Raw genomic sequence first — 106,273 nt, 5'->3', positions numbered from 1 at the left:
GAAATCAAGGGAAACACCCGGCGAGCTCGGAGATCCTTGTCGTTCAGAGTCGTCTGTGGCGTGTTTGTTAGCTTGTGATAGTGGTGTTTATTGCAGCGTGACATCCGGTTTTTGTACCAAGTCGGTGCAGGCGGGAAGTTAGTGCTCCGGGACAGTAGAAACGCACTGGGGGACCACACGCTGGGCGGGGCTGCCGGGGAGACGGCCGCTTCGCTGTCCACGCGGGGTAGAGGAGGCCCTCCTGAGGCCTCGCTCAGGCACTGGCCAGGTGACACGAGAGAGACCTGTGCTTAGGGAACCCCCCCAAACACACCCCCGTGCGTGGGGATGAGAATGTGACAGTGTGCCTGGAGCTTCCACTGGAGGAGTGTGGCCAGGGAGGGATAGTGGGTCCTGCCTGGGAGGAGTGTGGTGGCTGCAGCTTGGGTGAGCGTGCGATGCCTCTGCTCACTACTGTCTTCCCAGGTGTCTTAGGTCAGAAAGTAAAGCTGTGTGGAGTCCGTTGGTCCAGAGTGTAGACCATGGTCACCTGCGCTTCTGTGGAAGATCCATCCGAGGCCAGGCCTGGTCATCAGGGCTCTGAACACGGGCTCCAGTGGAAGCTGAGGAACCAACTGGCGCAGCTGGTGGCCACGGGGCCAGGGCCAAGGTGACCTAGGCTCTGGCTGGCCCAGCCATTCACCTCGGAGCCCCCTGGACGTGTGCCGTCTGGGGCCGAGGAACCTCGCGGGTGCAGCCAGGGCCAGGCCTGGTCGGCAGGCGGTGTGGGGGCAGAGCGGGGGTTCTCTCTGTTCCTGGACCTGGATCAGGACCGGGACCAGGGCAGCTCGTGGCGCGCAGGGGCCCTGAGCCGAGAACTCAGGAGAGGCGGGCTCCTCCCGGCCTTGGGGCAGGGATGGGGGTGCGGGGAGGGGGCTCTCGTCTGCAGAGCTGGGCCTGGAAAGACCACCGTGTGTCGGGAGGGTGTGGAGGTCAGAGAGACTCCAGTCGGGAAGAAAGCGTAACCGCCCCAAGAGACACGTGGCTGTCGAAGTTTAAGAAAGTTAAGATAGGTTTGGAACAACGCTGGTGGGCCGTCCCGCGGCGGAGCGTGCCTCTGCGAGTCCCCTCTGTGTCCTCCGTTCACTGGCGGAGGGGAGCAGGCGCGAGGTGGGCTCCTGGGTCAGTGAGGGGCCGGCGCCCAGTGGGGCAGCGTCGGCTGGCGAGGGAAGGGGCGCGTTTCAGATCCCTGGGTTCCGAGACCCTCCAAACACTATAGACGGACGCCGCCAGGTAACATAAACCTGGTTCTGTGAGAAGGCATTTGTGTGTGTGCGTCTCAGAACGTGGGCAATAGAAGGAATTTGCAGTGAAGACACTGACTTACGACGAGATGATGCGAGTTACCAAACTTTCAGATGGTGACGCTTATTATGAAGAGGAGGGAGGTTTTCTTGACTCCCGACAGCGCCCCTCACTTGCGGATGGTGAAGAGCGTAGTAGTGGTGTGATTTAAAGTTACGTTCGTTAAGGAAAGTTATTTTCATTTCGTAAGTAACCAAGCCATTTTTCCAGCTAAAAGAAGAGAAGAAAGGCAAAGGGTAACGTTTTAACCGCTTCATCAAGAAGAAAATCAGAACACAGTCGGCACTGCCTTTTTGTCAATGTGCAAAACGACTGCCTGTATTAACAGACCGTTTACATGCCCCAGGACAGAAGGAGGGAGAAAAGAAAGTGCAGGTTGAGACCGATGTGTGAGAGAATCCACAGGAGGGCGTCTGCATCAGGTGAGCGGCCTCACCTCTGCAGTGAGGGCTCACCTGCATGGAGCGGAGCGTGTGGGTTCACTGCAGTCAGGCTGCGGCAGGCGGCATTTCTTTGGAGATGGCGGGTGGTACCCATAAGCAGGGTCCCGCTGGAGGACGTTGTCAGGGAGGCACCAGATCAGCATCAGGGGCACATCTGCCCACACGTGAGCCACGGCTCGGCAGCGCGGGGCCGAGCGCCACGCAGCAGGCCCAGCGGTGAGTGCAGGCCGCATGGCTGTCACTGGATCCTGGCTCCCCGAGAGGCCCAGTGGGAAGAGCTGGGGGTCCCAGGGTTGCAGGAGCAGCACGGGGGAGGCGGGCCCCTGCCCCCCTGCATCCATTCCCGTCTCCTCGCCGTCCCAGCTCCCGGTGTTGGGAAGCCCTGGTGGGGCGCGGCCCCTCCTGCCCCGTCCCTGCCCTCTGCGGGCCTGCTGTGGGGTGGGAGTCACCCACTGAGCAGCAGTCGGCTGCCTGGTGGCCCTGTTGATGGCGCTCAGGGGGGGTCGCCCTTGGGCCAGGCCCGTCTCCTGGTCACGGTTGAACACAATACCTGCTGGAAAACCCTCGGTCTGTTCTGTGGTCCACTCGCAGGAGGCCCTGGGATACCAGTGCGCTGTGCTCTGAAGGGACCAGGAATTCTCACGCCTGCCTTGGGTGTGTCAAGCGCTGACCTCTCGGGAGGAGCCTGGGGCCAGTCTGACCGTCCTGGCAGGCATGGAGTGAGTTACTGAAACGGGCTGAATGAGGAACCGCCAGCGGGTTCGCGGACCCGTCTCGGCCACTCCTTGGGGCCTCCAGGGTTAGGATTGTGCTGTCACCGTGTTGCCAGGCAGCGGCTGCACAGCTGGAGACCTGCAGTCACCTGTGACAGGACGGGAAGGGTGTGCACGTGTGATAGCCGTGTGAGCCCCAGCGTACCACGAGAGGTGTGCGCTGGGGGCAGCGAGGTGGGCGCGAGAGAGGTGCTGCCCCAGATCCAGGCCCGCCTGCTCACCCAGGCTCACCCGGGGCTGGCTGCGTCCACACTGTGATCCACCCCCAGGGGTGCCTGCTTCCCTGAGGTGTGGGACGATCTGGAACAAAATGTGTTGCCCATTTGCATCCCAGGCTCTTCCACGTTGGGGTGGAAGCCGACTCCAGAAGCTCCGTCTGTGCTAACGCATGCGCCGTTTCTGGGGAGCGTTTGGCATTGCTTCCATCGCGCTCAGGGGTGTCCACCTGCTTTGGGCCCCCCTCCGTGTGGCCGTCTCCTTCCTGCTGTTCCCCTGGGTGCCTGGCAGCCCCTGCTGGAGGACGGGCCCCAGCATCTCGGTGCCCGGTGCCTGGTACCCACCCTCGAGGGTGGTCCACGTCCTTGAGGTCATGTTGTCCGGGCTCGTGGACAGGCTGTACAAGAGCAGCTTCGTCCTCTGGTCTTACACAACGGCGGCTGCACTTTTTCTTCTTTTAAGGCTGAGTTAGTGACGCTAGTCGGCACTTGGGGCCGGTGGTTTTTCAGTGTTGGCTTCCTGCCCGTTTCCTGACCTGGACAGCCCTGGGCAGGAGAGCGAGACTGACCAGGCCCGAGCCCGGCGCCTCCCCCGCCACCCCCCAGTCCTGCGCCCTCGTCTGGACTCTCGATCCTCCTCCTTCGCTGACCAGCAGCAGATCCTCGTCCCTGGAAAGATGAACAGTGACTGTCGTGGTGCTGACTCGACGTCACGACAGGACAAGCTGGATGCGTCGGTGGGTGGGCGGCCGCGTGGCAGTGAGAAGAGGTCGTGACGTCTGGGAGGCACCTTTGCGGTAAGTTCCGGAGACGAAAGGCACGGAGCGTTGGAGACGAGACCTGTCAGGCTGAGCTGAGCTCAGTCCGGAGGGGGTGGGCCTCCACCCAGGACGCCTGGAGGACCCAGGGGCATGGTACCCAAGCTAAACGAAGGGTGAAAATCAGAAACGGTTCATTTCATTCACTCTCCCGAATATTCGCCTGCTCCGGCGGTCCATAGCGTCTTGGGCTTCTTACCTGGGTCTCTCCCCTGGGCCCTCGGGAACGCCCCTCGGTTTTTAAGTGGGGCGGCCGTATAACTTCCTGCCAGAGTGGGACTCTTGAGATGAAAGGGAGCACTGTGATGACCAGGCGGACGTTGGATGTTTGCTGGGCCCGGCGGGAGTCTGTGGGACCTGCACTGCGTTCTCCGTGCACCCCGGGGGAGCCGTGGGCTTCGTGCGTGTAGGAAAGCGCCTGTCATCCTCCCAAGCCCCACCCGGAGGGCGTCTAACAGAGAAATGGGCTTAGGGTTGTCAGACGGGGTGTGGAAAGTGCTTGTATTTGGAGCCCTCTCAGCCCCACCCCGGGATGGCTTCAGCCGCGGGCACTGTGTTTTCGTGGCCATGCTGAGCTTTTCCGCATGGACACCATCTTCCTCGTCAGTCGTTTGGGTGCAGGTGTCGCATACCCTGTGCAGCGTCCTCTCCCGCTCTCGCAGGTGAGGTGCGGGTGCAGCTTCCCAGCCTGGGGGTGGGGGATGGCTGGGCGGGGGGCGGGGGCGGCCTGTCCCCCCCTCCCCGGCTCAGCTCAGGTAACTCAGTTTCTCTGCCTCTGGTTTTCACATCTCGAGCACGGAAGCAGCTGTTAGGGGAGATGACTCTCACGAGGTTGCTCTGGGATTAATTAAAACCTGTCAGCGCTCCGCGCCACTAGGGCCTTGCGGCAGCATCTGTTCTTGCCCCGTCCCGCGTGTCCGCCAGGAACGCGCCCGGCAGGAGCGGGGTCAGCCAGCCTGGCCCAGAGGGAGCTCACGGGTGCACCTGTCAGTAAACGCAGGCCTCCGGCAGGTAGGAAAGGCTGGCCAGGCTGAGCGAAAGCTTTAGGCCTGTCTGCAGGGCAGCCTGGTCTGGAAACCAGGTAAAAACTAGCTTTTAGGGCCTCTCAGACCCAGTACATCGTGGTCTCAGTGGAATTCACCCGGGTGTAGGGGAGTGGCAGTAACGTGGGTGCTGCTCTGGTTTTCAGGTGTGTTACTGGCAGCTGGGCAAATGATGGGATGCTGGCCAGCCTCCTGTGAGCCCCCAGCCCTGAAACCACCGCTTGCCTCGAATGATGGGCATTTGTGCTGTTGCTTTTCTACGTAGCTACGTTACCTCAGGGTGTGTGCATGTGAGGATGAACCTGCCTGTGTAGGTACCATTTTGTGTCGTGCAGTTACTCGAATGCACAAAAGTCTTTCTAATCTTTACAAAGCGTTGCAGACAGAATCACAAGCCACACCCCCCAGCACGGACGACGCAGAGAGCCGCGAGGAGCAGGCATGTTTATTTGGTTCACTCCAGGGCTGCGGCAACCACGCAGTCGTAAAAAAGGAACGGGAAGTAAGATGTACAAAAACGTGAAATATCCCTTTAAAAAGTGACATCATCAGAAATGTATTTCCTGTGGCTCCTCCCTCCCTCTCCTGTGTCCCCACTGCCTGAAAGAAGACCCCCCAAACGCAACCAAACTGTGAGAAGGGATGGGGGGGTGAGTATGTAACAGAAAAAAAAACTGAATTTAACGGGAACATGCTCTAATCTTTAGTTTATTTCTGGTTAAAAATATAGCAATCCAGTGCAGTGTAGTAAAGAAATCTGCTTGAAAGGTAGCAGAGAAACAGCTGAACATAAGCAAAGCAAGGCAGGGTCCACAGACGGCCATGCCCAGGACCTTCCCAGGCGTGGGTGCAGGGGCCCCATCTGGACGTGCCCAGGCCCCACAGACACATCCATGCACGTGGCCGGGGCTGCTCCATGGCTGGGCCCACGGGGCATCCAGACAGTCCAGGACCTTATTCTTTTGTTTGTACGGTGGGACAACGCTGGCCGGAGGGGCAGACACACCAGGAACCTGGTTTTGTTGGATTGAAACAAGGTACGTTGCATATTTTGGAGATGGATATGTCATGATTTCTCAGGAATTGTCAAGCCACTGGGTTTCAAACACATTCCTGTCCTGGGACCCGACCAGCTCCAGAGTATGGATGAGGCATCTGGAAGAAATATGCATATCTGTGAGGGAAGTCGAGGCAGGCACAGGACAAGAATGTGAAAACCCGTGGGCTCGGTGACACTGAGAGGACGACATCGTGGGAGGGCCCTCAGGGCCGCGGGCATCCGACAGCCTGGACGCACATCCTGCGTCCTCAGCGCAGAAACGCCACGGGCTCTGAGCCCAGGCCCAACGGCAGGCTGTCCAAGTGAGGCCTTCCCCCACGCCCGCACTGCTCCCTGTCCCCCTGGCCCTGGTGCCAGCCCCCTGGATGCCCACAGCACAGCAGCCCTGGGGTCTGGGGTGGGGGGTGGGGAGACAATGGGGAAAAGAAGGACTTTGCCTTAAGACTCAGTGTCGGGGCAGTGCAGGAGGGCCGGGTTGTGATCGTTTCGTGGGCAGAAGAGAAAGCAGGTCTCTGCTTTCCTAAGTAAGTGTGCAGCACAGATTTAAAATAGAAAAAGGCCCAGGCCACTGCCAGCTGGAGCGGGCGCCCTCTCTCACGCCTCACGCCCAGGCTTGCCACCCGCGAGCAGCCTTGCGAGCCGCCGGACGCTCCAGGGGCTCTGCCTCTGGTTGCCTCCTTTTCCACGTCCCAGACGGGGTGTGATGACGGTGGTGACTGTATTTTTTGCCGTTGACTTGCCGGGATCCCTTCTCTTTCCACGTCAAGCTGGAGGGTCGGCGTGCTGGCCTCCCTCTGCCATGCCACACAGCAGAGTGTTACACAAGCAAAGAATTTTGGCTAAAATCCAAAAAACATGACCCAGAAAAAAAGGCAAACTGTGAGTAATACCCAATCACGTGGTTCTGTGAGAAGACCAGGAAGTTGTCGTTGGGTGTCCAAGCTATGAGCCTTCCCTTCTGTCGTTCTGCTTTTAACGTCCCCCGTTTGTACACCAGCTGCTTTTGCTAATGCGACAATCTCCTCAGATGAAAAAGTTAATAAACAAAATGGCGACTCCGATGTTTAGCAAGATCACCATGGCCACCAGGATAGGCGCCGAGCCCTGGAACAGAAGCAGAAGAGGAGGTGAGCCCAAGGCCACACCCCCTCCTCCTGAGCGAAACTGTGGCTTCCCAGAGGGTCGGGGGAACGGAAGCCTCAGGCAGCGGTCAGAGGCTCCCACGAGCTTCTCAGTGTGGAGTCCTTGGGGCTCTGAGCCCTTCAGACCTGCGCACCTGGGTCCCAGCATAACCACCCGAGCTCTGCACACCTGGGATGCCAGGTGCAGCCCACCCAGCATGGCCCCAGACCTGGTGACGGGAGAGCCCTCTCAGTTCAGTGAACAACTGCCCAGGAGCTGCGCAGCCGCGAGGAGCCCCTCGCTCTCCTGGGGCACGAGCCCACCTGGCCCTTGGACCACAGCCTCTCCCCCCTGGACCCGCCGTCCTTGAGCCTCTGTGGTGACGGTGCCGAGGCCACGGTGTTGGACAAGGATGAGGGGCGCCAGCTGCCCCGACCACCCCGGGCCTCTGCTGGAAGCCCCCTCCCGTGGAACCACTCAGCGGTGAGTACATGCCCGGCTGGAGGTGGCCACGTGCTCGCGCCACTGCCCGAAGCAGTGTTGTTTTAAAGCACCCAAGATGCGCCTGAAGAGGTTTTAAAGCCACAACACGGTTCAGTGGGCTAAATATAGAACCCCTTCCTGCGTCTCCCACCCTGCCCGTCATTCGGCTTCCTAAAATACCCACACGCGCGCACACACCACACGCGTTTCTGGAATAGAGCTGGTATCTAGGTCCCAGCGGGAGCACCTGGGTTCAGAGAGCACAGGTGCGTCCCAGGAGCTAGCCCACTGCCCAGACGGCTGCTCACGGTGGCCTCCAGGGCCGCCTTCCAACAAAGCTTCTCGGCCCCGGGGTCTCAGAGGGCCCCGTGGGGATGCCCCGCAAGGCAGGCCCTCTGCTTTCCTCGTGTTCAGAGGGGGCTGAGCATGCTGAGCCCCACCAGCGGGTGAGGGGCCTGAGGGCCGTTGGCACAGGGCGCCAGCGCTGGCCGTGGGGCTGAGAAGGCGTTTCACGGGCCATTCCTGCCGCCATTCGGTCCAGGCAGCGGGGAGTGTCTGCTTATGGGTGGGAGCCGGTGGGCCAGGGGTCAGGAGGTGTCCCCTGGGTACAAGAGCCCCAGCCCTCAGCCTGGCCCAGGATCTCCATTCCTTCCTCAACACCGCCTGCCCTCCATGGGAGGAGTGCGCCAAGGGCGGGTCTCACCCACGAGGCGTGGTCCTCACCCATGAGCGAGACCCAGCGCCACCACGGGGCCTGAGGAACCGGAGTAACGGCCCCACCCGGCACATCTGATCCCACAGGCCTGGGGGACTCTGTCCCTCTCACCCACGTGGGAGCTCTGGCCTCTGTGTTTCCCTCCAGGACGCAGGACCTTCCTCCAAGGTGAGGACCGTCCTGGGCAGCACGGGGAGGTCTGGGGGTAAGGGTGGGGTCCCATGCTGCCCCGTTTCTTTTGGGGAGCTTCCAAAACCACCCAAGTGCCTTTGCTGAAAGGATGGTGCCTGGGAGTAGCCCTCACAGGGACCCGTCCAAGGCAGTGCAGCCCGCACCCGTGTGGGCTTCCTACAGAGGAGGGTCCTGAGAGCTGGAGGGTCGGGGAAGACCGAGGGGGCCAGGCTCTCAGGCCCCAGACCGCTGGCGTCCACTCACCGTGCTGGCCTTAAGCTCATCTCCATTCTCCTCGTCCGATTCCAGCGCCACCGGTGAGGACCTCTGGGGAGGAGAGAAGGTCAAGTCCCAGCGCAGCAGCCGGGGCTCTGCCCGGTCCCCCAGCCGCAGGCTCTCCAGCCTCTGAACCGCGGGCTCCGTGCACGAGGCCGGCCTGGCGTGCTCTTTGTTCTGGTACTTGGACCGCAGTCTCTGGGCCCCGAAGCCCCGGTCCTCGGTGCCCCCCTTGCTGTAGCGTCTTTTCGGGGGGTGCACCTCCTGCGTGTATGAGTCCATCCTCAGCAGGGGCTTCATCTCCATCTCGTAGTTGCTCAACTTCTCCTCGTCCAGCTCCAGCAGCTTGGTGCTCCCCGGGCCGGGATTGCCGGCCCGGTGGTGGGAAGTCCAGAACGTGGTAGGGGACCCCGTCCGCCGCTCCCGGGGCTTGGGGTTGCTGGGCTGCCTGTGGCCTGGGCCCCGGGCCCGGAAGGCTTCCGCGGGCTGGCCGCTGTGGAGGGCGCTGCTGCGGACGCCTCTGGAGCCCCCGGCCTTCTCCTCTCCCCAGCTGTTCCGGGCGCAGTCCCCTCCCCGGCCCTCCAGGAGCATCTGGATGTCCTCACCCCGCTCCTCGTCCACTGAGACCTGCCGGGAGAAGTGGGCCACCTTGTTCCTCGAGGCAGGGGCGGGTGGAGGGGTGGCCGTGGGGCTGGCGGGGAAGCTCTGCAGGGGGCTGTCGTCGGGGGTGGTGCCCTTGCGGTACAGCTCTGGGCTCTCCTGCTGTAAGGGTGTCCCGGTGGAGATGACCTCGATGTCGTCACTGGAACGCTGACGCTTCGGCCGCTGGTACTCGAGCCCTGGATCGGGGGGAGATGGGGAGCACAGAGGTGGGTTACTTGGATGTTCTGTGTGGAGGCCCAGTCTCACCTGAGGATGGCAGGGGACCAGGACCAGGCTATGGTGGCAGGTCGCCAGGGCCCTCGCTGCCACCAGCGGGCTGTGGGGCGAAGAAAGTGGGAGGACAGTGTTCCCAAAGCCCCTGATAGACCCTCCAGCTCCTCTCTGTGGGCACTTCAAGGATGACCAGATTAGGACGGGTGGGGTGGACAGTTGTTCTGGTCTAGGCCCCCGGCTGCAGGGGTGACCCGAGGCCCGAGAGCGTGCTGGCCTGGGCTGCTTGGGGATTCTGAGGTCCCATCCCCGCGGACCCCTCCTGATAAAAGAAACATCTCGTGCTAGGTGACCTTCTACAAGGCAGGACGTGGAGTGTTCGTGGCTGGATTCCAATGCTTCTGTCCCCTATCTTGGGTCCTGTGGTTCTCAAGGCTGCGCCAAAGCCCAGGAATCCTACCAGCAGGGCCAAGAACTGCAGGCTCTGGGAGGAGAGCTCAGGGTGTGGTCCCAGAACCTCGAGAGGCTTCCACTTGCTCTGGGAAGCGTGAGTCTGAGAGGAGTGAGCCTGACCCAGGTGGGGCGTCGCATCGGGCTGGGAGGATGGCGGCCTCAGCGGGCCTCTCCGATCAATAACGCCCCTGCTCCAGCCTCCCTCAGGCCCGTCCCCCAAGGGGGGACGAGGGTCTCGGATCTGGCTGACTCGCAGAGGCTTCTAGCTTCCTTCCAGCCCCCCTCAGCCCCCCCTCCCCGAGTCCCAGAGCTGTGCTGACCAGCTCGGCCAGTGCCAGTCACACGTGGCTACTGATGGATTAGGTGAGACGAGGTGAAGCTAAAGATGCAGACCCGTGGCCGCAGTCCCTGCCTGGCGGGCAGCAGTCTTGTCAGACAGAGCAGTCACACAGGGTTCTAGCATAACCCTAGAGGGAGGACTGCACACACAGTCTCGGGGGAGAAGCAGATGGGGGGATGCAGTGGGCTGATGGCTGCAGGGCAGAACCGTCGGATGTGCCTTGGGGCCCACCCGCCGGCGGCCCTGCCCCCAGCGGCACCCGGACTCACCGTTTTCCCTGTGCTGGAAGGACGGGGAGAACTCTTTGGCAGTGATCCTGGCAATGCGCGCTTCCTCCTGGGCCTTCTGAGCTGCGGTGAGGGCCGCCTCGGCCTTGGCCCGGGAGTGGGAGGTCCTGGGCAGGAGAGACAGGGAGGGCGGTGAAGGCACGGGGTGGGGGGCGGCTGCAGCAGAGGGGCCGGGACAGGATGCCCAAGACCTCACTCACTCGGCAAACGTCCCCGGGCCCCACCCAGGCCACGGTGCCCGCCAGCCGTGCTGGGCACGGAGCAGACTGCACCCAAGCGAGAGCAGGACCTACCCAGCCTGGGCGGAGTCTTCATCTGGGGTGAGCCCGGGTCCCTGCCGCGAGGAGGCTCCCTCCTTCCCCTGGTCCGGCTACAGGCTAGAGACCGCAGCCCGGGACTGGCTCATCTCTGAACCTCCGGGGGCGGGCAGGTGCTCCGTGTGCACACGACCAGAGATGACGGTCTGGGGGCGGCTGTGCCCCCCCCCCACCCGTGGGCAGAGCGGGCCACCCTCCAGGGTGAGCACCTGGCCAGCCTCGGGCAGGACCAGCCCGCGCTCAGGAGAGGGCACGAGGAGCACGGCCCGCACGGCCCACCCTGGCCTGCCCCTGGTGCCTGCCTAGCCTCCCCCCGTCCTGCGTGAAGGGGCCTCGCTTGTCCCAGCGCCCTGCACCTGGCCCCCGGCCAAGCAGTTCTTCCGCCCAAACCCTGTCCCCTGGAAGCTGGCGTCACCAGCCCTGTGTGCGCCGAGGCGTCTGAGCCCTGGTCTGCAGGTGCCGAGAGAAGGCAGGTCTGTGGCTCGGGATGAGGCCTGACGCCCCTTAGCAGCTGGGGGGGCGATGGACAGAGCCCGTGACGGCACTGCCCTCGGGTGGGGCACACCCCAGGGTGGACACAGGGCCGCGAATCCAGATGAGCCGATGACACCGCCCCGAGCCTTCCAGCAGCACAACCTCCCGCCCGGCGCCCAGCTGCCCCTCCCCAGCTGAGTCCGTGTGAGACCCTTCAGGGGGCAGGGCTGGGTGCCTGAAGCAGGACAGCACCCAGCTTCTGGGGGGTCTCACCTGCCTGCGGTTTCCATTTCTTCCTGCCTGGTGTCCTGGCTCCAGAGGCCCTGCTCCCCACCGGGGAAGCCGAGGCAACAACGACTGACCCCCCGAGACGAGGACAGCCTGCCCCCGTTAGGCCCTCCATGGGCTTAACCTGGAGACCCCTCACTCCTCGTGAGCCCCTGGGTTCTGTGCTAACCAGGAAGAGCCGACAAGAAGAAAACCAACGTATGACGTACACACACGTACAACGTGTACGTCATTGTGTGGAACCTGAGTCCAGGACGCGGAGCAGCAAGTGGCCTCCAGGCTTCTGCCACCTGCCGCATCGCCCGGGAGCAGGACCCACAGACGGAAGAAACCTATGTGCAAAAGCGCAGCGTTGAGAAAATTCTATCCTTTGCGTGGTTTCCTAGGGATAGGGAAAGACAACTGTCACTCGTTGTGGCTGCGTCCCATGCCCCTCGGAGTGAAAGCTGGGCAGCACCGCCTTGTAGAAGATTCCTAGGGAACTCCGCGGTTATAATTCCAGCAGAAGAGGGGCAGGAACCTCAGGGGGGCAAACCAGGAATAAAAGACAAATTGTGAACACTTAGTTTATCAGTTATCACATCAGTTGATAAACCGTGGCTGCAGCCCACAGCTCCCATGCGGTGCCCCCCACCTGTGGCCAGTGCATTCTGCTGCGTCCCTAATGGCACAGACGGCCTTTGCTGTGTCCAGCCCTGAGTTGGAGGCTGGTAGAGGCGCGTACGTGTCTCAGGAACCGGCCGTGTCACGTCAGAAGTGAGGGTGCAGGTCAGACCTGGTGACGGCCAGTGTGAGGCCACGGTCATCCAAGGCCCATCTGGGGGCCAGAACATTGGGGACAGAGAGGAAAGGACAGATGGCAGGGTGTCCGGCTGCGTGGGGGTCCCATCGGGTGAGCCTACTCCCCACCACTTCTCCCACTCCTGCCCCACCTGCTGGGCTGGGACCCTGGTGAGCAGCCCCAGCACAGACACCCCGACTCGGAGACCCAGGGCGTCCCCTGAAATTGTACCCAAGGTGCTCTGCGTGCTTTTCTCCTTCCCCCGCAAGCAGGGGGTCCACGGCTTTCATCAGATCCCATGAGGCCCCAAAGCCTAAACACACTGGTCTGGACGTGGCCAGTCCCGGACGGGTCGACCCGTTTCCCTTCCCGCAGGGCGGCTTCCGCAGCCGAGAGGTGCTCTGACACGGCACGGCCCCAGCTCGGCCCAGAACAAGCTTGTGGGCCCGAGCTCGCCTCTGCTGGATGACGTGGCCTCTCCAGAACGTGCCATGGGTTTGGCTTTGGTAGTAACGGTTTATTGAGATATAACTCATAGAGCATACAGCTCACCCTCTCAAGCATACAATTCAGTGGTTTTTAGTCTGTTTGTGGAGCTGTACAGCCGTCACCCCCAAAGGACCCCATTACCTTTATTAATCACCCCCATTTCCCCCAAAGCCTCCCCACCAGCCCTAGGCAATCAGTAGAGCTGCCTGTTGTGGACATTTCACGCACGACTGAGTTGACGGGTGAAATGCACATCACAAGGTGCGCCACCTGGGAGGTCCCGGGTCAGGGGCGTCCAGCACGTCCACAGGCCACGCAGCCACCACCTCTGTCTAGTTCTCGCACCTTCCCACCACCCCAGAAAGAGCCCCATCCCCAGGGCAGTCACTCCCTCCTGCACCCCCAGCACCAGGGGTCTGAGCAACAATTCAGCGCTGACAAAGCCCCTCCCATTGCTGCACGGAGACGGCGCCCACCCGGCTTCCCAGCCACGCGGCGGGGCCAGTCCTGGGGCTGCTCCTGGGGTCTGACCCGAGCGCCCCGCCACGCTGTGTTGCCCGATCCCAGGGACCCAGAGTCGTTGGCTGGCAAATGAGCATCATGGCTGACCAGACAGGGCGTCCCCAACGCTGGTGACACCCACCCTGAGCCTCCAGCAGGCCCTGGGAGACCGTGTCTGGGACGGGCCCAGCCCTTGGGATGCAGTGTGCTTCCGTCACAGAGAACGGAACCCCGAGAAGTAAACGTGTCAGGGCCGTGCACCTAGTGGTGGAGGCGCCCCGAGTGAGGAGGCTGTGAGGATGGGAGGTCCGGGGAGTCTGAGGGGGACAGGGCTGTTACATCCCCAGGCATACCCGTCATCAGAGCAGTTGTCTTGTAGCCCTAAGAGCGACAGGGACAGAGTAAAGGGACAAAGTAGGTGATGAGATAGTTGATCCCACTGGGGATTGTAAGTAAAGAAAAACGTATGGGGCACCCTGTGAGTTAATGATCACTCAGGAAAGCAGGCCTGCTTAACCACAAAACCATGCAACAGGAGCCTGAGACACGTCCCCAGACGATACAACAATGGCGCCAAGAGACCCACATCCTGCCCAGTGAGCTCGGTAAGTTAATGATTCCTAGGACACGCTCCTCTGTGTGCACTAAAAACAAAAATATAAGGAAAAGGCGACATGATACTACAACCTGAGATGATTCACCATTTTTAGCATACGTTACCACCTTTCTGCTCATTTTCATTGTGCCGTGACAGTCCCGGCTTGACCATGTAGAGACGAGGCAACTCCCCCGCTGGACGAGGACGTGGACGAGGACGGAACTGGGACGTCGACTCAAGAATGAGGAAGAAGGTGGCCTTCACCCTCCCTGCCGCCTCCCTCCCTTGTCCTCTGAGTCTAAAACTAGCCCCACTGAGTTCTGCGCACAGCACCCTCTTGCCCGCCCGCTTGTAAGCCTCACAAGTGTCTTGTTCTGATAAACCACTTCCTATCTATCGCTTTGCCTCTCGCTGAATTCTTTCTGCCCTGAGACATAAAAGGCAGGAGCCGCTGAGAGCCCCCTCGGAAACGCCACCCAGCGGTTTCAAGAGCCTGCCGACGCGCGCACGGACAGTGGAGTATCTTAAGGTCAGGGGGGAGAATGGAAGCCGGGAGTGAGTACAGAGTGGGCGCTGCAGGGCCCAAGGCACCAGGAGGTGCTCCCCAGGGGCCAAGGCGAGCATGGAACAGCGTTGATGCCATTCAGGGCACTTGCCAAAGTCAAACCCTTGGCTCAGGAGAGAGGTGGCCGGGCCGGGCTCTGGGCCTGGAGGAAGTTTCTGGGCCTCAAGGTTTTGGGGGTGTGGGGGGGCTTCCCATAAAGACCCCCAGTGCAGGTCGTGGGGCCCTGCAGGGTGAGTTCAGTGCCAAATGCAAAAGGCTGGAACGACCCAGAGACCAGCACTGTGGGCCTGGGAGGGGCCAGCGCGGATCCATGTAGGTTGGGTGGCTTGGGGCCAACACTGCCCCCCCCCCGGGAGCGTCCCCTGGCGCCTGCTAACAGCAGGTTCCTAACCTGACACTGTTCTGAAAGCGCAAGTGCCGATGGGTGTGGAGCCCAGATGGGGCTCTGGACCAAGAGGTAGGACCGACCCCCCCAGAGGGATGGGGTGGCAGGAACGCGATCGGCAGAGGCGGGGCCGCTGGGGGGCCGGCGGGTGGTCAGAGCCTTCAGAGTGACGGCCACGTGCAGCACACCAGACGGAGTGACGGGGACGTGAGCGAGGGTCTGTGTGTTTTGAAGGAGTGGGTTTGACGGCTCCTGGCTCAGAGGAGTGACATGCATGTTCCCTAAATAAACACCCACCCCGAAGAACCCAGCTTAAGTCCCTTCAAAGGTCAGGCTAACAGGCATCATTCCAGCGCACTTCTGCACACACGTCCCAATGGCACGCATGGAAACACACGTGTGCCGTCCTCTATGTCCCTGATGGACACGTGGCTCAGACACAACAGCCTCTCCAGGGACGGGTTCGTCCAAAAGGCCGACAGAGGCCCAGCTTTCACAGTATGTGCTTCCCCGTTTGTCCTGAACCCTTGGAAATAAAAACAGAAGTGCCTCCTGCCCAGCTGACTGCTGTGGGTGGGGCTGGTCTGCTCCTAGGGAGGCCCTGCTGGACAGTGAGAGCCGGGTCGCCGCCCTCAGATGGCTGCGTGGACGCCTGACTTGGGCCCGGGCCTCAAAGCCAGGGTGGTGGGTGTGGCCGAGCCCCAACCCCCAGATCTGGTCCCCATTTGGATGACCCTCGACAGTCGGCTCCCAGAGAGGAGGGCCCGCTGTGCCCGCCTGCTCGGGACGCCCCCTCAAACACACACGTGTGCACACACGCACAGCCAGAGGGATCGAAGGGGCCACGATCTGGTTCCCGCAGCTTTGCTTAGTAAAAACACACGGACGTTAATTCCCCAACATCATACGTATATTTACACATATACGTTCACACGTATATAAAAAGAACATGCTGCAGCAGCCCTAAAATAAAATTAAATCAAGGCGACTGCATTTAATAGAGAAGAAACCTCCCAAGGCATCACGAAGGCTCCCCTGAAGTGAGACTTGCAGGACTCGGCCGGCAGCCAGGTAACGGCTCCCGTGGGCACCGGTCCCTCCGGGGACACCGAGGAGGGTCGGGCCAGCGTTGTGAGCCGGCCTGCGAGCCCCCGGGCCCCCACCTCCTGACGGCAGCTCTACCCGCGTGCCCGGCAGCGCCTGCACCCCCGGCTCCCCGAGAGGAGGGCCCTGCGTTCCTGCCGACCACGGGGCAAGGCGGGTGGGGCCCCCTCCAACGTGGGACACCATCTCCCATAGACGGCGCAGGGGACGGATAGCCAACCACAGGGCTGCACGAGACAAAGCCACAGGCGTGTCAGATGGGTGGACGGGCGGGGTGTGCGGTGACCTGCCTGTGTCCCTCCCAAACTTTGTCCATCTGGGAACCTGGCAATGTGACCTTATTTGGCAAAGGGAGTGATAAAACCCTCGATGGCCTGTGGCCCCTCCAAGTGTCTGACTCGGCAGGTCTGGGGCGGGGCCTGGGAACCTGCATTCCTAGCACCCCCGGGTGAAGCTGCTGGTGGTCTGGGGGTCCCACTCTGAGAACCACTGCAGGAAAGTGGGAGCCTAGGTCTGCCCTGACCGCTCCTGCCCAGCGGCTGCTGCCCGTCTGCAGCCATAGCCCTCTGCACTCTGCCGACTCGCCGTGAACCCACCCGACACGCTCCTGCGCCCAGGTCGAGGTGTGCCTGCCCCCAGTGCCGCCCGGGGCCCTCCAGCTCTCCTCCGCCCCAGTGGGGCGTGCCGTCCCACTCGTGGCTGCCACCTTCCCCGACCCAATCCACACCTGACGTTCTCCACTCGCCCTGTTCCTTGTTTCTCCTCCAACCCGAGCCCCACTCCTCCAGCCGGGTCTGTGATCCCCATCCTGGTTTTCAGGGGACGCAGCCTCCAGGCAGCTGTCACCAGTGCTGGTCACCAAGGGGCTAAAACAGGCCTGGGGATCTCCGAAGAGAGGCCTCCTTCCCGCCCATGCACGTCCAGGTTCAATTCAGCACTTGTTGAGCGCCTACTGTGTGCGTGCTGGGACGCCCGGGGTTAGGAGTTGTCCACGTGCTGCGTCGTGACACCTGATGGCAGCCAGCAGTCCGGCTCGTTTCCACGTCTGTGACGACCCTGAGGTCCGTGTGGGGATCGCTTCTCACTGACAAGTGAGGAAACCGAGGCACAAGGTCTGGGCATCCACGTCCCTTCACTGGTTCGGCCCAATCGAGGATCCAAGTTCTCTTCCAGCTCAAAAAGGTGTCCCGAGTCCACAACAAGTGATCGATCCAGAGGGTGAGAGAGACAGGCTGTCGTGTACATCTGCCTGGGAAGGGCCTGTACTGGGGTGAATAGCATCCCCAGCAAATCCACGTCCACCCAGAGCCTGCGAACATGGCCTTATCTGGAAATAGGGTCTGTGCAGATGTAATTAGTTAAGATGGGGTCACGCTGGATAAGAGTGGCCCTGAATCCAATGTCACACGTCCTTCCATGGGGAAGAGGCCATATGAAGGCAGAGGCAGAGATTGGGGGGGATACGCCGGGGCGCCCAGGAGCTGGAAGAGGCAGGAGGGACCCTCCCCCGGGGCCTCTGCAGGGAGCACGGCCCCGCCCACACCCGTGCCTCAGACTCTGAACCTCCAGACTGCGGCCCCCGGCTTGCGGCTGTTAGTTACAGCAGCCTCGGGTCACTACCGCAGGCAGCGAGGGGTCGTGCTTGCGCTGCGGGGACGGGGACGGGGCTCCCAGGGAGCGGGAGGTACAGGCACAGCTGGGGAGGTTTCCTCTGCTCGGGAAGCAGCGGCTTTGCACACCTGCCTGGGTGGCGCTGTAGGGCCAGGGCTGGGGCTGAGGATGGGACAGGTACACACGTTTCTCTGGCCACGTGAACGACCGTCTTTCAGAGGTGCAGACGTGCCTGGGGCACATTCAGGGGGAAAGGCTCCAAAAGGAAGTCAGGTGTTATGGGGTCCCACCTGCCCTGCTCCTCCTCCCGACGGCCCTGCAGGGTCCCGCAGCAGCCCAGGAAGCCCACGTGTGGTTCCAGCTGGGGCCGTCAGGCTGGGCGTGAAGACCTCAGTGCCAAGGTCTCCTCGACAGGCCCAGAGGTTCTTGGGGCCCCAAGGAAGGAGGGACGAGACCCAGTCTGCCCGACAGCCCGCGGCCCTGCCCCTGCTGCCCTAGGCCGTGACCCGGCTCCACGTCCATCTCTCGTCCCCACAGCCCCTGGACAAAGGGGACACCGGCCCCTGTCCTCCGGAGCTCATGCTGTCTTCCTGGCAGGTCATGCTGGAGATATGGTGTCTGGACCTCGTAACCACCGCCTGTTCCCTCTGTTTTTATAACAGCTTAATTGAGGCTGATCCACACTGCTCTAAGACCTTGTCTTCACATGGCCATCTTCTCTGGTACAGTGGTCCCCTGACCTCTGTAAGGGCACCAGTCATTGGACTCAGGGCCACCCTCATCCAGGACGATTGCATCTCCAGATCCTTCATTCACTTCCATCTGCAAAGACTGTCTTCCCAGGAGGGCTGCTCTCAGTTTCCGGGTGGACGTGTCGTCTAGGGGGTACCGTTGAGCCCACTGGAGGGGGCATGGAGGCTGGCACTGGTCGGGCTGAGGGGCAGCCCCGCCCTGCCCACCCCTGCTGAAGGGTCCTTTCATTCTAACTGTCGTTTGCAAGGCTGCCTCGAGGGCAGTGCCAGACCTGTTACTGTCCTGGACCCCGCACGGGGCTCGTGAAGGGCACGCGTCTCCAGGGCAGACTCGAGAGCTGCACCTCCCTTGAAGAGAAGCTGAGGAATCAGAGCCAGGACTGAGGGGAAACAGGCGGGAACAGCACACAAGCCTTCCTTTCGCAGGCAGGGCTCATGCGTTAGCCCTTTGCTTTCACATCGTTAGATCCTCGCTAGGGGCTGCCTTCCAGCCGCGTCCCAACAAACGTTGCATAAATGGAAATGCGCGAGGCCACCGTGTGAGTGAGCGAGAGTACGGTCATGGTCACAGCGGCTCCCCCAAGGTGACAAGGCTCAAGGCAACCCGGTCAGCCCCGAGCTCCTCACACGGGCGGGAGTGGCAGAGTGGGACCCCTGCACTGTCTCGCCTTGAGACAGGAGAGGGTTGGGCCCCAGGTGAGCAGCTAGGCTGTCTCCTGTTGACACTGCAAGATAGTGGCAAGGCAGGCAGGAGGGAGGAGGTGGGCTCATGCCTAGGGTCAAGGAGACCTCCCACACTGCACGTGCGCAGAGGCGTTCCTCAGGGGTCAGAGGGGGGGGTGCCAGCCCATAACATGTCCTGCCAACCTCCCAGAAACCCTCACGCTGGAATCCGTTGTGGGTAAAAGATGGGTGCACATGTGGCAGGGCCCTTGGTCAGACCAAATATAGACACGAAGCCAGACAAAGCAAGATGATTGGCCAGAGAAAACCTGGAAAGCTGCCCCCATATGAGCAATTTGAACCGCCCCAAAAGCACGCGACTCTCTCTCCGAGCCCACCCTTGTGTATTTCTGCGTGTACTTTGCTTCTAATAAACATTCTGTTTCACAAATTTTCTGTCTCTTTGCTGACTCCTTTCCTCAAAGAAGACAAGAACTGGGGTCCCACTTGCAGCCACTAGCCCCTGGTTATCTAATGAGTAGGACTTGGTGCTCCCACCACAGTAGCCTGGGTTCAGTTCCCGGTCAGGGAACTAAGACCCCACTTCAAGCCACCGCACACTGTGGCCACCGGAGATCGGCCTCACGTGCACCCTCCCTTCAGCCCCAGGGCCCCACGAGGTGGACAAGGGCCCCATCTTGCAGACAAGACAACTTGGGGACCAAGGGGTGGAGCGAGTTGCCCGGGGCCCTGGAGGTGGTGGCAGAGCCCGGGGCAGGGGCAGGTCGGGGGGAGGACACAGACTCCTGACACCACCGAGCAGGAGCTGCATCCCAGGGCCTCGTGTGGCCCTGTCAGCTGCTCCCTGGGTTCCCCATTCAGGACCTCATGTCCCCCCCCAACCCCTACCACCCCCCTCCCCACCGCCATGTCATCTCTCCCTGTCCACACCTTTGGGCCCCGGAGGAGAGCAGAGACGGGGCAGGAAATGGGCAGCTGTGGAATCGAGGCTTTTTTTTTTTTTTTTTGCGGTACGCGGGCCTCTCACTGTTGTGGCCTCTCCCGTTGCGGAGCACAGGCTCCCGACGCGCAGGCTCAGCGGCCATGGCTCACGGACCCAGCCGCTCCGCGGCACGTGGGATCTTCCCGGACCGGGGCACGAACCCGCGTGCCCTGCATCGGCAGGCGGACTCTCAACCACTGCGCCACCAGGGAAGCCCTAGGCTTTTTCATTAGGAGAGGCGCTGACCAGAGCCCACTGACCGATGGGGATGTTGATGACGCAGGACAGGAGGGGGCTGCGGTGAGCACCAGAGCCGGGGGGCGGGGGGGGGCGGTCAAATCGCCACATGATCCAATTCACAGGTGAGAGAACCAAGGCCCAAGGAAGTGAAGGGACTGATCCGGCATCGCCCCAGGGAATGCGGGGCTTCCGGCCCCCAAGGCAGGTGGGCTCTCTTCCTGCCTGAAAAGTGTGGTGTTTTCTTTCTCAATTCTGGGAAGATCTTTACGCATTACAGAGAATATATGTATGTTACAGGCTGATTTGTGTTCCCCCAAATACACACGTTGGAGTTCTGACCCCGGTACCCCTGAACGTGACCTATTTGGAAGTAGAGTCTCTTCACGGAGGGAATCAAGTTAAAATGAGGTCACTTGGGTGGGCCCCGATCCACTATGACCAGTGACCTCGGAAGAAGACGGACCAGGACACAGACCCACAGGGGGGCGACCCCATGAGGACACAGCCGTCTACGTGCCGGTGAGAGAGTCTCTGAAACCAACCTGGCGACACCTTGATGTCAGCTGTCCAGCCTCCAAGGCTGGGAGGAAATAAATCTGTTGTCCGCGCCCCCATCCACTGCCTCAGCTGATCCACACAAGTAAGGCAGGCGACTGGCAATATCTTCCAAAATGATTAAAGTCAAAAAACAATAGTATAATACAAAACAAGTCCCTTGTTGCAACAATTTCAATGGGGTTTTCTACCGGAGCCAAGAAACTCGGGGTTGGGGGGAAGGGGTCTGTAGTGCCTGAACCCCACCTGAGTCCCTGAAAAGGGTATTTTATCTGGTCAGACCCAGTTTGAACATCAAAGACTGGAGCAGCCCAGAGAGCCGGAGAACATTCTGGATCAAACCACGACAGCCAGCCTCTCTGCCTCCTGCCAGGTCTCCCCCACCTCCTCCCTCCTTTTCTTTTCCTACTAAAACATCTTCAAAGACAGAGGAAGAAAAACTCAAAGTAAAGAAGGAAATGGTGTCCAGTGTCCCGGCGGGTCCAGTGAGGCTGACTCACAAGCACAGAAACAGACGGGGGTCAAAAGGCTGTCACAGAGGGACGTGCAGCCTCCAGGGCTCCGCACACCAGCTGGAGGTGAGCAACGCCCCAGCTGCCAGGCGCGTGGGGCAGGATCTGAGGCCAGGAGGCACCCGTGCCCGACACCGAGACCCCGGCCGGGAGCAGCCTCGGGATCTGCAGAAGGGTCCTGGGGCTGCCGTAACGAATGACCGCAAACTGGGGGCTTAAAAGACAAACTTATTCGCTCCCAGCTCTGGAGGTGGGAAGCCCAACCCTCCCCCCGCCCCGAAAGCCCAGGGGAGACTGTCCCCGGCCTGCCTCCCGGCTCCGGTGGGGCTGGCAGTCCTTGGCGTTCCTTGTGGGGCTGCAGCCAGCCTCTGCCGCCGTCTTCCTGTGGCCTCTCCCTGTGTCTCTTCGTCTTTCCTCTTCTGTCTCTTATAAGGACACTCTTCACTGCATTTAGGGCACCCTGATCCAGGATGATCTCATGTCAAGAGCTTTAATTACATCTGCAAAGGCTCTTACTCCAGATAAGGGCATAGTCTGAGGTTCCGGCTGGACAGATCTTTTGGGGTCCACCATTTAACCTACTATGGGGTATTAATGCTCCATTTCTTTGGGACCTTTGATCCCAGGCCAAATGTCACTCTCAGGAAGCAGTCCTGACCCCCTCCCACCCCCAGCAGCATTCCGGGCTTCCCAGGACCGGTGTCACCGCCCAGGAAGGTGCGATGGGGGTGAAGGGGTGAGTGTTGACATCCAGCCTCCTGCTCACTGGCTGCTTCGTCTGGGGCAGGTCATGCCTCTTTGGGCCTTAGTCTCCTCAACTGAAGAAGCTATAGTAACAAGGATCCCCTTGGGGTCTTGGTAAAGATTCCTGAGACAAGGCACAGACAGCACACAGCCCAGTTTTCCGTATTAGTGGATACTCTGTAGATGAGGTCTTTTAAAAAGCAGCTTTACTGAGGTGTAATTCACATACCATCACATCCTCCTATTTAAGGGTGCAGTGGTATTTAGTATATTTAGGTTATGGCGATGGCTGCATGACTCTCGTCTTACATTTTCATCACCTTTAAGACACCTCATATCCATTAGCATCACTCCCTCCCTGTTCCCCGGCTCCCGGCAACTGCCAGCCTGCTGCCAGCCTGCTTTCTGTTTCGTTGCTGTTCTGATGGAAGTATTTCTCTCAGGGAGGAATTAAGGGCCAAGGGCTGGCAGGGGAGACGCAGCTGCATTTGAATCGGGTGCAGCGGGGGTGGTGCTGGGAAAGGTGGGACGGGTGACCTGGGGGCAGGCCAGCACCGCAGCCCCCTCCCTGCTCTCCGCGCTGCCCTGGTCATCTCTGAACTTCCTGTGTCGTGCTGTTCTTTTCCGAGTTAAAAGAAACCCTTTGCTATGAAAATACATAAAAGTCTAGAAAACCACCCTCCTGGAACAAAACAGAAAACGACACAGAGGAGGGTAGAAAACTCAACCCAGACACGGAAACGCCTTCCCACAGCAGGGCTCAGTCACCACCGACACCCGCTGGGAGAGCAGGTCTGCTGGGCTCACTTGTCCACTTGCTCCTGGTGTCCTGACCTGGTGCGACCATGCGCTGGACACGTGGGGAGACCACGGACTCACAGGAGCCCATGCTCCTGCACAGGGGCAGGTCCTGCCCCGACCGGGCGGAAGTCCTGATGAGGAGGCTGGTTTGGACACGACCTGGAGCAGTGAGCACTGGCCACGCTCTGGAGGGGACGCGGGCCTCCCCGAGGCCTGAGAGGCGAGGAGGAGCTGGCCCGGCCAAGAGTTCTCGGATGAAGAGGCAGCGAGCGCCAAGGCCCAGGGCCGGGCGGGGAGCAGCGTGCAGGGGCCCTGGGGCGGCGGTGGGGACGACCCTGAAGAGGTGGGCTTAAAACCTTCCACTGTCCGGCTAGTGTGGCTTTTAAAATATATATTATATATATACATATATTATATATATATACACGTGTGTTGTGTGTGTGTACACGTGTGTTCTTTAAAAAAAGGTTTAGGGGCTTCTCCAGTGGCGCAGTGGTTGAGAATCTGCCTGCTGATGCAGGGCACACGGGTTTGAGCCCTGTTCTGGGAAGATCCCACATGCCACGGAGCAACTAAGCCCGTGTGCCACAACTACTGAGCCTGAGCTCTAGAGCCCACGAGCCACAACTACTGAGCCCATGTGCCACAACTACCGAAGCCCACGCGCCTAGAGCCTGTGCTCCCAACAAGAGAAGCCACCGCAATGAGAAGCCCGCGCACCGCAATGAAGAGTAGCCCCAGCTTGCCGCAACTAGAGAAAGCTCACGTGCGGCAACGAAGACCCAACGCAGTCATGAAGAAAGAGAGAGGAAGGGAGGAAGGAAGGAGAGAGATATATACCCAGCTAAATGGACCATTAAAAATAGATATGATGGGGACTTCCCTGGTGGTCCATTGGTTCAGAATCTGCCTTCCAATGCAGGGGACATGGGTTTGAGCCCTGTTCCGGGAAGATCCCACATGCGGTGGAGCAACCAAGCCCGTGCACCACAACTACTGAGCCTGCACTCTAGAGCCCACGTGCCACAACTACTGAGCCTGCGCTCTAGAGCCCACGTGCCACAACTACTGAGCCCACATGCCTAGAGCCCATGCTCCGTGACAAGAAGCCACCACAATGAGAAGCCCACGCACCGCAACGAAGAGCAGCCCCCGCTCGTCGCAACTAGAGAAAGCCCGCGTGCAGCAATAAAGACCCAATGCAACCAAAAATAAATAAATAAATTTATTTTTTTTAAAGAAAGGTTTAAATAAAACCTGTGGAGAATGAATGTAAATTCCCCTTCCAACCTTTCCCTCATCTACTCAACACCCCACAGTAGCTACTCTTAATTCTGGTCCACGCCCTTCCAGCTCTTTTTCTACATACGGGAATCCCTCGCTTCTCAAAAGTTCACTTTGCGCCACTTTGCTTTTACAAAAGATCTACACTCATCCCTGTTTTCCATAACTGAAAGAAGATTTTCGTGCTTACGAGAAGAAGAGACAATGGAAAACAGCGTTCAGTGTTTGTTTTGCGGACCACGGTCAGCACCTCAGCCTCAGGCCGCCAGAGCTGTGAAGTGTGTCGGTATCTGTGCTGCGTCTGGACTTTTTTGGTCATCCGACAGCCAGATGTGTCCTGAGGTCATTGCTTCTTCGCCTTATGCCATTCTGGCTCACAGAAGCGCTCTGCTTTCGGAGAGCTGGGGAGGCTTGTCCTGACAGGCATGCTCATCTGATTTCTGAAGTACGAACGGGGTCATACTCTACATACTTCTTCCTGTGGCTCGTTTTTGCCTTTAATATGTCCTGAACACCTCTGCTTATGACTCCCCCACTGTTTTCCACACTGCTTCCGATGCCTGCACGGACCTGCACTGCGTGTGCGACACCGGCCCTCACACACTCACACGCGCCGGGAAGTCTGGGCGCGGACGTCCGCTCAGCCCGCTCAGCTCCGCCTCTTGCGTTCTCTGTTGTTTTCACCCAACACTGTACCATGGAGATTGTGCCACAGCAGCAAACAGGCCCTTCTTGTTCTTTTTAATGGATGTTGTGCCAAAATACATTGAGCCTGCCCTGCTGACAGACATGTAGGCTGTTCTCCATTTTCTGCTTTTACAAATCAAGGTCCAATGACATCCTTGTGCGTTTGGTATCTCGCACACAAATCCATCTTCAGGACACGTTTCCAGGATTGCGGGTGCCCGTTTCCCCACATCTCCAATTCAGCGGGAATCCTTTTTTTGTTCCTTCCCAAGCTGACAGGTGAAACAGTATAATATCCGTGTAGTTTTCTCTCTCTTTCGTTAAATATCCTTGTAGTTTTGGGACTTCCCTGGTGGTGTAGTGGTTAGGAATCTGCCTGCCAATGCAGGGGACACAGGTTCAAGCCCTGGTCCGGGAAGATCCCATATGCCTCAGAGCAACGAAGCCCGTGCACCACAACTACTGAGCCTGCGCTCTAGAGCCCGCGAGCCACAACTCCTGAGCCCGCGCACCACAACTACTGAGCCCACGAGCCACAACTACTGAAGCCCGCAAGCCTAGAGCCCGCGCTCTGCAACAAGAGAAGCCACTGCAATGAGAAGCCCGCGCACTGCAACAGAGTAGCCCCCGCTTGCCGCAACTGGAGAAAGCCCGCGCGCAGCAACGAAGAGCCAACACAGCCATAAACAAATAAATAAATACACTTATTAAGAAGAAAATATTTAAAAAAATATATATATATATCCTTGTAGCTTTAATTTGCACTTTGGGAGTGGGTTTCCTTGTTGATCTGTAGCACTGCTCATAAAGAAACTCTGAGGCTGCCACAGCCATCCCCCACCCCATTTTGCAGGTGAGAACACTGAGGCCTCTGCAGGCAGGGCCCTGCCAGGGGCACGGCTGGTGCGTTGACCACCTCCAGCCAGAAGCCCAGCCACAGTCTGAGCCGGGCGAGCCCACAGAGAAGGGCCCGTGATCAGGGGGGTGGCGTGGGTGTGGGCGTGGGGGGAGGCACACCCCAGTTGCCAAGGCAACCCACAGGCTCCCGCTCATTAGAAACACAAGTCTCTTAAAGGGTTGACTTTCCAACATCACTCCTCCCTCCCTCCCGCCACCTCCCCCAAGGCTGTGGTCTATGTTTAGACCGAGCACCCCCCCTCACCCCATACCCCACACCCCGAGCCCCCGCACACCAGGAATAGCAGGCGAGCTGCCGCCCCGCTAGTAGCCTAAATACCCACTGAGCGAGTGGGAGACGGCCGATCCCAGCACCGCGTTTCCCAGGGGTTGTCTGCGCGCCCAGACAGGGTGGGTGTCGGGAGGGGCCGGGGCGGCATGTAAGGCCCCTCCCCATCGAGTCCATGTTACTTAGAAGCCAGCTGGAAGTGTGTCCCTGTCCTCTGGTTTGCCTACTTAATGCCCTGCTTGAAACCTGGACTTTGAAATAACTCAGTTGTATTCAGTTTAACAAGGCACCAGTCTGTCCACGACGTGTGGACTGGGCCCAGGACTGCCGGCCTCCTAGGCTCTCCAGGATCCTCTAGGTGGCCTGCCCCCCATCTCCCACCAAACCACCGTGACCCGGCCGGCTCAGGGCAGCCCTGTGCCCCCGGCCTGACGCACCAGGCCCCATGGAGCAGAGGGCAGTGGTGGGACGAGGGTGCCCTCACCGACGAGACCAGCCACGCTGCAGGTGGCGGGGGGGCCAGGAGAAGTCAGGGGCGGGCGGCTGCGGACCCGCTCCTTGTGGTCAAGGCCAAGGCCCTGCTCGCTGCCCCACTGCACCTCCCTGGACACAGACGCAAAGGGTCAGGCATTTCAAGATGGTGACGCCGAGTATCGGGGCCCCTTGGGGCAGGGGACACGGGCAACCCCTCTGCCCGCAGCCCCCACTGCGCCCTCTGGTGATGACAGCGCTGCCTCCAGGCTCCAGGACCCATTCCCGCCGGCCCCTGGACCTCTGACCGAGGTCACTTCTCCGGGAAGTCCTTCCTGACCCCTCTGTCTGCCCTTCCCCCTCAGCGCCCAGAACCCCAGGATTCATCCCAGTTCCTGTTCCCGCCTTAGAGCAGAAGCCCCTGAGCAGCATCTTCCTCCCAAGTACCAGGGACAGCAGCAGGGGGCAGGATGGGTCCCATAGAGGCAACTGGTGAATATGGACAAATCAGTGTGTTTATGGGGCTCTCCGGGAATGCCCGTCTCCCCCCACCCCACCCCGGCCCCTTGAGAATGGCCTGCGACCGTCCCCCGGTGCCCAGGGCACAGAGGCTGCTCAGGAGACACTCGCCTGATGAATGAGTGGATGGGAAGGAAGATGGACCGGCGGGAGCCACAGGAGGAGTGCAGGGGGCGGGGGGCGAGGCCGGACGGCGCCGTGGGTGGGGGACGGACCCTCACCCGGGGTCCACCCGCGGATCCCAGCACCTGGCTGTTCCCACAGCAGAAGCAACAGGCGCTGATTGATAGAATAAACAAAATCAGGCCAGGCCGGGCCCTGGGGGGTCTTGGAGAGCGGCAGGATGTGAGTCAGGGGCCGTGCTCCGTGCCCCCAGGCCTGCGGGGAGGGCCCTGCACTGCCGACACCCCGCGGACGTGGGCTCACTCCTGCCAGGGTCTCAGTGACGGGAGCAGTGGAGACAAAGGCCACTCAGAGGCGGTGCCATCTTCCTGGCAGATCCCCTGAGGCCGCCACCCTGCAGCTGAGTACCGTAGGTGCAGCAGTCATCCACCTGTGCCCGTCCAGACCCTCCTCACAGCCCTGTCCTGTCATTCCTCCTGCCCCTGCAGGGTGACAGCGAGCTCGCTCAGGGCCTCGGGCTCCTAGGAACCAGCTGCCGGCCATGGGATGGGCCTCTCTCCATCCCTGACCTGCTGCAGAAAGCCTCCACATCTCCACCCCGGAAGGGCTGAGATGGGCTAAAGGCACAACTCCCATGGCCTCCTGGACACGGGCGCTTGGGCCAGAGGACACGGGGCTGGGTTCCGCATGCAGCTGGACCCTTGCTGTGGGACGCCGGCACGTGGCTCCAGCCTCTCTGAGCCCCAGAGCCCCTAAACGTAAGATCCTCATCCAGAGAGGGCGCACACGCAGGCCCTCCGCAGGGCCAGGCACCAGAGCCGTGCCCTGGACTAGCTGCTGTTGCTGCTGTTCCTTTCCCTCTGCCTGATCCAGCTCGGCTCCCGCTCCACGCGGGCTGGTGGCTCTCACACCTCCTGCCTACCGGTGCCAGCAGCCCAACGCCCTGCTCTTCCCCATCCCAGCGCCTGCTGCTAGGATGACCCACTTTACAGAAGAGGACGCCGAGGTACAGGGGAGGTTCAACAACCTGCCTCAGGTGACACACAAGCAGCTGGGCAGTGGGGGGTGGGGGTGGAAGAGATTCTGCCCGTCCAGCTCAGGTGCCCGCCTTCCCACTCGGATACGGCACCAGTCTGGGCACCAGCTTTAGCCTTCAGGTAACCAGTCTCTCCTTTTCTCAGCCTCTCCCGAGTCAGGTGTTGGGGAGATGAAACACCCGCTCTGGGCGTTGAGCCCCACTCTGCAGGGGGGCATCCTGGATCAGGAATCCTCTACCCACTGACCTGACCAGGTTTCCCGCAGGTGCGGAGGGGAGACCAGGGGCTTTCAGCCGACTCCACCTCTGCACCTCCTGCTTCCTGCACCCCCCGCTGCAGACGATGGCACCCCTGGGAGGGCCCAGAGCAGACCTCCCCCGACTACAGATACCCCTTGTCCCATCTGGCACGAGATGGCAGAGGCCAGCAGCGTCTCAACACTCCTGCGTCCAGCTGGAGAAGCTGGGGGAGATGTCCTTGCTAACTTCCTTCAGTTCTCCGAAGGCAGGGCTGCATGAGCTTAACCTCACGGGACCTCAGAGAGGATTAATGAGATGTTTGTAAGGTGTCTGGAGCTCCCTGAAGGCCAGATCTGGGCGGGTGCAAGGAGCCGGCTGGCGGCGAAGAGGTCCCGGTCCCAGCCGGCGTTCCCTGCGGAGGAGGGCCAGGTGGCGGCACTGGAGTCCAGCTGCTTGGTCAGTAATGTTGAGGGCACGAGGGGCTCAGCGCCAGCCACGCAAGGACCTCTGTTGAGACTGAGCATCCATCACGCCAGGGAGGGAGAGGACGGGACCCGTCCAGTCTGGAGCATCGCCCGCCTCGATCCACTCCTCTGACTGTCCCTGGACACCGGGCAGGGCCAGCCTGATGGGCCGCTCTGCACGGAGTCAAGCTCTCCCGACCCTCGCACGACAGATGGGAGATGGTATCGCCTCCTCTGTGGATCCGAGTGGGATTAAGGCTCAGCCGTGCTCACCCACCATTTGAGAAGAACCAGAAAGGGTGTTCCTGAAGTGTGTGAGCGTGGGACCCGCCTTCAAGTGCTTGTACGAGGGACAGGCCTCAGTGGAACAGCAGGTCCAGGTCAGTTCCACACCGGAGAAGGCAACACTGCAGAAGCAAGGCCAGCTCCAAGTGCCAGGTCAGCTCCACCCGAGGCCAAGCTCTCAAGTGTTCAGGCAGCAAATGTGCTGAGGCTGGGACGGAGATCAGGAGGACTTCCCGGAGGAGGTGCAGCTGAAGGCAGAGGGGCCCGGAGCAGACGGAGGAAGGACAAGGAACCAGTGTCGGAGCAAACGGGGCCGGCATGCTCTGCTCGCTGATGCACAGCCAAAGAAAAGAAACCCCCAAAGCAGTATGGATGGAGCCAGAAAACTCCACTTGTGGCCCAGTGCCTGTTGAGCTGGAGTACAGCACGACGCCTACAGACGGAGTCAGAGGGCTGGCCTAGAGCAGGGGGCTGCCAGCTACAGCCCAACACCAAACGTGGCTGACGCCTGGAGCTGAGTGGAGTTTGCATTTTTTTTTTTTAAGTTTGCATTTTTAAGGATTTTACAAAAAAGAGAAGATTCTATGACAGAGACCACAGGGCCGGCAAAGCCCAAGACACTTACTGTCTTGTTCTTTACAGGAAAAGCGTGCTGACACTGATCTAGGGGAACTCTGTGGGTCAAAGTCTCACCCCTTTATCCCCGAGGCCCTGAGATGGGGGTACCTTGTCCTAGATCCCCAGCTGTCACCACCAAGGACTAGGACCCGGTTCTCCACGCAGGTGTCGGGACACTGGTGCTGCACAGGCTGCCTGGGGTCAGGGTCAACCGTTAGATCCGACTTCAAAGCCGAGGACGGAGCCGATGATGACCAACATGCCAACTGGGGACGGGACATTCTGGAGAACAGACGAGGCACTTTGTCTAAATGGCCTCATCAAAGGGAGGAACGTGGACGTGGTGGGCAGGCGCCGGCTGGGTGGGACATGTGCACAAGCTGGACTCGGGCAGGGGACAGTTTTAGAGGTCAGTGAGCCCGCCTGGTAAGCCTCGCCCGCCCCGCCCCTCCACCCCCAGCTTTGAGCCCGCCTGGTGAGCCTCGCCCGCCCCTCCCCTCCACCCCCAGCTTCCTGCCCTGAGGCCACAGGGGAAGGCGTGGTGAAGGCTCCATGCCACGGGCTCACAGGACACCATTCCTACAGCCTGCAGGGAGAGCGGGGTCTCCACACAGACGGGCAGGTGGGAGACACCAGAGCCCCTGCCGGCCCTGGCCTGCGGGACCAGCCCCCAAGATGAGACAGGAGGTCCCAGGCAGCGCTGGCCCAGGGTCCAGGGCGGGGGTCCCTGAGCGCTCCCCAGGGAAGAAGGTTCCAGTCCAGCCAGTTGCAGTGAGCCCGTTACTTCCTGTCGGTCCCTCACGTGCCCACACGTCAAAGGGATGAGCTTGGGGCGACAGCTCCCAGGTTTATCTTGCAAGAAACAACCACTGCGTGCTGTTTGCAGGAGGGAGCTAGGTGAGCAGAGATGGGACAGTTCCTGCTCATGAGATGCCCAGATTCTGAGCAGTGAAGGCTTGGGGACAGACATCCGAGCTGGGCAGGGGGCGAGGCTGACCCTGCCATGACCTGGGCCTCACAGAGCTATGCTGGCTACTAGGTGGGACCCTGGACAACTCACAGGGCCCCCGGGGCCTCAGTTTCCCCACGTGTGAAGCACGGCCCATGACACCCTTGTCACCAAGGCATCATGAGGACAGCAAGGGCGGGCGGCCCTCGCTTAGGGGGTTTGAGTCTGGCGTTTCCTCTCTGCCTGCCACCAGCCTCCGCCGAGGTCACTTATTCAGTGACGGCCGTCTGTCCACTAGGCGGCCCCAGAGGCGACAGAGTCTCATCCTGCTGCACTTGCAGCTCTGAACCACTGGCTCCAGTGACCTGTCTCCAGCCCTACCCGGGGCCCTCAGGAAGGACCTGCTGGTCCAATCTTGTTGTGTCTTCAGGTGGTGGCACCGAGCCAGACACCTGGGGACAGACGGTGAAGGAGACTCAGGCTTGGCTTCAGCCACTGAGCACTGCCCACCATCCTCACATCTGTGAAGTGGGACGGTTACCGGGTAGGTGAGTCACCCACACGAGGCCCTAGGACACAGCCAGGCTCGGTGAGACCGAGGCAATTATACCCAGATGCCCGGGGCCACAGAGTGAGGATGGGGGAGGGGCTTCTGCCAGAGCCGACTGGGGGAGCACGTAAAGATGGGAGCAGTACGCACGGCACCACTTCCCACGTTGGGTGGGCAAACACATACCCACTACAGTGCCTGTGCACTTGACAAACGCGGGAGTCTGGACGGGGCGCAGGTGGGATGGGTGTGCCCGATGCGGGGCCGGGGGCCTCACACCCAGGAGCACCGACACGGTGGGCTTGGGGTGTCTACGCGTTTGCATTCCCTTGTGGCTCGGTTCAGCGGGAATGTCCGCATTCACCAGGGCTTCTAGCGGATGAAACTGTGAGAAAACAGGTGATTTGTCTCATGGTCAGACTGTTCCCGAATATATCAATCATGTTAAGCAAATTCATGTTTTCATAGCAAACGCTGGGGGCAGGGCTGAATGTACAAATACTCTTCACCCACTAGCCAACCTTGACCCTGGAGACAGCTGTGCACGGCCCAACCCTCAGTGGGCTCGGCGCACCCTGGGCCAGCCCCAGGTGGACCACAGAGAAGCCACTGGGGGGTCAGCAAAGGAGGGTCTGAGGCCCCCGAGTCTCCTGCTGTACCCACCCCACAGGAGCTCAGCCCTAAAACAAACCCCCAAAGACGCCAGTGCCCAATTCCACCACCAACAGCCGTAAAATTAACCCAGGCCTGTTAGCCGACAGTCTCAGAAATCAGACACGAGCCTGGCAAAAATCAAGCAGTGGAGCAAAAATCTGACTCTTCCCCTGGTTTCTGTTTCACGGGGATGCAGAGTCCACTGCCCACAAAACCCACTGGCCCCCGGGGTCCTCGAAGGTGGACGGAGCACTTCAAGGCCAGGCACCTCCCAGTGACATGGGGTGGCCGTCTGCAACTCCTCTGGGCCAGCGGTGGGCAGGGGAAGCCCACGGCCTGTTTCAAGATGGTTTTAAACACACAAAATTCAAGACGTGATGTTACGAAGAAATGGACTGTTCCGAGGTGTAAAGTTATTTGTGTTACGTTTGTGACAGTCACATGTCCCGCCAGCTCCTTGGTGAGCACGTGACAGATCAAGGCCTAAAACCACCAGAATTTAGGCATCTGAAACCCCCACACACGATGAACCATCTGAGGCTCCCCTGGCAGCAAAGTCCGGGCTCTGCCGCCTCGGGGGCCAGAAGCCTACGTTCACACATGGGGAAATAGGGAAACGCTCATCTTCTCTAGAAGCCAGCGCAGCGCAGACGTAACTGTCCCCATCCCATCGCACTCTGAGCCGTTGTGCTGATGGGGGGCGGGGGGATGAGACAGCATTTTTGTCAGTCCGCTCCGTGCCCGGCACTGTTCTAAGCTCTGAAAGGCAGGTACTATTATTATCCCATTCGACAGATGGGAAAACTAGGCTCAGAGAAACCACGGTGAGTTCCAGGAGATCCATCGGGTGTGTCCCAGGAGGACGTGGGATTCCCCCAAAGTTGACCTCCAGCCGGGCGGCCCCAGACCAGACGTCTCCCTCCAGCTTTATGAGGACTCGCCACTGAGTGCCCAGGACGCCCCATGGGGGGGTTCCGCCGTCCGATCTTGTGGGCGAGGACAGCTCAGAGGCTCAGAGAGGTGACCTGACATGTGATCATGGGCGTATCCAGGAAGAGGTGTCTGCAGGGGGCGTGGAGACCCTCCTGGGAGCTGGTGGTCTCCCCTCCAGGACCCAGGGAGACTGAGGGCTGCAGGGAAACAGGAGGACAAGTGCAGGGCTGAGGGGCCAGTTCTGCAGGGAGCCCGGGGGCGGGTGAGTGGACAGTCATCCAGCCACCTCCAGAGCAGAGTCCTGGGAGCGACTCCCGGGGCCCCCTTAACTACCGACCCTGAAGACCTCCATCCACCTGAGAAGGCACCCAGGTCTGCTCTGGGGAAAGGCTCAGTCCCCCGAATCAGGCTGCAGGGAGAGCCCATCTAGGAGGGAACTCACTGGTCTAGAAAGTTCTCCCGGGAAACACTAACAACTCAGCCCCCACCTCCTGGGAGCTGAGGGCTCAGCCAGCAATGTGGCACCACCCCCTCGGTCCCTACCACTGCCTCTGGACGGGTCCTGTGGCAGCTTCACTTCACAGATGGGGAAACCGAGGCTCAGAGATGTGCAGGCGCTTGCCCCGAGTCTCAGAACAGTGAGTGCAGGACTGGGGCCTGGACGCCCACACACCCCTGGGGGTCTCGGGAAGGCCTCTCCTCCACAGGGGCCACGGCACACCCGTGACCTCTCACCAGGCCAGCCTGGCTGACTCCCTATAGTGTGAAGTATGGGGGACCCTGTCCTACCCAAGACGCCAAGACTTGATCCCCACCCAAGGCCATTCACACACCAGGAGAGACGGGCAGTGGCGACTCTGAGAGGGGGCACCTCATTCGGCCTGGAGAGGGTCCAGAAGGCTCTGGAGAAGGGGCGCTGGAGCTCAGGTAAAGGACAGCAGGCAGGGGCCCTGCAGGTGGAGGCACAGAACCCGAGAGTCTGGCTGCAGGGGCCAGTGTGGCTGCAGGGTGGGGAAGGGGTTGTCAAGAGAAGAGACCTTGGAGAGCAGGATGGGGCTGCCACCTTTGGGACCAGACGGGACCCAGGGAGGAGGGGCTTGGGGAGGAGGAGGGGCTTGGGGAGGGGGAGGAGGAGGAGGGGCTGGGGGAAGGAGAGGAGGGGCTAGAAGAGTGGGAGGAGGAGGGGCTGGGGGAGGGGGAGGGGAGGAGGGGCTGGAAGAGGGGAGGAGGAGGGGCTGGAGGAGGGGGAGGAGGGGCTGGGGGAGGGAGAGGAGGAGGGGCTGGGGGAAGGAGAGGAGGGGCTAGAAGAGGGGGAGGAGGAGGGGCTGGGGGAAGGGGAGGAGGAGGGGCTGGGGGAGGGGGAGGAGGAGGGGGAGGGGAGGAGGGGCTGGAAGAGGGGAGGAGGAGGGGCTGGAAGAGGGGGAGGAGGGGCTGGGGGAGGGAGAGGAGGAGGGGCTGAGGGAAGGGGAGGAGGAGGGGCTGGGGGAAGGAGAGGAGGGGCTAGAAGAGTGGGAGGAGGAGGGGCTGGGGGAGGGGGAGGGGGGCTGGAAGAGGGGAGGAGGAGGGGCTGGAAGAGGGGGAGGAGGAGGGGCTGGGGGAGGGGGAGGGGGGCTGGAAGAGGGGAGGAGGAGGGGCTGGAAGAGGGGGAGGAGGGGCTGGGGGAGGGAGAGGAGGAGGGGCTGAGGGAAGGGGAGGAGGGGCTAGAAGAGTGGGAGGAGGAGGGGCTGGGGGAGGGGGAGGGGAGGAGGGGCTGGAAGAGGGGGAGGAGGGGTGTTGGGGGAGGGGGATGGAAGGGGGAGGGGGATGGAAGGGGAGGGGGAGGAGGGGGCCTGGGGGCCCTGCAAACCAGTGCCAGGCCCCAGACGCAGGGCGGGCTGTCTCCGGCCTGGGCTGGGGCCCCCTGACTGGCCGGGAGTCTCCGCCAGCACCAGTGCTGCCCGAGGTCGCAGACACGGTGGCACCCTGCCGGTGATCGCGCCCTTGTTCAGCCACTTCACGTAATTATTCTGCAGTCAAGCCTCCTGCCGGGAACAGCTAACAAGGGCGCATTCAGTCGGAAAGGCAGGAGCCGGGCTGAGGGGGCAGACGCTGTCGCTCCAGGCCCTCACCCAGCCCGGCTCCCAGCCACCCGCCTGCCCCCTGTCCACCAGGCTGGGGTTCAGACTCCCTTACATAAACCCCGCCAGCAGGCCCCATGCAGAGGGCCTGAGAAGGAAGACAGTCGGGAAGGCTGGCTGCTTGTTCAGCTTTCCCAGGGCGGGAGCACAGCCCCGCACCCCACCTCCCCGCCACCACTGCCCACACGTGGGGTCGGCTGCAAGTCTTCCTTCTCACTGTCCTCCCTTGCCCGTTATGCCCTGGGTCTGTGTCAGAGTCCACAGGTGGAGAGAGGGAGACATAGAGATGGAACCCTTGTCCTAATGCTCCTCCCAAAAGGCAAACACAGAAGTCTCCACCCGGATGCTGCATTTGGGGTTCAAATCCTGGCTCGGCTATTGAACGGCTATGACCCCAGGAACGGACTTGCACTTGCTCTCACTCATTCGTAAAGTATTTGCTGAGCGTCTCCAAGGTGCCAGGTTCTTGTCTGGCCCCGGAGACACCAGTCAACAAACGGGCAGCACCCTGCACCCAAAGAGTGAGGGGTCTAGGGCAGGTGGGGTGGACAAAGCCAGGTCCCACAGCCCCAGGACAGGGCAGCACAGGCCACGCCGCAGGACCCTGGCCCCCAGGGCTCACCTAGGTCGTCAAGAATGGCCGTTCTGTGGTCAGGTGTGGCAGGAGCAGCTGCTGCCCTTCCAGTGACCACTGGCCCCACTCCCCTATAGCAGTGCATGGCCACCTGGAATAAGGACTACATTTCCCAGCCTCCCTTGCAGCTGGGTGGCCATGTGATGACATTCTGGCCAATGGGGTGTGAGCACAGTACCACGTGCACCTTGGAGGGGATAGCATGGATGTTACACGTAAGAAATAAGCATCTCGTCTACAGCCATACCACCCTGAATGCACCCGATCTCGTCTGATCTCGGAAGAAATAAGCATCTTTGCGCCGCTGTGAGCTTCTTTATTGTAGCAAACTATACATAACATCTGCTACGTCAACCGTCTGGAGTGTGCAGCTCAGCGGCAGTGGTGTCATCCGCAGTGTCGTGCGACTGCCACCACGATCTATTTCAAACCCCTTTTCACCGCCCCAAACAGAAACCCTGTACCAGTAACAGGCAGTCACTGCCCACCCCGCTGCACGGCCCCTGGGAACCTCTACTTTCCTTTCTGTCTCTATGAATTCGCCTCTTCTAGGTATTTCGCATGAATGGAGTCAGACAGGATTTGTCCCTTCGTGTCTGGCTTCCGTCACTCAGCACCATGTCCTCGGGGTTCATCCATGTTGCAGCCTGTATTAGACCTTAAATTACTGTTATTTGGGGTCTTATCTATCTGGCCTCCTTCCTAACACACCAGGTGCAATGGATGGAACTTTGTACCCCCTGAAATTTAAATGTGAAGCCCTACCCCCCAAATGTGACTATATTTGGGAACAGGACTTATAGGAGGTACCTAAGGATAAATGAGGTCCTAAGGGTGGGGCCCCAATCCAATAGGACTGGTGTCCTTATGAGAAGGAGAAGAGAGACAGCTCTCTGCATGCATGGAGGGCGGGCCACATAAGGACACAGTGAGACGGTACCGCCTGCCCCAAGGAGAGAGGCTCAGAGCCAACCCCGCAGGCATCTTGACCTTGCACTCTGCAGACTCCAGAACTGGGAGAAACTGCGTCTTGTGTAAACCCTCAGTCTGTGAGATTCTGTCACGCATTCTGAGCTAAGACACCAGGCAAAGAGGAGGACAAGATGCCAGGAGTGGGGAGAGGCACACAGCACGGAAGGTGCTCGGTTTCCTCAGCTGTGAAACAGGCGCATGGGCTCCCGTGCTACCCTGAGGGCCTGTGAGGATGGGGCATAGAGACCCCAGGGCACCCGGCTGTGTCCCGCTCAGCTGACCAGCTCGGGGAAGCAAGTTCATGGTCAGGGCATCCTGACAGGTTAACTCGGTATTGCTGGCAACCCTGGAGAGACCCACTATCCAGGCTCCACTGTCATGGGGGAGATGCCCCGACCTTGGCGGCCCCTATGCAAGTCAACGTGCAGAGGTTGGCCAGGCAGTAGTAGAAGGAAATGTGTGGGGGGCGGTGACGGCAGCAGAGCAGCCGAGATTCCAGGGGCACCTGGGCCAGCGTACTGTGTGCACTTGCCTCCCTCCTCACTTAACCCAGAACTGCCTCAGAGGTGGGCCGAGTAGGAGCGTGGACAGGGACAGGTGCCTGGTTCTCCATGCAGCTGTCGGGATGCTGGCTGGTGCTGTGCTGATTGGTTGACAAGTATTTTGACTATCACCCCTGGGAATAGTTATGACTGTTGAAGAGAAATGGGAAATGAAAATCAAAACAAAAATAGCAAATGATTCCTGTCCTACAGACAGAGAAACTAGCTCAGCAAGGACAGACAACACTGCCAAGGTGGCTGGCGGGCCTGAGGCCAGGTCTGCACCTGGGCATGATGGGTTTGTGTTGAAGCTCACATGCCCGGCAGGGGTGATGGGCAGGGGATGTTGCGATGGGGGTCCCCAGCTCCTGCCTCGTACAAAATAGTGAGACTGAAGGAGAAAGAGCAGGGCCACATCGAGGCCGGAGACACGAGGCCACAAGCCCTTTCTAGCCCCAAGGCGCTGCCCCTCTGACCCCCGAGGCAAACTGGTGGCACATAGCCTTTGTCCAAGGTGGGCGACAGGAACCCGCTCGCCACGCCCTTTGGGTGCTCGGCAACAAAGAACAGCTCGCCTGCAGCGACAGTGTTTTCCTGGAGCCAAACCAGGGCAGGGATTTATCTGAAATCCTCGCTGGAATGTCCCAGGTGACCAGTCCACGTGTGTGGTCTCCCTTCCACAAGGAGAGGGCGGGGAAGTGACCAGGACCTGAGGAACAGTGTCTGTGGGCGGTGAGAGGACCAGAGCCTGGCAGGAGAATTCCTCTGATTCCTGAGTTAGTGTTCAGCGAGCTTGTTGTGAGTTCCCACTGCCCCGAGGATCCCAAGGTGGAAATGCAATCCCTGAGGGCTTCCTGGGGGCAAGGATGTGCTGAGCATTCCACAGGCATCCTCCCGGTCCATCCCAGCTGCCCCAGGAGTGGGTCTATCATCATGCCTGACGTACAGATGGGTAAACAAGCTCAGAGGGAAGGCTCACATGAGGTCGGACTACCATGGCTGGTCCAACCCTACAGCCCCCAACGTGTATTACTCAGACGCGTTCCTCTTTATTACAGAGATCCCCTGCTTCCCCTCCTCGCTCCTGTACCTACTGGGTACTGAGAAGGAGATGGTCATAACTTCAGGGAACTCACAATTCCAACAAATAGATAAGAACTCCTCTCAGAGTTGGAGATGGGTTCAGAAAGGTGCGTCTGAACTGGGTCTTGAGGAACGCATAAGAGGTGGCTGGGTGTAGCTAAGGCATTCCAAGCAGAAGGAACAGCGTGTGCAAAGAGGAAGGCTGCCCAGAGGGTGGTGGGGCTGCAGTGCAGGACTGCAGCCCGGGTGGTGGGTCACAGGGCCAGAATACAAGGAGGGCTGCCATCCAGCTGGGGATCTGGACTGCATCCCGAGGCTTGGAAGCACTGGGACAGAGAGAGCAGGCTGCTGACGTACCCCTCTGTCCACTGCAGAGATGACCCAACACGAGGCACTAGGGACAGGCCGCTGTGCCCGGTCCCAGAGGCAGGGGTCCTGCGCCCCCGTCCCGATATCCCCTCTCTGCACTGGTGGAGACCTTCCATGGAGCTGGGTCAGTCTCCACACAGGCGACACTGGCCACCACACTTGGTCCCACAAGACTAGCCTCCTGGCTGGTCGAGCGGGACCTCTGTGGGTATCGGGGGGGCCCGTCTGACAAGCAAGCCTGAGGTTACAGAGAATACCGCAGAGGCTTGGACCCGACTGCCAGAGCCCTCCGCTCCCCCCGATTCCCTTTGAGAAGGGCAGGCCCCACAGACCTCACATCAAAGCCTCACTGGGGAGCTGGTGCCAGCGTCACGGCCTCGAGGTCCCGGGAGGGGACGGGTGGCCAACTCAAGGGGGCTTGTGGCTGCAGACTTGAGCCCTCCCTACGGGCTTCCTGGGTCCCTACCCGTGCCAGGAGGATAGGGGAGGACAGCAGGGCCCGTGACCCCTGCTGCAGGGACCCCATCAGCCGGCAGATCTCAGCCCCACCCCCATCTCAGGGGAGTCCCAGGGGCGGTAAGAGGCTTGTCAAAGTTAGAGGCATCGAGCCACACGGCCAAGAGACAAGCATCTAAATGTATACTCTCAGTATTTGTGTATGAATGTATACTTTCAGTCTTTTTTTCTTTGTAAAGATAGTACACTATCCACACGTGATTGTAAAGCCTCAAATCAAGAACACCCTAGAAGGCAGCTTGTTCCGGGGAAGAAGTACCTCTAGCTGGTGTGTGTATCACACAGAAATGTTCAAAAAGGGTCTGTGAATTACAGAAGCGACATGACATGCCTCCTCTACGCACGCACGTGCATTGTGTGAACGGGAAAAAAGACCCTGGGCAGTGGCCCCCGTGGGCGGTGGGGTTTAGAGGCAGTGTTTCGATCTGACTCTTTAGTTGAGTAAAAAGAAGAAGAAAGTGTATCGAAACATCACGAGTGGCTGAGGGAAAAGTGAGGGAAGGCTCCCCCACGCCGGCGTGGGAGGAGAGTCTTGTCTTAGAGTCTGGGGGCACAGAGCCCCGCCTCCCTCCTCCCAGCAGCTGCCTCTCTGGGCAGGCGGAAGCCGGGCAATCACCACTTCACCCATGCGCAGGGCTACAGGGCTGCAGACGGACCAGCACCGGGCTTGCCTGGAGATGAGCCACACGGGGAGGGGCCCTCATTGCCTGGGGCTCTGGGGTCCAGCCAGCTGCCTGGGCAGGGCCAGAACCACCCTCCCACACACACATGCTGCAGCAGGAGAGGCATCAGCTCAGCAGTCAATGTATCAGTCAGGCTGGGCTAAGTGCTGTAACAAACAGGCCCAAGGATGGGTAACAGCTCAGATGCAACCCATGCTTATTTCTTGTTCATTTAAAGCCAAAACCAGGTGTTCCTGAAACATGACCTAGCAATGGCCACAACTGACCAGTGACCTCACCCAGAGGCAGGACGGCCTTTATGTCCTGCTATCTTCAGAGCTGCTCAGAGCACCCAGCAAATATTCTTACACAAACAAGCAAGCAGAACCAGATCACACCCCTCGGTCTAACTACCGGTTTCAGAAATCCTCGGGACGGAGGGACCTATTAAGCCCACCCCCAGAGGCGCTCAGCAAAGCCCGGACTATGGGAAATTCTACAGGACAAACAACTTGGTTTTCTCAACAAACAAACTGCAAGGGAAAAAATGCAGCGAGGACTAACACAACATTATAAATCAACTTTACTCCAATAAAAATTACAAATTTAAAAAAGAAAAGGCAGCGAGGGAACCTGCAGCTTAAGAGACCAGGGACATATCAGCCAATCACAACGCATGGTATTATTTCAGTCCTGATTTAAATAAATAAACTAATTAAGAATGAGGCAGCCAGTAGAATGAGAACCGCGGCTGGATTTTAATATTAGATATTGGTGTTATTTTGGGGGGGATGATATTGAGGTTATGTTTTTTTTTAATTATTTTAATTTTCATAGATGAAAGGATACGATGCCTGGAATTCTCTTGAAAAGTAACCTTGGGGGCTTCCCTGGTGGTGCAGTGGTTGAGAGTCCGCCTGCCAATGCAGGGGACGTGTGTTCATGCCCCGGTCCGGGAGGGTCCCACGTGCCGCGGAGCGGCTGGGCCCGTGAGCCATGGCTGCTGAGCCTGCGCGTCCGGAGCCTGTGCTCCACAATGGGAGAGGCCACAACAGTGAGAGGCCCACGTACCGCAAAAAAAAAAAAAAAAAAAAAAGTAACCTTGGGGGAGGCGTGGGCCAGAGTTCAGGTCAACACCCGCTCTGGGCCACACTGTGGTGAAGCCAAGTGATAGGGAAGGAGCCACGCGCCCGGAACGGAGGGTCATTTGCACCTGCTCTCCGGCTCCCGCCTGGCTTGCACCCCACTGCAGGGGGAGCCCAGAGACGCCCCCAGCTGTGCACCCAGGAAGGAGGGGACTTGGGTGGAGGGCCGAGAGCCAGCCCTGCACAGTCAGGCTGGACGAGCAGCGGTAGGATGGGGAGGGAACGAAGCCTTGTTTTGCTTAAGTTTCCTCATTTCCTCAGGAAAATTCCTACTCAAGGCAGTTTTCCAAACGGAGAGGAAGTGATGAATGTGCCCAAGCAAAAGGGAAAGGCTGCCGGGCAGCCCCTGGGTCGCCGTGAAGGTGTGACAGCTCCCCTTACAGCCAAGGAGATGACACACAGGTCATACGGGCAGGTACAGTGTCCTGGGCTGCTGCACACGCCGGGTGGGTCAAAACGACAGGACTTAATCTCTCACAGTCCGGAGGCCAGAATCTGAAACCCAGGGGTCACAAGGCCACCCTCCCTCCGGAGGCTCTGGGGGAGGGTCCTTCCTGCCCCTCCAGCTCCTGGGGGTCCAGGTGACACTTGGTTTGTGGCTGTGTCCCTCCATCTCTGCCTCTGTCCTCACATGGCCTCCTATAAGGACACGTGCCATTGGATTTAGGGCCCACCCTTATCCAGTGTGACCTTATCTTAAACTACACCTGCAAAGACCCTATTTCCAGACAAGCTCACATCTGAGGTTCTAGGTGGACATGGATTCCGGGGGGGCACTGTTCACCCCAGCGCAGGCCCCCCACAATAGGTGCTGTGCTACACTTTCCATATACGTGGCCTCTCACCAGTCCCCGGGGTTGGGGTGTGGCACTGGGGCCTGAGACGCAGAGCTGGCGCTCTACCGCCTCCACCTCCCCTTCCCCCAGCCCAGGAGCCCAGGGCAGGGATGGGGGCTCAAGGGAGAGGGTGTGGGAGCCAAAGAGGCCAAGCGAGAAACACCCTCCAGCGTCCCTGATGCTCCTGCGAGGTCCCAGGAGCTGGGCAGCACCTGAGGTTCAGGGAGGGGGCAGGGTCTTGAGCAGTTTCAGTCTCGTCCCGTCCCGGAGGGACCCAAGCAGGGCGGGGGTGGGGGTAGGGCCCTGCTTCTTCTAGAAGATGAGCTCACCAGGGCCTCGGGGCAGGAGGGACCTGGTCTCCCTGGTGACAACTGCAGAAGAATCAGGTCTGTCCCCAGGGGGGCCCCGCTGCTCCCCCAGGACAGCACTGCCGGCCGAGGGCTCCCGGGTCAGTGCAGAGCAGGCTGCTGGGGAAGGGGGCCCTCCTTCAGTGCCGGCCGAACCCGACCCAGAGCTCTCCCGAGCACCGCCCTGCAGAGGCCCCGCCAGAGCACAGGGCAGCTCAGCCCCATGGGGTGGGTGCCTCCAACTAACAAACACAGCCCACAGGGAAGACGACACAAATATTTATTAAAAATCCAAGCTGCTGACAGTTCTCCCAGGAAGATGCACAGATGGCTGACAAGCGCAGGGAAAGATGCTCGAAATGCAATCAGAAGCACAAGGAGATCCGCTCCACACCCAGAATCACGGCTAGAATCAGAGACGCACGGTAACACGTGTCAGCGCGGACGCGGAGACGTGGGAACCCTCGTGCGGGGCTGACGGGAATGTGGGAAGGGCAAACCGTGCACAGCAGTGGGGCAGCTCCTCAGAGAGTTAAACCTAGAATGGCCCGACGACCCAGCAATTCCTCTCCCAGGTATCCACCCATGATAACTGAAAACATACATCCACCCCCAAATTTGTGCACAAACGTTCACAGCAGCACTATTCATAATAGACAAAAGCAGAAACAACCCAAATGTCCATCAACTTGCGAGTGGATCGACAAAATGGGGTCCATCTGTACCATGAATGTTACTCAGCCGTAGAAAGAATGAAGCTCAAACACAGACGACAACAAGGATGAGCCTTGACAACACTGCACTGAATGAAGAAGTCGGAAATGGAAGACCACATATTCCACATACTGTAGGATTCCACTTACCTGAAGTGTCCAGAATAGGCAAATGCACAGACAGACTGTAGATGTGTGGCTGCCAGGGGCGGGGGGAGAGGCTGGCACAGGGGTGCAGGTTTCTTTTGGGGCGATGGAAATGTTCTGAAAGCAGCAGGGATGCTTGTACAACTCTGAACACACTGGAAACCACTGAGTTGTGCACCTTAAAAGGGGGGTTCTTATGGTATGTGAATAGGTCTCCGTAGAAAGAAGACTGGCTGAGGCACTGCTACTTTCCACATGGACATGAGAACGTGAACTGGTACTGCTCCCTGCTGAAGTTGGATGGTTTGTTTGCCCAGCGCCCCCCATTAGGGGCCATCCCTCCCCCACTACACGTCCTGGTGGGGTATCAGGATGTCCATCCTCTGACCACTGTCTTTGAGGTGGGCACATGGCCCAGCCTGGCCAATCAGGAAATCCCATCCCTCATGGGTAGTAAGTAGGCAGGTGACTCCAGCAGAGCCAATCCAAGCCATTCCAGATCATCACCATATGGACCCTGGGAGAAAAGTCTCTCTTTCCCGCCGGGATCGAGAACTCTAAGGGTTATGCGAATGCAGACCTGGTGGCCTTTCCCACCATACGCGGAAAACCTGCTGGAGAATGAAATTATCACACAGAGGAAAGCAGAACCAAGAGAGGGAACCAAAGACAGAGAGAGCCCTGACATTATCTGGACTCCTGAATCCAGCTGTGTCTGAAGCCAACCCAGGAAATGGGAGCCAATACAGTCCCTTTCTTTCTTTTTTTAATACAAATTTATTTTATGTATGTATGTATGTATGTATGTATGGCTGCGTTGGGTCTTCGTTGCTGCACGTGGGCTTTCTCTAGTTGTGGCCAGCAGGGGCTACTCTTTGTTGCAGTGCATGGGCTTCTCACTGCAGTGGCTTCTCTTGTGTGGAGCACGGGCTCTAGGCGCATGGGCTTCAGTAGTTGTGGCCCACGGGCTCTAGAGTACAGGCTCAGTAGTTGTGGCGCACGGGCTTAGTTGCTCCACGGCATGTGGGATCTTTCCGGATCAGGGCTTGAACCTGTGTCCACTGCATTGGCAGTCTGATTCTTCACCACTGGGCCACCAGGGAAGCCCCCTACAGTCCCCTTCTGCTTGAGCTAATTTGAGCTAAGATTCTATTGCTGGCAGCAGAGTCCTGATTAATAGAGCCAAGTCACGATTTACACAGACTTTAGGTTTGGAGAAAACCTCAAGTGGTCAAGATGACTCTTCAAAATCCCCTAAAATATATACATTTAGGGGCTCCATTATGCATAATATATAGGTCTTTTGACAATGGAAACTAAGTTCAGAGAGGTGCTTACGCATGAGACGTTCCCACTTCCAATCTTGTTCCGTTCCTCCCTCCGTTTCTCCCTCCTGACTCACTGCCGTTACGATCAAATCCGTAACTTCCATGCTCACGTGGTATGACTTCTCCGGGTACCAGACAGGCTTCGAGAAGATGACCCCCCGCCTGGCGGAGCCCATTAATGGGTCTTGGGAGAGGCAAAGGGAGGCCGGGGCAGAGTCTGGGGTGGCGGCGGGGATGGGGGAAGCTGACAGCAGACAAAGCCTGAAGCTCCTGTTAGAGCAGAGGCTGGGCACTGTGCAAACAGCCTGGTCAGCAAACAGTGACCAAAGAAACCCCCTTCCATTCCGCCAAACCATCTGCAAAGTCCACATACACAAACACAAACACACACAAACACACACACACACACACACACACACACGTCTTAGATATGCATAAGGTAGCCTCTCACGGAAGATGTTCATGGTTAGAAAAAGTTGGGAAAGCAAAAGCAGCGCCTCTGAGCTTGGGGCACGACCCACGAGCACATAAGACCCTGAGACCCAAAGACACAACTACTGGGGGCGGGGGAGGGGCTACCCAGGAGAGCAGTAAGTTCTGCTCCAAGCCCTCTAGAGGGCAGGCCTGACGCCAGAGGCAGGAGGTGTGATTTACAGGAGTCAAGGTGAAGCAGCAGGAAGAAAGGCATTCATGACCACGGGAGCAGCGGCCGTGGTGCAGCTGTGCAGAGCGCAGACCCCCAAGTTCCCATCCACTTGGAACCTCAGAGTGTGACCTTATTTGCAATGGGGTCTTGGTAGATGTAATTAGGATAAGGTCACACTGGATGAAGGTGTCCCTAAATCCAATGACGTGTCCTTACAAGAAGGAAGGACAGACACAGAGGCAGGGATTGGAGGGATGCAGACACCAGCCAAGGACACCTGGAGCCCCCAGGAGCTGGAAGAGGCAGGAAGGAGCCCCCCACCCAGAGCCTCCAGAGGGACTGCAACCCTGCAACACCCTGACTTTGGACTTCCGGCTCCAGGACTGGGAGAGAACATTTCTGTGGTCTTAGGCCACTCAGTTTCAGGCACTTTGATACGGCAGCCCCAGGACACTCATATAAAGGACCAGGAGTGTTTCCAAAAACGACCAATGGTCCAGTGTGGCCCAGAGCCCATGGTGTGTGCAGATAAGCACAGTGGAGACACTCTTTTCCTCCCTCCAGAACCACCCACTGAAGGCTGTAGCAGTCAGGGATGCCAAACAGCACTGTTTAACAACCCCGCCCCCCCAAAGCAGGTGGCTTAAAATAATCACTTATTCTTGCTCGTGCATCAGGTCTTCCCAAGTGTCCCTCACTCCCAGGGATGGGGGCTCCCAGGGTGTGTTGTCATGGCAATGGCAGATGTACAAGGGGGGTGAGCAGAAACACACCAAGCGTCCCAGGGCCTCAGCCTGGGATGGGCCCTCCGTCACTCCAGGCCTGTCCCACGGACCAAACAAAGCCCGTGGCCAAGCCTCCAGTGGGAAGGGACCACAGTCACACAGCCAAGGGCATGGGGAATGCGGAACAAACATGTAACCTACCACAGGCTGGACTGAACTTCCATCTGATGAAACGCCTCAGTTTAAACTCAAATTAGGGGCTTCCCTGGTGGTCCAGTGGTAAAGAATCTGTCTTCCAATGCAGGGGACGCAGGTTCGATCCCTGGTCAGGGAACTAAGACCTCACATGCCGCGGGACAACTAGAGCCCACGTGCCGCCAGCTACAGAGCCCACGTGTTCTGGAGCCCGCACACCACAACTACAGAGCTCACACGCCCTGGAGCCCAGGCACCGCAGCTAGAGAAGAGAAAACCCGCACACCACAACTAGAGAGAAGCCCACATGCCGCAAAGAAAGACCCCGCGTGCCTCAATGAAGATCCCGCGTGCCGCAACTAAGACCTGACGCAGCCAAAAAAAAAAAAACCCCTCCAACTTAAACTCCTCAGATCTGACCAGTGTGGACATGGCAGTCCCCGCACCTAGGGAGCCCCTTCACTCAGGTGGGGAGACTGAGGCTCCACGGCTGCCCAGGAGTCAAGGGCAGGGTAGTCTTCCCTATATCCCCCACCCCCGCCTGCTCTAACAAAGGCAGCCTGGTGTCCCGTCTTTCCTGGTGATGTGTCACTCTTCACAATGACCCTGCCAGGCACACGCTCTCTTCAACCCATTTTACAGAGTTGAAAGTGAAGGCCCAGGGAGTTTATGCACCTTGCCTGGGGCCACAGCACTACTAACAGTGGAATCATTTGCCATTTCCCTCAAAGATGGGAAAGAAACTGGCTCCGGCTGTAACAGGAGGGTTTGGGTTTAGATTTAGAGGAAAAAATCCCTGCTGTCACCAAGCCTGGGGACAGCTCACCAAGACCATTTGGGAACCCCTTTCTCCAGGGCCGTGTGAGAGACAATAGCTTCTCTTGTGAAGGGGTGAGTTCAGTGGACGGTAGGTTCAACTGCCCCAGAACCCCGGGCCAGGGCCAGGGCATGCCACCCCAGGTGCCCTTCTGATGCCAGGTGGGAAAGCTGCCTGCAGGTGAGAGGCTCCGTGCGTTCTGTCTGACAAGTGGCACAGAGCAAGGCGGGCAACGATCCTAATCCCATCTGACAGCCCGAATCCCCAAGCCCACGCATGCAGACCGGAGGTGACAGAGGTGTGGGCAGAAGCTGGCACCCCAAGCCGACACCCGCCAGGCCCCGGGAAGCACCTTACAGACGTGAGACACAGGCCCAAGGCCAAGGGTTCCTGGATCTCCGGGACGGAGCCCGAGTTTGGGGGCACACGTGGCCCCAGAGGCAGCAGCCTCTCACCCCCAGGGAGCCCTCGGGCTGGTCTCCAATGCAGGCATTTCTCAGGGCCTAGCACCCCACTCCCCAGTCTCTCCTGTTCCTTTTTTTTTTTTTTAATGTTGGGAGGGCAGAGCCGGAACAGATGGCTGTCGCCCACCAGAAGGCCTCTCCTGGCACATGGCTGGCCCTCCCCCGGAGGCAGGAAGCCGCAGAGAGCCCAAATCTGCAGGACCTGGAAGCACGGCTGCAGAGCAGGCCGCCTGGTGGGAGCGAGAAGGGGACAGGCATGCCCGCTCTAGAAGGGGGACACCGGGGATATACCCCACCCTCGGCTACAGCCAGGAGCTTATGGGTTTCCTACGGAGCTGTAGCAATTCACCACATACACAGTGGCTTAGAACACCATGCATTTATTACCTTATAGATCTGAGGGCCAAAAGTCCAAAACGAGCCCGTCTTATGGGCCTAAATCAAGGTGTCGCAGGGCTGGTTCCCTCTGGAGGCTCCAGAGGAGAATCTGTTTCCTGGCCTCTTCCAGAGTCTGGAGGCGCTGGCAGCCCTTGGCCCGTGGCCACATCACCCCAACCTCCACTTCCATCCTCACAGCTCTGACTCTGCCCTCCTGCCACTCGCTACTAAGGACCCCCGTGACGATACTGGGCCCCCCACCCAGACAATCCTGCAGAATCTCTTCATCTCAAGATCCCAATGTAGGGTTTCCCTGGTGGCGCAGTGGTTGAGAGTCCGCCTGCCGATGCAGGGGACACGGGTTTGTGCCCCGGTCCGGGAAGATCCCACATGCCGCGAAGCGGCTGGGCCCGTGAGCCATGGCCGCTGAGCCTGCACGTCCGGAGCCTGTGCTCCGCAACGGGAGAGGCCACAACGGTGAGAGGCCCGCGTACCACAAAAAAAAAAAAAAAAAAAGATCCCAATGTAATCATATCTGCCAAGTCCCCTTTGCCACAGACAGTCACACATCCACAGGTTCCAGGGATTATCAGGATGTAGATGCTTTGGGGGGCTGCTATCAGCCTACTGCAGGGAGAAACCCCTCGATGACACAGCAGTCACTCAAGGCCACCCCCCTCCCCCTCCCCCTCCCATCCAGCCACGGGAAACTGGCGCAGCCTCTTGCCAGGCAATGTGGCAGCAGCTTCTACGATCTTTACATGCACGTGTCACTCAGCCAGGCCTGCTCTGTGGCATCGTGGTGAGAAAGACCCCTGCCAGCAGCTCGGGGGGTGGGGCGCAGAGGACAGGGACAGTCTCTGCAGCCTTGTTTGTAAGACTGAGAGATGGGACGCATCCGAAACATTTGTTAGCAGAATAAGTTGGACCACTGTGGTGCATCCACACCATGGTATAGGATGCAGCTGCTAAGGAAACATACCCGACATGGAAAGCGTCCCGGATAAAGGTGAGGGGAAAAGAAAAACAAGCTATAAAACAAGTCGAGTACCATTCTATCACTGTAACCGGGAATCATGTAGGTGTGAGACACTTACCTGTACACGTGCTGAAAAAACCGTGATTCCCTCTAAGGAGATGGACAGCCCACGGTGGGACATGGTTACTTGATACCGGTCTGCCTTGTTGCGTTAACATTTTTTACAGGGATATATGACTCTTAACGTTTTAACAAGGAATGATAGGTACATATTTTAAACAATAATACACCACTACCCGCCCCCCACTTTCAGATCCTCCAATATTTTGTTTCCTTTAAGATGGAAAGATGCCCCAGTTAGAGAGCCCCAGGCAACCTCCGGGCAATAATCCACCCTCCCGGTCTGGGAGACCCCACAGGGGGTCTTGTGTGCTGTCCCCCTGCACCCAGGGCTCTGGGGACAGCCTGGTGAAGATCCATAACTCAGGAGCAGAGAAGCCACAGCAGAAAGCTTAAAGCAAACAGGTCGCCCTGAGGCCCAGACAGATGCCAACGCAGGGCTGGGCATAAAAAAAGCGACTGCGCACAGCAACATTACAATAAGAAAAAGAATGACATCCTTTTTCTTTCTTTTTTTTAAAAACCAAGACGAGACCTTCTTGAAGTCAGCAGAATATTTGCTAATATAAATGTTAAACTTGCGGACTGTAAGTTCCCTCAGTGGCTGGAACCGTGTCTTACTTATCTTTGTATTTAACGCTTCAGGTAGTTCCTGGCATTCAATACATTTATGTGGAATACTTGGAGGGGAAAAAATAAAAGCGACTGGGGATTTGGAAGCCCTTCCCCGAGTAGGCCTCACCTGAGGTTTCATATGCCAAACCCTGCCTGTCCCAGGGTCAGGGCTGTATCTGGAGAGCACTTTGAGGAAGCCTGCCAGCACCCCGCTATTCACAGTTAGGGTCCCCAGAATCTGGGGTCTGATCAGGTCTGAAGGGGCCAAGAACAGGAAAAGGGCAGTAGGCAGCGCCCGAGATGTGAGTTCTAGTCCCGCCTGGGCCACTGCCTGGTTCTGAGAGCCGGGGGCTGCCTTGCTGGCACGGGGGCCTGGCTCTCAGGCACGCTGCCCGCAGGGTCCACTCTCCCACTGTGCTGGCAGGGATGACCTCCGACCTTCAGAAGGGCTGGACTGCCTGGCGTGAGGATTCTGAGTGCAGCCGTCAATTAGCCACGTCTGCCGTGGGTGCAGGAGAGAGGAACGGCTGCCCACGTGCCAAGAACTGTCACCTTCCACACCTAAACGTCTGGTCAAGGTCCCTCCCAGCTCCACCTGCCACCATTCTGCTCACTCAGCAAAGCATCACAAGACAGGGGCGTCAGCCGACGGCCGCACGCGGGCCTGAGGCCATGACGCCGTCCACCGTGCCCCGACCGCCCAGCAGCCTCAAGGCGCAGTAGCAGGTGCCTCGGCTGCCCCCACCTCCTGCCCCCGTACCCCGGCCCATCCAGGGCTGCCCGTCCCTCGGGGAGCAAGAGATCCTGGAGCAGCACGGCCGCCCTGCTTGCAGCTGCTCCCCACTCAGCCCCAAGCACAGAGGTCACTCCCGGGAAGCAGAGTTGGCTCCCAGCTCCAGGCTGCAGGTGTAGCGCCACAGGGCACCAGGCCAAGAGGCGGGGTGGGGGGTGGACACGAGCGTCTGTTCCACCATCCAGCCCCTGCCCCTCTGAAAGGGCACGTTCGGGCGCAAACCTGGTACCTGCAGGGTGTCCAGGTGGGGCAGCGAGTTGTCACATAATCCCCACAACGCAGAACCCTGGGGCGGGGGATTAACCTCTCCTCCCCTCCGTGGAGCCAGGGGACCCACGAGGCGCAACAGCGCGCCCAGGTCAGGACTGGCCCATGTTTGCGGGATGTCGGGCCCGGCCCCGAGACAGACTAAACCCGCAGGAACTCGCAGTTCTCTCCCGTGAACTTTGCCAGCAGATGCTGCCTTGCTGGACCCCGGGGCAGTGTGCCTCGCACCCTGGAGGATCTGCGGGCACCAAGAAGCAAGAAGGGACCCTCAGCCCTCTCGGGAGCCTGGCCTGGTGGTCCCCTGCCCCGCGGTGGCCAGGGCCATGCCTCCAGGACCCAGAACCAAAGGAGGCGGCCGGGGCCCCTGACAACGCGAGGGGGTGGGGCCTAAGCAGTTATTCACTCATTCATTCAAAACGAGCTCCTGCGCAGACACCATGCTGAGAAGTCACAGCTGGGGCACAGCAGGGCCTCTGATGCCTTCTGCCTCGCCCAGACCGACCCACCTGGCACACCTTCCCCTCAGCCCTGGCTCCCACTTTTGACCCTGACGGGGCAGGGACCTCCTCCACCTCCCGCCTTTGCTCACAGGCATGTCTGCGCATGTCTCCTCTTCCCTGGGGCCTCCTGGGAGATACAAGAGCGGCAAGCCTGCCCGACCAGCATCCCGGGGGCTCCTCAGGAATGCAGGTTCTCAGGCCCCACCCAGATCTGCTGAGGCAGAAGCTCTGGGGGTGGGGCCCGGCCATCTGCATTTTACACACCTCCTGAGGGTGCCGAGGGCACCTCAGAATCACGTGGAGAGCTTTCAAAGGGCTCTGAAGCCCAGGTGGCATCCCCAGCAAGGAGCTCAGCATCTCTGGGGTGGGCTGCCTGTGTGTCTGCCCCCAGGTGATCCCAGCGCACACCGGGGGCAGGGATGCTGGGAACCAGGTAACAGCCCCGGCTCCCGCTCAGGGGCAGGGCCAGGCCCTGGCCCTTAGAAGCTGTGGGTACGGTCCGCCCTGAAACGGAGGTAACGGGACCCCCTCTCAGACCCCAAGCTCCGTGCCACCCCCGTTTCCCAGGAAAGCCTGCGTCCCTGTCCTCACAGCAGCCGCCCTCCAGGGAAGGTCCCAGGCATCATTTCTCACTGACTCGGCTTAGCGACCGACCCCAGCTGGGGCCCGAGGACGCAGCTCCCCACGCCTGGCCAGAAACTGGCTGCGACAGTGACCACACCCCACCCGGGGCCAGCCGCTCCACAGCCTCAGGCGGCTGCCGTGGCCACTTTCACACTCCAGTGGAGGGTGGGCCTCAGGGCTCCCGGAGCACTGACCCGCCTGCATCCACTGACTTCACTCTCCAGGACAGCCGCCCCTGGTCCTCCTCCTCCTTTTTTTCTTCTTTCTTTTTTTTCAAATCTAAGCTCATCGAGAAAACACAGCAAGTGCAGCTCCCACCACAGCCTGGAACGGAGGCTCGTCCTCATCCCTGTCGTGGTGACAGAGGACACTGTCCCCTCCCACCTCCGAGGGGTGACCCCGGGCACCACGAAGCCGCAAGGCTGGGATCACCCCACGTGTGTGCATTCACACCCACCTCCCCACGAGGCCAGGGGCGGGAGGGGAGGGGCGGCCCAGCTCAGGGGACGCCTGGGAGGGTGACAGTGGTGCACGCCAGGCCCCACACACGCTGAGGGCACTGCATGTCGCTCCATCCCATCCTTCCACAAGGAACCTGGCCCAGAGAGAGTGAGCACCTTCCCCGGGCTGCTCAGCAGTGATGGGCCCAGGCTGGACATCTCAGCGAGCCGGCACCCAATACACGGAGCCGTTGTCAGGGAAGTTCCCAGGCCTCTGCGGCAGGCGGGCAGCCGCCGCTCTCATCTCACAGGTGAGAGGTGGGAAGCCTGTCCCAGGTGGGGCTACTTAAGGAGCTGGCTCTGAGCTCCGCCCACACCACCACCTCCACGGACTCCTTCATGAAGACCAGCCCCCCGCAGTTTCTGTGGGAGGTGTCAGAAAACACCTCCCACAGATGTGTCCCATGTCCCCAGTCCCAAGAAATTCGCCTGGGTGTCGGACTTCGTCAATTCCGGGGAATACCGTCCGTGAAATCCTCGTGCTTTTGCCTCACAAGCACCCAAATTTCTGACGACACTGTCCCCCTGCCCTGTAAAGTGCCTTGGGTCCACTGAGGTCAATGAGGTAACCAAACACAAAGGTAACAAACAGACGGAACTACTGGAAGGAAGGAAATACGCCAAACGCCAGCTGGAGTCTCTGGGTGACGCGGGAGACCTGCCCTCAGGCTGCGGCTCCCTGCCTTTTCCATACGGAGCAAGTGTTACATTTATAATGGAAAAAGTAACTATGGAACCAAATTTGATCTTAAAATACCAGATGAGTGGTCATAAATGCCGCTCCTGTTCATGCGGGCCTGAACACTTCTGGGGGAGTAGGAAGGGGTGAACAGAGCAGTGCAGGACCCCGACATTCAAGGTAGCAATTCCATCTCCCCTTCAGCTTCTTGGAATGGGTTTCGTTTCCAAGACCTCAGATGGGGGCCGCAGAGAGTCTGCCAACAAACCACAGCTACCTTTTCTGTTCTTTCAGTGTGGATCAAAGGTCACTGGAAACCAGAACCAAACGAGCTAAAGTTTTATTAGTGACACGGCTGGGAAGGCCTGAGCCATAACGGAGCTGGGGGTCTCCCTGGAATAACTCCAGGCCTGCCCCTGGCCGGGAATACATAATCATCCAGAAAGACTCAGCCTCTGTTCTCCTGAACACCTCCTGTCCGGGCAGCCTAAGGCAGTTAAAGCAACCCCAGATCCCCGGCCCTGGCCCCACGACTCTCAGGGCGGACCCGAGGGCCTCAGCTGGACCCAGGAAAGTGGACAGCAGTGGGAAGCTCTCAATGAACTCAAATCAGGAACTGTTTCCTTAGAACCCAGGAGCATGGCCACCTGGGGGCCCTGGCTTGCAATAGGGCAGCTTCCTTCAAGCTGTGGCTGGCGGTTCCTGCTACCCACAGCCGAGTGGGGCAGACCCAGGCTCACACACTTACCTCTGTGCTTCCCAGGGGGACCCAGGGCCCCTTCTTCCAGCTCTGAAGCCCCCACCCCTGTACCAACACCAAAGACACCTCAACGTCCAACACGGAGCCCGCCAATGGTCAGCTCTGGACCCACCGCTTAGGGCCTGGTGGCCCCGCTGAACCCTAAATGCAGTAAGTCCTGCATCCCATTCAGAACAGCTATTGGCCTACAGCACCAAGCCTCAAGTGAGCCCCTGGGCCAGTGTCCACAGCCGGTCTGTCCAGCTGGTGCCAAATCCAGGGCCCATGGAGAATCTGGGCCTCGGGCTGGGGTGGCCGAGACAGCTGCCACCCTGCTCCCACGTCCCTGCAGCACTGGGCACTCCATGCCCACCTGGGAGTGCGGCCGTGGAGGCAGCACGTTTCTCTCAGCCCGCAGCTGTCCTATGCATGTCACCAAGTGGAACGGCCACCATCTTTATCCAAGAGAGGAAGGGAGGTCTGCTCCCTTTGAGGGGAGGCTGTAAGACCCAGAACCCCCTCAGGTCAACCATTTCCTTGCTCCACCTCCGGGAACCTCTGAGGAACCCCAGGGTTCCACAGGGCAGAGTTTGAGAAACACCAGCGTAGCCCTCAACCTGGGCAGCACAACCAACCAAACCAGGTCCCCGTGACGCAGAACCACCCCACGCCTCCCCATGCCGGCCCCCTGCCCTCCTACCTGGAGGCCGCGATCTCCGCCTTCTGCTTGGCGATGGTGGCCGCCCGCTCGGCCGCCTCCACGGCCCGGTCCACCTTCTCGCGGACCTTGCTGGCGCGCAGCGGGAGGAGGTTCTTGCGCTTCCCGCCCACGAGGACGTTCTGCTTGTACTTCCCCTCCTCCTTGGTGCCGTCGGGGAAGGTCAGGCAGCCGTAGCCGTGCCGCCGGTTGCCAGCCCACTCGCCCTCGTACTTGAGCCCGTCCGAGCGCTGGCTCACGCCGAAGCCCGAGCGCTTGTCACTCTTCCACTCGCCCACGTAGGTCTCGGTGGTGGTGGCGTCGGTGTCGTCCTCGATGGCTGACAGCTCGGCCTCGCCCTCACCCAGGCTGATGGTAGAGTGGATGTCGCTGGCCGTGGAGCTGACGGTGCTCATGCCGGCCTCGCTGCGGAAGGAGCTCTGCTTGCTGCGCTGGCTGGCCAGGCTGCTCTTGGACTCCGACTTGCGCAGTTTCAGCCCGCTCAGCAGCGAGCGCCGGAACAGCCCCTTCTTCTTGCTCTTGAGGACCTCCGAGTCGCTGTGCACCACGAGCACGAAGCCCCCCCGGGACACGGCTGGGCTACTGGCCACGGCGGGGCAGGCGTCGGGGTGCAGCGCGGCGCCGTTGGTGTGCTCGCTGCGCAGGGAGTTGATGGAGGTCCTCAGGGGCGAGCGGATGACCGCTGCCATGCCGTAGGGGACACTCTGCCGCACGCCGTAGCCCTGACGCATGCCGCCGACCCACTGGCCCTGGTAGGTCCCTGTGGAGACACAGGAGAGGGTGAGCTTGAGTACGGGAGGGCGACGCAGCCGCCACGGTCTGCCCTGTCTCGGGGCAACTCGGCGAGGTTTACATAGAGGCAGACAGACCATCAGACCACGGGTGCTTTTATGATTCCTGCCACTGATACTGTTTTTAAAGACCCTTCCCTCCTGCTTCCCACGGTTGGATTTCGTTCTTTTTTTTTTTTTTTTTTTTTTTTTTGCGGTACGTGGGCCTCTCACTGCTGTGGCCTCTTCCGTTGTGGAACACAGGCTCCGGACGCGCAGGGTCAGCGGCCATGGCCCACGGACCCAGCCGCTCCGCGGCATGTGGAATCTTCCCGGACCAGGGCACAAACCCGTGTCCCTTGCATCAGCAGGCGGACCCTCAACCACTGCGCCACCAGGGAAGCCCCTGTTCTCTCTCTCTTAGAGGTCGGGGAGGGGGAAGGGAGGAGTAAGAGTCTGATGCAGTCAGGAGTGACCTGCAGAGCTCCCCAGGCCATGTGGGCAGAAGGCCCAATCTGGGAAGACAGGGAGGGGCGTGGAGGAGAAGAAGGAAGAAACACATCCTGGGTGAGCAGCTCCAAACAGGGCTCATGGGGCCCATGAGGGGCAGCTACAAGGACACAGATCCAGGCTACAAACTGGCTATTGACGAGGCTGCCTTGGAAGGTAGTGAGATCCCCATTGCTGGAGGCATCCAAGAAGAGTTGGGAAGACCACTCAGCAAGGACACCTTAAGGCATGAAAACTGGCAGGCCTGGTATCTCCAGAAGAATCAACATTGCACACCCATGTGCACAGCAGCATTATTCACAATAGCCAAAGACAACATGGTCCATCCAAACAATGAAACATTATTCAGCCTTCAAAAGGAGGGGAGCTCGGCAATTTGCTACAATGTGGACGAACCTTGAGGACACTCTGCTAGGTGAAATAAACCAGTCACCAAAGGACACACACTATTTGATTTCACTTATATGAGATACCTAGGAGTCAAACTCAGAGACACTGAAAGTAGATGGTGGGGCTGGGGTGGGGGGAGGGGAGCAGGGAATTATTGCTTAATGGATACAGAGTTTCTGTCTGCAGTGACGGGAAAGTCTTGAAAATAGACAGAGGTGATGGTTGTACGACATTATGAGTATGACTAATGCCACTGAACTGTGCACCGAAAAATGGTTCAAGTGGCTAGTTTTATGTTATCTATGTATCTTTTAAAAAATATATAAAATTTATTTATTTTATTTTATTTTTGGCTGTGTTGGGTCTTTGCTGCTGTACGTGGCTTTCTCTAGTTGCGGCGAGCGAGGACTACTTTTCGTTACGGTGCGCGGGCTTCTCATTGCGGTGGCTTCTCTTGTTGCGGAGCATGGGCTCTAGGCGCACGGGCTTCAGTAGTTGTGGCACACGGGCTCAGTAGTTGTGGTACACGGGCTTAGTTGCTCCGCAGCATGTGGGATCCTCCCAGACCAGGGCTCGAACCCATGTCCCCTGCATTGGCAGGCGGATTCTTAACCACTGTGCCACCAGGGAAGTCCAGTTATCTATGTATTTTACCATAATAAAATAAAATCAGCAGCACTGGGCCCATATTCTTGCTCTACTTACAGGCTGTGTGACTCTCATGGGATGGGTCTAAATTTCTCCTGCCATAGGTAGTTATGCAAATTAAACGACACTCCACAGGGCGGAGCTCCCCACCGTCTTCCCTCCTCCCACCCCCCCCCGCCCCAACCTACAGCTTTTCTTGCCTCAGGGTGCAGCTGCCCACGCTGGGGCAGAGACCCAGGGCTTGCACCTGGGGTTGTGAGAAGGAACCTAGACTAGCCTCTTGGTCCTGGACGGCCCCTCCCCTGCCTGGGGTAGGTGGCCTGTGGGAAGCTGGCCCTTTAAGGCCAGACCCGTCTGCCTGGACAGTGGTCTCCCTGTGGCCAGTGCAAGCTGGGCGTGGGCTGCTGTTGCAGGGACCTCTCACCCCCAGCTTACTGCCACTCCCACTTGTGCTTTCTCCTGGGTTGGCGACAGGGCTGTCAGATAAAACACAGGACGCCCAGTTCAACCTGAATTTCACATGAACAAGTAATTTTTAAAGACATATTACATGGGACATACTTATACTAGAAATGATCTGACTGATGATCTGAAATTCAAGTTTAACTGGGTGTCCCATGTTTATTTGCTGAATGAATCCAGATGCCCCAGCTGGGACCTCCCAAGATGTCACCCTGGGTTTCACTGGTGCTCCCCCACGACCAAAGCTGAGGATGCTCCTGCATGAAGAGACTCAGCCCACCTCCCTGCCAGCACCCCTGCATCCCTTCAAGGCAGGCTGGGCTTTCAGCTAAGGACGCACAGGAGCTCCACAGACAGCCTTGTGGAGGCAGTGGGTATGGGGGCACAGGGCGGAGTTCGGAGTGGAGCAGACATGGGGTCAAATCCCAGCTCCACTCCTCCTGGATCTGTGCCCTTGGGAATATCTGCTTTAACTCTCTGTGCCTCGGTTTCCTTATCTGTAAAACAGGGAAGGTGGCTGTGCTGCTTCAACGCGGTAAATCCACGTCATCCGTGTAAAGTGCTGGAAGGGCGTTAATGCTCAGTTAATGGTAACTAATATTCATCATCATCATCAAAACCTTAGGGATAGGACTTCCCTGGTGGCGCAGTGGTTAAGAATCCGCGTGCCCATGCAGGGGACACGGGTTCGAGCCCTGGTCCAGGAAGATCCCACATGCCGCGGAGCAACTAAGCCCATGTACCACACTACTGAGCCTGTGCTCTAGAGCCCGTGAGCCACAACTACTGAAGCCCGCACGTGTAGAGCCCGTGCTCCACAACAAGAGAAGCCACTGCAACGAGAAGCCCGTGCACCGCAACGAACAGTAGCCCCCGCTCTCGCAACTAGAGAAAGCCCGTGTGCAGCAACGAAGCCCCAACACAGCCAAAAATAAATAATTTTTAAAAACGAAAAAAAAAAAAAAAAAAAAGCCCTTAGGGGTGAACAGCATTTTACCTCCCAGGTGAGGAAACTGAGGCTCAGAGAGGGGCCAGAAAGCCAAAGCGGAGGGATTCAAACCCAGGGCTCGCGGTCCTCCCTGTACCCGGGCTCTGCACCCAGTGAGCTCCTGCCCACCTCGTCCTGAGGGTGCCAGGCTGGGAGCAACAGCTGGCATCCTGCAAAGTGCGGCGGACCCCACCCCTGAGAAAATGAGTGCCCATGTTCCCTCCCTCAGATAAAGGAGTGATAACGGGGAGGTGCTGGGAAGCAGGCCACCCTGCCCAATCACGGAATCCACACCACGTCCCTACAGGCTGGACAGCACCGTTCCCACCTTCCAGATGTGGACGCAGAGTCTATCACATAAACGGAGACAAAGGCAAACATCAACTTTCTCTGAGAGGTGGAGCAGGCAAAACAAGGGTCCCAGGTGGGGGCTGGAGCCTCCCTCCCACTCCGAGCTCCGGGGTCCTGCCACCCTGGCCTTCCACAAGCCTCGACACTGCGCCCCTGCAGACCTGAGTGACCAGAACCAACCACGGCCTCCGAGTCTGTTTCCACATCAGCGAAAAGAAATGCTCGGCATATTATTCCTGAATTCCGTGACTCCAGGGGTCCCCGAACAGATTAGCAGAGGCTGGAGAGGGTCAGAAATGTGCACACAGGGTGTGCCCAGACGCGAGCAAATGGTGAGGAAAAGGAGCTAGCGACTCAGCCAGCCTTTGCTTTAAAATACATACATCACTCCATGTCCTCAACAGATAGATCCATGGAGACAGAAAGCAGGTTGGCGGCTGCCAGGGGCTGGAGGAGGGGGAACAGGAATGACTGCTAACGGGGTCGGGGTTTCCTTTTGGGGTGATGAAGATGACGGCCTGGAATTAGATAGAAGTGGTGGTTGCACAACGTTGTGAATGTGCTATATCCCACTGAACTGTTCGCTTTAAAATGGCTAGTTGTATGTTATGTGAATTTCAGGTCACTTACAAAAGACAAGATGGTTAATGATTGGTACACAAAAATGAATGGAAGCAGTGAGAAATGTATAATTTCAAATCCCAAAGCAAGATAGAAGATGGGGCTTCCCTGGTGGCGCAGTGGTTGAGAGTCCGCCTGCCGATGCAGGGGACGCGGGTTCGTGCCCCGGTCCGGGAAGATCCCACATGCCGTGGAGCGGCTGGGCCCGTGAGCCATGGCCGCTGGGCCTGCGCGTCCGGAGCCTGTGCTCTGCAACGGGAGAGGCCACAACAGTGAGAGGCCCGCGTACCGCAAAAAAAAAAAAGATAGAAGATGAGCTGGTCCAGTTCTAGGCGGTTTGAGAGTAGAGTGAGGACACAGGGCTTTGAAACAAACTCCTGAGGCCAACGGGGCCTTGATGGGCCAGCCTGCCTGGCAGTTCTGGAGCCTCGGGAGAGGAGAGCCTGCAGTGTGTGAGCTGGAAGTCAGGAGCCCTGAGTCCAGAGCTGGGCCTTTCCACTCACCCACGACCTGGGGGCCCTCACTCCACCTCTCAGATCTCAGTTTATTCACCTGTGAAATGGGGGTGATAACTGTACCCACCCCCCAGGCACATAAAGCAGTGGGCATGGCCTCCTGCACATGGCATGACGGGGCAGCAAGCTGTCCGTGCTTGCAGCTTGCAGTTTTATTGTATTTGCAATTTTGCTCCCAGTCAGAACACACCTCTGATTTTAGAGCTGAAGTCAGTAAGAAAAATGGATTTTGATATTACAGAAATACGCTCCAGATCAGCTCTGCTGTGACTTGCCGGGGCGGCTGGGCCCCGCCACTTGAGAGCAAAGGGCTGGCGCAGAGCAGGAGGAAGGACGCAGGCCCTCAGCGAGGAGACAGCTTCTCCCAAAGGGAGGCTCTGGGCCGGCCTCCACTGGGCCAGTCTTTTCTCCTCTCCTCTTTCTTTCTTGTTTGGGGCCACCAGACAAAAGGTTGAATTCAAGGCCCTGATTCCCCATGGTGGTTCCATTGAATCCGGCTGGTTATTTACTAAAGACTAAATCCACTGTTTTGTTTTATACCCCAAGCAGCTTGTACGTGGAAAGACAGAAGCCAGCCTTGCGCAGAGAAGACTACACACGGCCCCGACAGGGCACCCCCCTTGCGGTGCTGTGGGGTCTGTCTGGGCCGGTGCAGCCCCCAGGACGGGGGCAACTTCCTGTCTGCACTCTGCACCCCGCCGACCCCGGGCCCTGCAGCCGTGGCTGCCCCTCTCAGGGAGACGCCCAGATGCAGACAGATGGCCAAGGGGGCACCCCTGCTTCTTTCCAGGTAAGCTTGGGAGGGCAGGGCTGCACGCAGGTGACCCTCTCAGGGACTCTGCCACTTCCGCTGCCACCTCACGTGCCCATCTCCATGAAGATGGGGGACGACCCCTCTGTCCCCATCACCCGGAACCCAGAATCAGGAGATCTGAGTGGACCTTAGGGAGGCCCAACCTCCCTAAACATGGCCTGTAAGATGCCAGCTGGAGTGACCCAGGCTCGTAGGGAAGAGCAGATGAGATGTGACCACCGGCGGGTCTCAGGCTTGGGTGGTGGCAGTGTCCCTGATCGCAGGGCGAGTTAACACCCCCCGAACTCCTGACCCAGCTGGGTGGGCACGGCCAGAGCCTCTGCGTTCCTGACAAGCTCCCTGGTGAGGCCAACACTGTGCTTGGGGACCCACTCTGAGGGCCACCGAGACCATCTCTCCAGGCACACTGTGGGCACCGGCACTGTCTGGCTCAGGACACCACCGGGTCCAAGTCCGAAAGCCGACTCCACCCTGCGCCCCTCGGCCAGCAGAGATCTGGGCCTCGACCCCTGCAGCCGGCATCCTGGGCAGTGTGGACAGTTGGCTCTGGCCAAGTCACTCGTGCCTCCCCAGGGCCCCGCACGCCTCTCGCACACTTTTATTTTCTTCCTCTGAAGCCCCTGCCCGCCCGCTGAAGTTATTCCAACGCGTCACCACAGAGCCCAGGGGACCAGCCTGGGGACAACGCAGCCTCTGCCATACGTCCAGGAGAGGGCCAGGTCAGTGTGGACAGATGTGGTGACCTCCGGAGGGCAAGCCCTGGGCAGGGGAGCTCTTCCTGGGAGCGGCTTGGAGCCCCCAGTAGACGGGGCCTCAGGCCTGGAGGCGGCTGAACCACCGCTTCTCCTAGTTGGCCCTCCACGGCATTCACACGCCCAGGTGCTGATGCCACGGCCCAAGTCTTCCCGTCCAGAAACCTCCCACCCAACTGGACTGACCTGGCTTGGCCTGGGGGCACAGATGACTAGGCCCTGGTCAGACTCTGCCCCGCCCAGCATGTTCTCCCCCTGGGTCGCTGGGACCCTGACAAGGTGATGCCACTGGACTCCCAGGAGGGAGGAGGCAAAGCTCACGACTACTACCTGCCCGAAGATGCAGAGAAAGAAACAAGACAGGAGCCGCGCACAGAAGCAGCTGGGCCTCTTCCCTCTGAGCAAGGACAAGGTGGCTGCTCCTCAGCCCCTGGCACCCGATACACCCCTCCCTCCTTCCTTGAACCCATTTGTCACTTGATGGCTACTTCTGGGCATGTATGTACCCATATGAACTGAAAGCAGGGTCTCAAGAAGATACTTGTACACCCACGTTCACAGCAGCATTACTCAAAACAGCCAAGAGGTGGAAGCAACCCAAGTGTCCATCAAAAGATGATGGATAAACCAAATGCAGTCCATCCACACAATGGAATATTACTCAGCCTTAAAAAGGAGGAGGGGGGCTTCCCTGGTGGCGCAGTGGTTGAGAGTCCGCCTGCCGATGCAGGGGACACAGGTTCGTGCCCCGGTCCGGGAAGATCCCACATGCCGCGGAGCGGCTGGGCCCGTGAGCCATGGCCGCTGAGCCTGCGCGTCCGGAGCCTGTGCTCCGCAACGGGAGAGGCCACAACAGTGAGAGGCCCACGTACAGCAAAAAAAAAAAAAGGAGGAGGGGGCTTCCCTGGTGGTGCAATGGTTAAGAATCCACCTGCCAACGCAGGGGACACGGGTTTGAGCCCCAGTCCAGGAAGATCCCATGTGCCGCGGAGCAACTAAGCCCTTGCGCCACAACTACTGAGCCTGCGCTCTAGAGCCCGTGAGCCACAACTACTGAAGCCCGCGCGCCTAGAGCCTGTGCTCCGCAACAAGAGAAGCCACCGTGATGAGAAGCCCGCACGCCGCAACGAAGAGTGGCCCCCGCTCGCCACAACTAGAGAGAGCCCACAGGCAGCAACGAAGACCCAATGCAGCCAAAAATAAAAATAAATAAATAAAAATTTTAAAATAAAAAAGGGAGGAGATTCTGACACAGGCTACAACCTGGATGAAACTTGAAGACCTATGCTAAGTGAGATTAAGTCAGTCATAAAATGACAGATACTGTATGATTCTACATTTGAGATTCTTAGAGTAGTTAAAAATCGGACAGAAAGCACAATGGTGGGTGCTGGGGGGCAGGGCGGTTATTGTTTAACGGGTGTGGAGAGGTACAGTCTTACAAGATGAAAGCTTTCTGGAGATGGATGGTGGTGGCACAACATTATAAATATATTGAATATCAGTGAGCCACATACTTAAAAACAGTTAATAAGTTTTTTGTTTGTTTGTTTGTTTTGCAGTACATGGGCCTCTCACTGTTGTGGCCTCTCTTGTTGCAGAGCACAGGCTCTGGATGCGCAGGCTCAGCGGCCATGGCTCATGGGCCCAGCCGCTTTGCGGCATGTGGGATCTTCCCGGACCAGGGCACGAACCTGTGTCCCCTGCATTGGCAGGCAGACTCTCAACCACTGCGCCACCAGGGAAGCCCCAATAAGTTTTATGTTACGTGTATTTTACCATATTTAAAAAAATGAGGCCATGGCGGGGGGAAGGGGGGGCTTAATCCAGTATGACTGGTGTTCCTTTAAGTGACACCAGGAGTGCACTCAGAGAGACAGCCATGTGCAGAAGCAGCAAGAGGGCGGCCGTCTGCAAGCCAAGGAGAGAGGCCTCAGAAGAGCCTGAACCCAGCCTCCAGAGCTGCTAGAGAATAAGTAGCTGCTGGTTAAGCACCCCCGTCTGTGACATTCTGTTACGGCAGCCCTAGCAAACTAACACAGGATTCTCAGCCTCTAGCCAGGCGACCAACAAACTACATAAATAAGAACTAAAAGTTAGGAAAACAAATCTAGAGAAAAGATAGAAAGCCAGGTGCCGAGAACATATCAACCATGAATTAAAAAGAGAGACTTCTCCCCTCCTGCATGACACAGGAAGTTTCTGCGTGAACCAGGAAACCACGCCCCAGGGGACCCAGGCAGGTGAGGAGCATGGGGGGAGGCACAGGACCAGACCCGGGACTATTAGGAGGAAGTCTTCATTCTGAACAGAGACCCTGCCCGCTTCCCCGGCCCACCCAGGTGCTGGTGGCTGGAATTCCTACACCCAGGCAGGATGGGGAGAATTTCTCTGGAGAAACGGGATCAGGCCAGCAGTGAAGCCTGCACAGAACTTTCAGTCAGCTTTCTGGTACCTTACTGCAATAAGTGAACAGCCCAGGGTCATCAGACACTTGGAGAAAGCCTCCAAGAGGAAAGAGACCAAAACATACAAATAAATGTGGAAAAAATTGGAGGGAATCATGAAAAATGCAGGGTGTGGAAGACATAGATGCCAAACATTAAATCCTCATAGAGATAAGGTACTGTATCCTCAAAATGAGAATCAAAGGCAATAAAAAAGGAAAAAAAAAAAAAACAGAGAAAAAGAGCTCCTGGAAGTTAAAAGTGTGATGGCTAAAATAAAAATTTTGGTAAGTGAGTTGGAAGATAAATCCAAGGAAACCTTTCAGAAACTAGAACAAAAAGAGGTGGGCAAAGTAGTGAGAAATAGTGAGGAGAAAATTAGAGTCATTCATGAGTCATCCAGAAGGCCCCAAATCTATAAATTAGGAGTTCCAGAAAGCAAGGAAGGAAAATTACCAAAGATGTAAAATGGGAAAGCATCCCAGAATTGAAGGATGTGAGCGTCCAGGCTGAAGGGGCTCACAGACACCCTGCACGACGAAGGAAAGATTCTCATACAAAGTCATGAGAAACTTCAGAACCTCAGTGAGCAAAGATCCCAAATGCTTCCAGAGAAGACAGACTTCACACGAAGGACTGAGAGTCAGCAGGGCGTGAGACCTCTTGACAGCAACACCGAGACCTAGACCTCAGTGGGAAATGGCCCCCACCCAAATTCTGAACAAAAATGATTTTCAATCTAGAATTACATATACAACCAATTTATCAAGTCATTGAGTCACAAAAACTATCTTTTATGCATCCTTTCTCAGGAAGCTACTGCAGGATGTACTCCACCAAAATGAGGGAGAAAATCACAGAAGAGGAAAGACATGGGGGGGGTGTCCAACAAACATGAGGTGGCGAAGGGAATTTCCAGGAGCAATTTTATATATGTTTACACAAAAATACCACGGATTTGAACTGTGAGGGTCCGCTTACACATGGATTTTTTCCATAGTAAAGACTACAGTACTACATGACTCATGGTTGAATCCACAGATGTATCCACAGATACAGCAGAACTGCACATACTCAGGGCTGACTATCAATTACACATGGATTCTCAAATGCGTGGAGGGTCGGAGCCCCTAATCCCAACACCGATCAAGGGTCAACTGTATATATCTTCCAGCAAACACTGAAGGAAAATCTATAAATCTGAAAAATGTGTATATACTGTATAAATAGAGAGAATCTGGTGGATGTTTCATGCAAAACGCAGCATTGAGAGATATTTTTCTGAGCATTTGGAAGTTGGGCAACGAATTAACCACTTTTGTGTGTGTGTGTGTTAGTTTCTGCTTTATAACAAAGTGAATCAGTTACACATATACATCTGTTCCCATATCCTTTCCCTCTTGCGTCTCCCTAACCACTGTTTTAAAGAAAACTATGTATTTGAAAAAATAAGGCGATTACTAACTCAAGCTGCACGTGAAAAGTATCAATACATGCGTGTATACAGAATCAGCGCGTTGCTTGCCTCAATACCCCAGTCTTTTAAGAATGAGAGCTATGAATTTAACAGAATTGACCTAACAATGCTGGAATGGTTAAGAAAGGGAAGAGAAAGGTGGTTCTAAAAGACTGAGAATCTTCACCTACCATAGTAGGAAGTCAGTACATAACAGCTAAAAGTGATCGTAAACCAAGAGAGTAGTAAGCACAGATGTAGAAACTTGGAGTTAAGTCTCTGAAGACACAGCTGAAGGAGTTTAAAGTTGTAGTTCTGGAAGCAGTAGAGGGAGGGGGCTTTGTTCTAAACACTGTTGTTTTTAGCATTAATTGACATCTTAAACTGTGGGCACATCATCTTGATAAAAATTAAAATTTTTCAAGAGGGATGGGAAGAAAGACATTCATGAGAAAGTTCTCACAATAGTGATGTTATGCTTGCTTTTCCAGCTGTAGAAACTAAGACTCAGGATTTGTGCCTCATGGGGGCCAGGATCCGAGCCCGGGTGTTGGGGGAAAGCCCTGCTCCTCACAGAGGTCACTGGCCTGGTAGGTGCCCAGCCCGAGTATTTAGCAGGTTGGTGGGAAAGCCAGAAAGGGGCCCCAAGTGGCAGGTCAGTGGCCTTCTTGGGGGAACAGAGGGGGCAAGCTTCCCTGAGAAGGTATCAGACATGTCAGATTGGAGGCAGAAAAGTGACCGGAGAGGCCATGAGCATTGCATGCAGATATTGGCCATTCCCGCGCTGAGACCAGGTCACCAGCCAGGAAGCCACCCCAAGGCCGGGAGGGGTCGAGAACAAAAGCAGACACCATGGAGACCAGCAAACACGGGCCCCACGTTCATCCTTGTGCTGCCCAGAGGGTAGGGGATTCAGGCGTGGCTGGCCTCAAACCAGGGAGCCACCCAGGTATGCCCACCTCCACGGTGCGGGCAGGGGGTCCCCCATGGCCGGAGGAGGACCAGGCTCAAGAAACAAGCTCAACCAGCACCCTAGGCCGTGCCCGCCTGGCCGACTTCACGCCAGCATTGCTCCTTCTGCTTTCCTCACCCGTTCATCTGGGGAAGGTTCAGTGGGGTGTTTTTTTTTTTTAAGATTAGACGTTCTAGCTTTAGGTTCACAGAAAAATTGAATGCAAGTACAGACACACGTGAGTGCGGTGCATTTGTTACAGTCGATAAGCCAATGCTGATACATCACCACTCCCGGTGCTGCCCGTCCTGTGATTTTGGACAAATGTAATGACCTGTACCTACCATTACTGTGTCACGCAGAACAGTTTCACGGCCCTACAAATCCTCTGCGCTCCACCTGTTCACCCTTCCTTCCCCCAACCCCTGGCAACCAGTGTTCTTTTACTGTCTCCATAGTTTTGCTTTTTCCAGAAAGTCATAGAGTTGGACTCATACAGTATGAAGCCTTTTCAGATTGGCTTCTTTGACTTTGTAGTACGCACTTAAGGCCTCCGCGTCTCCTGTGGACCTGAACCATACTGTGTCATCCACTCCTACTCAAGAGCATCTGTGTTGCTTAAGTTTTGGTGATTATGAATAAAGGGAAGGTCTTTTCCACATCAGAAAAAAAAAAAAAAAAAAAGAGATGGACCTAACTTCCGAAGAATGAACCCTGTTAAGTTTACCTTGAGAATTTCCCCACACTGGCTGCCTTCTCAGTTGCAGGCACCCGGAAAACCTTCCAGGGCAGCCCAGTCAGAAACCACAGCCACGGTGCCCAGGGACACCATCGGCTGACATCTGCTGAGCTCTCACCATCCACGGAGGGCCAGGAGCTGTCATCACAACAGGGGGCTCAGAGAGGTAAGGTGACTTGTCCAAGGCCACACAGCAGGAAGGGGTGAAGATCTGAACCTCCCCACTCAGCTGTCCCCAGAACTGGAAGGAGCCACGGGGATGTGGGGGCCAGCCCCAATGCCCGCTGGTCCCCATTAGAGGACAGGCCCACACCTGGCACCATCGGGTGATGCGTGCACATCAAAGATGAGTCGGAGAAGTGGCTGGTCTGTAGACCCCAAGTCAGCGTCCTCTCCCCTGGGAGCCTGGTTCCCTCTGAGCTGCACTCCCTGAGGAGACCCCCTCTGCTCGCCTGTCGCCCTGACCTCCCGGGGAGTGCAGAGGCTCCTCTCCCCACTGCCAAGTGCTCACAGCAGGTCCAAGCCCGTCAGTTCCCACAGAGAGCCCATGAGGGAGACACTGTACCCATTTTACAGACAGAAAAAAACTGAGGCGTGATGAGGTTAAGTCACTTGCCCAAAGTCCTGACGGAAGCGGCTCAGCTAAGACCCCCACCATGGGTGCCAGATTCTCAGGCCCACGTTTGGGACTATCCCTCTCCACTGCCCACCAAAAAACAGAGGGGTCAGCATCCAAGAACGCAGCCTGCAGTTCCAACCACACCAGGTCCCGCTGGCCTGGGGGTCCTCACTCAGAATGGCAGGATGACTCATCCTGAAGGAGGGTCCCTTCAGGACGCAGCTCTGCACCCAACACTCAGGAGCTGGCCCTGGGCGTCAGGAGAACCCTGGGTTTTGCTCAGAGGAGGCCGGCTGCTGCTTCGGACCCCACTGATGTCAAGCAGTGTCTTCTCTCTGGTGTGAACAGTTTCAAGGTGCAGGCTCTGGAGACCTGGGCATCCCTGACTCCAGCTTCCAAGTTCCAGCCCCATATCCCGTCGGGCCTCAGTGAGCAGGGACCACCCTTGTTCACCCTTCATGCCCCTCCCTCTGGGCCTGAACAGGGGAGACAGGAATAGAACGCAGGGTTCCCAATCCCGCCATCCGGGGAGCACCCTTCCCGGACCCATGCTCCCCTCTCTGGTCACCCAGCGGGCGCTGAGGCTCAGCTGCCTGAGGCCCACAGGGCTGGCCTCTCACAGGTCAGGGGTTCATGGACATAACTGTGAGGTGGGGCAGCAGGGGGTGTAGGGCAGGGATGGGAGGAAGGTTCGAGGGAGCCCCCTCACGGGAGAGGGTCCTTGACCAGAGTGGCCGGAAGTCAGGCAGGTCTGATCTCGGATCCTGGACAGGTGACCTCACTCGAGCCTCTACTTCCCTATCTGCAAAATGGGGGTCAAAGTTACTTCTCTCTCGGAGCCACAGAAGAGGAGCATAGCGTGGGGTGAAGAGCCAGGAACTGGGGGTCAGACCAACACTGCACTGCCTTCAGAGCTGGCCCGAGTCACCTAACTTTGCTGGGTCTCTGTGTCCCCCGCTGTGAAGAGTGACAGTGACAATATCCACCGCGTGGGATGCTCGTGGAGAGTAAGAGGATGCACACTTGCAAAGCACCTCAGGATGGTGCAGGGCACGCGGCAGGCGCTGCATTAAGTATGTCACATCAGAAGCCGCAATGGTCTAGCCCATGACCAGGCAGGTGGAGGACCTGGGGGGCCGCAATGGACACGGGTGGCCACGGCTGCTCTGTGCTGCAGCTCTCCAGCAGCATCAGCATCACCTGGGACCTTGATGAGATGCAGATTCTCGGGCTCCCCCGGGCCCACTGAAGCAGAAACTCTGGGGGTGGGCGGACCACTGGGGCTGTAACGCCCTCCAGGTGACTCAGATGCCACTCGAGATCAAGAACCCAGGTTGTCCTGTTAGAACCACCTGCAGGACCTTGAAAACTAGTAACTGACACCCAGTCCACCCAGAGACACCGATTCAGTGGGTCAGAGGCGAGGCCTGAGCAGCAGAGGGTTTTAAAAGCTCACAGGTGATTCTTATTTCAGGACCAGCAATCGTTTTCTTTTTTATGTTACGTTTTTTGAGGACCAACGATCTTGTTGCTGAAAAGCTGCCCGATGGTCAAGCTCCCAGCTTCACCCCAGGCAGCAGCCTCTGTCTCACACTGTCCGGGGAGCCCCGCCAGCTCTTCCCAGGGCAGGCGTTCTATACACACACACCAAACACGCCAGGAAGGCGGCCCAGGCCGCAGGCCGAGCATCCAGGTTAAGATGGAGGATGTGGGGGCTTCCCTGGTGGTGCAGTGGTTGAGAGTCCACCTGCCGATGCAGGGGACACGGGTTCGTGCTCCGGTCCGGGAAGATCCCACATGCCGCGGAGCGGCTCGGCCCGTGAGCCATGGCCACTGAGCCTGTGCGTCTGGAGCCTGTGCTCCGCAACGGGAGAGGCCGCAACAGTGAGAGGCCCGCGTACCGCAAAAAAAAAAAGTTGGAGGATTTGGGCTCAGGTGGGTCACCGAGCCCTCTGAGATGTGACATGAGCTATGAGCCGTTATCGTAGGAAAACACTAACACCCACAACCGCACGCAGGGGATCCACACCCCCGGCCCACCTGGGCCCCAGTGAGACCCCCCCACAGGCCTCAGTTCCTGGAGTGCAGGACCCACAGGGGCGGGGAGGGGATGGCTGAGGCCCGTGTGGGGCTCCTGCTGCAGGGGGACAGGCAGAGGGAGCAACAGGGGTGGGCAGGACACCCGCCGGACCCTGGGTTCAAGTCTAGCTCCACCACTAAGCCGTGAGGCCAGGCAAATTACTTACCTGCAGCTTCCACGCTTCTAAAATGGGGATAAAATAGCTCCTAACGTGCTGGGCTGCAGCTCCTAACCGACCGGGTACCAGCACTGGAAGCAGCTTGTGAGCTCTTTTATCCCCGAGGAGGCCGCCCAGGTGTGAGTTATAGCTCCACGGAGGCCGCCCAGGTGCGTGTTATAGCTCCACGGAGGCCGCCGAAGTGCCTGATGCATCCCCATGGAGCTCCCTCCCAGGTGCCTGATCCATCCTCAGGTCTCTGCCATCTCCTCACGGACGTCTTCCCCTCCCAGTCCACCCTCTCTGAGAAGAATGACAGCGTGCTTGGGGACCAGCTGGTCCTGCACCGTCTCTTTTTCCAAAGCCCTGAAGCGCAGAGAGCAGGATCGCTGGTCACTCTCTGCTCTGAAAACCTCCTCAGGGCCCCTCCCACCTCCCCCGAGTGCCCGCTTCCCGCGGCGTGGGGACACCCCCCTACTCTAAGTGACTGTTTATCTACCAGGTACCTTCCGAGTGCCAGGGGCTGAGGGTACAGAGAGCAAAGAACCTCCCAGACCTGAGATGTAGGGGGGCAGAGAGACACTGGGTGAACCCCACCATGAAGGAAACTAGAGTAGGGCCTGGTGGGGAGGGGCAGGAACGTGGGCAGGGCCACCTGCAGGGGGTGAAACCGAGCAGGTCCTGTGCCCTGCACAGACGGTGTGCTTGAGAAATTAGGAGTTTCTCCAAACATAGACTCCACCGCGTCCAGGAATAGATCCCCAGGTTTGGGTGAGGGGTAGAGGGCCTGTAAGGACATCTCAACTTCCAGGAGATTCTTTAAAGAGAAGCTGAATGGAAATGTAAAATGGTGCAGACATTCTGGAAGACAGTCCAGCAGTTCCTCAATTAAATCTAGAGGGGGCTTCTCTGGTGGCGCAGTGGTTGAGAATCTGCCTGCCAATGCAGGGGATGGGGGTTCGAGCCCCGGTCTGGGAGGATCCCACATGCTGCGGAGCAACTGGGCCCGTGAGCCACAACTACTGAGCCTGTGCGTCTGGAGCCTGTGCTCTACAACAAGAGAGGCCGCGATAGTGAGAGGCCCACGCACCGCGATGAAGAGTGGCCCCCGCTTGCCGCAACTAGAGAAAGCCCTCGCACAGAAATGAAGACCCAACACAGCCAAAAATAAATAAATAAAAAGCCAAGCATTTGAAGCCCTTTAAAAAGAAAACAAACAAACAAACCTAGAGGTCCCGCCTGACCCAGCAATCCCACTCCTCGGTTTATACCCCCAAATGAAAAGAACGAAATGAAAACACACGTCCATACACAAACCTGTACACGAATGTTCACAGCAGTATTGCTCACCACAGCCGAAAGGGGGAAACAACCCAAAGGTCCATCAATGGATGATGGATAAACCCAATACGGCCCATCCGTAGGCTGGAATATTATTGTCTTAATGTTCACACGGCACGCAGTCAAGCTACGGCATGGATGAACCTTGAAAACATTACAGGGAGTGAAAGAAGCCAGACAGTGCAGGATTCCATCTATACGAATGTCCACGATGGACAGATCCGTTAAGACAGAAACCAGATTCGTGGTTGCCAGGGGCTGGGGGAGGGGGGGCGGTGACAGGGCTTCTTTCTGAGGTGATGAAAATATCCTAAAGTTGACTGGTGATGCTGCACAGCTCTGTGAATATACTAGAAACCATGGAATTGTATGCTTTGAATGCGTGAATTGTATGGTGTGTGAACTGTACCTCAAACTATTAAAAAAGAGCCTCGGGTTAGTGGAGCCCCTGCAGTCTGAGTGGGCCTGGGGGTGAGGCGGGTCCACCCTTCCTTTGCCCTGGGGGGGTCTGGGGGTCTCTGCCCCCTCCTGACAGACATCACAGCTACCCTGACCACCCCAGTGGGGATACCTCCACTTCCTGCGAAGGCCAGAAACGATCCCCCTGATTACTGGGCTCCATGGGGACCCCACGGATGAGCACTTCCCAGAAAGACTGCTCTGCAGCCCAGGGGGCACTGCACAGCTGGGGAGTGCTTCCAAGCTGTGCCCTGGACCTGCACAGGGCACCCCCCAAGTCCACCCACAGGCCCTGGTGGCCCATGGGGTAGAGAAGGCTCCCGTCGGGACTCCACCCAGGACATGGAAGAGGAGACTCTGATTTCAGACGTGACATTTGCTCCCAAGGGGCGGGGCCGGTGCAGGGGCCCCCCAACCTGGGGTCTGCAGACTCCCAGGGGTAGGACAGACTTGGGGATCGTGAGGGAAGAAAGTACATCCTTATATTCACCAGCCTCCACCTGCGACTGAGGCAGGCAGCAAACCACGGTGGCGTTCGCCAAACCTGTGACCCTGTCACCCATGGAAACAGCACGTCCAGTGAGGGTGGCTGCAAACGCCCTGGGACAGCGTTACACCCAGGCCTGCCGGCCCCAGAGCTGAGGATGAAGCTCACGCCCACCCTGACAGATGCCAGAGCGGCCAGCCAAGGGGTGGACCGGGCCCAGGACACACCATGCCAGGGCCCCACGCTGCCCCTGCGGCCCCCACGGACACAGCTCCAAGCTGTGCTGGGCCCAGTGGGGGGACAGCTGGCCCCACACCCCGCTGCCCTAGAGTAAGGAGGGACATCGCAGGCTCCACAGACATCTCTGGAGAGAGCGGTTCTGAGAAGGGACCCTGAGCGCAGAGGGAGGAGCCCTCCACCGCCTGGGAGGACTCAACGTTCAGGGGGCCTAGGGCGGGGCAGGCCTCTGGCCAAACCGTGTCCCCCAGTCCCACCCCGACTCCTGGTCAGCCCCGGGGCTGCAGCTGGGTTGGGCATCTCCAGGCGCGCTCTGAGAGAGGGTGGGGACCCTGACTCTCTCTGGGTGCCCCCAGCAAGCCCTCACCCGGCTCCTTCAGGCCCCAGCACCCCGTGCCTCAGGGAACCTGGCCAGACGGCACTCCCGTCGCTCCCGCCCAGGGCCCACGCTCCTTCTAGGCCCTGCACGGTCCCCGGCCACACAGGCAGGGGGGCCTGTGCCCCTGGCAGACAGGCCCCTGAGGGTGGGTTTTCTGGAAACTTCCCTCAGCCATCACCCAGGGTCCTTGAGGCACAGCAGCCAGAACAGCGGCTCTGAGGGCAGAAGGTGGCTGGGAGAGGCGGTCCGATGGTGTGAAGACCTGAGGGGTTCCCATCCCTCCCCCTAAAGGCCCCCGGACACCTGGGCACTGGCCTGGCTCCCGGCCGGCCAGGCTATGCTGTCCTTCCGTTGGGCGTCAACAGGACCTCAGACGAGGCTGCTCTGACCACCACGGAGTGACACAGGTCACCCGGCCACCCACACGGTAACAAACCCTCAAGGAGGCCAAGGCACCCTTCCCCATCTCAGCTCCATCCTCGCCCCCCTCCGGAGATGAGGACTGTCCCCCTTTCCGACAGCACCCACTCCAGGGTGAACCCCCTTCCTCAGACCCTCCCCAAACGGCCCGCCCAAAGCCCACTCCCAGGGCAGGCTGGCCTCTACGCCCTGAGGGAGTTCTGGGCGTTTCCACAGGAACTCCTCCCTGCTGGCCACTGTGGGTGGGCAGGGAGGCTTGGAGGCAGGGGTCTGCCTTCCCGAGGGGGAGGGGTGCTGAGGGGACTCAGAAGCCCCCGGGCTGACCCTGCAGCCTGACTGGCTCCGGTTCAAAATCAGCCCTGACAACCCTCCCGCGGCTTGCTGGGCAGTGGGCTTGGGCCTGGGCCCCTCCTGCAGGATGACGCAGGGGGCATCTCCGAGCAAATGGAGAGCTGTCCCCAAGCTGGGGGTCCTGCTCCATGGGCAGTTGAGGCAGACCCGCATTTTCACCTCAGGACTTTGGGCCAAACAGAGAAGCTGCTCAAGTGGGATCAAGCCCTGGGCTGCCGGGGGGTTGGGCAGCACTTCTGGGCATCACCTCGAGATCCCTGTGCCCTGGGGACCCAGTTCTACTTAGCGCCCCTCAGTGTCCCGAGACGGGGGCACAGGGCTGCCCACTGAGGCAGGGGTTCCTGCCTGGGGCACAGCAACAGCCGGGGTGGCCCTGCTCTGGGTGGGTTCGGGCTGCTCTGGGCTAGAGGACAGCCATCCTCAGGGGCTGCTGCTGGGACTTTATGAGAAGGTGTGTGGAAGGGGCTGGGCTCTGGGCTTAGAAACCAGGGGCGGAGTGAGAAATAACACACGTGTGCCCCTGACAGCCCCCCATAACCCACCCCCAACTCAGTCTCCTCCTCCCCAGCCCTGCCTCTCCCGGTCCCTGTCTCCGTCTCTCCCTCCTCTGTCTCTGTCCCCTGCCCCCTTCCCCCCTTCTCCGTCTCTCCACTAACACTCCTGTCCTTTCCTCCTCCTGCCTGGCCTTGAGCTAGCAGGACACTCTGCGCCTGTCAATTCACGGTCACTGTCAACATGGCAGCCTGCATCCAGCCCCGAGAAAACCCTGACTTCTGCTATATCTCTGCCGCATTCTCTCGGGGACCCACGATTAATTTCTTCCACATTGAGCCCTGCACCGTGGACACAGCCGCCGTCCAGGCAGCGTGGCACACCAGGGCCCAGGGAGACTCCGGCCCAGCTGTTGCCTGGGACCTCGGTCCCTGGTGGGTTACCTCCTGGCTCTTGTTTCTCCTGACAATCAGGTTGGTTCTGTGCAGACCCAAAGGGTCAGGCCGTGGCCCCCACGGCCCGGGGGGGTCTAGTCCCCAGACGTGGCCCCTCGTGCTCTGACCTCAGCCATGCTGGTGTCCCCGTGCTTCCGGGGCGGCCCTGTTCCCTCTGCCTCTGGATGTTTAAAAATGCTCCTGCTGGTGCGCCTCGGACACCCGCCTCACTCCTGCCATCCTCGGGTCTCTGCGGGAAAGTCGCTCCCCTAGAAGGCTTTCCCGGATGCCCCAGACACCCGCCAGCGCCCCTGTTAGCCTGGGCCCAGCTTCCTCCATCCCATCAGTGTTAAATGTAAAGGATTCACTGACACGGTCCCCAGCCTGTGCAAATGCACACACCGCCCTGGGGCTCTTGGTTCCCTGCTCTCCCTGGGGCCAGCTCATTGCCCGGCACAGTCCATGCTCAATAAATACCTGTGTGGGTCCCAGCTTCCCTGCAGATACCACTGCTGTTCTCTCGCTGCTGGTAAAACAGACCCTAAATGCAGCACATCAAAGCCACCTCGTGGGCTTCCCTGGTGGCGCAGTGGTTGAGAGTCCGCCTGCCAATGCAGGGGACACGGGTTCGTGCCCCGGTCCAGGAAGATCCCCCATGCTGCGAAGCGGCTGGGCCCGTGAGCCATGGCCGCTGAGCCTGCGCAGCCGGAGCCTGTGCTCCGCAACGGGAGAGGCCACAACGGTGAGAGGCCCGCGTACCGCAAAAAAAAAAAAAAGAGAGAGAAAGCCACCTCGTTGAGAACTGGACATGGACCACCTGGCCGCTTAGCTGGTGGGCTGAGGTCCCAACATTGACTGAGCCCCTGCTGTGTGCCTGGCACCGTGCTAGGTACTCTGGGGGCAAGAGAAAGGCACCCACGATTTATTTCAAGGAATCCACCATCCAATGGGGGGGCAGCATGCCAACGGGCACCCTGGGGGCTAGGAGTCGCGCTGCAGTTTAAGTCACCGTGGTTATCTACAATACATAAAAAAGCTTCAGAACTCAACAGTAAGGGCTCCCCTGGTGGCACAGTGGTTGAGAGTCCGCCTGCCGATGCAGGGGACACGGGTTCATGCCCTGGTCCGAGAAGATCCCACATGCCGTGGAGCGGCTGGGCCCGTGAGCCATGGCCGCTGAGCCTGCGCGTCTGGAGCCTGTGCTCCGCAACGGGAGAGGCCACAATAGTGAGAGGCCCGCATACCGCAAAAAAAAAAAAAAAAAAAGGACTCAACAGTAAGAGGACAAATAACACAATCTTGAAGTGGGCAAGGACCTGAACAGACGTTTCTCCAAAAGCACACAAATGGCCAAGAAGCGCATGAAAAGATGCTCAATATCATTGGTTATTAGGGAAACGCAAATTGAAACCAACAGTGAGATACTACTTCACACCCACCAGGATGGCTATAATCAAAAAGGCAGATAATAACAGGTGTGGAGAGGATGTGGCGAAACCGGAGCCCTCAAACCATGTTGATGGGAATGTAAATCGGTGCAGCTGCTCTGGAAGAGAGGTCGCAGCTCCTCAAAAGGTGAAACACAAGGGTCACAATATGACCTGGCAATTCCACTCGTGGGTATTTACCCAAGAGAACGGAAAACATATTTCCACACAAAACTGTGTCCACAAATGTTCACAGCAGCACCATTCACGAGAGTCAAAAGGTGGAACCACCCCAAATGTCCAGCAATGAACGGATGGATAAACAAACAGAGGTCTATCCATACAGTGGAATGTTATTCAGTCTTAAAAACGAATGAAGGGGGCTTCCCTGGTGGCGCAGTGGTTGAGAGTCCGCCTGCTGATGCAGGGGACACGGGTTCGTGCCCCGGTCCTGGAGGATCCCACATGCCGCGGAGCGGTTGGGCCCGTGAGCCATGGCCGCTGAGCCTGCGCGTCCGGAGCCTGTGCTCCGCAACGGGAGGGGCCACAGCAGTGAGAGGCCAGCGTACCACACACACACACACAAAAAAACGAATGAAGTTCTGACACATGGGACGTGGATGAACCTTGAAGACATTGAGTAAAAGAAGCCAGACACAGAAGACCACGGAGTGTAGGATTTCATCTGTTTGACGTGTCCAGAACAGACAAATCCAGAGACAGAGAGCAAATTAGGGGTTGTCAAGGGCGGTGTGGTGGGGGGCAATGGGGAGTGACTGTTTAATGCAAAACGAGGTTTCTCTTGTGGGTGACAAAAAAAAAGTTCTAAAATTAGGTTGTGGTGATAGCTGCACAAACTTGCGAACTTCTAAAAGCAGTGAATCGTACACTTTAAAAGGATGGATTTTATGTAAATTATGTCTCAGTAAAACAATACCATTTGTCTTCTCTCAGGGTGCAGGCTTGATACCACCTCTAGGCTGTAATAAGGAAAGGTGGAGAAAACGGGAAGCATAGAACCAGGACTATCATCCACCACCGGTGTCTGTAAATGGTTTACAACAGTAATACTAGCTTATTTATGGAGCATCTGTGCATACCAGGCGCCAGCTCAGAAATCTCTGCCTGGGCTCGCAGACAACATTCAGGACACCCCACGCAGGCTCGTAACCAAGGATCTGGGGTCTGAACTCAGCCCTGTGTGATTCTGCGGCTTCCAGAACCCAAATCTCCCACATGACTTTGGCAAGTCGCTCTATCCCCTGGCCTTGGTTTCCTTGTCTGTAAAATGGGCACAGTAACTGTGTGGGCCTGGCCTCACGGGGTGTGGGGCAATCAGATGTCCTAACGGACGAAAATGGTGGCCACGTGGCTGGGACAAGTGAGGGCTGGGTTCCCATCCCTTCTCTGCTCCTGCTGACCCACCCCCACCCCCTGGGCCTGTCTCCACCCTCCTCCCTTCCCTGCCCTCCTCCTCCTCAGCCGATTCTGAGTCCTGGGGCCCCTCCAGGGACAACCTCTCTCCTGCCTTTTGCTACCACCTCCCAGAGTATGATGCTCCATTGAGATCCAGACTCACAACCTCCACCGCAGCCTCGCCATCCTTACCTGGCTCCACACCCGCCCCTCCCCCAGGGGCCCCTCTGTCCCCGGTGCCTGGGTGCTGACCGTCCCGGACCCTGCCCGCCTGCTCTGCTCACCTCTGAACTCTCAGGGTTCTGGTTCTCCCCAGTCCACTGTCCCCACCTGGACCCAGGCCATCATCCCTTCCTCCCTGGACACCTGCACCACCTCCCAGGGGCCCCCAGCTTCCTCTCTGGCCCCCCTTCCCTTCCCAACCCGGCAGCCAGAGTGATTATCCAAACACAACCGTACAACTGCCACACGGCCCAGCAAACGTACTCCTGGGCATTTATCCCAGAGAAATGAAGACTCAGGTTCACACAAAGCCTCTACGTCAAAGTTAGCAACGGCGGGTATTCCCAACAGCCCCACGCGAGAACTACCCCAGACGCCCCTGGATGGTGACGGGGCAGTGCTCCATCCATGCTGCGGAGCACGGTGAGCCGTAAAAGGAAGCGACTGTCGATGGGGACCAGGGCCTGGATGGGCTCCAGAGAAGCACGGCGCGCGGCAAAGGCTGCTCCCAGAAGGCAACATTTGTAGAACACTCTTGAAATGAGAAATGGAGAGCACATCAGTGGTTGCCGGAGGCTGAGGAGACACGGGGGTGAGGGGGGGAGTGGGTGTGGCCATAAAAGGAGGACCGGGGGTCCCCGTGGTGATGGGATATTCTGCATTGGACTGTATCAATGTCGGCATTTGGGCTATAATACTGTACTAGAGTTTTGCAAGATGTTACCCTTGGGGTGGACACGGTGGAGGGCTCGGGGATGTCCCTGTATTATTCTTACAACTGGACGTGAATCTACAATTATCTGGAAACAAAACGTTTAATTACAAAAGGACCAACATCAGATCGCATTGCTGTCCTGCTTAAACCTTTCAGAGCCCTTCCCTGGCCTCTGGACAAAACCTAACGTCCTTCCCGTGGCCCGGAAGCTGTGCTCAGACCCCTTCCCCTCTGCCCTCACTCTGCTGCAGCCCACGCCTCTGCCTCTGGGCCTTTGCACGTGTTGTTCTCCCCACTTGCTTGTTCTCCCACTCTCCACACGACTGCCCCTTCCCATCCTCAGCTCTCTGCTGGTGTGTCATTCATTCATCGTCCAACCATGGTCCCCCGAGCTTCCCCCTGCTGCAGGCGCTGCGGCCGTACTGGGGGCCACAGTCAGGAACCTGACAGACGGGCCTCTGCCCTCTGGAGCGTGGAGGCCACGGGAGCCAGCGCACAGGCGTGTGTGCACACAGAGGGCCCAGAGGGGACAGCAGAGGGGCGGCACGCCTGGCAAAGCCACAGACCCCACACCGTCCTCACCAAAGTGGACTTCAACCACTGCAGCTACGTCTCTGAACTGAGCAGTAAGCAATCCAATGGCCAGGGGTGGGGCTGTGAAAAGGTTATGCACACAGGTTGGCTGCACAGCCCGCAGCCCCTTGGCTTGGCTCCTACAACCAGCCACCAACAAAGCCTGCCCAGGTTTGTGACAGCGGCCTACCAGGTAAGGTCCCGCCTGGTACTCCTGGCTGGGGGGGTCCCCTGGCCACCCTTGGTTCCTGAAACCCTCCCCCACTGACCTCCCCACAGTGTGGCCGCCACCCACCCCCACCTGGAGATGCCTCCTCTCCCCCCATCTGCCATCCTCAGCCCTGATGCAGAGGCTGGCTCGCGGGGTGTGAGGGACAGGTGCTCCTCAAGGCATGGTCCCCGAGACTGCCTGCGTCAGATGGCCCCACTGCAGGCCCCTGGGCTCTCCCCTGGGAGCCTGTCCAGGTGGCCGGGGTTAGACGATCAGCCCAGAGACTGCAAGGTCAGCCCTGTTTCAGCATTTCCCATCTCCACTGCCTGCCTGAGCCTCAGCTCCCCACCTGTAAAACGGGGGAGTCATGCTTCTCTCACAGGGAGACCACACGAAAGAAGCCTGCGCAGCTCCCAGCTCAAGGCCAGACACTCGCCAGGCCTGAGAGTGACAGCAGCGAGCTGTGGGGAGCGGAAGGGGAGGAAGGTCAGAGCGCCAGACGCTGGCTGACCCAGGAGTCCTCCAGGAGAAGCTACGGAGCACCCTCACAGGAGAGGAGGGACAGGGAGAGGCCCACTGCCCGCCCCTGGCCTTCGCCTTGGACTCAGGCCTATAGGACTCTGCAGGCCCTCCTCCCACTTCCCACTGGCTGCGGGATCTCGGCACGTTTGGACATCTGTGGAGGATGGAAAGGTTCTTATCCGGGGTCCATGGAGAAGTCTCAGGGTGTCTTCGACCCCGAGACATGCCCATAAAACATCGGATGAGTACAGGGACTTGCCTGCCACCTGGCAGAGGATCACAGCTTCCAAACGCTCTCAGAGGGTTCTGGGAGACCCCACAAGTTTATGCATGGCTGGGCAAAGGCCCAGCAAAGGCTCAGGTTCAGAAGACTGTGTCATCTTTCCCTTTCCCTGCTTCACTGTTAGACCTTGGGCTCCTCTGGGCCTCAGCTTCCTCAACAGTAAGGTATGGGGTGGGGTCAGGGGTGGGCGCTGAAATGATTGCTCCATTGGGAAATGCCATCGCTAGGTGCCATGGGCGGCTCTGGGCCAGCCGAGGCCCACTGCCACCGGCTATGCAACCTCGTCAAGCCACGGAACCCTCCACGCTTCACTTTCTCATCATCCCTTAAATGGCAGCACATGCTTTACCCCAAAGCACTGATTTAAGGACTAAAAGAAGCAACATCTATGGTAAGTGCACCACAGCCCAGTACTTGGGACAAAGTGGATGTTAAAAACAGTGATTATCCTTCTTCCAAAGGAATCTCCTGGCTTTAGGATTCTAGTTAACATGTATGCACCTCGGAGCACGTTCAAACTGAAGCCTGTAGGGCACTGTAGTGGGTTGAAGAGTGTCCCCCAAAAGATATGTCCATGTCCTAAACCCTGGTATCTGGGAATGTGCCCTTATTTAGAAAAAGGATCTCTGCAGATTCAATGAACTTAAAGTTCTTGAGATGAGATCACGCTGGATTTTTAGCTGGGCCCGAAATCCAATGAGAGGCATCCTTACAAGAAACGAAGGGGAGGGACTTCCCTGGTGGCGCAGTGGATAAGACTCCGTGCTCCCAATGCAGGGGTCCCGGGTTTGATCCCTGGTCAGGGAACTAGATCCCACATGCATGCCACAACTAGGAGTTCGCATGCCACAACTGAGGAGCCCACGTGCCGCAACTAGGGAGCTGGAGAGCTGCAACTAAGGAGCCCGCCTGCCACAACTAAGACCTAGTGCAACCAAATAGATATTAAAAAAAGAAACAAAGGGGAGACACAGACACAGAGGAGGAAGCCACTGCTGACAGAGCAGAAATGTAACAGCACTTACATGTGGTGCTTGGGAACACTACAGTCTCTTTCATTTTCATGAGCCACTTGGCCCAGAGTTTTAAAAAACTCTGTCCAGAGCAGCGACGCTCAGCCCTGCCTACTTTTATCACATACCCAAGCCAGATGCCACTGTCCAAAATCCTGGCTGGAGCAGTGCTGGGTGGAACCCAGATGAGTCCCTCCCTGAAACCGTCCCAGTGATTCCGACATGTGGCTGAGGCTGCTCTGGACGAGAGGCCGTCAACCTGAGACACATGTCAGAATCACCTGGACACTCTGAAAAAGAATCTCAACACTCAGGCCACGCCCAGACCACCTTGTCAGCATCTCTGGGTGGGGCCCAGGCACGAGCATTTTCCAAAGCACCCAAGATGACTCCGTGAGCAGCCAAGATCGGGACAAGTGTGCTAAAACGGAGCCGCCCACATGAGAACCACCCGGGCATCTTGCAAGCATGATGTGGATTCTAACCCTGCAGGTCTGCAGGGTGCCTGAGATTCTGCATTTCTAACAGTCTCCAGGGATAACCATCCTTGGTGGTCCTACTGTGCAGCCAGGGTTAAGAGGCACAGCCCAGCACTGTGGTTCTAAAGGTGGGGTCCTCGGACCAGCAGCATCAGCATCAACTGAAACTTGTAAGAAGTGTAAATTCTTGGGCGACACCTCAGACCCAGAAATTCAGCGGGGGGCCGGCAATCTGTTTTAGCACACCTCCCAGGCGACTCTCACACACGCACACCTGTGGGACGCACTGGCCTGAGTAACAGTGTCAGGACAGCACCAGCAGTGGAGACTGACTCTCGATTTGTTCAGGTCTCCAAAAGCACCAAGGAGCCCTCCCTGCGTCCCAGTCAACACCTCTGACATTCCCGCGAAGGTGGGAGATGGAAATGGAAAAAACTGTTATGACTCCATTGCAGAGATGAGAAAACCGAGGCCGAGAACAAGCCTCCTTCAAAGTCAGCAACTTCAGTCCTGGGGTAACGGCCACACTGCCCACCGGCATTCAGACACAGCTCAGGGGCCCCTCCAGGGACGTCTTTGCTGCTCACTCAAGGACACACACGTCTCTCCCTCCCCTTCTCAGAACTCTCACCTGTCGTACTTCCATTCAGGATGCCCAAAGTCTGGCATAAGAAACCCGTAATTATTTTACATCGTTTAGTTTTGCGTACAGGCTACGTATTCTTCTTGGTAAAAGTCATGTCCTCCTGTTTCTTGTGTTTTATTTTATTTTTTTGCGGTACGAGGGCCTCTCACTGTTGTGGCCTCTCCCGCTGCGGAGCACAGGCTCTGGACGCGCAGGCTCAGTGGCCATGGCTCATGGGCCCAGCCGCTCTGCGGCATGTGGGATCTTCCCGGACCGGGGCACAAACCCGTGTCCCCTGCATCGGCAGGCGGACTCTCAACCACCGCGCCACCAGGGAAGCCCCTAGACTGCATTTTTGTGTCCTCCCCCCACCAAACCATACGTTGAAACCCTAACCCCCAAAGTGATGGAGTTAGGAGGTACAGGCTTTGGGAGGTGATTAGGTCACGAGGGTGGAGCCCTTATGATGGGATTAGTGCCCTTATGAAAGAGACCCCACAGAGCTCCTTTGTCCCTCCCCTCAGGTAAGGACACAGAGAAGGTGGCAGTCTGCAACCCAGAAGGTCCTCACCAAACACCAAATCTGCCAGTGCCTTGATCTGGGACTTCTCAGCCTCCAGAACTGTGAGAAATGAATGTTGTTGTTTAAAACCCCCCAAGCCCTGCCCCGTCCGTGGTATTCTGTTACAGCAGCCCAAATGAACTAAGACGCAGAGTCAGGCTCAGCAAAGATTGTCAGGTGGCTTCATCAAAAGTGGACCCGAGCTTTTCGGTCTTTATGGCTTGAACACTGTAGGAACTAGTAAATGCTTCTCAATGAATGAATGAATCAAGCTGAGGAAACGGGATCATTAGAAAGTGTGCAGATGAAAGGGTACTTATTTTTCTGCTTGTCTTTCCTGGCACTTTACAATGAAAGCTGCTCATTAGACAGTGCTCCAAACATGTCTTCTGGCCATGAATGCCTCACAGCATTAGGACATTATCTCTCTTATGCACTATATTCAACACCATCCACCTTACGCACGTAACACACTGGCAGTCTCTATAAGCAATGACAGAGCTGAAAACAAAACAAAACCGACCAGAGAATTATAATAGCAATGCTTTAAAGAGCTTTAAAATTCCCCTTTAACTGTCTACATCCAGTTCTAAGTTCTTGCAACAACATGGATGTGTGAAATGATGACAGTGGATGAAATCACCAAACACTACTGCATTTGCACAGTTGATTCATTCCACAAGTATTTATTGAGTGACCACTGTATGCTGGCACTACTTTAGTGACCGGACATTCAACAGTGACCGGCACAGACACACAGCCCTTCCTGCATGACTCTTACACTCCACACCAGTGCAGTCCAACAGGACTTTGTGTGATGACAGAAATGTTCTGTCTCCGCACTGTCCAGTGTGGTGGTCACGAGTCACGGGTGGCACTTGAGCACTTGCAATGTGGCTCAGTGTGACGGAAGCACCGAGTCTCTAAGTTTCATTTCATTGTAATTAGTTTAAATTCAAATTCAAATAGCCACATACAGATTGGGCAGGGTTAGTGTAGATGACTAATCCGTTGATGCCCATTTAAAGAGAACAGAAGCAAAACAGTCTTTCATTGGCTGCTACAGACAAAATCGTTCCTTTTGCTGCCTTTGGTGTGCCCCCCCTTTTTTTTTTTTGGCCACACTGCGTGGCATGTGGGATCTTAGTTCTCTGATCAGGGGTCGAACCCATGCCCCCTGCAGTGGAAGCACGATGTCTTAACCACTGGACCGCCAGGGAAGTCCCTGGTGTGCACTTATAACCCCTGTACAGCCACAGGAACTGAGCACACACAACCCAAGGCAGAAATAAACCTCAGGTTTTATTTCCATGAGTCCTACTAAAGGACCCCACCCCAAAGCTGCCTCCCCTAGCTGGGAACTGCTCTCTTGGTTCACCAGGAGACATCTAGAAGGCACTCAACTTTTTCAGAAAAGACTGATAGGATTGGGGTGAAAAACTAACACCCCCAGTAGTGGTGTTTCATGGAGCACAGAACCCACACACTGACAGAGCGGGAGCAGGAAAACTCCTGGTGGCCGAGTGTGGAGGGGTCAGGGCCAGGTGGTCACTGGCCGGTAGACGCGGTGTGGCTGGAAGCGATGCCCGGAGGAATTAGAGCAAGGCGGGCTCCCTGGCAGCCCAGGCAGTTGGCGGGGGCGCTCTCCAAGGTGCTGAATGGACAGCTCCTCTCCTGACTGATGGGAGAGCCGGGCCCTTCCTCCAGTCCACAGAGCCTGTTGGGCGAGGCCAGGACCCCTTGCAGTGCCACCTTCATCGACCACGTGACCTTTCACAAGCCAGGAAACTACAGATTGGGGAGTGGCTAATCGAAGAAGGGATGGACCACTGCAGGAAATTCAAACAAACATCACCCTCTCTTCCAGGGCTCACAAATCTAATATCTTGCTGACATTTAAGGACCTAAGGAATGTTTTATATAGAATTATCAGCTCATGGTTGATAGCTAGCTGTCTTTAGAGCTGTGGAGGCCTGGCAGAAGATGAGGAAGAAAAAGTCTTGAAGAAAAAGGACACACGTTCCTGGCCCTCCCCTACTGCCACCATCACCATTTTCCCCCAGGGGCGTCCTCTCTCCATGGCATCCTCAGAAAAGATGGGCCCATGGCCCCCTTCCCTCGGGTTTGCTGCGTGAACTGTTAGCGTCAGCTAGGGCTACTCACTAGCCAGCCGGTGGATGGCTATTTTCGGAGGGTGCTGATCCTTACTTCCTCACCAGCCCAGTTAGGGTTCCTAATATAAAGCTCGTTAGATCGCTCCAGGGCTGTGCTGGATGGGGGCAGTTTTCAGCTACACTCCTTTCTCAGCTATTATTGGCAACAAAGAACTAGTTATTTGCTTTCCCCTCTCCTTTCACCTGATGGAGACTTTTCCCTCCCCAAAGGGGCTGAAAGGCTCTCTGAGGAGATGCTTTTATCTCCAATTGCCTTTTGCTTCTGAAATGAGTTCCTATTGGCATAACACCCATGTCCATGGACTTGCTTCCTCCTAAATTGAGCATTTGGATTAAAAAAAAACAAAACAGTTTACTTTTCACATACTCCTGGCCAAGCACCAAAAACACGACCAGTGGTCACTGACTTTGTTTGGATGAGGGTTTTTCCCCCTTGAAGGGGGCCTTAACTGCCTAAACGTGTATTTAAAGTGGAAACAAAGCCGCAAGCCTTCTGTATTGGAGCCCTGCTCTGTGGCTGGCACCCCCCCTTTACAGGGAGAGCTGCTTCTCAGGAGCTGGAGCTGGGAGGGATCTGGAGTACCTGGCAATCGAACAAAGCTGGAGGGTGCACATGGCTGTGTGTGTTTTGGAAGACAGGGTGGAAACCAACTCTGGGTGACAGGTGTACTGTGTGTGCGCGCAGGCACCGGGGAATCTGAATTTTGACTGTGGGCGTGTGTGATTCGTGTGGGCTGAGGGATCTGGGCCGGTGAACGGAATCTGTAACTGAGGGGGAGCGGCCGGGTGTGTGCAATGACTCATATCTTTCGGGCTGTGGGAGGGTTTTATTTGTGTGTGGGGGGTAACTTTGGGTCCGAGGGATCCTGTGTGCATGGCACCCAGCAGGAAATATTTACCTGTACAGCAAAGCAGGGGTCCAGCGAGCGGAGAAGAGGGCCTGGGTGTGGTGTCTGCCCATGTGCATCTGCCTACAACTCCCCTGCTGCACCCAGAGGAGAAGAACGGGTGTGGAGGAAGAGGAAGGAACAAGGAGGTAGTTCTGCACGAGGGAGTTTGGAGAGAGGTGTTCCACACAGAAGCACGGGACCTGGAATCGCTGCCCCGAGCGTGAATCCTGGTGCCGCCCTGCGTTCATCAGCCAACTCAGCTGGCTCCTCTGAGCCTCAGCTTCCCAATGTGGGAAATGGGAGGATGGAGAAAACCAAGCCCGGAGAGGAACAGGAATTGAGTGCTGTAATTATACATACACTAGCCACATGCTCGGCACACGGTAAGTGGTGAACACGGCCATTTATTATCATTTCCATTATCATCATCATCATGTCTGGCTATTGGTTCTAATAATGCTCATTGTAAGTGACATTCATCACATATGAACTGTAACCATAAAACAGTGTTAAATAATAACGAATGCTTACTCTATTCCTGGCATTGACGTGTACACCGCCTCAATTAATCTCCACCTACTTTACAGTTATTATCAGCCCTCTGTACAGCTTCAGAAACAGAAGCTCAGAGAAGTTAAGTAACTTGCCCAAGGTCACAGAGCAGAGCAAAGGCAACACCTGGGATTCAAGCCCAGTGGATGTCAACCCCACGGCATGTGCTCTTGCCACCCTAGGCCCCCAGCCCTCACCGTCAATGTGGGGTCACCTGACAGGCAGTGAAGGCTGCTCAGCTCACTTTAGTGAGCAATGCGTGCCTTGCGCCCGGGGGAGGAGGAACCTGGAGGAGGGGGAGTTGGCAGAAGTGTCCCCAGCTGAAATGGATTCCACACCAATTCCAGCTAAATGCAGACTACATTCTCCGTTGGTGCATTATTCATGAAAATCACCACTTCCCCAAGTCAGCACTGGGAGCTGGGCTGAAGTTCGGGAGCTTTGCTGATGCCTGCCCAATTTTCCCACTCCTTGCGCAAAGGGAAAGTAGGATTGCAGTCAGGACCGTGAACTCACTAGGGCTCTACCTGCCCTCCCGAAACACGGCCCACCCCCGCCCACCAGCTGACTCGGGAGCAGGCGTGGAGACCCACCGTTCTGTTCTGGCAGATTATGACACCCCATGATGGCTCTGCTCACCCCATGCACTGCTTGAGGGCAAACATTCTTAACAGTCACCTCCTTCCTAATGAGGAGAGGGGACCATGTTCCAGAAAAGTGGCCCCAGATGTCTGGGCCTGATTATTCCAGGCCAGAAAGGTCAATTCGACTTTCCATCATGCCTTGTTGCCAACCAAAAGGCAGCAGTCGGCCTGGCGCCCTGCATCTGTGTGCCTGCCTCAGCTGGCATACAGGTGGTGTGACGTGAGGAAAGAGGGCCCCACCCTGGACAGATCAGGGGTTCAAACCCTCGACTCTGCCACCAAAGGCTGGGGGCTCTATCCTGTCTTGGGGGGCTCCGGGGCCTCCCTGGCTCTGTCTGTGATGGATATGACCCTTGCCCCTCCAACGTGTGAGACTCAAGCAAGACGGTGCAGACGGAAGTGCTTTAGGGAGTGGACACGGCGTAGCCGGGTGAACGGCGGCGGGTAGACACCCAAGGATGCCCACCCAACGACAGACAGCAGCACTCCTCACAGCGACGCATCTGCGCCTACACTCACGCCCAGCCACAGAATCAGACCCTCCCCTCCCAGCCTTCGCAGCGCAATTACCACCCTTCCCTCTGAAATGGAAGTTCCGTGAGGGCACAGCTTTCTGTCTGCTGTTTTCCCAGAGCCCCGAGCACCTGCTCAGAGTAGGCACTCCATAGATGCCTGTGGAACGGAGCATGGAATTCTGTGGGCCACTGAAGATTGCTGGGGAAGGTGGGCCGACTGGGGTGCTGGACCTCACTCTCAGACACTCTGCTGAGCTCCAGAGGGACCGGGGCTCTTCTCCTCCCAGGCTCCAGTCTCCAGGCACAGCTGGGAGCACCTCTGGAGGGACGGATCTGCCTAACGGCCAGACCAGAGCCCCTGGGTGACGACGGTCCCCGGGTTCCCAAAGTGCCTAGCTGGGAGCGCCAAGCTGCTCAGCCGCCCACCTCAGCCACCCACATCTGCGCCTGGGCCTCGCCGTGCCTGCGCGTGCGCGCGCGCGCGCGCGGCCTAGAACCCAGGGAGGGCCGTCTGCTCAGCCTGCCCCAGCGCCCCAGGGTCAGGGAAGCTCTCCAACCCACTCCGGGAAAACAACAACAGCACAGAAGAGGCCGCCTGGGACGGGGCGCCACGGCTTCGACAGGCAAGAGCGTTATATAAGTAACCGCCCCCCACGCCTCCTCCCCTCGGGGGAATAACGAACCCTGCCTCTCGGCTGTATAAGCCAAAATAATAATTACTCTCCAGCCCTCCGTCACTTGTGGATGTATGTGGCCGGGGAGCAGGTGTTTAACTTGGAGGCAGCGAGCAGGAGACCACACGTACGCTCGTGATTTCTGTGCCGAAGCACCCAAGTCCCCGCTGGGCCCCACTCCTTTCCCAGGCATGCATGCCTGAAAAATTACCGGGGAGGCATGGAGCCACTTCTGGGGATGAGCTCCTAGGTGGGGGAGGGAGCCTCTGGAGAGCAGCAGGCTTGTTTGGGGTCTGGCTTCCAGAAACAGTTAGTGCTCCAGGCCTCTCAGATGCCCCGAGGAGTGGACACCGGACTGTCTGGGACGGGGGAGGGGGGCACAGCCGCAAAGCTGGCCAGGGCTCCCTGCACAGAAACCATCTTACAGCCGCGGCGGCGGGTGGGCAGGCGGGCAGCACTCTGGCTTCCAGCCGGGAATGTGGTGGCATCTTAGAATGAAGGCTCAGAGGATCCCTAAACTAATGGTGAAAACGATTCAGCCGCTGGAAGGCGAGCTTCCTGGGCTCGCGCTAAACAGATGGGCCTCCCTCCCTCCTCCCCTCAGCAGCCTGCTCCGGCAGTACTAGCCCGCGTCCAACCACCTAGAAGTTTATTGCCTTGTTGTGATGGTTTGGGTTCGCAGCCCCCGCCTCTAGCTCTCCCAGCCACTCTCTTTCCATTGGCTTGGGTTGATCAGGACTAAGGGAGGCCCGTCGGCACCGCAGGAAAACAAGCAGCAGAGCTGGGGCCTGACTCCAGGAGGCCGACACCCAGGGAGCTTTGCCAACAAGGGGAGGGGGCCCTCTCTCAGCCGCCCTGCGCCCTTGCTGGGTACCGGAGGAGGCCGCGGGCCCAGTCTGGCCTTTCCGGCCTGCTCCTGGACGATGCACTGACACTCTGCTCATCTCCGCGGCTCCCGGGCCTGGCACTGCTCCTGCAAAGCCCCCAACACCCTTCAGCTAGCACAGGGGCACTGTCCCCCGCCAGGCAGTGGGGCAACCTGTAGCCAAGGCCGCTGTGGTCTCCAGGGAGCCCCAGGAAATGCCCCAGGTGCCCACGGCCCTCTGGAGGGAAAAGCTGGACTTCCCCAGAGATAAACAGAAGAGGCAAGAGAAGAAGGTCCCTCCTCCGCCAGCCCCCGCGCGTCCGGCGCACCTACCTCCATCGGAGTAGGTCTCGGTGCCGTAGCCGTCCTGCAGCCCGTTGCTCCAGGTCCCTTCGTACTTGGCCCCGTTGCCCGTGCACTCCCGCACCCCGTAGCGCCCCTTAAATCCGTGCGTCCACTCGCCCTTGTACACCCACTTCCCCTTGCTCTCCAGGCCGATGCCGTGGCGCTTGCCCTGCGCCCAAGTGCCTTGGTACGTGTTGCCGCTGGGCCAGGTGTAGACGCCCAGTACCTCGAAGCCGTGGCTCCACGAGCCGGTGTATTCGCCTTGGCCCTTGGGGCCGGTGCAGACGCCATGGCCGTGCGCCTTGCCGTCCTCCCAGCCTCCACAGTAGGACCCTCCATCGTCAAAATTAAACCTACCCCCACTGGACATGCATGTAACTCGGTTTGCAAATCCCGCAAACGGTGAAAAAAAAAAAAAAGGCGATCAACAAACCGGAGTCTTGGTTGGCTGGCTGGCTGGCTGGTTTTGTTTTGCTTTTTTTTTTTTTTTTCTAAAGGAAGAATGGAGAAAGCAAAAAACACAGCGAGCAGGTCCCGGTCGGCGGGCGGCCGCGGCGCCGGCTTCGGTGGAATTTAAGTCAATTGCGGGCGATTATTCATTTTCGAGCTGCGCCGCGGAGCCTGACCAGCGTCTCGCGCTCCCGCTGGAGACAGGACCGGAGGGGAGGAGGGCGGGGGAGGGGAGGGGAGGGGAGGGGGAGGGAGGGGGCAGGAGCAGGAGCGTCTGGTGCAAACGGCTCCACCTCAGCTGCAAGTGCCCCTCGGAGGCGAGCCCGCCGGGCTGGCCGCGCAGGCCGGGCGGGGACAGCGGAGCTCAGGCCTGGGGCGCAGTCCCCCACCTGCGGCTGCCGCGCTGCGGGCGCCCGAGGGCGGCGGCGGGGCCCGCGGGCGGCGGCGGCACGGGCGGCGGCGCGGGCGGCTGCACCATATTGGGGGCCGCGGGCCGGGCCGGGCGGCGGCGGCAGCAGCAATGCGGCTGGTCGGGCGGCGGCGGCGGCGGCGGCGGCGGCGGCGGCGGCGGCGGCGGCGGCGGCGGCGGCGGCGGCGGGCGGCGGGCGGCGGGCGGCGGGCGGCAGCGGCGGCGGCGTGCGCTCCGGGGCCGGCTCGCGCGCTCGGGCCGGCGCGGCGCGCGCCCGCAGCCCGCGCCCCGCCCGCCCGCGCGCCCCCGCACCCCGCCGCCCGCGCGCCCCCGCCCAGCCCCCGCCCCCGGCGCGCCGGCTGCCTGGAGAGGGGAGCTGCTGCGCCTGGTCTAGGGCTCGTGGCGCAGGCGGAGGCCCCAGGCGCCCCGCCCGCCCGCCTTCCCCTCTTGCTCCGGCCGGCCTGGAAATAGGGGTCCAGCCGGGGCACCCCAGCCCCCCCTTTCCCGGGACTTGTATTTAAAGGGACAGGAACTGCGTAACGGGAAGGCGCCCAGCACCCAGGGCGCTCTCTGCCCCTTCCCGGGAGCTGCGAGGTGAAGCCCTGCACAGCAGGCCCAGGGCGGGCCGGGGCGCCCCGCATGTTTCGGCTCCCCCACCCCGAGCCTCGCCCCTCGCGCCCGGTTCCCGCCTGCGACGCCTGGCCCTGACTTGACTGAAGAGGCTTTTGGCGGACCACAGGTGGTTTTCTCTACGACAAATGATCCGTCCTTTTTCCTTAGGGGCAGTTCGGGTCCACATTTGGGGGAAGGGTGATGCTCGCCTTAGAAAACTGGTATTTGGAGATTAGCCCCGCCCCATAAATTAAGAGAAAGTCCGGCTACACGCACATACCTTGGAGTAAAGACACCCAAATTCCGTCCCTCCCCCGCGCCCTGGCCAACAGGTAGCCCCCATCCCGGGATTGGTTGTGCTTTGTGGGAGCAAAGTGGGATCGCCACTCGGGCGTTATTAGGTCTCTCTCCACACATACTCCCACCCCCCACCCCCAAGAGATGGTGTCTGATTCCTGGATCCGAGTATCCTGGGACCAATTTGAAATGCATTTCCTGGCCCATAAATCCGTAGGCAGGAGCCCGAGTTCCCAGCTCTCCCGGAAAGTGTTGGGCAAATGGAGACTGCACAGGGTCGGGGCTCGTTGGAGTGCAGGGGGGGGACTCGGGCCAAGCAGAGTCAGGAATTGCAAGACAGGCCTTGGAGCTGAGATTTAGGACGCCAAAAGAGCTCCACTTTGAAGTCTCCACTAGCCAGGGGCCCTGCTCACACCACCTGCCAGCACTGTTCCCACCTTTGGCCAAACCGGCTCTCACTGGAAAACTAGCCCTTCCTCCTTCTCCCAGAGTTCACGCTCAACTTCTTGTCTTGACCTGAGCACCAAAGCCCCGTCCTTAAAGGGCCACCAGCCTGCAGGGCAGTCCTCTCTTTACCACCCCCCTGCAGGGGGACAATTAGGGAGTTTTCAGTTTTGCTTTGTGACTTTGCAGTTACAGTGATTCAGTGCACCTTCTAGGTGGCGCCTCCCTGTGCTCTCTGGAAGGCTTTTCTAAACTCCTAGGGGTGGAATTCTTGTGTAGAGCACATCTTGGACTTAATGGAAGTTGCCAAATGGCTCTCCGGAACACCTGGAGCAATTTCCTTCTCACACTGCAGTGCACTGCACTTCTGGTTCTCCACTTTCTGGCTAGGTCTGCATTTATTTTATTTTGTCTCTCTAAATGGATATAAAATAGTATCTCACGGCTGTTCGGTGTAAATGAAAAATTAGGTATCATGAATGTGTAAGGGAAAGGGCTGCAGACTTTCCTCAAGATTCAGATTCAAATCCTGCCTCCATGGCCCAGCAGCTGTGTGGCTTTGGGCAATTCCCATCAGGTCGCTGTGAGAACTCAGCTCAGCTGAGCGCCAGGTGCCTGGTAGGTGCTCAAGAAGTGGGAAGTGGTGTTATTAGAAGCCCAGCCCCCAGCAAAGGTCACGGCTTTCTACATGGGATGCCCAGCCTTCAGCCTGCTTCCCTCAACACTGCTGACATAAAATTGCCATTTCTCTTGGACAGTCTGCACTTTCTTTCGTTTTATTTCCAAGCTCTCTTTTGCTGATTCAGCAGCCTGTCCTCACACAAGCAGTGGATTGCGACTGAGATTTCGGTGGGAAATGGTGATTGGTTCCGAGCAATTACTGGTCAGCACCTTCTACCTCTGGCTAATGCATACCCTTCCCCCAGGCAATTCCAAACTCGCCCCCCCATGACCCTCCCTCCTCTCAGATTAGCTCCAACAGTGACAGACTCTCTTCCCTGAAATGCAGATATTAGAGGCATTCATTTTGTGCAATTTGGAAATCATTCTCCCATAAAGTAGGGCTGACGGTATTGATTTCATTTTGGAGGAAACTGTCCAAGGCTATAAACATAGTACCACCCAGCAATCTCAAAACACAAACCAGGGAGAAAGAACAAAAAGCCAGACCACCATGAGGAATTTCATGGTTCTGTGCACCAGGCTCTGGGGTGAACAGCTCACGTTAGTGACTCCACGGGCAACTCCTCAGGTGACCTGGGCTTCCACAAAGACCAGGTTAAAGCCCGCTCTGGGAAGTGCCCGGCCAAAGGGAAGATATTGATTGAGCAGGATTCCAGCCCAAGCTGTCTGCTTTGCCAGCCTCCTGGGTGTGCATTGCCATTTCCCATGCCCACTCCCTCTTCCTGGGACCTGGAAGTTTTCCGGTTTCAGCTCCAGAAAGGCTTCCTGTTTTCCCTATATAAAGAACGCCTCCCTCTCACCTCCACAGAAGCCCATGTGTTTCCTTCAGAGACCTGAGCTGCAATCTATAGTTTCCCGTTTGTCTCCTTGAATGTGCCTGTGTTTACCCTACACAGTGAGACATCTGCATCGGGAGCTCCCTTTCTTCATGTTCTCTTATAACGTGATACTGACGCTCCATCTGCTGGGAGGTGGGCCGGCTGGTGAGTATAGCAGAAGTGGCACAATGTGATTTCGAAGGTTAGGGGGTAAACGGTGACACAGCTTCTGCCTCATGCTCTTGAGATCTGGGAGCATGGGCCCATCTCACCATGCTGTCAGGAAGCCCAAGCAGCCTGTGAAGAGCTTCACCAAGAGGGAAATGGGCCCTCCAGCCCTCAACCCCAGCTGGACTCCCAGCCAACAGCCAGCCCCAGTTGACAGCTCTGTAAGCACACCATTTTGAAAGTCAGTGCACCAGCTCCTGTCCGGCCACCCCAGCAAATGCCACATGGATCAGAGACCCCACCCACGGGGCTTTCCCCACCATGCCTTGTCATAATTCCAATTTTTCTTTTTCCTTTTTAAGGTGTAACTGACACACAACATTATACTAGTTTCAGATGTACAACAATGATTTGATATTTGTATATATTGCAAGATGATCACCACAGTAAGTCTAATTAACATCCATCACCATACAGAGTTACAGAATTATTTTTTTCTTGTGATGAGAACATTTAAGATTTACTCTCTTAGGGCTTCCCTGGTGGCACAGTGGTTAAGAAGCCACCTGCCAATGCAGGGGACATGGGTTCAAGCCCTGGTCCGGGAAGATCCCACGTGCCACGGAGCAGCTAACCCTGTGCACCACAACTGCTGAGCCTGCGCTCTAGAGCCTGTGAGCCACAGCTACTGAGCCCACGTGCCACAACTACTGAGCCTGAGTGCCTAGAGCCTGCGAGCCACAACTACTGAGTCCGCGTGCCACAACTACTGAAGCCTGCGCGCCTAGAGCCCGTGCTCCACAACAAGAGAAATCACCACAATGAGAAGCCCGCTCACCGCAACCAAGAGTAGCCCCCACTCGCCGCAACTAGAGAAAGCCCGTGTGCAGCAACGAAGACCCAATACAGCTAAAAATAAAATAAATTTATTTAAAAAAAAAAAGATCTGCTCTCTTAGCAGCTTTGAAATCTGCAACACAGTACTGTTAACTAAAGTCACCATGCTGTGCATTACATCCTGTGACTTATTTACTTTATAAGTGGAAGTTTGTACCTTTTGACCCCCTTCACCCATTTTGCCTACCCCCCTCCCCTGCAACCTCCAGTCCAATCTGTTCTCTGTATCTGTGGGCTTTTTTTTTTTTTTAGATTCCACAAGTAAGGGAGATGAAATTATATGTGTCTTTCTCTGTCTGACTTATTTCACTTAGCATAATGCCCTCAAGATCCATCGAGGTTGTTGCAAATGGCAGGATTTCATTCATTTTTATGGCTGAATGATATTCCATTATTTCTATATCTGTCTCATTTTCTTTATTCACTCGTCCAGCAACGGACACTTAGGTTGTTTCCATCATAATTTCAATTTCTGAACAAAATAGATGATTACTGCTTTGTGAAGCCAGGCAGAGGTCATGTCAACTACAGCTCAGGGGCCACTGCCTGTTTTTATAAACAAAGTTTGATTGGAACACACCATGCCCATTTATTACACCTGGCTACAGCTGCTTTTACACTCAATGGTAGAGTTGAATAATTTGGACAGAAACCACACGGCCATAAAGCCTAAAATATTTACCATCTTGCACTTTACAGAAAAAGTTTGCCAAGCCCTGTGTATTAGTCTGTTGAGGCTGCCATTACAGAATAACAGAGACTGAGTGGCTTACACAACGAAAATTTATTTTCTGGAGGCTGGAAGTCCTCGATCATGGCGCCAGCATGGTCAGGTTCTAGAGAGGGCCCCTTCCTGACTTGCAGATGGCTGCCTTCTCATGGGTCCTCACATGGCAGAGAGAGAGAGAGCAAGAAGGAGAGGGGCTTCCCTGGTGGTGCAGTGGTTGAGAGTCTGCCTGCCGATGCAGGGGACACGGGTTCGTGCTTCGGTCTGGGAAGATCCTACATGCCGTGTAGCGGCTGGGCCCATAAGCCATGGCCGCTGAGCCTGCGTGTCCGGAGCCTGTGCTCCGCAACGGGAGAGGCCGCAACAGTGAGAGGCCCGCGTACCGCAAAAAAAAAAAAAAAAAAAGAGAGAGCTCTCTGGTGTCTTTTCTTATAAGAACACTAATCCTAAGGGATCAGAGCCCCACCCTTATGACCTCATTTAACTTTAATTACTTCATTAGAGGCCCTGTCTACAAATACAGCCACACTGGGGGGTAGGGCTTCGATATATGAACTGGGGGGAAACAAATGTTCAGTCCATAATAGCCTGTTTTATGCCACTAAATTTGGGGGATATTTGTTACACAGCAGTAGCAACCAGAATGGACTGCATGCTTCATGCAGATAGAGCCACATCTGTGTCGCTCACTCTCATGCCCCCCAAGCTGGAACACAGTCAGTGTACAGTACATTTTTGTTGCATGAATATGCTGACCCAAGAGTTAGTATTAAGTAGGGTGATGAGAGGGACAAATACCCTATCAGGTATTGGGGAACCTGGATTCTTGTCTCAGTTCTGACACTAACTTGTGTGACACTGGGCAAGTCTCCCAGAGCTTCCTGAGGCCGAGTGGCTTTACCTATAAAGTGGGGAGCAAGGTGGTTTCCCTGGTCCCTTGGCTCTCAGGCTGTAGGACTTCCCTTAGCAGTCCCCGCCTACTCTTCCTACACTTCAGCGTGACCCTGCCCTGCTGTGCCATGGATTACTTATCAGGACTGGCCGTAGCAAGCATTGAGCAAACCTCTTCAGAAGGGCTTATCTTTTTAGGGTCACCCAGGCCAGCTTCCAGGGCTTGATCTCTCCACCCCAAAACTGGCCCCACTACACAAACTCATGCAAACATGGGAATTCTGCCTGGCTACAGCTCCAGGAGCAGCTGTTAAGACAGGCATCCGTGATCTCATCTGCGTAGTCCCCTTTGCTGCCGGGGTGTGAAAACCAGCTCAGCTGTTTCCTCGCTGGGAGGCCATTATGGGATGGCTCTGTGCCTCTCTTCATCTGTAAAATGGCACCAACACCTGTTCCTATTTTGTAGGGTTGGGGTAAAGAGTAAATGACTCAACCCAGGTAAGTAAGGTGTTTGTACGGTCCCCACCGCCTCACTGGTCCTCAATAACTCATAACTGTTATTATTATTATTCCTGCCCCTTTCCAGGGATAATTTTCCCAGAAATGAGGATGATCTTGTTACGGGAGCTGCCTCTGCCCCGAGGGGGTGGAGAGGTGCTGGAGGCCCCCGTGTCCTCCCCGTCCCCTTCTCTCCTTCTCCCAAACAACTATCACTCATCTTCCAGTTGTAACGCTCCGCCTGTCCCTGCTCAGGACCCAGAGAAGAGAATTGCTTGGAGGTGCCCATGAGGGTCTACACCTTGAGACTGTCCTAGACTCTTGATTCTCCCCAAACCAGAGGCAGGGAAAGATGTCAGCCCTGGATGGGAGCACAGTGAGGAGTAGACAGGATTCTTGGATGTCCTTGGCCGATTTCTCTGTTGCCAGGACCCTGAGCACCTGATTTCATCTAATTCCTGGCAGTATCCTTTGGGGTCCAGACTGTGACCATCACTTCCTCCTTAAAGATGGGGAAACTGAGGCTCAAGCAGGTAAAGTGAGTGACCCGAGGCCACATATGGCTAGCAAGTATCAGCTCCAGAAAGGCAAGGAGGGGACTTCCCTGGTGGCCCAGTGGTAAAGAATCTGCCTTCCAATTCAGGGGACCCATGTTCGATCCCTGGTCAGGGAACTAAGATCCCACATGCCGCGGGGCAACTAAGCCTGCGCGCCACAACTACTGAGCCCGTGTGCCTTGACTAGAGAGCCCGTGTGCTGCGAACTACAGAGCCCACGTGCCCTGGAGCCCGCGAGCCACAACTAGAGAGAGAAAACCCGCACGCCACAACTAGAGAGAAGCCCGCATGCTGCAACGAAGATCCTGCGTGCTGCAACTAAGATCCAACACAGCCAAAAATAATAAATAAATAAATAAATAAATAAATAATTTTTAAAGAAACGAAAGGCAAGGAGAACTCTTTGGGGCATCTCACTCCTGGGCTGCTCTGGGATGCTGGCACCCAGCCTTCAGGGCAAGCATCCCATCCCCAGGGGTTGATCTGTGTGGAGATGATAACAAAGGAATCCTTTGTTTTTGATTAATTGCTGACCAGCTCCAGGGTCAAAAGTCTGCTCAGGAGAAAAGTTGAGAACTTAATCTGAGCTTTGAAACGCTACCCTAAGACACCCTGCTGAGTGCTTCTTGTCTTCACCCTGTGGCTGCAAGGCCCACATCTTAGTCCCAGGAAATGCTGGTCCTCAGGTCACAGACAAGGCCCTGAGGCAGAGAGCAGATAAGCAATTTGCCTAAGATAGGCAAGTAAATCCTGTAGGAGGTGGTTCTCCAAGCCTAACACTCCAAGTTCAAGTGTTTCCAGACTCATTCAAACTATCCTCTCTGCCAGGAGTGTCAGGAACCCTCATCCTTGACCATCCCTCGTTAGGACAGCCAGTGGGTGCTTGCTGCAAGCTGGGCTCAGTGCCCTGAAACCCCCAAGCCACATCAGCCCCTAAATGGTGCCACTTTACGGATAAGGAAAGTCTCGGGCACATGAGCTAACCTGCCCGTGAGTGGCAGAGTCTAGATTTCTAGATTCGGAGCAAGCACGCGGGCCCCCCTCCTCCCTGCTGTCCGGCAACATCCCCGCCATCCTTCTCCCTAAGCTACCTTCTCCCGCTCCCTGCTGGGATCACACCATCAGGAGCTGGCAGCAATAGCTAGTACCCTGATGCGAGGTGGCCGCTCTGCTCTGCCCGGTACCCACCCCTCACGGTAATAAGATACATGCACCACGTGGTTCAAGATACAGGGTGTTTCCCTGAGCACCTCCCACCCATCGCCCCTCCACCCACTGCAGGGAACAGCTATTCTGAACTGTAGCACCACAGGTTCGTTTTGCTTCACCTTGGAACTTCATGTTAATGGGATCACACACGTGTGTATGGCTTCTTTCACTCAAAGTTATGTCTCAGCTTCATCTGTTTTGTTACGTGCAACTGCACTTTGTTCTTTTCAGTGCTGTTACTGTTCCATTGCATGAATGTACTACAGTTTATTTCTCTGCGCTCCTGTTGATACACAGGTGTGTTGCTTCCAGTTTGGGGTTATTCTGAATACAGCTGGTATGAGCACTCCTGTGTGTCTTCTGGGGGGCACTCATTTCTCTTGGGTATACACCTAGGCGTGAACTTACTGGGACTAGAGGAGAAGTACACAGTTGACCCTTGAACAACGAAGGGAGCAGGGGCACCCACCCTCTGTGTGGTCAAAAATTCACATGTAACTTATAATCGGCCTCTGTATCCGCAGGTTCTCTGCATCCACGGATTCAACCTACCACAGATCGTTTAGTACTGTAGTATTTACTATCGAAAAAGATCCGTCTATTTTTAAGTGGACGCACACAGTTCAAACCTGTGTTGTTCAAGTGTCAAATGCATTTAATTTTAGTCTTTAGTTTCCCAAAGTGGTTGAATCAGTTAGCATGCCCCCAGCAGAAGGTGAGAGTTCCAGTAGCTCCACAGCATCACCAACACTTGGTAATGTCAGTCTTTTTAATTTTAGCCATTCTAGTGAATGTGTAGTGGTATCTCATTATGATTTTAATGTGCATTTCTCAGAGAAACACTTTGTAAATTAATTGGGCTTATTTTTTCCTTGTATTCACTATTTAATTTTCATTTTTGATGTTTATATCTATTATTATTTATTGTTTGTATCTATTTTTACAGTTTCCTTCTGAGAATATCATATGCTACTGATTTTCTGTTTAGATCACGAATGTAAAGTTTTCTTTGAAAATAAATCTATCCATGTTTTTAAAAAGGGGGTCAGGGGAAGATCTATTTAAAGAAAAATATTATGCAAACCACAGGCCATCAGAGATAAGAATGTGCAATTTAGTGGAACAGAAGAGGATCTCTCTGATCTTAAAGACGGAGGCAAAATCAGGCTCTGGACAGAAACCAGAATCTGCCCCTCTCTTGTCCTGAGCCCCACTGTCTCTCCTGCTGTTTGCCCTGCGCTTCCGCTCCCCACAGACCAGCTTTCTCTGCTGCAGCGTGCTCTTCCCATCCCCTCTCAGTCCAACACCCTGGCAGTCAATAACCTGGACTCTCCGGATCCTGACTCCCTGGAGAGATTCAGCTTAGGTCAGCTCGAGTCAGGTGTCCATTCCTGACCCAATCAGCTGCAGTCAGGGAGTGGGGTCCTGCCTCATGACAGCAAGAAGGAGACATGATTGGCATTTCTAGTGCAAGTTAGAGGAAGCAGATTCTGAGGCAAAAACTGGGATGTGTGTTCATGAAAAAAATGCTCAACATCACTAATTATTAGAGAAATGCAAATCAAAATGCAAATCAAATCAAAATACAAATCAAAATCATCTCACTCCTGTCAGAATGGCCATCATCAAAAAGCCTAAATATACGAGAATTCCCTGGCAGTCCAGTGGTTAGGTTAGGACAGTGGTGGCCCAGGTTCAATCCCTAGTTGGGCAACTAAGATCCCACAAGTGGCGCAGCCAAAAAAAAAGTCTACAAATAATAAATGCTGGAGAGGGTGTGGAGAAAAGGCAACCCTCTTACACTGTTGGCAGGAATGTAAATTGGTACAGCCACTATGGAGAACAGTATGGAGGTTCCTTAAAAAACTAAAAGCAGGGCTTCCCTGGTGGCGCAGTGGTTGAGAGTCCGCCTGCCGATGCAGGGGACACGGGTTCGTGCCCCGATCCCGGAAGATCCCACATGCCGCGGAGCGGCTGGGCCCGCGAGCCATGGCCGCGGAGCCTGTGTGTCCGGAGCCTGTGCTCCGCAACGGGAGAGGCCACAGCAGTGAGAGGCCCGCGTACAGCAAAAAAAAAAAAAAAAAAAAAAAAAAAAAAAAAACTAAAAGCAGAGTTGGCATATGATCCCATACTCCCACCCCTGGGCAAATATCCAGAGAGAACTATAATTCAAAAAGATACATCTACCCCAATGTCCATTACAGCACTATCTACAATAGCCAAGACATTGAAGCAACCTAAATGTCCATCGAAAGATGAATGTATAAAGAAGACGTGGTACATATATACAGTGGAATACTTCTCAGCCATAAAAAATAATGAAATAGGGTTTCCCTGGTGGCGCAGTGGTTGAGAGTCTGCCTGCCAATGCAGGAGACACGGGTTCGAGCCCTGGTCTGGGAAGATCCCACATGCCGCGAAGCATCTGGGCCCGTGAGCCACAATTGCTGAGCCTGCGCGTCTGGAGCCTGTGCTCTGCAACAAGAGAGGCCGCAATAGTGAGAGGCCCGCGCACCGCGATGAAGAGTGGCCCCCGCTTGCCACAACTAGAGAAAGCCCTCGCACAGAAACAAAGACCCAACACAGCCATAAAAAAATATATAATAATAATAATAATAATAATGAAATAATGCCATTTGCAGCAACATGGATGGACCTTGAGATTATCATACTAAGTGAAGTCAGACAGAGAAAGACAAATATTATATGATACCACTTATATGTGGAACCAAAAAAAATAGATACAAATGAACTTATTTACAAAACAGAACCAGACCCACGGACATAGAAAACAAGCTTTATGGGGACCTCCCTGGTGGTCCAGTGGTTAAGACTCTGTGCTCCCAATGCAGGAGGCCCAGGTTCGACCCCTGGTCAGGGAACTAGATCCTGCACACCACAAGTAAAAGATCCTGTGTGCCAAAACTAAAGATCCTGCATGCGGCAATGAAGATCCTGCATGCTGCAACTAAGACCTGGCACAGCTAAATAAATAAATATTTTTTAAAAAAGAAAACAAGCTTATGGTTGCCAAAGTGGATGGGGTGGAGAGGGATAAGTGAGGAGGTTGGGATTAACACATACATACCACTACATATAAAATAGATAACCAACAAGGACCTACTGCATAACACAGGGAACTCTACATAATATTCTGTAATAACCTATAAGGGAAAAGAATCTGAAAAAGAATATATATTTATAATCTCAATCACTTTGCTGTACACCTAAAACTAACATGACATTGTAAATGAACCATACATAAATAAAATAAAAAAATAAAATAAATTGGGATGTGTGTTCTGTCAATGGGACAGATGATTTGAGATTGAGAATGAAAGAGCTTTGAAAAATGGCAGGTATAATTTTACTTCCTTTTTACCAAGATCTAGACCTATATATGACTCCAGAGGGTGCTGTCACTGGGTCATTCAATTTCTAGATGAAGATAATTATGAAGAAGAGAGTGCCAGAGGAATAGAGAAGGAAGAGAAGGATAAGGAAGAAGTGATTTGGATGGATTAGCAAGAAGGAAAAAGAGAGGCTGTGGTGGTGTAAGTGATGATGGTGGTGATGGTGATGATGATGGTGATGGTGATGATGGTGATGACGAGGAAGATGATGGTGATGTTGGTGATGATGATGGTGATCATGATTAATTATTACATTTGTGTGCCTGGCTCTGTGCCAAGCACTTGACATTTGCTATCACATTTAATCCTACAACAACTTTATGAGGCTGGTACTATTATTATCCCCATTTTACAGATGAGGAAACCTGAGGCTCGGACAGGTCAAGTCATGTGCCCAAGGTGGAAATGAACCCAATCAGCCAACAGCAAAGAATGGGCTTGCAACTACCACACTTTTCTGTCTCGAGTGTGTAAACGTCCCCTCACTGGGGAAGACAAGCTATTATCTGTGGTCAAGCCACATATTCAGACATGTTAATGAATGGTTATACAGCGTTGTACATGAATAACCACCCGGGCCAAGGAGGTGAACGTTAACGTCACCCCAAAACCCACAGTGTGGCCCTCCCCAATCATAACCCCTCCTCTCCTAAACAGAACCATTACTCTGAATTTATCAATATCATTTTTCCTTTATAGTTTGCCACCTGTGTATATGTATTCCTAAACCCTGTAGTTCAGTTTTGTCTGTTTGGAACTTTATGTGACTAGAATTATACTACATGCATTTTTTTTTTGCCCAACATTCCGCTGAGGGTCATTCATGTGGTTGTATGTCTCTGGGATTCATTCATTCTCTTAACTGTATCATATTCCATTGTATGAATACATCAAATGTTACTCAGCTGTTCTACTGTAACTAGACATTCAGGCTGGTTGTTTCCAGTTTAGGGCTATTAAAAACAATGACTTTTGCTTTCTGATCTATGTGTTCTGGAATGTGTGCACACATCTCTGTCCCAGGAACACTTATTCAGTCACAGGACTCACCATCAGCATCCCTCTCCAGGGATCCCAGGTTAGGCAGGTGCCTCTTCTCCGAGCTTTGTCAGCACCTGTGCTCCTCTGGCTTTAGCACATGCCACTCTGCCATGTGGTTATCTTTTAATTCATGGTCTCACCCACTCACATGGCAGGGGGAGCACTGCAAGGTGGGATCCCATCCGATTCCTCTCATCCCCCTCTGCGCCCGGCATGGTGTCTGGCACACATCAGGAATGCGATCGTTGCATTTTGAGTCAATGATGAATGAACAAACCAAGGAATGAATGAACGGTGGGTGTTCCCTAAACATTTGTTGAACCGAAGCGTGTCACGTAAGTGAACGGTGGAGCCCGGAGGTGCTGTTAGCTGGGGCTGCTTTCGATCTGTGTTTGACCTTGTTTGACACAATCTGAAGTCACGGCGGTGGCACTGGGGACACAGTCCCTGGGCAGAGGAGTGGGAGGATTAGGACGCCTCACTCACACTTCCTGCTCAGCAGGTGCGATGTCGGAGACAGAGACACATCCAGGAAAATGCTTCCCAGCCCGATCGCTTTTCTCTATTCCCTCCTTCTCTGCCTCCCAGGGCTAATGAGTGTGATTAGACCTCATTAGAACAAGGCAGCCAGTGGCTTTCTCCTGCCTTTCCCTCATCTACTGTGTATCCGGAGGGGTGAGCTGGAGGGCTGTGCGGGTGTGTGCGTGTGCGTGTGCGTGTGCGTGTGTTGGGGTTCTGGCCTGAAGAGGCTTGTGAATTTGCTGGCTCATCAAAGAGGAAGATGAAAGTTGTGGAGTCTGGGTGAGGGCCGTGGGCAGGGGCTGAGCTGCCATAGGTGGGGGGTGTATCAAGGATTAAAGCCAGTGTAGACCGGCTCAGAGGCCGGGGGAGGGGAAGTCACGAGAGTGGATGGGAGCCCTGAGCAGCGCAGAGCAGCTTCCTTAGGTGTGCGGGCCAGGCCAGGTGAGTTCAAGCCTGTCCTATCAACGATGGGTCTTGTCAGTGCCCACTGGCCTTGGGATTACACCCAGCCCTCTTAACACGGTTTAGAAGGCCTCCCTGACCAGTGCCTGGCTCTCCCTCCCACCTCCTCCCTTCCTACTCCCTTTCCTGCTCCTAGGTCCCCCCGCACGGCACGGGCCTGGGCTGGTTCTGCCTTCACCTGTTCTGTTCGCCCGCCTGCTGCATCCTGTCCCGTCTCTGCTTAGTAACTCTTTCCAGGAAGTCTGCCTGACCCCCTACCACTTCCAAGGCCAGGACGGGTGGCCCTGCCTGTGCTGCCGTAGCCCCTTGGACCCTCCAAATCATGGCAGTTGGTGTACCGTGGGGTCCACGCTTGCTCCTCATCTGTATTCTCTGCCAGATGATTACAAGCAGGGACCATGGCTGCTGGGTTCCCATTCTAGCCCAACTCAGCATCCATCCACCGTAGGTGCTCAACAAGTACGTTTTGGGGGTGATGAAATGAAGAAGGTGGGCAAGTATTTGCCGAGGACCATGGAGTGACTCAGGGCTACCCGGGCCTGGGGACAGCTCCTCGCCTCGTCCAGCTCTGCCCCACACCTTGCCTTCCACGTGGATGTAGCCCCCCTTTCCTCCTCTTGAGCGGCTGTGTCCTGTGCCAGCTTGAGCCTGCAGTGGACACAGGGTTGCTAAGAATCCACTACCCTTTGCTAAGGCAAAAGCACTCAGATTCTCCCCGATTCTCAGCCTATGTGTTGGGCGACTTCACTCAGGTGCTGAGGACCTGATTTAGTCCCTGAATGAGGCGGTACCTGAGGGCAGACGTATGTCTGAACTTACCCACTTACTGATACAGAAGCAAACAGATCTCTTTTTGTGTACACCACTCTGAGCTGGGTTTTCTGGCATTTGCAAAAGGACCTTTTTAAAACATCTTTATTGAGATATAATTCACATACCATATAATACACTTAAAAGTGTATAACTCAGGGCTTCCCTGGTGGCGCAGTGGCCGAGGGTCCACCTGCTGATGCAGGGGACACGGGTTCGTGCCCTGGTCCGGGAGGATCCCACATGCCGCGGAGCGGCTGGGCCCGTGAGCCATGGCTGCTGAGCCTGCGCGTCCGGAGCCTGTGCTCCGCAGCGGGAGAGGCCACAACAGTGAGAGGCCCACGTACCACACACACACACACACACACACAAAAGTGTATAGTTCAATGTTTTTAGTATGAAGTTATAAAGTACCGCTACAATGTAACTTTACCTTTCCATCACCCCCCAAAAGAAGCCCCATACCTATTAGCAGTCACTCGTTATCCTCCCCCGCCAGCGCAGCCCCTGGCAGGCACTAATCTGCTTTCTGTCTGCATGGCTTTGCCTGTTCTGGACATTGCATAGAGAGGGAATCATACAATAGGGTCCCTTTGTGACTGGCTTCTTTCACTCAGCATAATGTCCTAAGGTTCATTCATGTTTTAGCACCAGAACCTCATGCCTCTTTATGGTTGAGTGACATTCCATTATGTAGATGGACCACATTTGGTTTATCCATTCATCAGCTGATGGACATTTGGGTTGTTTCTATTTTTGGCAACTGTGAACAATGCTGCTGTGAACATTTGTTTTCAAGTGTTTTGTGCACATATGTTTTCATTTCTCTTGGGTATAAACCTAGGAATGGAATTGCTAGGTCATACGGTGACTCTGTTTCACCTTTGGAGGAGATGCCAGACTGTTTTCCAGGCCACCTGCACTATTTTCCTGGTGACTAGTGATGCTGAGAATCTTTCCAGGTGCTTATTGGCCATTCGTGTGTCTTCTTTTGGAGAAATATGTATTCAAATCCTTTGCCCTTTTCTAAATTTGTACTTCTATTATTGAGTTGTAGGAGTGCTTTGCATATTCTGGACACAAATCCCTTATCAGATAGATGACTTGCAAATATTTTCTTCCATTCTGTGGGTTGTCATTTCACTTTCCTCATGGTTCTATCATTTGCAGCACAAACGTTTTTAATTTTGATGAAGTCCTTTGGATCTGCTTTTTCTTTTACCACTCATGCTTTTGGTGTCACTGCTAAAGGATCGTAACTAACACACCTGACTTCTTTGAGACAACTGGTCACTCCGCATCAATCTACCCCTGGTTATGTCCTCAGAGCATGGCAGCCTTTCCTCCCAAAGAGAGCCTCGTGCCCTAGGGATGGGGCAGGGGGCGTTTGAGCCAATGATGTCAGACTCACCTGCCCCCCAGCAACGTGGAAAGCATCTCAGATGCCCAAACAGACCAGGTTCTGAGCCACACACTCCTGTCCTCCACCGTGGCCAGAGCTGATCTGACACGGGAGGCCTTCCTGGAGGAAGGGCCAGTGAGAAGTGAAAGACACAGGGAGGGGGACAATTACAGAGCATGAGCACAAGTCAAGCTCCACCCTTTGGGGGCCAAGACCCTGGAGCGTGCTTGAGTCTGATGATCGCAGCCCATCACAGCCTCCACGAGACCCACGTGTCAGAGAACAAGACAGGTGTGGCCCTTGCCCACGTGGCCACACAGCTGTCTGTAGAAGCTCAGCGCATTCTGCTGACAAATGGCAATTACAGTTACTGATGACATGGAGGCCAGGCTTGGCTGGTAAATAGTGTCAGTTCAGGAATCGCCGACTGAATAAAGAACTTCCAGAAGCCTGGAGTGCACTCAGGGGATGTGTGTTCTGTCCTGAATCTGCCCCTCGCTAGCTGTGTGGCCTTGGGCGAGTCACTCAGCCTCTCTGAGCCTCAGAGTCATCCCATGTCGCATGGGAAGAAGAATCAGCCCCTCCTCCCTGCAGAGAATGAGGTCACGTGTGACTGTCAGTGTTGACCTGGCTGCAGGCGGTGACGCTCCCTCTGTTTATGAAGATCTGTGTGTCAGGACCTAGCCTCGCTGTTACCCACTGAATCCATACAACAACCCCACGTGGGAGGCACACCCAGGAAAGGAAACAGAAGGCCAGGAGCGGGGAGGGGCTGAGCCTATTGGCCCAGTGTCTCTGTGTTTCCTGGAGAGCTGGGGAAGGAGACAGGATTCTCATAACTTCTCACCGGTCCATCCCTCCATACCTTCACCCTGCAGTAGGGCCACAGCTTTGGGAAAGGAAAGGTAGCTCCCCGTCATGACAAGGGTCAGGGCCCCCTGAACTGCAGCTTTCTTCTTTGAGAGCAGTTTTTTAAATGTACTTGGTCCATGTTATAACAATTACACTTACTGTACACACTTTGGAAAATGCAGGAAAGCACACACAAGAAATGGAAGTCACCATCATCCTAACACCCAGCGGTCACACAGTTAACAACTGATTTCTTTGCTTCCAGCCTTTTTCTTCTGTGCACAGTTAACACTGATATATTTTACAAAATTAGGAAGAGGCTCTTTTGTACTTCCTTGTTTTTTTTTCACTTAGCACATGTCCTGAATATTTTCTCATTTCATTAATTTGTCTTCTACAGCCCAACCTAATGGTTGCTAGTATCTGTCTATAGCTGTCAGTAACAGCAAACGTTACATGCAAATATAGTTTATATCTCTTTAGAACTTTATAATGGCTACATCGTGCTCATATGTTCTCAACGTTTTCCAAGTATTAAGTCATTTAATCCTCACAACAACTGCA

General features: G+C 56.8%; 1 protein-coding gene across 1 annotated transcript; it reads right to left on the bottom strand.

Annotated features, from left to right (window-relative positions):
• Nucleotides 1-6,051: 6,051 nt before the first annotated feature.
• On the bottom strand, nt 6,052-88,991 carry JPH3 (junctophilin 3). The gene is made up of 5 exons (XM_060083720.1): nt 88,535-88,991; nt 53,951-54,728; nt 10,399-10,523; nt 8,452-9,302; nt 6,052-6,800 (listed from the first exon to the last, which is right to left on the bottom strand). The coding sequence occupies exons 1-5, from the start codon at nt 88,914-88,916 to the stop codon at nt 6,720-6,722; spliced, it is 2,217 nt and encodes a 738-aa protein (XP_059939703.1). The 5' UTR covers nt 88,917-88,991; the 3' UTR covers nt 6,052-6,719.
• Between the last annotated feature and the right edge of the window lie 17,282 nt (nt 88,992-106,273).

The sequence above is a fragment of the Mesoplodon densirostris genome, chromosome 19 (assembly GCF_025265405.1).
Source record: "Mesoplodon densirostris isolate mMesDen1 chromosome 19, mMesDen1 primary haplotype, whole genome shotgun sequence".
NCBI classification, from domain to species: domain Eukaryota; kingdom Metazoa; phylum Chordata; class Mammalia; order Artiodactyla; family Ziphiidae; genus Mesoplodon; species Mesoplodon densirostris.
This window is presented reverse-complemented; position numbering and strand designations above follow the sequence as displayed.

What these genes read in the sequence shown, in the direction of transcription:
- JPH3 (XM_060083720.1), bottom strand. Translation starts at nt 88,916, where the DNA reads ATGTCCAGTGGGGGTAGGTTTAATTTTGACGATGGAGGGTCCTACTGT. An exon ending in CGAGACCTACTCCGATGGAG is followed by an intron (nt 54,729 to 88,534) that starts GTAGGTGCGCCG and finishes GTGTCTCCACAG; the next exon opens with GGACCTACCAGGGCCAGTGG. An exon ending in ATGAGCTTAAGGCCAGCACG is followed by an intron (nt 6,801 to 8,451) that starts GTGAGTGGACGC and finishes CTTCTGTTCCAG; the next exon opens with GGCTCGGCGCCTATCCTGGT.